This window comes from Panthera tigris, chromosome B1, assembly GCF_018350195.1.
Source record: "Panthera tigris isolate Pti1 chromosome B1, P.tigris_Pti1_mat1.1, whole genome shotgun sequence".
Taxonomy (NCBI): Eukaryota; Metazoa; Chordata; class Mammalia; order Carnivora; family Felidae; genus Panthera; species Panthera tigris.
The window spans coordinates 70291974-70436152 of record NC_056663.1 but is presented as its reverse complement, the minus strand read 5'-3'; the positions used below and the strand labels follow the sequence as shown (position 1 = coordinate 70436152).

Sequence of the window (144179 nt, the reverse complement as noted above, 5' to 3'; positions counted from 1 at the left end):
AAAAAAGATGTTTATTTATGTATGTGTGAGAGAGAGAGGAGGGGCAGAGAGAGAGAGAGGGAGACAGATTCCGTAGCAGGCTCCCCACTGTCAGCACAGAGCCCGGCATGGGGCTCAAACTCAGGAACAAATGGTGAGCTCATGACCTGAGCCGAAACCAAGAGCTGATGCTTAACCAACGGAGCCACCCAGGCGCCCCACATTTATGGCAGTTCCTAACAGAGAATGAAGTTACAGCCTTTGGTGAGTGATCTGAGGACCTGTTAAAAATATTCATTGACTCAAATTAAAGTGCAGTTTATAATGATGCTTACTTTTAGATGTGTTTCTCAATCTTTTTTTTTTTTTATATCGCCTCTCTAAAGAGAAAAAAATAAATTAAATATAAATTCTTCCTAACAAGAGAAACTAAATACTAAGGAATCAGATTCTGTCAGGTAAATTTGAGCTTCAGGGTGCACCAACCATCGTCATGCCTAAATGCTATCTTTGCACCCCCAGGCCCCACACGAGAACCAATTTTCGTCACGTTAGGGGCAATGTCATCCCTGTCGATAATGCACATGCACTTCATTCTGAACGAGTGTACTTAAATGTCCATTTGTTTCAAGTTTTATTAGAGAAGCTGATTTTACGAGACATCGCATATGTATTTGTCAAATTGGTTTGTTCAGCTTTCAGACACTAAGTTAGACACCCAGGGATATTGTATTCATAATGGTTAGGCGGTCTAGAGCAACATTCACCAAGATGGTCACTGGACATATGTGGCAACTTCTATTTAAATTAGCAATTCAATTTCACTCATCCCATTTTGGGTGCTTGCTTGCCATTAATGGCTTGTGTCTTTTATGATGGAAAGCGCAGATAATAGAATATTTTCATCATTGCAGAAAGTTCTATTGGTAACAGTGTTCTACAGCCTCATCCTCAAAGTGTGTTCCATGGACCTGACATTGCTGTCGTGTGAGAGTTTATTAGAAAAGCAGATTCATTTGGCGCCCGGGAGGCTCAGTCGGTTGAGCAACCAACTCTTTCGGCTCAGATCATGATCTCACCGTTCATGAGACTGAGCTCCGAGTTGGGCTCTGCGCAGAGCCTGCTTGGGATTCTCTCTCTCCCTCTCTCTTCCCCTCCCCCCCCCCTTTCAAAAATAAATAAACATAAAAAAAAAAGGAAAGCAGGTTCCTGGGCTCTATCCCAGACCTACCGAATCATAATTTGCACTTTTTGCAAGATACCTAGGGTTTCATACAAGGACACATCAGTGCTGCCAAGAGATCATTTTTTGTCTGCCTTTAAATACTAACTTCCTGGAAGATATATCATATTGAAATGTGCCTGATTTTTGGGGCACCTAGGTGGCTCAGTTGGTTAAGCATCCAGCTTCAGTTCAGGTCACGATCTCATAGTTCACGAGTTCAAGACCCGCATTGGGCTTTGTGCTGACAGCTCAGAGCCTGGAGCCTGCTTCAGATTCTGTGTCTCCCTCTCTCTCTGCCCCTTTCCCCCTCTTGCTCTATTTCTTTCTCTCTCTCTCTCTCTCTCTCTCTCTCTCAAAAATAAAGAAACATTAACATTTTTTTAAATGTGCCTAATTTTTGAGATGTAGAGGTCAATACTTTATCTGCACTATTTTTTAATTCAATGCCTGAACAACAAACTATTTTACAATTATTTTATAACTAAGGGTGATTATGATGTGTTTGTGATTTTCCAAGTTGTCTGGTTTAATTCACAAGTTAACCATTTGCTCTCATGGCTTGAACCCACACAGCTTTTAAATTCAGAAAGCCTCCTTATTTTATTGAGACCCTCAGAAAAAAAGGAACGCCAGCAGAAGAAAATCACAGGCCAAGTGATGGTAATGATGATGTTCCACTTGTTTGAGTCATGAAAATAGTTTGGTCTGCATAACAGGACCAGCCCCTAATAAAGGCAGCTCTCTGAGAGTGGAACTAGAAATCCATACTTGTAACTGCAAACTGGAATGGGGTTAGCTCAATTTTAAAAATGAAGGTAAAGATTAATCTATCCAACAGTATATATACCAACCCAAAGATATTTACTATTATTATAAAATTAAAAAAAATAATTCAGCTCTCAGAGTTGCAGAACCACTCATGTGTAGCCTCCTTTAAAATGGAGAAAATCTCACTTCACGTATATTGCATAATATCTCATCACCTTTTACATTAATAGTAAATTGTTTTGTGACAATGGAATTGATTAACATGTCAAATGTAAGAATTATTGCTGAGCTTTAGGTAGATCATTTGAATATAATTATGTTCTACATATTTGTTCTTGAAGATGAGTATTCATTTCTTTACAACAAGCCAAGATTCTAAGATAAACAGTTCTCATAAAGATGTATAGGGCTTAGTTCAGGCTCTGAAGATAATTAGAAAGTTTCACAAATGGGCCGGCCCTGAATTCCAACTCTTGAGATAAACCAGGGATCCAAATAAAATAAGCTAATCTGGCTCAAGTTTTATAAAATCATGCCAAAATTCCATCTTTAACTGCTTAAAAATACAATATACTTTGTGGTGGCCAAATAAAAAATAATCACATTATTTTGTGATGAAGACTATGGTCCATGTCTTTCTTTGAAGTGAGATTAAATTTATTTTTCTTCTGGCTCAGCTTCCTCAGTTCCAAGATTCCAATTTGTATACCTGAATTATTAAAAAAATCATTTGGAGTGAAATAAAAAATGTCAAACTCCTAAGCTTGTAGAGCTTCATGGAGACCTTTCCTCTCACTCACTCTCACCGAGATCTTTTCCCTCTTGCTATATTTGATACTACTTTCTAAAGCTGAAAGACAGGATATTAAAAAAACATATATATATATATATATATATATATATATATATATATATGAGATAAGAACTCAACTGCCCCTTCCCTACATTGGTTCCCAGTTGGCATGGTGCATTAACTAAAATTTCACCATTAGGAATCTATTACTTTATCCCAACTCATATCTTCTCTAAACATCAGTCTTTATGTTGCAAAGTCCTGGGGGTAGTTTTCATTTACATTCTACTGTATGAATACTTTTATCAGATGTTTTACCTCCAGCTGTGACAGGTTACATGAGTTTTAAGGAATGTGACTGGGGCTATATGGGACAGAGGGTAATACTAGAGCCTAGAGCACTACCTATGGAGGACAGGCTTAGCCAAGTTACTAAGAGGACAGTATAAGCTGCCCAGTACTCTGGGATGATCTGGATGGAGAGCATGGTATTAGTAAGGGAAGGTGAGGGAACAGGCTCAAACTTTATGTCTCATTTTGCCCAGGACTATAAACAGGGAGACTGTTCGTTGCACTAGAGTTTCCTAATTCAATCAGGAACCCTGTATTTAAAGTCTGAAGCTTGTTAAATTGTAAAGACTAAGCTTATTCGTTAAGCAGATGGAGTTTTGACTCAAAGGTTGTACCAAGCAAAGTACACAAAGCAGCAGACTTTTCACATACCAATACGGACGATTCGAATAAGCACTCTATTTGTTCTAGGTTGGATATTTGTGAGAAAATAATTTTTGGTCTGAATAATCTGCTGATAATTCTTGCAAATACCCACTGTACTGTCACACTTTACTGTCAAGACAGCAGCTCGATTATAGTTCACACACTTCTGGAATACAATAGAATACTCACTACTGTCTTACCAGTGAAAAGTATTATGGTAGACCTGATACTGGAATAAAAATAAATGAAGTGAATACATTTTAGTAATTGAAAATTATAAATTTATACTGTTATATGTCAATTAAACAAGTTAGCCATTTGTCATAATTCTTTACACTGACAGTTTGAAAAAATAGTTTTTCTAAAATTGTACAGAATAACATGCATAAATAAATGCATAAAGAATAACTTAATTGAATAAAGACATGGGGAGCAGAACTGATCGTGATATGAATTCTAACAAAAAATAAAATGGTCTAAAAAAAATTATCAATAAAATTACATTTCCATGAATCACAAAAATCTACCTGGATAAAAGTTAACTAGATTGAAAAAGATTAATCATCAAACTTAAGATTATATAAAAAGATTCCTATCTATAAAAACTTGCATTTAAAATATCCAATATTCGGGGCACCTGGGTGGCTCAGTCGGGTGGGCTGCCGACTTCGGCTCAGGTCATGATCTCACGGTCCGTGAGTTCGAGCCCCGCGTCAGGCTCTGTGCTGACAGCTCAGAGCCTGGAGCCTGTTTCAGATTCTGTGTCTCCCTCTCTCTCTGACCCTCCCCCGTTCATGCTCTGTCTCTCTCTGTCTCAAAAATAAATAAACGTTAAAAAAAAATTAAAAAAATAAAAAATAAAAAAAAAATAAAATATCCAACATTCTGTGAATCCTTGTGATAAAATGCATCAATACGATAACTACCTTCTGCAAAAAGTTAAAAACAATGGTTTTAAAAGCAGAAAGATTTTTATGAGTATTTCCAGAGTAATATTACATCCTGTTTATAAATTAACGAAAAATTATAAGCATTTATTCACTCTAGTTATTAACTCTTCCTAAGAACTCTTACAAAATGCATGTGCTGTAGGAAGTATATTAAATCATTTTTAATTAGCAGAAGTACTTCCATTCGTACATAAGTATTTTTAAAGTGTCATATTTACAAACAACTAAAGGTTGGCTAGCTAACTTATACTTCTTGGATTCCAAAACTATAGCCTAGGACACATAATAATATTTTAATTTTTACATTCTCTCACAATTCCATTAATATCTGACTTAGTTGCATTATGTTTAAATATAAACTTAAAAATTTCAACCATAAATGTTTAAATGTTTAAAAATCAATGTTTAAAAACAAAAGCAATCATTTGAATTATATTTTGCATTGATAATATTTAAAATATATATATTACACATTATATATTGTTATATATTATATGTATATATTTAATTATATATAATTATGTGTATTACATAAATTTTATATTATATAAATATTACATATTTATACATTATAATATATTTATAATATAATTTATATTATATAAAAGGTATATGAAATTTTTATAAAATTTCATAAAAGTTTATACACATTTTATATAAAAATTTTAAATTTAGTACTTTACGTAGAGCTACATGTGATATACTCATGAACCATTAAGAGATTGTCAAGGATAATTTGATTGGACCTTATTTTGTTTTTTGAACATTGACTTTAGAATCTAATTCTGCCGTAAGATGTGTTATTTTTCATGATTAGTTATTTGTAGCGAGGTTTATTCCAAGGAAGGTAGCCATTTAGACATTAAGTCTTCCAATTTTCTCTTTCTTATTCTGATACAATGTTAGAGAATTCAGAATTTAAAAGTACAAAATTCTTAATAATATTGAGAAAAAAAACATCATGTCTTCTGGATGTGGGTAACCCTATGTGCCAGGGGTCAGAAACTTTTTTTTTAAGTCTATTTATTTATTTATTTTGAGAGACAGAGAGAGAGAGAGAGGTGGAGGAGAGAGAGAGAGAGAGAAAACAGGGGAGGGGCAGAGAGAAAGGAATCCCAAGTGGGATCCACTCTGTCAGCTCAGAGCGCTATGTGGGGCTTGAATCCCATGAACCATGAGATCATGACCTGAGACAAAATCAAGAAGCAGATGCTTAAACTAAGCCACCCAGGCTCCCCTAGAAATTTTTAAATAGAAGGATTTAATAAAGGGATTTTGCTACCGTGGTGTAGCTAGTTTAGGAGAAAACGGAAGAAAGACTTAGAGCAGGAGGTAGCCACCATCTCAGGTCTGGGGAGTAAAGGGAAGAGAGCCGGGTAACCAGAAACTGGGGGCAGACCTCTGACTAGAGAGCTCTGAGCAGAAGAGGGAAGCCATAGAGGCTGATGGCCAAAACCATCTGCCACTGCTGGCATGATGGTGACAGGCACAGCAAGCAAAGAAGGATAGATTTGGAACTGAGATACAGTGGATCAAAACCCACAACTTGAAAGCAATAACTGACAATGTTTAGTTATTACATTCTTTGAATATATGTATCAAAGTTCGTTTAGCTCTAATGACAAATAATGTTTACAACAAACTAACGGATACTCATAAAATCATTTTCTGCTATAAAGCTACAACTCTTTGATACTTAAGTTCGTCCTGAGTTCACAGACTTACGACTTCTACATATTAGTCATATTTAATGCTATATGTCATTAAAAGTTATTGAAACGGCAAATTAAGAATATGGTGCTATGGAGAGGAAAGAACCTTAGATTTTGCGTCAGAAAAGCTGGTTTTTAATCCAATTCTGAACACCAAGTAGTTGATTTTGGACACATCTCTTAAATTGCCTGAACCTCATATTCCTCATTATGGGGTTTATTTAATGATATTGAAAATTATTTCAAGATTCACATATTAGAGACTATTTGATTCAGTGACTTATAGAAGAACAATACAATAAATTTTGTTGTTTTTCAGAACAGTGTGATGATATGCCATAGAAGTGACCTTATGTAAATTAATGGGGGTCTATAAAAATATGAAGAAATTATTTCATCCACCTGTCTGCTTTCAGATACACAGATGCCTTGGTATGCAAAGCTAAAAGAAAAGATTCTGTTTAGTAATAGCACTTTGTTGAAAGAAGTGACATAGGAATGGGTCTTTGTTTTGTATAAAATTGTTGCATCATTGCTAAAATTGGAAAAAATACAATCAGATATGCCCAGAATCAGAAAGACATTGTTAGTTATTGTCCAAATTTTACTTTTCTTCATAAATGTTATGATATTGGGAGGAGTTCAAAGTAGTTATTTTAAAAGTCAATAAGTAGAAACTGCTAAATAATCAATCTAGCATATATAAAAGGGTTGAGATGTGGAATAACTTAGCATTCAGAAATCTTGCCATTTTTCTGAAATGTTAAAATAAGAATCAAAGTGACAAGAGCAAAAATATTGGTTTCTAAAGCACAATAAAATTCAGTAGAACTAAAAATAAAATAAAATAAAGGATTGACCAGACAAAAATATAAAAGAAAAACCTGGAGTCTTGATGCTGAACCCAAGCTATTATGATTCTGGAATTTATTAAAAGGAATAATTCATGGGACATTTGGAAGTAATCTTTCTGCTATATTATGCATTCATGAGCTCTTTATTAGGATATTGTGGCTACTTTTTGGTCACCGCACTTTTTAAAAGATGTGGACAAACTGGAAAAGATCAGTGAAGAATGAGGAAAATGAATAAAGGGATAGAAAATAGTAACCCAAGGAAAGGTTTAAAGAATGGTGTTGCTCATAATAGACAAGGAAAGCCCACAGGGCAGTCTGATTATTGTAATTAGATACATGAGGTATTTTCACAAGATTCTAACTGCTATTTTTTTCTTGATATGAATATTAGCTAGAACAAAAGAAAGTATGTAATTAAAGAGCATTTTATTATATATATATGGTAGTGTATATTTTATTATATACTATATATTATAGTATATATATATAGTATATATCCCCCCAATTAAGCTTGTGTTTGTTTGTTTTTCCATTTCTTTGAATCTAGTGAGAGAAATACAGAAAGTTACCTTGGTAATCCTTAGGAAGACAAATTTCCTTTCAGACCTGAAGGTAGATCCTCTTTCTAAGCAAACAGAGCAGCCTCCTTTGTCTAGGAAATGGGGTATAAAGCCATCTGTTGTGTTTTGGGTGGTGTTGGCCCAGGACATTTAGTCTAACAATCCTCAAGTGGGTATATAGATAAACTGAGAAGAAAGGGCATATGAGGCCCTTTGAGTTTTGAGAAGTATAAAAGTGAGGCTCTGGGCATGTTCAGAACTGCACAGACATTTCTTGAAAAAATTTTGGAAGAGCACTCCCAGAATCTGGGTAAGGTCTGAATATGACTGAGAGAAATAAGCATACGCACCTTGACTATATCAATCAAAACAGTGTAGGTCCTTGTTCCATATAATTCTCAGAGAATAGAGGAGAATCCCTCAAAGATTTATGGACTCACCTAGCTGACTGTGGAGGACGGGTTGTCAACAGAGACACCATGTGGCAGGGAGAAGCAATGGCAGCAGGAGAATGAAGAGAAACTCCACGTTCCCATTTAACTTAGGGAGAGGTGGAAGCTCACAAAGGAGAACTCGATTCTCCTTGTGATATGGATATTTCAGCCTGTAATAGAGATATGGCTGCGTTTCAAGCCCACCTTGGATAAGTACCTATATAGCAAAGCAGCTACATGAAAAGAATATTTTTAAAGATGAAAGAAATAATTGAAAGCTATAAAGATAAGAAGAAAACATTTAATTATGTACAAATACTGTTTCCTCATGAAAATCTTTTTAGTATGCCTACATGAGATTTTCCATGATCAACACTCATGGCACCATGAACCCTCTACTTAGAAATCATTAAAATTGAAATCCTATATACATTGCTATTTATTGATGAAAGTCTGTCTCCCCCTTTAGAATAAAATATTCCACAAGAGCAGGCCACCCATCTCACCTTGGTAGCTTCAGCACATCTCACTCTAGGCTCACAGGATCACCATTGTAAAGCCAATCTCTATCACAATGGTGCATAACATGCATTCTATACATAACTTGGTAGATAATATACATTTAATGAACAGGGACTGAATATCATTCTTTAATAATCTAAAAGTTAAAATTGAATACATTATTAAAAAAAATTCTTCTCAAGGGGCGCATGGGTGGCTCAGTTGGTTAAGTGACAGACTTTAGCTCAGGTCATGATCTTGCAGTTTGTGAGTTCGAGCCCCACGTAGGGATCTGTGCTGACAGCTCAGAGCCTGGAGCCTGCTTTGGATTCGATCTCCTTCTTTCTCTGCCCCTACGTCACTCATGTGCTCTCTCTCTCAAAAATAAATATTAAAAAAATTTTTAAATGTTTTTATTTATTTTTGAAGGAGAGAGAGAGACAGAGCATGAGTGGGGGAGGAGCAGAGAGAGAGGGAGACTCAGAATCCGAAGCAGGCTCCAGGCTCTGAGCTCTCAGCACAGAGCCCTACACGGGACTTGCACTCACGGACCGTGAGATCATGATCTGAGCCGAAGTTGGATGCTTAACTGACTGAACCACGCAGGGGCCCCTCAAAAATAAATAAATATTAAAAAAAAAACTTTAAAAATTCTTCTCACAGTAAAAACTCCAGGCCCAGAAAGTTCCACTGGTTTATCTTTACAAACTTAAGAAGAAAAGAGGGGCACCTGGGTGGCTCAGTCAGTTAAGCATCCAACTCTTGACATCGGCTCAGGTCATGATCTCATGGTTGGTGAGATCAAGCCTTGCACTGGGCTCTGCACTGACAGCATGGAGCCTGCTTGAGATTCTCTCTTTCCCTCTCTCTCTGCCCCTCCCTTGTTCGTGTGATCTCTCTCTCTCTCTCTCTCAAAATAAATAAATAAACTTAAAAAAAATAAAGAAGAAATAATACCATTCCGACATAAATTCTTCCAGGAACTGTAAAAAAAGGTGGAAGTCATAGCTCCTTGTATGAATAGCATCCACCCTCTGATTCAAACCTGGCAAAGAAATTACAAGACAAAAACATTACAGACCAACTGTAAACATGGGTGCAAAAATCTTTAACAAAATATTAGCAATTAGGATTTTGTACAGTGTTTGAACTACACGGGTCTACTTATGCGCAGATGTTTTTCAATAAACACAGTACATCTTTATTGTAAGAATAGAGGATATAATACATACAACATACAAAATATGTGTTCACTGACTGTTTATGTTATTGGTAAGGCTTCCCGTCAACAGTAGGCTATTAGTAGTTAAGTTTTAGGGGAGTCAAAGTTATATGTAGATTTTTGACTGCCATAGGGACGGGCGGTAGTGCTGCTAATCCTTGCATTATTCATGGGTCAACTGTATGTATATTTATACACCCATACACCAATACCAAGTGGGGTTTTCCATATGTAAATTTAGTTTCACATTAAAAAAAATCAATCTTCGGGGCACCTGGGTGGCTCAGTCAGTTGAGCACCCGACTTCAGCTCAGGTCACGATCTCACGGTTTGTGGGTTTGAGCCCCATGTCGGGCTCTGTGCTGACAACTTAGAACTTGGAGCCTGCTTCAGATTCTGTGTCTTCCTCTTTCTCTGTGCCCTTCCTCTGCTCACACTCTGTCAATCTCTCTCTCAAAAAATAAATAAGCATTAAAAAATTTTTAAAAAATCAATCATCATAATTTACCACATACACACACACACACACACACACACACACACACACACACACAGAGGCAGGAAGGGGGGGAAATCACATCATTGTTTTGATAGATTTATAAAAATCATTTGACAAAATTTAACACTTACTCATAGTAGAAATTCCAAGAAAACTAGGATAGTAGGGAAATATCTTAATCTATAAGTAATCTATAAGAATATCTATAAAAAACCTAGAGCAAACATCTTACACAATGAGAAAACATCAAAAAAATTTCCTTTGAAATTCGGAAGGAGACAAGGATGTCGACTATCACTATTTCACTCAATGTTGTATTAGAAGTTCAGTCAGGAAACAAGGCAAGAACAAAGGACATAATAATGAAAAAAGAAGAAATAGTGATCGTTATTCGTAGACATAATAATTTGTATCTAGGAAATATAAAAAGCTTAAAAACAATTATTACTAATAACTGAATTTAGCAAGGGTATTGGATATGTGTCCATTCTACACAAATTGTGTACATTCTAGCAATAAAACAACAACAAAATAAAACAGAAAATAATTGTATCATTACAACACATTAACAAACATTAAATGTCTAGGAATAAATGTATCAAAAGATGTTCAAGGCTTCTGCACTAGAAATGGAAATTTTTATTAAGGTTGAAGAAAGAGGAGGAATAATTTATGTTTATTGGAAGGCTCAGTATTGTAAAGATACCAATATTTTCCCAAGTATGTTTAGATTCAATGCAATCCTAACTGAAATCCCAGTAGATTTTTTTTTAAATCAAAAGTGATAACCTTATTCTAAAATGTATATGGAAAAAATTAGCAATAGCAATATTGAAGAAAAGTTGCTAGGCATTACCAACTATCAAGATCTGTTATAAAACTACCATAATTAAAACAACATGATATTTGTGTAAGGATGGAGAAGTTGAATAAAGGAATAGAATAGAAAGCACAGAAATAGCCCCCATACGCTGTCATCTGATTGTGGTGAGTGATCTGCCCATATTTTCCTTAATAAATAAAGGACTTATTATTTCAGCTGCTGGTAAGATAGTTCTCAACTGTCAACCCTTTATGGGGACTGCCTTGGCTAAAGAAAACTCTCACTTATTGAGAGTTAAGTGAGAAAACTCTCACTTAACTCTCACTTATTTCCAGGGTTGCAGGGTTAGCCTGCATCCAGTGACTGATCGGCACCGTTGTATTAAGGCTAGAACCCTCTCCTTAACTCAAGAAACTCTGAAAGGCCATCCCAGCTCCAGACCTCTGCATGGAATCCACAGAGGCTCTTGTTGGGGCAGCATTACAGATTAACTTCTTTCTCTGTCCAACCTTCTTTCCCTTCTACTTCTTTTACAGTTCTGCGTTCCCAAGAGCACTCCTTAACAAATGTCTGGCAAGCTAACCTTTATCTTTTTAATAGAGAAGCCAAAGAGCAGCAGTTAGTGCCAGGAATGTTCTAAAAAGCAGATGCTGGTATGCAATTTCAGAGATGGATCATCTGTTGCTTCACTGGAGGATGGCTGGACTACTGCAAAGTCAACCAAGTGGTAGCCCAAATTGTAGTTGCTGGGCCAGATGTGGTTATCTCTGCTAGCATAGAGTAGCAGGTGCATGGTATATAGTCCCTGATTTAAGGAATGTGTTCTTTTCCACTCTTATCAGAAAAGAGGATCATAAACAGAATTTATTTGGAATAGAGGAAACATTTATAGACATTTGGAGTTTTGTCCCAGGGCTATGCTAACTCTCTTACACTATGCCATGAAATAGTCCAAGGGGATTTGTACCGTTGAATAGCCCACAGGACATCATTGGTCTATTAGATTGGTCTATTAGATCGGACTGAATGAGCCAGAAGTGGCTATTGGATTAGAGGCCTTAATAAGACCCATATATTCCAAAGGGTGGGAAATAAAACCTGCAAGGATTCAGAGACCCATTACATCAGTAAAACTTTTAAGGGTCCAGAGGTCCTTTATTCTCCAAAGTAAAGGATGGATTATTGCGTTTTGTACCACTAGGAAGAAAGGACATTGCTAAGTAGGCTCATTTGTGTTATGGCGGTACCATGTGGCATATCTAGGAATATTGCCCTGACTTTTGTATCAAGTAACACGAGAGTGGGTCACCTTTGAGTAGGGCACCGAGCAGAAAAAGGTTCTAGAGTCTGACCTCGAGACAAACTCTAGGTTATTAAAATTGATGGACTGTATGGTATTTAATGTATCAGTGGTAAAAGATGCTATGAGAAGCTTATGGAAAGTCTCAATGAAAGAATCATAACATAGACCCTTAGGGTTTCTAGCAAGGCCATGTCCTCTTCAGTGGATAATTATATGCCTTTTGAAAAGAAGCATCCTGTTCAAAACCACTGAATTGTAGATAAAAAGTTTAATGCAACAGGATAGAGAGTCCAGAAATAGTTTCACAAATCCAAAACAGCATGGAAGAGATGGACTAATCAACAAATGAGCTTTGAAGAATCAAATAAATATTGGGGTAAAAAAATTAAGTTCGACTAATTTTCACGCCAGCACCTACGTAAACTCCATATGGATTAGGGCCTAACTGTTAAGAGAACAACCTTTGGGCTTCCAGACTTGTCTGGGTTTTCTTGAGGATTTCATTGACTGTACAAATTAATTTGGAAAGTGTCATCATCTTTATAGTATTGAAAAATTCCTATTTAGGAGTATGGTCTCATTCTTCATTTATTTTGGTCTTTCTTTACATTCTTCAGTAGAGTTTTAAAGTCTCCTTGATGTACATGTTCCTTTTATTTTTTTCAAGTTTTACCCCTGAACTCTTTGTTTTTCTTATAATACATATTATTTGTAACAATAGCTTCAAAAAACTTGTGGTATCTTGAGGCTCTCTCCCCAAATGTCACCATTCTTTTTTCCCCATGTTCTACATAAATAAAGAAAATAAAAAATGGAAAATGGAGGGCGAAATGGAAATGGAGAGAGAGTCAATTAAGAGACTCTCTTAATGGGAGAGTCAAACAGGTTTGCTAACCAAGTCCCAGAATTTGGCAAATGTAACTCACCTAGTTACAAGCACTGATGGACTATCTGAAGTTGATGCTGAGCAATGTTGGCTTTCCCCTACCCTTCCACTGTTTGTATCTCATGTGAATTTCTGTTGTGTATAGACTCTAACCTGGAACCATACTGTAAGTGGATTTGGGAAAAGATGATTTCAAGGTTCTCCTCTAAAATATAGAGGAGACCTAAGAAAAGAGTAGCAATGATTTGAGTTGACTTTAGACAGGGCCACAGGGGCAATTCCATCCTGCCACATGCTTTTTTCAAACACAGCCACTCCCCGGAATTTTCTATGACTGCTTTCATGCTGCAATGGCAGAGTTGAGTATTTTCAATAGAGACAATATTGCTGGTAAAGACTCAAATATTCACTATCTGGCCTTTTAGAGGAAAAAGTTTGTCAACTTTTGCAATAGAAAATCCAATATGCTTTTCAATATATTCTGTGTGTATTAGTCTTTGTGTTTTTTATGTCTTCCTGAGTCAATTTTGGTTATTTATATCCTTGAATATTATCAATGGCATCTAAATTCATCCTGGTTTTTTTTTGTTTGTTTTATGTCCTTTTCTCATTAGTAATTATATGTAGATGTTTCTTTTTTTTTTTAACATTCATTTTCAAGAGACACAGAGCACGAGTGGGGGAGGGGCAGAGAGAGAGGGAAACAATCTGAAGCAGGCTCCAGGCTCTGAGCTGTTGGCACAGAGCCCTAAGCGGGGCTCGAACTCACGAACCATGAGATCATGACCTGAGCCGAAGTCGACCACTTAACCAGCTGAGCCATCCAGGTGTCCCAATATGTAGATGTTTCTAATATCTTTTGTTTTGATACAAAATAAGACTTTGCCAGAAGTTATTTTACTTTAATTGATATAATTTGTTATTTATTTTCATTAATTTTTGCTTTCGCTTTTACGTTTTCTTTTATATTTAAAAGGAAATAACCTTGTTCTTTTTGTGCAACTTCTTGGATTGAATGCTTAATTTATTTATTTAAAATATTCTTGGGTTCTAATAAATACATTCATAAATTTTCTTCTTGGTACTGCTTTGGTCTAAAATGCGTTACTTCTGAAATACAGAGCTTCTTCATTAATTTTGAAAAATTACATTTTCAGTTTTGATTTTCCTTTAACTCAAGCTGTATTTTGAAATGTGTTTTTTTCATTTTGGAAATGAAAGGCTTAATGTGTATGTATGTTTCTAGTCATTTATACTTAATTTTTAGTTTATTGTATTGTAGCTTGAAAATTAAGCTGATATAGATTTTCCCACCCTGAAATTAGTTGAGTGATTTACTGCAGCTTTATAAATAGTCATTATCTACTATTGCAGGGGCAAAGAAGTTGGGTTTTGGAAAAGATCATGCATAAATTACAAGGTTTTTGTCTTTTTTTTTTTTTTTTTTTTTTTTACTGGTTATAAAATTCTCTCTGTGTAGATCAGTCATGTTAATTGTGTCATTCAGATTTTTATCTTCAGCATTTTGTGGTCCCATACCAGACAGAGATAGGAATAGGGAAAGGAGAGGAAAACTGACAACAGCAAGACAAAATTAAGGGCAGTTTTAGTTACTCTACATTTTAGTCACCAGTTCAGACCAATTCAGGTAAAAAAAGAATTATGTACTTATTAATAAAAGAAACAGAAGAAGCAAAAAATGCAAACAAATTCCGTATCTTTCAGGGTTTTTGCCATGTGATCCGATAATTTTTGAGAAAGTCATGTTAAAAAATCTTCCCCCATGATTATAGAATCATGTACTTCTCTTTTTATTTAAAAAATTTAAATTACTATTTTTTAATTAAAAAAATTAAAAACAAATTCAAGTTAGTTAACATACAGTATAGTGTTGGTTTCTGGAGTAGAACTCAGTGATTTACCACTTACATATAACCCCCAGTGCTCATCCTATCAAGTGCCCTCCTTAATACCCATCATCCATTTGCCTCCCCCCCCCCCCACTTCCCTTTATTATTATTTTTTAAACAAAAGCATTTATTTGGGGTCATAGTGTCACAATTTGAGAGCACAGATTCAGGTAACAACCCAAATTGTGTCCTACTAAGGAACAAAGTTAGAGGTTTTTAAAGACAAAAGGGAATGCTGTATATGTTGTTTACAAATAACTGTGACTGATATTGGTAGCAGAAAACTAACCTTGGCTAAATAGAATTGGTTGCTGAGGGGATCACTGAGCAAAAGTCCATTACTGTTGCAAGTTTCTGGTATTCCTGCAGAGCCCCCAGACTATTTGTGCTTTGACCCTACTCAAAAGCTTTTGGCCCACCTAAAGACTCTACCAAAAAACTACTAGAACAAATACATGAATTCAGTAAGGTCATGGGATACAAAATTAATATACAGAAATTTGTTGCATTTCCATATACCAATGATGAAGCAGCAGAAAGGGAAATTAAGAAAACAATCCCATTTACAAGTACCCTAAAAATAAAATACTTAGGAATAAGCTTAACCAATGAGGTGAAGACCAGTAGTCTTTGAAAACTATAAAACACTGATGAAAGGAATTCGAGGTGACACAAAGAAATGAAAAGACATTCTATGCTCATGGATTAGAAGAACAAGTATTGTTAAAAATGTGTATACTACCCAAAGCAATCTACAGATGTAATGCAATGTCTATTAAAATACCAACAGTATTTTTCACAGAATGAGAACAAACAATCCTAAAATTTGTATGGAACCACAAAAGACCCCAAATACCAAAAGCAATCTTAAAAAAGGAAAACAGAACTGGATTTATCACAATTCCAGACCTCATGTTATATTACTAAGCTGTAGTAATCAAAACTGTATGGCACTGGCACAAAAATAAACACATAGATCTATGGAACAGAACAGAAACCCTAAAAATAAACCTGTAAGTACATGATCAAGTAGTCTTCTCTCTCTCTTCTTCTTCTTCTTCTTCTTTTTTTTTTTTTGGAGAAATTTTTGTTTTGGAGAAGTTTTTGTTGTTGTCTTAGCTATAGAATGAAAGTTTGTGATTGTTATAATTTCTTTAGGTAAGTTATTTCTTCCTTTGTTGTGGTCAGTCTTCTAATGAGGTCATCAAACGCATTCCTCATTTCTGTTAATCTTATGTTTTGTTTCAATTTTTTTTTTTTTTTACTGAAGTATAGTTGATACACAATATGACATTAGTTTTAGGTGTACAACATAATAATTTGATGAGTCGGTATGTTATGCTGTGCTCACAAGTGTAGCTACCATCTGTTATCATAAAATGCTATTATAATACCACTGACTTTATTCCCTTATTCCCTGCATTGTACCTTTCATCCTTGTGACTTATTCCATAACTGGAAGACTGTACTTCCCATACTCTTTCACCCATTTTGTCCATCCCCCAGGACAGGATTTTCATGTCTGCTTTTGTTACCCATCTATTATTGCATATTTCTACTTTTCCCATTAGAGTCCTTATTGTATTCATCATAGCTATTTTAAATTCCCTGTATGATAATTCAAGCACCTGTATCTAAGACTGGTTTCTGATGCTTGCTTTATCTCTTTATATTGTTTTGTTCTTGCTTTTTATTTTGTCTTGTTTGTTTGTTCGTTTATTTTTTGATGAAAGCTATATGTGTTTTATTGGGTAATAGGAACTGACGTAAATAGGCGTTCAGTGTGAAGTTTTATGTTAATCTGGTTAACAGTTGGGCTTCACTTACTGTTTGCTTAGTTATAGGTACCAAAACCATCAATGTTTCTTAACCTTGGGTTTTTTAAAGTACTTTTCAGGGAGGGGTAACTGGGTGGCTCAGTCAGCTTAAGTGCCCAACTCTTGATTTCAGCTCAGGTCATGATCTCATAGTTTGTGAGTTTGGGCCCCACCTCGGGCTCTGTGCTTAGCACAGAGCCCGCTTGTGATTCTTTCTCTCTGTGTCCTTCCCCTGCTCATTCTTCTCTCTCTCTCAAGATAAATAAGTAAACTTAAAAAAAAAAAAAAAAGAGGGGCGCCTGGGTGGCTTGGTCGGTTAAGCGTCTGACTTCGGCTCAGGTCATGATCTCACGGTCCGTGGGTTCGAGCCCTGCGTCGGGCTCTGTGCTGACAGCTCAGAGCCTGGAGCCTCTTTCAGATTCTGTGTCTCCCTCTCTCTCTGCTCCTCCCCTGTTCATGCTGTTTCTCTCTCTGTCTCAAAAATAAATAAATGTAAAAAAAAAAAAAATTAAAGTACTTTTCAGGAAAATTCTGTTTCTTTCAGTTGTAACACACCATTCTTACCCAGGAGGCTTTCGGGTGTGGCGGTATGGATGGGGGAGGTTATTCTATAATCTTCCAATCAGTCTTTCACTGGGGCCTGTGTATCTGGCCTATGACTTTTCACAAGTGTTTTGTTTTTGTTTTTGTTTTTGTTTTTTTTGTTCAGGTTCCCTCCATAGGTGGAGAGGAAGGCCGGAGGGGTTTGAGGGAGCAGAACAGTTTTCCCCAGAGCTCTAGGACAAGGCTCTGATGAAGTCTTTGCCCCTGGAGAGTAGGTCATCATTACAGAGAAGGCTCTGGGCATACATCACAAGGATTACTCTTCCTTCCTTGCTCTCTCCAGTCTTCACTGTGACAACCTGTTTGGTTTCCTCAGGGTAAAGTCCATGAAGTATGAAGCTCCCTAGGACTTCAGCCCCCAGGAGTATCTCATTCTCATGCTAGTCCACACTCAGCCTCCAGTAATTTGTCAAAATTACCAGTTAAGATTCCTACCAGTTTATAGCTCCAGTGGCCTCTGTACCATGTGAGCAGATTTTGGCCATGAGACTCCGGAATTTCCCGTCTCTCCAAACTCCAGGGCGGACGTTAGCACAACAGACTTAGTTCTCTGATAGGTCTAAGAAAAATCATTGGTTTCCGGTTTGTCTAGCTTTCTCTTGTAAGGATAGGAGTGACAACTTCCAAGTCTTTACATCTGAAACTAGAAGCCTCTAATCTAGTCTTTATCCTTATAAATATACTTGTTTGGGGCCTCATTTAATACTTGTAGTGTTATATCTTTATCTGATTTTTAAAATTATCATTTGTTTAGAACATTCTTAGTCGTGTCATTATTGTTAGCCTATGTGATTTTATTTTGTTTTGTTCCTTATAAAAAGCGCATAGCTGGATTTTGTTTTTTAATCTAACCTGGCATTTATCGTTTAATAGGATAATTCAACCCCTTACTCACGCTGTCATTGCTCTGTATTGTGAGGATTCCGACATTTGATTTTCCAAGTTGATGATTTGTTTTTAGCACTCTATTTTTAAATTCCCTTTATTAACCTTTTTTATATAAAAAATTGTGCTATTGTTGTTTTTAAACTGTTTAACTTCTTTTTTTATTCTTCTCTAATTTCTTTGAAATGTTTTCCTATATCATTTTATGGATTCATTTTTATTTCCTTACTCGTATTTAGGGATTGTCTTACCTGGGTAGTAAGAGGCTAAAAATGAATTCTGTCACCAGTTGGCTAGGAGCCAATGGACTGGCAAGCTGTGACACCTCGGTTGAGAGCTCTCTTTGGAAGCCTCCACATTAGTAAGCTCTTATGGAGTGAGCAGCAAGATGCCTCTTCCTCCTGGCTTCTCATTTCCCTGGCACAGTCCTTCCCTAGGGGGACACAACCGGTAAGTGCATTATGCTTTTCCCTGTGCTCTGATCACAGTGCAGATACGAACAGTTCTTCTGTGAAAGCCATGGCATGGGAGGGCATCACCCTAATTTCCTCATGTAGGTTCTCCATTAGGTCTCCATGGTCTTGCATGACAGAAATCACTCTTCGTAGACTTCCCTTGTAAAAGAAAACCTTTTATGAGGTTGATTGCCTCTCCCTAAGCTGTATCCTTTGGCCCAACCACCCAACACAATTTCTCAACACACACACACACACACACACACACACACACACACACTAATTACTAAAGAGGTGATTTGTAAAAGACAGAATTCATTAGTAACATAGGAAGCCATCTTTATAGAATCTCGTTAGTTATCATCAACTTTTTCCATCTTCTTGAATAACAATATTAGACAAAGTAGCTTTCATATTGGAGGCTAAGTATAGCAATATATGCCTGAAGAAGATTGAAGAATTTATTTTTATTTTGTTCTTTGTAAATAAAAGAGAACCTTGCATTTGCATTAGCTAAAGTAAAGAAATATATCTGTATCTGTCTATTAGAAAAACACTCTGATTATTATTTTGTATCTGGCCAAGCTAAAGCACTCACATCAGTAGTGCCCTATTTATTCACAACATAATATTATCCTTACAAATTTGGAAAATGAAGAGGTCTATTTCTTGAAATGTATTTTTGTCTACTTGTCAATGTGGAGATAATAAAAGTACAGTGCTTCAAAAACAATGGAAAATATTAAATTTACTAAGTTTTATTCACATGTTAACCTTCCAGTTTCTTTTGACCTTCTTAAATTTTGGCATACTTCCTCCTTCTTGGCTTTTCTCATCTTCTTCCAGATCAACTCCATTTGGAGCCACAAATTTGTTGAAAGCGACATTTAAGTGTTCATAATAAAAATCAGTGAAACTGCACTAAATGCCATCTATTGTAAATTTTAAAATATATTCTGTCACTAACCTAATGAAACCTCTATTGCTTTTAGCTATTCCATCATTAACACTTAACTTGATTTGGCATCTGGTTGAGACATCTTCTATCTTGGTTTTCAAATGAAAGCAATTAACTCAGTCAATTGTACACAGTTTCTTTAGGAATGACACTAACTAAAATAGAAGGGCAATAGATGAAGAATTATTTTTGGATATTCCTATATTTCCTTTGACAACACACTAAAATACAAACAAGAACAACAACAAAAACCCTGTAACTTCCTAACAGGCATAGACTCAGGTCTCAAGTATCTCATTTACCTCTTTTATGTTTGTTTTCTTAAGAATATTTCATTTTATTCTGTATTAGAAAAAGTTAATAACTATTTTATCCTTATGAAAGTCAATTATGTGGATTCATCTGGGAATTTTCCAAAATGTCTGGACAAATATTTATGTTAAATAGCTAGGAATTCTGACTTTATTTTGCTATAGATTTCTCCAAAAATAAGGCTGATGAAATCTTGGGCTCATAAATCTAGTGGAAAAGATTTCCTAGGGATGTTCCAAATACCAAGCCAGAGATATAAATGACTCTCTTCCTCTTCTTTAAGTATTCTGAATACAAGCCCATCCACTGCATGCAAATATGTAAACTTCCTTTTGTACACCTGCCTCCTGTTGTGGCCTCAAGTTTTTTGCGGCTCAGGGATTCCAGGTTACTGGCACTGCAGTCAAGGTGGAAGTTCCTTGAATGACATTGACTTGTGTTAGAGCAGCAATTCTTGCCAGTACCATTTTTATTTTTAATTTTTAGGTACAAAGTTATTTTGCAAATATCATTGGGATTGAGCCAGTTACCAATTGAGGATATAGATTGATTGACACTGAAGTTTCATACACAATTCATTAATGGAGACATTTAAATTCTTAAACAATTCCATAAATAACCCTCTAAATTACCTTTTTAGCTATTTAATAAAAATGCCAAAAATGAATTAATACACCACAAAATTGGAACAACAGTGTTGTGTTATCTTGGAATCACAATATGTTATGTTGAAAGGTTTGCTTTAGTGCAAATTCATTACATTGTTTGCTTAATCTGTTTTAATGAAATTCCTTAATATTTGGAAATAATTCAAAATCAACATATTTTTGTGCTTATCATACTTCTTTTTTTAACTTTTATCTTATCTTATTTATTTATTTATTTATTTATTTATTATTCTCAAATTAGTTAACATACAGTGTAGTCTTGGCTTCAGGAGTAGAACCCAGTGATTCATTTCTTACATATGACACCCAGTGCTCATCCCGAAGAGATCCCTCCTTAATGCCCATCACCAATTTAACCCACCCCAACATCCTCATCAACCCTCAGTTTGTTCTCTATATTTAAGAGTTTCTTACGGTTTACCTCTGTCTCTGTTTTTATCTTATTTATAGCAGTGATATCAATAATAGCCAAATTATGGAAAGAGCCCAAATTTCCATCAACTGATAAATGGATTAAGAAGAGGTAGTTTATATATACAATGAAATACTTCGCAGCAATGAAAAAGAATGAAACCTTGACATTTGCAACAACATGGATGGAACTGGAGGGTATTATGCTAAGTAAAATAAGTCAGTCAGAGAAAGACATATCATATGATTTCACTTATATGTGGAATTTAAGAAACTTAACAGATGAACATAGGGGAAGGTAAGGAAAAATAATCATACTTCTTAAATGTAAATCCAGTAATGTTTTATCTCCTACTTAAAATTTTAACTCTTTAGCCTGGTGTTCAACATTCTTCATTATCTGGCTTACCTCTCTTGTTCTATGCGCTTCCATTCTCTTACAATGTTCCAGCCATACTGAAGTTCTGAATACCTCTTGGGCTTACACTCAGTTCAAATATCCATCCACATCCTGGTCTGTATGTTTAGAAAAAAAAAAAAAAAAATCTGCACCAGAAGGACTTTCATCCAGTTTACTCCTAATCTTTTACAAGATTCATTCTTTTGGAAGATTCATCTCTTTTGGGAAACCTTCATGATTCCCCCAGTCTGGGCTACATGCTCCCAGAATGCTCTGTGTGACAACTCTTAACCACACTGTTTTACAAATGTTTGTTTCTCCTACTTTATATCACTTTTGTATAGGTATCATTTCTTACTAGTTTTTATATTTCAGTTGCCTATATGATGTTTGGCCCATAGTGGATATCTAAAACATGTTTTCATTCAAATAAAAATAAAATGAAAATGAGTTACCTAGTATTCTTTCAGTCATAATGGGTAATTTTCTTACTTAAAAATATAATGTCTAGTGTTGCTCTAGTCTTCTATCATTTCCATGTCTATACATTTTTAATAACCATATCTTTCCTAGGTTTCATTAATTTACAAAGACAGTATAGGAAACTGAGTTGAATTAATTGAAATTAATTAATAAAAAGGAAATTGAGCACAAAAATGAGAAATAAATATCAAAAGTGCCAATTAACTAATTTGTCTTGGGATAAAAGTTTTATTTTTGAAGTATCAATTTTGACCAACGAAGATGTCCATAAATGCTTGTGGAATTCTCTTCCTGTTGACATTTGGTGACGTACATATGATGTTGAAAATGTTGGACTTTGCTCTCTGTTAATATTTTTGGAGACTATCTTTATATCTACCTGTCCATTTATCTATTTATTTTTACCAATTCTATTTTCCTTTCTGTGTTTTGACTTTTAATATATTGTCTCTAAAGTTCTATATAGATAATTAACTGTAAACCATTTACACAAAGTAGGATATGATAATGAAAAGACCTAGATTTCAAACTCGGCTTTAATACACAGAAAATGACAAAAGACACATGCTTCCAGAGTTAGAAATACTGTACCTAAAGCTTCTGGTATAAGGTAACTGATTTATGCTTATTTTCGGTCCTTTATTTCATTCCTACTCCATTTTCCTGTGAAACACATCTTAGTCATTGAGAATGACAGACTGCAGCCTTTCACTATGGCAATTATTATTTGTTTGTTTTCAAAATCTCTCTTCTCCTTACATCCATGAATTTTGTTTCCTCATTTATTTTAATAATTCTTCCATTTTTCCTCTAAGTGGAAGCATCTCCAAAGGTATAGCTAGACTTCTTTCTCTGTATTTTCCTTTAACGTGTAAGTTGGTATTGTGCGTTATATTACATTGGCATCCTTGACTTTTTCCTAAGTGTAGGTTTTTCAATTCTTACAGCCTGGCGGACATCACTATTTGGTGCCTCAATTTCGGTGGATCTGAAATAGAATATTTCCTCTTCCAATTGCACTCCTCCTCCTAGTCCCTTCTATAAATATTCCATCAGAGACCTACTCATCTAAGTTCAAAAACCATGAGTTATATACGAGTGATTCTCACTGCCCTCCACATTCAATCACATTATAAGTAATATGGACCTACTTTTGAAATCTCTCTCACACATTTCCTTTCTCTATTTCAGCGGTTTCTTCAAAGTCCTCTCACACATCTGTCTCTGCCATCCATTCCAGGTGCTTTGTCCAAAGTCTAAAATAGTAGGCCTGAAACTTTTCCTTCTACCATCAGAATAAGAGAAAAAAATAATAAACTAATAATATCTACGTAGTCAAAAAAAGTTGTGAGTCTTCACTGTGCTCTTCTTTCATATCTGCTTATAGTACTTGTCATAGGCTAAACTATGTCCTCCCAAAATGTGTACATTGAAGTTCCAACCCCCAGTACCTCAGAATGTAAACATCTTTGGTGATATGGTCTTTAAAGAAGTGATAAAATTACAGTGAGATTGTTAGGAAGGAGCCCCATCCCAATATGACTAGTGTTCTTATGAGAAGAGGAAGGGACACCAGGGACATGTGTGCACACATTAGGATGACCATATGAAGAGGTAGGAAGCGAGCCAAAAAGAGAGACCTTACAAGGAAGCCAACACTGCTAGCACCTTGATCTTGGACTTTCAGCCTCCAGAACTGTGACAACATTAATTTCTGTTGTTTAAGCCCCAGTCTATGGTATTTTGTTATGGTGGCCCTAACAAACCAGTACAGTTTTGAACTTGGGTCAAGTACTTTCCAATCAAAAGGGATCCTCATGTTCTTCCTCTGCATAATAAAGTTGATCACGTAAAGAGAGACAAAGAAGGTTCTAGCCAAAGTTCTATAGATGTAGATCTTCACAGTTGGAATCTTCATACCCACTGCTTTATTTCATTTAATATTGAAGTTTATTATCGATTACTAGTCTTTCAGAAGAAGGTTTTTGTTTTTAAGTGTTGGAACGCATTAGCGTGTTTAATGATGGAGTTAGTAGAGAAGTTAAAGATAAAGGTAAAGGAAAGAGAGAGGAGAACTGATGTGTTATAGTTCCTGAATATAACACAGGTGATAAGATTTAAGGCACAGGTATGGGAATTGCTCTTGGAGAGGACAAGGAACGTAGAAGAAGTGTTTTATTTAACTGAATGGGAGGAGAAAAGAAAAATTCTTATCAGAAGTAGGTTTGTTGAATAAAACTTGAGGAATTTCCATTCTGATAGCTTCCATTTTCTTTTCTTTTTTTCTTTTCTTTTCTTTTTTTTTTTTTTTTTTTTTGGCTTCCATTTTCTCATTGGTTGAGAGTGAGTAGGAAGTGAGATGTTTGGAGGTTTGCAAGAGTGGAGAACGTATGAAATAATCATGGAAAACAGGAGCCAAGGTAGTAAAATTGTTGTGCTTGAACAAAGGGCCAATCTATTATAAATGTCACTTAAGCTATTGTTAAGTAATTAATCTGTTCACTCAGTTTTGGAGAAAGCAGGAAGTTGGCTTCACTCAGGGTTGGAATGTTATCAAGGAGATAAAGCAGAAGAACAAGGAATAATTCAGGATATTAATAAGAGAGTTATTCCTCGAAACTGCCTAGCCGTAATTTACATTCCTGTTTCAGCCACTGAACTGAAATAGATTAAACAAAATACACAAAATAACTACCCCGTTGTTCTTATGTTTTTGGTTATCCACATGCTTGGTTCTTCCATCCTCATCCTATCATGTTCCATTATTCATTCCTTAACATCTAAATTGTCACCAGTCCTGGGAATTTTGCTTCGAAGATATCTCTTATATTCTCTGGCCCCTTATTTTCCAAGACTCTACCTATGTTTGGACCCATATTATTTTGTGTGGACTTTTACAACTTCCTCAGTGCTCTTACTTGTTCCTTGTTTTGTCTCCCATCATTGTCTCCAAGTGGCTGTTCAAGTGATCCTTCTACAAAAAAAATGTGATCGTATAATTCCCTTTACTTAAGACCCTTGGCTGCTTCATTACAGCTTATAAAATGAACTTCACTGTAAATGAGACCCTTCATAATCTGACCCATCCCAACTTCTCCAGCTTTGTTTTCTGTTCCGTTCTCTTTCCCTCATATCAACTCTTTATGTTCCAGCAAAACAAAACCACAAAAATATGGATATAACATGCAATCTACATCTATGTCTCACACGCATTTTTCTACTTGTTAGGAATTCCTTTTTTCCTTTTGGGCAATCTGGCATACTGACTTTAGAAAAACAACTCAGGCATCGTTTCGATGAGAAATGGCAATCCTTTCCCCATACCTCGGAGTCCGTTAATAACTCACTTTCGGGAGGCCATAAGTGCCTTGTATATGAGTTTTTTGTTGTTGTTGTAATGATTATACTCTACAATTACCCTATTAGGGAGTGGTGCACTTAAAAGAGATGGTAATATTGTGTTTGATTCATTTGAGGATTGACGGATGGATATGACATTTATTGGTGTGGCCCCTGTGGACCAGCACCCCGTCTTGCTCATTGTTAGCGAAAGTTCTAATTTTCTTTTTCTAAGGCTTAAGTCTTGGAATCATTGGAAATACTGGAATTTTTCTTCCCTTCTGTCACCAGGTTCTCATTCTTCTCTTTGCTAGCACTGCTATCCTTGTTCTTGGCAAATTATTTAAGGCATAAGACCTACCAGCTAACAAGTTTTATTTTTGCTATTCTTGTTGATTATTTACTTGATTTACCATTAGTGTTCTCAAGATTTAATGCTCAATGTTGAAACCTCTTATGTTGCTTGCAGTTTTCACATCTATTGTTTGCTATCCCTCCCACTGAAAGATAGCTTATTAAGGAAGGTTACCATGTTTCAGACTTTCTAGAACTATTATATAAACTCTTGAATTAAGAGTTGTCGATTGCCTCTCTGGAATGTCTATAAGGTTGATAATTTGTGTTTACTTTCATAGCCTTCATTTCATCTAGCCCTTCATCTTATGCTGTGATTACCGTTAAGATCCTTCTAGACAGGTGCTATGCCACTAGTCTCTTATTTTAGCTAATATTCTACTCCTAAGTGAACACAAAAAGCATTGTTCACACAATCCCTTTAATCTACCAGGAGCCTATTCTTTTACTGTTTTGTTTTCTTTGTTTGTTTGTTTTTTACAGATTTTCTGAATTCTATTTCTTGGAACCCTAGGTTTATGTTTTTGAACTTGCAGCGCTAAAAATAAATCTTACACAAACATGTTATGGAGATACTGGGTTAGATAATGTTGAAATGTTTCTTTATGACATAGCAAAACATTGAGTATGCTAAAATACTTTGTAAATTTGAGAAGATAAAAATTGCCGAGTTTGTTTAGTCATTGACTGTTTCTTTTTTCTCCTGAAGCATACTGAGGGCTAAGCTTGCATAGGACATCCTTCGGGAAATGCTAACTGAGAGATTTTGTCCAAATGTTTTATTCTGATCCCATTTTTCCTAACCCAATCCAATGCTTTCTTGACTTTCTCCGTGGCTTCTCTTTCACAACCAAGCCAGAGTCAGAATTTGACCTTTATCTGTCACCCCTCACCCTCTCTGCTGATACTATTGCCCTAGAACCAAAGTTCTCCTGCACTAGTACTATATACATATATATATGTATATGCTTGTTCTTATTCATCATCTCTCATTTAAAAAAAAAATTAAGATTTATTTATTTTTGAGAGAGCATGAGCAAGGGAGGGGCAGAGAGAGAGGAGACGCAGAATCGAAAGCAGAACCCTGGCTCCTAGCTGTTGGCACAGAGCCCAATGTGGGGCTCGAACCCATGCACTGTGAGATCATGACCTGAGGTGAAATCGGATGCTTAACCAACTGAGCCACCCAGGCACCTCTTTATTCATCAGCTCTTATGCCATATACATAAATTATAAATGGGATTTACTAATGTGGTAAAAAAATGAAACATTTCCTGCAAAGGCACAGATTTAGACTTCATCATCTGTATGTTTGGAACTTTCAGTGGATCTAGCTTGACTTTAGAAAACCTAGAGGAATACATTTGTAATACTGACCAATATTGATTGTTTCCTCGGGTCTTAAAAAAGAGAGACAACAACAACAAAAAATCAATGCTGACGTTGTTTACAAATTTCTAAAAAACAGATTTTTGGATTGCTTATCAAATTGAAATAACATATTTGCTTTGGATACCAGAGGAAGAGGACATGTTGTCATAAACATTTAAGACTTAAAATCCTGGTTGCTGGAGGAAAGCATGACCTCTTCTCAGAGCTGCAGCAATGTTGATGGGCAGATTCAACGTTTGTCAAAAGAGGCAAATACAACTTTGCCCAGACTTGGCGAAACTGCCTTTGACTGGAAGAGTTGTGCCCTGACATACTAGTCATCTGCTTCTGCTGCAATAATTGTTACTATTACTCCAGAGGAATGTTTGGCTTTGAATAGTCCTGAATGAGACAATCTATCACACGTTAGCCATAAAATAAGGGAAAAAATAATGTACATAAACTGATCTTTGGATGACTGTTGCTTTGTCATATCTGCTCGGATGTGAAGAGTTTTGGCTCAAATCAGCGATTTTGGTATGATATTGATATTGGACTAGCTTTGATGACACTAAATAATAGGGTTTTTTTTGCTTTTTTTTCTGAAGGCATATTCTGGAAGTATAGTAACAGTATCATGTTATTTAAAGAAGTCAGTAATTTTTTGTCTTTTTTTGCTAAGGACCTGGGATATATATCTGGTCTATCTAAAAGCTATATCATATTATGTAGGTGCTTTTGCATTGAATGCTCTGATAAAACATCAAAACCTTGATCTATTTTAAGTTCCTGCACCTCCAATCACAGATTGTTCCTCTCCATGGGCGTAAGGGCTGATGATGGATTGATAGTCAGTACAGTGGGTCTTTGTGCAGAACTGTTTTCTCAACTGCATGATATGGCATAATGCTCAAATTCATAAACAGGAAAGTCTCACTCATATTTCTTATTTTATAATCTCGAAATCACATTACTATTAATCTGATGTTTTGGTTGCATATGAATGTTATTCTAGGTGTCATGGGATATGATTGAATATATAATTTGCAGTCATACACACAAAAATATTTTATTTTTTTAATTTTTTTTAACATTGATTTCTTATTGAGAGACAGAGAGAGAGCACAAGAAGGAGAGGGGCAGACACAGAATCTGAAGCAGGCTCCAGGCTCTGAGCCATCAGCACAGAGCCCGATGCAGGGCTTGAACTCACAAACTGCGAGATCATGACCTGAACCGAAGTCGGACACTTAACCAACTGAGCCGCCCAGGTGCCCCCACACGAAAATATTTTAAAAGCTTACTTTTCAGAAATATGTAAGTGTATGTCTTCTCTATCACTTATTAGGAAAGTTATTTGCAAACTTTATAAGAGTTATATGATGCCTCTGAATCTTCATCTATAAATTGTAGTAAGAATAGATAGTATTGGCCCCATAAAATCATTGAGGAGATAATGAATTTAACACACTTTGTGCATGTCTGGAAAATAGTACACTCTATCAATAATGATAATTATTACTATGACCATTATGTTGAACAAAAAAATTAAGTGAAACATGATTAATGTATTAGTTCATGTTTAAGACCAACCTGGACTTGGAAGTAAGAGCCTGAATCTATACTTGAACGGCCTCTCTGACTTCAATTTCCTAATCTGCAGCCAGAATTCTGTATAAGCCATGTCTGCGTCTAAAAACTAAGCTGCTTTAACTCACCAGAATCAGAGTCTTAATGTTCTAACAGGACATTAAAGATGGAACGATCCCATCTCTTCCCTTTCTAACTCTATTATTCTAGATGAGTTATTTTCCCTTTTGAAGCCTCTGATTTCTGACAAAAAATATGGGTATTAAAATAACTTGCAAAGGTAGCTTGAAGTTTTTAAAGTATGGTATCAGTGCCATTTCTGGCAATTTAATCAATAACAGTTGGCTATTATAGATTAAAAGTTAGTTTAAAAATAATTGGAGATCGGAGAATATTTTAAGGATGATATGGTATTTTGGAAAAACATGGAAGTGATCGTGGGTTATCAAATACTGTTTTCATTATTCTAATACATTAAAATTGGCTGTCCATTGACACTTCCTAATACTAATTTTGCTGTCTTCTGAAATTCGTGAATAGTACTTAACAGATGCTGAGTAACTGACACATCATTCTAAGCATCCTCTGTTTTAACATTCTCTTTATTTGTACTTGTAATCCCATTATCTATTTTTGAACAATTTTTAAAGATGATGAATTGGGGGAAAAAAACACATCTAAAATAGCCGGACATGAGGGGCGCCTGGGTGGCTCAGTCGGTTAAGCGTCTGACTTCAGCTCAGGTCATGAGCTCGTGGTTTGTGAGTTCGAGCCCCACTTCGGACTCTGTGCTGACAGCTCAGAGCCTGGAGACTGCTTTGGATTCTGTGTCTCCCTCTCTCTGCCCCTCCCCTGCTCACGCTCTGTCTCTCAGTAATAAGTAAACATTAAAAAAAGTTTTTTTAAATAAATAAAATACCTGGACATGATGGAAGAATTGAGTGAAGGTGGTCAAAGGGTACAAAATTTCAGTTATATGGTAAATAAGTTCTGGAGATGTAATGTACAACATGATGTTTATAGTTAACATACATTTTGTCTATTTGAAAGTTATTATGGTGCCACAGTGGCTCAGTCGGTTGGGTGTCTGACTCTTGATCTCAGCTTAGGTCATGATCTCAGTTTGTGAGATGGAGCCCTGATCGGGCTCTGCTTGGGATTGTCTCGTCTCTCTCCCTCTCTCTCTGCACTTCTCTTGCATGCTCTCTCTCTTAAAATAAATAAACTTAAAAAGAAGAAAGTTGCTAAGAGAGTAGATCTTAAAAATTCTCATCGCAAGGGGAAAAAAAAATTTGTTAACTATATGTGGTGATGAATGTGGTAATCATTTTGCAATATATACATACATCAAATTATTATGGTATACATCTGAAACTTATACAATGTTATATGTCAATTATATCTCAACAAAACTGGAAAAAATAAAACAGCTGAATATGTTTTTCTTGAAAATATATGGTGGTTAAATTGAATTTGGACTCAAGTTTTGATGAAAAACCTCATTAATGATTTACAATTCAGACTAACATTAACAAATCAACATGATCTGTATAGAGAAAAAATAGAAAGGGAATGAATTTACGTATTGCAGACTAGTGTTTCCAGACTTAAGGCAGTAGCAAGAGTGCTAAGTGCTTATTCCATATGAACAAATAATGTGGTGAGAAAAATCTCTCTTCTTCTTATGTTTGGTTACTCAGTCTAATGCAAGATATATAGAACAGCATTTACTTTTGATGATCAATTAAAATAAATATTATAGGCTACATGAAGCTGGGTAATTTATGCTCTCTCTACTATGTACCAGATATTTAACATAAATGAACCTGATTAGTTTTTAGAACAATTCTATAAGTTATGTACTTTTTTTTTTTTCATGTTACTGATAGAAAAACACAACATTAAAGAGATTAAGCAACTAGGGCAAGATTTACTCATTTATTCAACACCATTCTACGTGCTTGGGCAATATCAATGGACAAAAACAGACACAAATCACTGCCTTCATTGAGCTTACATTTTTAAGTATGGAAAGAGAGGCAACACATATATTAATAAGTTGTGTAATATATTAAAAGGCAAAAAAATACTATGAAAAAAGAAAAGGAAAAGCAAGTAAAGGGGGATCAGAAATCCTTGGAGGGGGGACAGTTTGCACTTTTAAATAATATCAGACAAATCTCCTTGAGAGGTTACATCTCAGATATAATTGAAGAAGTTAGGAGGTTAGACATGGCTGTCTGGACGAAGAACAGACTAGCGGGAACCAACAACCCAAGGTGGCATTTGCGTGGCACTGGCATGTTGGAGAAGCATCAAGATCAGTGTGGATCGACCCTAGGGATCAAGGGGAAAAATGGGAGAAGGGTACATAACAACTAGAACCTTGCAGACTATTGTGAACACTTTGGATTAGAATCTGAGTGAAATGAGTCATTGCTGGGTTCTCAGCTGAGGAGTGACGTCATCTGACATATGACATATTTTAAAGGTTTCTGGCTGCTGTGCTGAGAATACGAGGGAATAGGGGAGGCAGTGGCAGAGGCAAGAAGAGCAGCCATGAAGCTGTACAAATAATCCAATTTAGAGACGATGGTGACTCAGTCCAGGTATGTTACAGTAAAAATAGTGAGAAACAGAGTTTCCTCATAGTTTGGATGTGGAGAGTGACACAAAGTGATATTGAATAAAGAACAATTTTTAAGATTTATTTTTTGGCCTGAGGAAGGAAGAAAGGCAGGCATTGCCATCAGTTGAGAAGAAGACTGAGTGTGGAACAGATTTTGGGGAGAAGAAGATAAGCTCCGTTTTGGACTTGTTGAGTACTAAATGTTTATTAAATTTGTGAGTTGGGACATTGAAAACGCAATTGGATATATGAGTCTAGAGTTCTGGAGGAAGGTCTAGTTGGGAGAAATAAATTTGGGAGTCATCAACAATGGTACTGAAAGACCTGTAACTAGATGAAATTACTAAGACAGTGAATGGAAATTAAAAAAAAAAAAAAAAATAGAGAAAGTGAACCAACACTTGACAAGATTGAGAAAATAGATTATTTCATGACATCATTGGGAAGCTTTCCTTTTGGAAATATACAAAGCAGCTATATAAATGCAGATGGGCTGATATCTTCATAGATAATATTTAAAAATCTGAACTTACAGGTTCATAGGCCTGGAAGTGGTCATTTTAGGTCACCAACTGTATTTCCTAACTTTTGGGCACAAAACAAAAACCAACCCAAACCTATCCAAACACTTGGACATGCTTTTCTTATGAATAACTAATTCTCCCAATATTATATCTATAGGTGGCATAATTACAAAACACTTCTAAGGAAAGTAAACCCGTCAATTTTATGTGTTTACAACACATAAATTCTTCCAAATGTGTTCCTAAGATTTTGTAAATAAAAGGTAAGTCTATTTCATTACTGGAATCTGAATATCCTATTATTCCAAACTCTTAGTGATTCCTTGATTATGAGAAAACTAAGTTCAAGGTTTTCTTCAACTTCCGAACTCCTTTGGTTGCATGAAACTTATTCTTTTACTTTTCTGTAGGGGAGGAGAAACAAATTTTCCCTCTATCCTTCTAGATTCTTGGCTAAGAACTGCTACATTTCACCATCAACCCAATAAAAGACAGATTAACAGGAGAAATACAAACAAGTTTAATAACATGTATACCTCTTTGTACACATGGGAAACACCCAGGAAAACTGAGCAATTCTCTGAAGTCCATCAAACCATCATCTTAAATACCATCTACTGCTAAAGACAAAATAAGATGTTAGAGGGTGGGGCAGTTGTCAGGCAGGAAGGCCAGTTATGGGAGGTTTCCAGGAAAAGCACAGTAAACAAGTGTATGGTTGTTATGCAGATTTAAGTCAAGGACTTCTCCACTGATAAAACTTTCTAGAGATTTAGTCACCTCCTCACCCTGGTGGAGAGAGAAAAAGAGAGACAGAGAGAGACAGAGACAGAGAGAGAGAGAGAGAGAGAAACACCCTTACAAATGGAGACTTCCCCTCTACAAGTGAAATGTTTTTTACAAAAGGGTAACTTCTGCTCAGTTTTCAGACCTTTCTCCTATGTCTGTTGTATCTTAAAAATGATCAGCTCAAAGTAATCCTTATCCCAAAGAAATATATCTTGGGGTAGCAAATTCTGTTCCCCTTCAATTCCTTACATCACATATTCTCCAAAACTTGAATCTTATAAAACTTATACAGTCAATGCAATTCTCCTTTATATACTTGTAAAATCCCAAAGCCCTATTCTGATCCAATTTGGAGGCTCCCAATAGAACAGTTCTTTAAGTAAAATAATGATCAGATGCTAACCTTAGACAGCAGAACGTCTTGTGAAGCTTATAAAACAGGGTTAGGTACGGAAAATGTCCCCTTCTGCTCATATCATCTGGTTTGAAATATTTATTAGTGGATACATCTGTAGGCCCCAATATACAGTACTAAATGGTGCTCATCTGGGACAATGCTTTGTTCATAAAAAAGTCAGTTAGGCATACAGTCAAGCAGTAATAGGAAAGTTTTGTCTGTTACCTGAAGGTGCATAGTCAAATAAAAGGCTGCTTCCTAAAAAGCGACAACCAACACTTTGCTACCAGAAGACGGAGATCATCTTTGACTCAAATGTAAAAATCAGACTTTGAGTTGCTGGTAAATTCCATTCAACATTAAGCAAATTCCTTAATACATTTGAGCTTCACTTTCATCATCCGCAAAACGGGAATGACGACATAAAACTTGCCCAGGAATGAATGATATAATGCAGGGATAGGGTTTTGAAATTGTAAAGTTCTAGACACACGCTAATTATGAAACAAATGTTAAAATAGCATTACCTGAAAGATTATATGGTGTTAGTAATTTCGACCAATTTAAGCTTGCTTAGAAAGGTCAAGTTGTTAGAAATAGTTGGTAAAACTCAAGGGATTAAGTTAGATGCCAAGAGTCTGATGATGAAATTACAGAAGCTGTGTTCATGTGCTTTATCCAAGATCATTTGTTGTTTTCCTGTTTTGTGATCAAAAGTTGACCCTAAACGATTTCAGCTCCTTGAAAGGTCTGTCTCCTTCTGTCCCCAAACTGGTCCTCACCCCCTCCCCCCCCGCCCCGCGCCCGTCGTTTCTAGTCCCCTGCAGGGGGACTACATTTCACAGAACCCCCTCCAGGGCCTGGAGGGGAAGGTGCTGTGACGTCCTTCCACGCTCGGTCGGAACACCTTCTCCCTCCTCCCGGCCCGCCGGCCCGCCGTCGCGCCAGCCGGCTGTCCCGCGGGCCAGCCGCCCCGGCTCACGGCAGCGCGGCCCGCGACCCGCAGCGTCCCCGAGCGCGGCTGCGGACGCCCCGGCAGCGGCGCGCCACGCACGGCGCAGGCTCGGCGGCCCGAGCAGGCGCGTCAGCCGAGCTCGGCGGTGGCGCGGGCGGCGGGGACGCAGCTGCCCCCGCTTTGCGCCCGCCGCACCCCCAGAAGCCACCGCCGTCTGGGCCCCGCGCCGCCGCGTCCTCGCCTGGCGGCTGCGGGCGGGGGCGCCTCGGGTAAGAGTCAGGGGCTCCACTCGGCTGGGGGTAGGGGTGGGGGGCAGAGAGGACGGGGAGTGGGCGGCGGCGGTGGTCTGGGGACCGGAATAAATGCTCTGCGGAGAGACCGGGTCAAGCCTGGGAGGCGCGGGGAGCACTGCGGCGTGCAGGGGGAGGAGGTGAGCGCTGCCCTGCGCGGGGAGAGGGGCACGGGGCGCCCGGCAGCCGGGTCACGGATGCGGTGGCGTCCGCGGATACGCTCCGGAAGGAGGGATGCAGAGAACTGGGGAGGGGGGGGCGTTGGGGGAACGCAGGATTTGCGGGGAGGGCTCCTTGCGTTGTTTTGTTTGCGAAGCTCCTTCAGTCATTGCAGTTGTCCCCTTTGAAAGGTTGGAGGTGAAGACAGAGAGCGTAGGGTTGGATTTCTGTCGACCCTTCAGCCCGTTAAGGATGGCCCTCCTGATTTCCCGGGGAAGAATGTGAAGGTGGGAGAAGTACCTGCTGCTGTGGGCGAAGGTGTCTGGAAGCAGATGCCACCGTAGGATGGGGAAGGGAGCGTCCAATGCTGGAAGTTGACAGAGGAGAGCCTTCTGTTGTTGCTCTTGGCCTGATAAGCCCCCTCTGTTGTCCTCAGTAGAGAGAACCAGGGAAGAAGCCCTTCTGGCTTCCCTCAGGGGCTGTAAAGGATAAATGGGAGAAAATGAGAGTTCCTGGGAGAAAGGGAGATGCAAGTTATGACATTGGAGAAGGAGAATTATACAGGTGAGATAGGAATTAAGTTAGTGTTGAGGATTATGATAGATCTCTTAGTCTGCAGAAAACAATGATGGGGAAACAATTTATGGTTTGGAAATGAAGGACTGCAAAAGAGGCTTAAATATTCCAGTGTCACTAGATGCTTAAAGTTTTTTTCTCTCTCTTTCTCTCCCTTTTGTTAATGCATTGGACCGGCAAGAATATAATTCTCATTTGAGCATAGAGAATGTTATTAAAATAGGACTGAGAAGATTATTTGGAAGGGTCTGACCACACTTGCTATTGTTTTCATATAATGTTACAGAATTTGTGGAGTCGAAAATCATCTTGATGATAAATGTTAGTAACATGAAAGTGGGAAAGCCAACAAGCTAACTTAAATCAATATGATCCTATTTTGAGTAAAATGTAACTTGCAAATTTAATGCATATAAGTAAAAAACAATGAATATAAAGTGTGAAACTTTTGGTACTAATTTTTTTATCTCTATCAGTTCTTTAATATTTAGAATTATCTTTTCCTTTAGAATAGTTTTATTATTTTTGAAAAAAAATGTACATGCAAAATTCAAACGATATAGAAATTTAAAAAGGAAATAAAGAATCCAATGTACAAGAAGAAGATAACCTTTTAACACTGTGTTAAAAACATCCTTCCAGGTAGCTTTCTAAACATTGGGATTATATTTCTGTGAATCACTATTTAACTTTTACTACTAAACATCACAAATGTATAATGAAGGCTTACCACTTAGGTTTGAGCAATGAAACTTTCACGTATAAATGCCCTTGGCCATTGGGTAGTCATGGTCTACTCTGTAGAGTCCTATTGTTATCATTTAATGTAAACATTTTCTTGTTCTTTCTTGTAGATTGATCTCCTGAAATTTAACTTTCAAGATGAAGTTTTTATTGGCGATTGCCTTTTTTATTTTAATTTCCTTGTGGGTTGAAGAAGCTTATTCTAAAGAGAAGTCTTCAAAGAAAGGGAAGGGGAAAAAGAAGCAGTATCTATGCCCATCGTACGTTCTTCATGTCTTATATTCTTATGTGGAGAAATGTTATTGCATTTTTTATCAAAGTAAGGTCGTTTATTAAAACACATATGAGCAAAACTTTTCATATCAGAATATGTACCCATTGGTTTCACAAGAGAGGTTTAACATGTGATAGCTATTTCCTAGTGTTTAAGGTAAAGTTTTATAAAGTTTTGTTCATGTTCTGGGATTATATGATTTCTATACATCTTTTATAAAATTAGAAAAAAGCATTACTATTTCTTTCAACCCTAAATATGCAACCATAATTAGATACTGGAATTCTGTGTTTTGAGCAAATACCAGTTCAAAAAGATGATTTTAAAAAATATTCCTAAAAATGAATATGAATTTAAAAATTAGATAGCTAAAGTAGGATTTTAAGGTGTATTTAGTTTATATTGATACATGGAAGAAGAAAATTCACATGGTAGATCAGTTTTCTATTTCAGTACTTTTCTGCAAAGGACTTAGATTAGGAGATTAGGTTATTTCTCAAAAAAACAGGAAAACAAATCCAAATCACCCACTCCTCCTTTTGTGGATTGGACTCTTTTTTTTTTTAATAGGAAGGGTTAATATTGCTGGTGAATAACCGCAAATAGTACCTAATGGTTAGAGCAATTGAACAGTGTGTAAGCAAACGACTTACACCAATATAATGTGTTTTTAGGTAATAATATATGTGGTGGTCTGAAATAAAAGTTAATTTGTTGTTATAGGTCAGTTTTGAATTAAGATTTTTTAAATGCCATGTTGATCATGGGTAATTTCAGGATCAACATCATTTAAAGGTAGACTATTATAGTTTGTAGATACTTTGTAAGAGATGTTAAGGTACATTTTAGGAAGTTTATTTTATAAAGAAAGGCTATTAAAATTGTTTTTTGGAATGGGTATTTATATGAGTATGTGAGACTAAAAGTCTGGAGACAGTATCATGATCCACATCAAAGTCTAGAATTAAATAAATTTCCCTATTTAGAAGTATCTGCTGGGTTTCAGGTTTAATAGTCCTGCTGCTTATTTCAGTGTTGCACAGTCTGATGTCAGGACCAGATTTCTGGGTGTGTAATAGGATGGCCCTGAATTCTACTCATGTGTCCCTCCTTGGCCATTTGCCCAACTGGGTATGAGGTATCTGATGGAGCAGGTTCAGGAATAATTGCCATCTGTAACTATCACTGTTCTTCAATGTCAAGAGCTTTGGTGTCACAACCAGGAGATAAGCATTTTAGGGAACTGGACATTGGCAGGCCTTACTCCTCCCAAGTGAAAGGACACATTCTCATGTTTTAGATATTCTTTGTATTAAGCATTTATTTGATGATTGTTGGCATATTGGTACAAACTGTTGCATATGTCTTAACAGTCATGGTCATCCCGTGTGTGGAATCAAGCCAACTTCAATCAGTCAGGTTTCTCTATATGTAGAAGTTCACAGGGCTCTTTCCTCTTCCTTCTGCCTCCCCCATCAAGTGTCATGAGTTAAGAGAGTTCTGAAGATGCCAACACCAAGCCTGAGAACTACCATGTATCTTACATGAGTTCTTTAGAGGACATTTTATCCCTTTTCAGAATTATGCTGTTAAATTGTCTTATATATAAAATGGCTATATATTTAAGTGTCTATACTTAAGACAGATTTTTAAAGTTAAATCTAGTAGGTTAATTAAGAGTGAAACCATAAAGGTTCTGTTCTGATGAATATGAATATCTTCAAGCAGAAGGCCCAACATACACTTGGTAAGCCCATATCACAGTATTTTAGACATGTTGGTAATTAATTGAAATTTTATCTTTGAAATTTTCTAACACAATTTTAAACTCTTTAGTATTTTATTTTTTTATAATTATGAGACTAGCTAAAGCATTATTAACAGTTGCCATGGTGATGCTGCCAAAAATCTGACTTATTAAAAAGTAAGTGTGCCTTGGAGAATAAGATTTACATATTTTTTGTTTGAGCATTTTATTAAGAATTTTGACTTATTATCACTGAATTCAATGAACTTCAGAAGACTAGAGTTTTCTCTGGCTATGTTTGGATCCATTATATTAAATTTCTTTGAATATCCAGATTAACAACCTCAGCTTTAATAATGTGCTGTGAAAGAATATGCAAATCATTTGTATCTAGAGGATGATCCAGTTAGCCCATCTTATATAAGTTGAAAGAGTATAAAACATTTTGACTAAGAGGAATATTTGAGATTATGAAAGTTAGGTGCAGATCACATCATAATACCCTTTAATATGGCGAAGCCTTAGTGATTTTTTATTTAATTTTTTTTTAGTAGAGTTGAGGCAGTGGCATTGTATAGACATAGGCAGTTAATGTATGAGTGTAGCAAACACAAGCACAAATTTTCTGTTTCACTGTTGTGGTAATATCCTTCCCCCAACCAAGACTGTATATAAGAAGAAAAAGGTTTTAAAATGTAGAAGAAATAAAAGACTTGGGGTCCTTAACATTCTAGGGTTCAATTTTGATGTTGAACTTGAATTATAAGTTTTTCCTGGCTCTTTTACTATTTTTTTTAATTCACATTTTTTTGAGATGCTGTAACATAAATTTATGCTGTTGTTTTTTGATGTGTAAGTGAAACAGCCATATGACATTGACAAGCTATCTGATAAATCTCCTTTCAAATATTTTAGAAATTTAATATATTTTAAAATATAAGAAATAAACTGTAAATGAGAAGATAATTTTGATTAAGTCCTTGGACACAGTGAGCTTTTTATTTTCCAGTTTGAATTTGACATTAACCTTCATTCCTTGGTCTTTCTTCTGGTTGTCTATACAGTTGGCCTGAGAGATTCTGTCCAAATCTATGGCTGTAACTACCATTTATTCACTGTATTCCTAAATCTCTGTGTCCATTTCAGACTTCTTTGAAGAATGCCTTACCCATAACTCCAATATTTTTATGTGGCTATACTTATTTTGACCTCGGGCTCAACTCAACATGATAAAACCTGAGTTCAGAAATCCTCCCCACCACTCCTAATACCGTGTTCATTTTTCCAGCAAATGATACCACTACCTCTTTTGCTAACGGAAGTACTGGGGATCACCTTAGACATTCTCTTTCTACCTTAGCGTCTCAAATTGAGTAGTCTCCAAGACTTCTCAGTTCAGAGTCTTTATCAGCTCTGGAATATGTCCTTCATTTTCACTCCCCTGTGGACACACTACTTTAATTACTCTTCTCCACCTGTTCTGGTGAACTTTTTATTAGTCTCTCTGCTTCTTGTCTTCCTCCATCAATTCATATTTTACTGGAGTGTGTTTTCTGAATCTTCAGTCTACTCAAGTAGTTCCAATGCTTAGAGCCCCGTAAGCGCCTCCATAGCTTTCTATATAAGGTTCTCATTTCTTGGCTTCATACTCAAAGCTCTTGCTAAGCTGGCCTCTGACACCTCTAGCAATATCTTTCTTTACTTCTTCTTTTTTTTTTTGAATCGCCATTTGACACCACTTTTATTTTTTTACACAGAGAGAGCACGTACATGTGGAAGAGGGTAGGGGGAGAGAGGGAGAAAGAGAGACAAAGGAAGAGAATCTCAAGCAGGCTCCACACACTGCAGGAAGCCCCACACAGGGCTCTCTGTCCCACGACCCTGGGATCATGACTTGAGCTGAAATCAAGTGTTGGATGCTCAACCGACTAAGCCACCCAGGCATCTCCAGCAATATCTTGCTATCCCCGTCCCCCTCCCACCTCAACACATATGAGTCAGATCTCATACACACTTGCTCTTTCACACCTCTAGAAGTGTTCTTTCCTTTACCTGAAATGCCAATGCTTTTTCTTTAGTTAACTCCTGCCTCAGTGGTCTTGTCTAAATCCATGGCTGTAAATATCACTTATTCACTGTTGACTCTTCGTAGAAAACAAAATTCAACCAAGTAAATTTGAACATCTAATTGGTTTAGTAGCAGATCATGAATCAGGCAGCATTCCATCTAGCAGCATTCCATCATCAGAGATGCTCTGAGGAGTTATACAACATGGAAGGTTTTTACAGGAAGGAGAGTGTGGCAAGAAGTTATTTAGCAAAAAAAGGATTATTTCAGGCAAGGCTACATTCCCTTAGAGGGAGGGGATCTTACTAGATGCATTATCTCATCTTTTGGGGAATGGAGAGGGCACATGTGACAGATTCCTCATTGATGCTGATCAGAACATTCCTGACTGACTAGTTAAAACTACATTTTTAGGGGACGTTGAAATGTAGTTGGGTTAGGTATTAGGTCTATATTTGGTGACTTGGCTTAAGTGACACCATTTTGGGCCTGTGGTTTTCTTTTTAATACACCTAAGTCTGTATGTCTGGCCCAGACCTCGCTCTGAAGAGCATCACACCCATATAACTGAATTTTAATCTGACTGTTCCATAATGATCTCAAACCTTGGGAAACCTTCCCTAATCTGATCATTTGATCTAGATAATGACACTCTATGCCTCCATAGTTCCCCAACTGCCTATCATGTTTATTCCAATACTGTTTGGTAATCATCAGTTGTAATTGCCTGCTTTCCCCACTAGATTGTAAGCTCCTAGAGAGCAGTCTTATTGACTCAATCATCAGAGATCACAGAATATATACATACAATAAAAATTTGTTTAAAGAATGAATAAAAACCTAAAGATCTTTGGCTCTTATAAGTCATCATATCTGGGTTTTGTTAAGATACTTGAAAGGAACTTATATAAGTCCCTATGGACCATATTTAGAAATATAGTCTCAATATAGAGACAACTAGATGAGTTAACAACTGGGTAATTAGTGGAACATCTCCAACATGGATGACGTTTCCTTGTGAAATTTTGGCCTTATCAAGTTTAACATTTTTTTCAGTGACTAAAATAAGACTATACAGAGGAAACACCCAAACTGAGGATCATGTGATTTGGGAACATAGAGTGAATATCTGAGACAGAATTAGGATCCACCGTGATGTTGAAGGGTTAAAGTGATGGGCTGAATCTAAAAAAGATGGAAGTATAAATTGCACTTTTGTCAAGAAATCACCTGTGCAAGGATAGGATGGGGAAAATATGGTAGAAAACATTTGAAAGAAAAAATGAGATACTACGTTAAATATATATATATATATATATATATATATATATGCATTACATGTATATAATATATATGATACAAATGAGTATATATCATTACTTAAAGAAATTAGTATTTCTATTTTACCAATTTTATGTTAAGTATATTAGTAGAATGATACTATTTGAAGCAAGATTTACAGAGATTTCTGCATTGTGCTAATCAATATTGCAGTAACAATTGAAATAATTAAAATCATGTCATACTAGGAAGAACTGAAGAAACTGAGGTATTTGAAAGTTGTTTTCAAATCATTGAAAAACTCTGATGTGGATGAGAAAGTAGATTTTGCTGCTTGGCACCAATAGTTAAAAAAAGTAGTAACTGGAGGCACTCGGCATGAAGGGTAATTATTTGGCAGATATATTTTATAGAAAATTTGAACACTGGATAGGTGGTTAGACCAGATAGTGATATTTAAGGTCAATTTAATTTGTCATATTTTTAAGATTCTTTGATTTTATATATTGTATTTGATTACAGCCTTACTATTATCCAATAGAATGAGATAGAATCATTTGAAAATTTTGTTTCAGTGCAGATTTAAACAGATCTGCCTTTATTTTTGGTGCATTGTCTTGGAAAGCCTACCCATATAAAATAAATATATCTTGGTCTTGTGTTAATAATAAGGATTTAAAAGCCTTCGGTGGTAGAATCTCTTCTTGGAATTTCATGAACGATCATACTTTTAAAGTATGTCTTTCAAGCCCAGAAAATATTTCTCCTTTCTGATCTAAACCAATAGGAAGAAATATGTCAAGCTACTGTTCTCAAATAATGATTGAGGGATTGCAGATTTAAGTGATCTAGTCATACCCGCCATAATTTTTAAGAAGGTGGTATATGTTTATATTTATATGTGCATTATATATGAAACCAGAACATATATAGTATACCTTCAGAATTTTTGATTGAATAAACCAAAACAAAATAGAATTATCTCAACAAAAAACATTACTTGTCACTTCTGTTTGTGCTATCAGCAGACATAATGACACTTTTAAATACTGAATTTGGCCAGGCTGTAACCTTTTGGCACATGCTGCCATTTTTGCCATCACTGAGCCTAGGGAATCTTCTACCATTTGTTGAGGACTGTTTGAATTTCAAGTATATGATAGTTTACAGTAAGTGCACTAATATGTTTATAACTTAAATTTAAAATTTCCTTTCTCCCACTTTTGGCCCATACTTGTATCTGAAATATGGGGAGACTTAATAATATACCCTTGATTGATACTAGATGAGGGCTGCTGTTATTTATATTAGTGTGTAGTCGTGTTAGCATAAATGAGTCCCATCTTTTTTCCTCCAAACTGTTGGTACTCTACTTTTAAAATCATGACAAAGGAATTTGGTTCTGTGTGTATAATGGAAAACGATGTGGCTTCTCTATAATAATTTGTTCACAAACTAAAAACAAAACAAAACAACTATATGTGTAAAAGCATTTGGTATGTTATGAGAAATTTTTTTGTCTCTTAGAGATTTGACCATTTAATGATAGCATTTGTATATATCAGTTATATGTGGTAGAAGGGTAGATGTACTGAATAATCAAAGCTATTACATGTTGTCTAAGTATAATATTAGCTATTTTCTTCCTATTCTGATTTTCTTACCTACTATTGATTATAATAGAGTGGATCGATTTTAGTTTAGTTCTAGTTTCTTCCTGATGGAAACATTCAAGATAAATGTGTTGGCCAAAAGATGAAAAGCTGATTGCAAAAGGGTGTGGGTAATTTCTGTAATGGATACAATTGAAAATTGTCTGTATTATTACCATAACACATCTAGCTTGAATATGTCACTAATGTTTAGTTATGCATTTTTTTTTACTACCTGTTAAACAATCCCAGCTTACTGGCATGCTGTTGTTTTGCCATCAGGTGAATTAATGATCTTCCCTTTCCAAATAATTTCCTAGGTTTTGAAACTGGCATCCTCATTACTCTAGCTACTCAGGCATGAAACTTAAATGGAACCTGTCTTTCTTTCTCTTAGAATGATTTCCTCTATCTGTCATGTTCGTTGCATCTCCACTTACCATCATTTTGAACTTTTTTCCTCAATAGTTTTCTAATTATTTGCCCTATTTTTTCTCTGGTCATTATTTTTCGTCTTATATATTGTTTCCATTTTCATCTTGTTAATATTATGTTCAGGACCCACAATGTCTTCTTTTTGCCTGATGGATCCTAGTGCAAACTCTTTACTTTGATTTTCAAGGGCCTCTCTAATTTGCATCCCAAACTTTATGTGAAACTACCCTCCAGTTTTAGAAAGGTTGATCTGCCCTTGCTCCTAAACTACTCTTGCCATTGTTTATGCTTAGACATGTTTATGTTTTAGAATGACAACACCTTGGTTAATCTATGCAGGTCTCAGTCGTCCTTCATGATTCACCTCAAGTATCACCTTACCTTATGAAGTTTTTAAAAATAATTAGAAGTTTCAGTTGAGAATAAGGTTAATATAAATTGATAGCATGTGCTGGCTATTTAATACTTAGTCTTGGACATTGATAGAAATACTATTTTTAGAAAGAAAAAAGTATTACTATCATGGTGGGTATAAATTCTGGTTGCCATCATTGTGATGGTTAGAATTTCATGGGAATTTGTTAGGGAATCATGATCAGGATTTGCAGGAACATGAAAGTCTGTTGTTTGGTTGGTTGTACTGTGAGTTGTTTTCCTTGAAGAATAGAAGAGTAGTTACCTGCTATTTGAGGAGTTATTACCCAAGATGAACTAGACTTCTTTTGCATGATGTCAACTTATAGAACCGAGATCAAAGAGAAACATAGAGGAAGACAAGTTCACTTTTAAAGGATATGATAGAACTGTCCAAAGAGAAAATGGATTTCTTTGGGTAGTTCTTTGTTGCTAATAAAATGTGGCTTGGGTAGAGATACTACCCAAATCAAGCCTCACTGGGAAATTACAGTATTTAAAAGTTGTTCTCATCCCCAAGATTTCATGAGTCTATGACTAGAATTAATGTTAACTCCCTCTTCTTGAGTCTTTTTTGTTCATACTGCATGTTTTGATATTTGATTATATTTAATAATAATACTCTTTATATGGTATCTTTTATTTTCTTGTTGAACCATATATAGTATTAACTCTAACAAATATATGCATACACACACACACACACACCCCTCATCTAATATGTATATATACATATATCTCAAGTGTTTACAATTTATAGTTAACACAATATGTTAACTCTAACCATATATAACAAATGTATACACAGACACACTTTTATTTAGCATGCATAATGAGAATCTTATGCAAAGTATCTCAAAGTAGGCAGAATGTGAAAGTTTAATGTATATACATACATATACACACATATACTTAGTATATATGTGAAGGTGTGTGTGTGTGTGTGTATACACACACACACATAGTATACACACACATACACAATTTTATATTCTGTCTACTTCAAAATTCTTTGCATAAGAGCCCCACTATGCCTGCCAAGTCAAATGGAATAAAATGGGTGACTGACTATACAGAAATAATATAAATCAGTCTTTTGATGGGTCAGTGGCTGACTGGGACTGGGATTAAAGGTAACACCTTTAAAGTTCCCTTTGTATGTCTGCTAAATCATGATGGTCAAGGCATTGTAATATGGGAGAAAGAACACTCCTGTATCTCAGTTAAAACTGTTGCTGATTGGTTTTATGACTTTGAATAAGTCACTAATTTGGGGGGTCTCTACTCATTTGTATAGGGAAAAGTTTGATTTCAGTAGTCTCCCAATTTCACTCATCCATCATTCATTTATGACAATTGTATCTTTTATGACTTAATCAAGTTTTATTTATCATTCTTTTGGTACCTTTATATTCAGGGTTAACTCCTTTTGTTTTGATCCTCTTTTGCTTTCAGATTAAAAACCAGCCAAACCTACCAACAGAAAAAGAATACACAAAATTCTGTTTCTTGACTAAGTTAATTACAAAGGGAGCTAAATTTCAGAGTTCACTTATTAAAATGTATGTATTTCATTGTATTCCAAAGTAGATTAATGTATGTAGAAAGTGAATTGTTTGTGTTATTAGCGTACCAATTTTTATACACTAAGGAATTTGACTTACAGAAATGTGCCTATTTTTTTCTTTTGGAGATACAGTAATATGGTAAAGCACAGAGTATATTTGCAGAGATCTTCTCTATTCTCATTGTGTTACTACCTGAAAGAGACAGAACACTGCTGTGTTCCACAAAGCAGAGAACCTTTTATAAAGGATTTCTTTTACTGTAGACATTTTATGGAAATTTACGCTTAGAATTCATGAGGCAAATTATTCAAATTTATGTACATACAAATAGCTCCTCTGAGGCATGATGTAAATATGAAATAATATTTCTAGAGCTCTGATTGGAATAACAGCAAAACACTGATTAAATCACTAATAGAATATGTCGGTTAACTTGAAACATCTGACCTTTATTGGTCCTCTTTTAGGAGAACAATAGTATGGATTCATGACTGTTCAGGGAAGTTTACTACCATGATTCCTGGGAATAACCTCATAGAAAATACCAATGTATTAATGAGTAGATGAGTAATGAGTGCCCTTTTGCATCAATATTTAGCTCTCCATTACACCATGGGCATGACTGACAAAATGATCCAAATTCTTACTACAACACTTTTCAATATCGCCCAGAATTTTGTATTCATTTGACTATGATATTTTTGGCTTAATTCTTCAGATGTAGATGCTTTCAGTTATTCAGAATCTGTACTGATTTATTTTGTGTGGTGATCTAGTCTTGGCTGGGTCTTCACAATGTTTCCAATAATCCTTTTACTTGGCTCTTAGTGTCTCTGTTTTTCTCTCTCTCTAATAATTGTTTTATCCTTGAGCCTACCCCTTTGAGTCTTAGCATACAGTCTTAGTTTATTTCAAAGACAAACAAATAGAAGTAATTGGGTGGAAACTCTCCCAGTGCCTATCTTCACTCTAAAGCTACCTATACTATCCTTTCTTTTCTCCTTTCCATCTGACATAACAGGAAAAGGGACTACCTTTTGTCCTATCTCCTCTACTCTCTTCCGAGACCTACCTCTATTGCCTTACCTCTGCTCTCCCGAGTTTTCAATTTGCTTTTCTTTCTTTGGCTTTTTTTTCCCCCCTAAGGGCTTACAAATATACTAAATTGTCTCTCAACTGAAAAAAAAAAAATATATATATATATGCAGTTTTTTTTTTTTTTTTTTAAGTTTATTTATTTTGAGAGAGAGAGTGCAAGCTAGGGAGCGGCAGAGAGAGAGGTAGAGAATCCCAAACAGGCTCCATGCTATCAATGCAGAGCCCAACTTGGGGCTTGATCCCACAAACCATGAGATCATGACCTGGGCTGAAACCAAGAGTCAGATGCTTAACTGACTGAGTCACCCAGGTGCCCCTACTGTATAGTTTTTATTTTTGTTTTTGTTTTTTCCTTCCTAGTATAGTTTTTATATTCCTATTTCATTAACTTTGTTTTTTCCCTCTGTTCACTACCATGTATCTTAAATTAATAGCCTACAATGGTCTATACTTTCTCTGGGCTATTCATTATTTCTTTCCTTTCCTCTCCTTGAATTTCTTGGAATTATGAAAGCCATACATTATTGTGGTAAGAAATGAAACAATGTGTACTACTTAATATTCTTAATGTTCACTCCTCTGTTAATATTAATTCCTGTTACCATGGTACTTTTTGGTAAAGATATTTTATTCTTTTTAAGCATTAAGGACTTTTGAGTCCTTCTATGACTTGATAAGGACTAATGATTGTCTTCTACATCCTGACTCAGTCTCCTACCCTAAGCATCCATCTTTTGGCTACTAGCACTTGACTCACTCTTGGAACTTTTTTCCTGATTTAACTGATTAGCCACTTTCACTAGCTATTCCTTTTTAGTGTATCCTGAAATACTGGGTTTTGCCAGGTATTCATTCTTGGTCCTTTTAGCTTCTTACTCATCAGTTTTTTTTCCTGAGTAATTTCTACTTGTATCTGTGGTTATCCACACAACTTTGTCTCTAGGTGTAACTACTCCTGTGGGTTCCCCATAATTATTTTCTTTTTTTTTTTTTTAATTCTTTTTAATTTTTTTCTAATGTTTTTTTTTTTTTTATTTCTGAGACAGAGAGAGACAGAACATGAATGGGGGAGGGTCAGAGAGAGAGGGAGACACAGAATCCGAAACAGGCTCCAGGCTCTGAGCGGTCAGCACAGAGCCCGATGCGGGGCTCGAACTCACGGACCGCGAGATCATGACCTGAGCTGAAGTCGGACGCTTAACCAACTGAGCCACCCAGGCGCCCCCCCATAATTATTTTCAACTTCCTACTGGACCTCAGAGTTCATGTATCAAGCCGGCTCTACCATCTGCATTTCTCAACTTTGTACTCAGCCTTTCATGAAAAATGGCAGAAGCATCTTTCTTCCATGAGCTTCTCCCTGATCATCTCATCAGTTACTTATCCTATTGATTCCTGTTTAGAAATGACTCTTATATCTGGCTGCTTCTCCCCATCCCTGCGCTTATGGTCTTGGTCATTTTGTCATCATCTCATCTCGAATCTTTTATTGAAATTGCTTACCTAGTTGCCTGAACTCCAGCCTGCCTTCTCCACTTTAGTTCATTCTGCACAGCAGTGGCTCTCCAACTGTTGGTCTTAGCACCCCTTTGCAATCTGAAACATTTTGAAGGCCACAAAGAGCTTTAGTTTGTGTGAGTTGTATGTACTGATATTATCTTATAAATTGAGACAAATTTTTAAAATATTAATTAAATCACTTAACTATACTTATTACATCTTAACATAAGCAACTTAATTTTTATGAAAAGTAACTATATTTTCAAAAACAAACAAAAATAGTGGGAGGAGTGGCTGTTGTTTTACATTGTTGCATATCTCTTTCCTGCTGGCTTAATGGAAGAGAGCCAGATTCTCATTTTGGCTTTGTGGTATATTGTTTTGATTGGAGTAGGTAAAAAAAGTATGACTTCACACAGACATGTAATTAGAAAAGGGAAGATTATTTTAATAGCCTTTTCATAGCTGTGAATATTCTTTTTTAATGCCATGCCAAAAGTTAACAAGTGATAATTTCTTAAAAGTTAATTGCGGTGTTAATTCTGAAATCAGATCAGTGAACATTTTGTTCTCTGATGTACGAAAATCTATTGGTTTCCCCCCCTTTTTTTTTTTTACACTTTCTTAGTTTTATTACTGTTCACAGTTTTTTAGCGTCTTAAATTGTTTTTGGAACAATTTGATTTCTGGTTTTTTTTCTATTTTCATTGAGATGTAACTGGCCTATAACACTGTGTTAGTCCAAGGTGTACAACATAATGATTTGACATATGTAAGTAAGGTGAAATGCTCACCACAGTAAGTTTAGTTAATATCCAGCACATAGTTATACAATTTGGTTTTTCTTGTGATGAGAATTTTTAAGATTTACTCTTTCAGCAACTTTCAGATATACAGCATAATATTGTTAACTATAGTTACAGTGAATGACTGTAACATAATTTTATAACATTCTCCATTGGCCATGAGGAAAATATTGGCTTGCTGGGTTTTGCAAATGTTGACACATTTCATTATACAATATCAAAAAAATCACATCTATCTAATGTCACTTCCAATCTCACTGGAAAGTCTGTTAAGTATTGGAAAGTATTGAAGCTCGTGATGGTGAGTATTACCTTGTCTAAAATTCCAATTTTTGTGTGAAAATTTACAATTTATTATTGGCAGCAAATACTATGCTCTTTGCGGTTTTTCTCAAAGTTAACAAGCTCTCTTGATTCACTTTTGAAAAATTGTTTGCTAAGTAACTAAGACTAAATTACCATAGTTTTTCTGTGTTGTTCCATGAAAATGGTGTTCCATAAGAAGTGTCTGCTTTGGCTAGAACATCAGTGACCCAATTGCTTTTCTTTGGACCTGTTAGCATAGTTCGATGTTCTGTGTGGGTACTTCCCATTTTGTTCACACGGAATATTAAGACAATGTGGATTTAAATTTCAAAATTCAATAAAATTAGCATTTTAGTGCTTCTTTAAGAATATTACTTAGGAACACTGTTTTTAAAACTATTTATTTATTTACTGCTAACATGCAAAAGTAAAGGACTGTTAATACGTGTAAGTATTACTTTCTTGATTTGTGCACCGCAGTTTATCCACCGTTGCTTTTGTGGCATCGGTGTAAATGTCAGTATAGTGAAACAAAGCAAATAATATTTTTAAAATTATTATTTTTATGAAAGTAATTTTGACTCCATGGACCACCAGAAAAGGTCTTGGGTACCTTCAGGTATTTGTGGACTGCACCTTGAAAACTACTGTTTTACAGTGTCAGCAGATCAGTGATGCTCAGTGTATATCCCATCATTTATTTCTCTGACTATGGCTGACCCTTTCTCTTTTCACTTCTATTCCACACCTCTAGCATGCTCTTGGCATACTTAACTTGTCACTGACAAAAGTCCCTTTGTGTGCTGTTGTGCATACTGTAACCACTGCCTTGACTTTGTCTTTGTCCTCTCCTTTTTTACCGGTTACCTGCCTCCTCCTCCTCCAGCCCCACCTCAAAAGCCACCTACCTACTCTACGAAAGCCCTATTCTATGTGCAATTAAATGATTGAAATTAATGCCAAATTTAAAGTGAAATTAGTTGAATTAATAAAGAGGAAGAAGAATTAGATTGAAATTCTGGAGAAGAATTGGGCTCTGCTCTGTTACTAACTCGTGGTGTGTTCTCAGATAAGTCACTTTTCATTTTAATAACCCTGATCTGCAAAATGAAAGAATTAGCAATAAGATTTATGAATTTCTCACAGTTTGGGGAGAAAAGATTATTTGGGATTTTAAGATGTAGAAACAATGTTGTCCTGAGTCTGAAGACCCTGGTTCTGTTCTAGAACAGATTAATACATTTGTGAGCTTGAATAAGCAATTGTTTTGCCTCTCCAGTCCTCAATTTTCTTACCTGTAAATTGGAAATAATTATCTCTACCTATTTCACAGAGCTTCTCTGATAGTATAATTTGAAATTGTATATGAAAATATTTTCTGAACTGTAAAAGTTCTACAAAGTGGATTACCTATATTTGTGTATTGTTGAAACCTTTTTAAAGGTTCAAAGGAATTTTATGTATTTCATATTATTCTTGGTCTCATTCTTCTATCATTACTTAAGCTAATTATTATAGGCAGGAAAACTAATCATGGAGAAAATATATGAGTAACTTTATTAGACATAACTTTTTCATAGATTCAGAATGCTAAGATTTGGGTGAATACAACGTATGTGGCACACTCAACGTGAGGGCAGGTGCCATGTGCTTGACCTATGACCCTTTTTAATACAATGAATCTATATAGGAGGCAGCATCCTTCTCCCTTTACATGTGAAAAGTTTGTGCTGTGGAGCATGTTTATATAGCTTTCTTAAGGTCATAAATTTAGTAGTATTCTTGTTATCTAATCCACGTGGGTATTTTAGGACTTTTTTTCTTTTTTTGGTCTTACAGCATCATAGTCCATTCTGTTTATTTGGAAGATAAGAAAGCTGAGGTCACAGGAGGAAATGGCTTTCTTAAGGCACACCACAGGCTAGGAGCTGGAAGTAAAACTTAGGTCTTCTGATTCTCAGTGCAATTTTTTTTATGAGCCTTCTTTCCAGTTTGTATTTATCTAGATGTTATTTCCACCAATGAGAACTCATTTTTCTTTGCCTTGAATTCACTTATCCTTTGTATGTTTTTACCACTTTCAAGTAACACATTAGGTTTGCTTGTGGGATTTTACTGAGATTTAAAACTCATCGATGTTTTATCTAAATAACAGAATGTCAATTTCTGAGGACACAGTCTTACAATCTTCCTGTTCATTGATGTGGGTTCCACCATAAAAAAAATAGTCATTCATTTGATTAATGGTGTTCAATTTGGATGTTAGTTACCAATAGAGTTTTGTAAATAAGAAGTCATTCTAAGCTACTATTGCCGGGAAACAGTATCTGTGCACTCTTTTTTTCATACTGCCTGTACTCATACAATAAGATCTACAAAGGCATAACTACAAAGGAAATGAAGTGTAAAACACACAGTTCTCCTCGACTCTGCTTTCAGGGGATAAAAAGCAATAGTCCAGTTCTTGAGAGATACAAAAGGGAATTATCTTTTAGTGACTATAACAAATTTGGATGCGTGTATTTATCCCCTTTCATATAGAATATTAGAGAATTTTAGTTTTAACTTACCAATAATTCCAGAATCACCTTTTAATTGCTTTATGCAATCTCTCTGTTTCTCTCTCTTTTCATGTGTGTGTGTGTGCGTGCATGTATGTATATACGTGTGTGTGTCTGTCCATGTGGGTGTACACGTACATACACATACATTTAAACACAAAAGTTGTTGTTGTGTGTATTGTTTTACACGCTTTGAAGTCTAATATGCGTATATAGAAATGCACTAATCATAAGTGTGCCACTTAATTAGCTTTCACATTTAACCATGGAACCAGCACTCAGATCTAGAAATAGAACGTTACTCAAACTTGAGAAGCCACTTCATTCTTCTTCCAGTTACTCACTGCCTTTTTGAAGATTATCATGCAGTATGTTAAATTTGCCTATTTTTCAGCTGCATATAAATGGAATACTCCAGTAAATATCTTTAATGAGTGGCTTTTTTTTTTGTTTTGTTTTATCTGTGAGATTCATCAACAGTGTTAAATGTCACAGTAGTTGTTACTGTCATTGCTGCATTGTATTCTGTCATATGAATCACTACACTTTATTCTCCTGTGAAGGCATTTGGGTTGTTTCCAAATACACAGACACACACACCAATAAAGACTTTTATTGAGAACATAAAAAAAAAAATGCTTTTGAAAATCATTAAGGAAAAGGCAGGCAACCTAATTGAAAATGACCAAAAGACTATAGCCAAGAGGTCAATAAGCATATTCATTGGTCATTAAGGAAATGCAGATTAAAATGACAATGGCATGCTATTACACATCCACTAGAATGGCTAAAAGTAAAAAAAAAAAAAAAAAAAAAAAAAAAAAAAAAAAAAAGAAAATACCAAGTGTTAGTGAGAATGTGAGCTACAACTCTCATGTACTGCTGATGAAAGTATGGACTGGTACAAGACTTGGTGACTCATTTAGCAGCATCCAAGACCTGAAATTCATATTCTCTATCACCCAGCTAATCTGTTCCTAGGTATATACTCAGTGGAAATGTGTACATATGTGTACCAAAAGATATGTACAAGAATGTTCATAGAAGCACTGTTTGTAATTAATTACCAAAAATATAAATCATTTTTTAAAGTTTAGCTGTGTTTCTTTGATTCAAAATATTCAAAATTTTGGACTAATGCATTTGGCAATGCAGCAGGAATTAGAACTTTGATAGTACTAATATAGATTGGGTTGTCTAGAATAAGAATTACATGAAAAAAGGTAAAATAGACATTTGGACCTACAGTTAAAGTATCCATAATAAAGATGGACTCCTGTAAGTTACTTCTGGAAATGTGCATCTTCTTGCTTATAAAAATTAGGTAGGTATAGTCAATTCTGTCTTATCAATGGAAATGAAAAGAGTGGTCTTATAGGTAGCTTTAAAAAGAAGGTACAGTCATTACAATTTTGAGTACATTATATGACTATATTCTGGGATTTCAAAATTCTTTTTTTTTTTTTTTTAAGATTATTTTGAGAGAGGTAGAAGGACAGGAGAGGGAGAGAGAGAATTGCACGCAGGCTCTGTCTGCCAGCGCGGAGCCCGATGCCAGGCTCAATCCCAGGTTATGAGATCATGAGCTGAGCCAAAATCAAGAGTCAAACACCTCAACAACTGAGCCACCCAGGTGCTCTGAGATTTCACAATTCTTAATGCAAATTTTCAACTTAGAGCAAACAATCTCTTTCTGACACTTAACTGATATACTGTCTACTTCTTTTATGTTTTAAAAGTGAATCATTTAGTTTATTCAGTTACCCTTTATTGAGCATTTAATATGTACCAGGCCCTGATCTAGGTGCTTGGGCTATGGCTGTGAACAAAACAAGGTTCTTACCCTCAGAAAGTTTGGTACTAGTGGGAGACAACATGGATATGTAGACATGAATTTTTAATATGGCAGGCGGTGAGGGGCACCTGGGTGGCTCAGTTGGTTGAGTGTCTGACTTCGGCTCAGGTCATGATCTCGCACTTCACGAGTTCAAGTCCCGCGTCAGACTCTGTGATGACAGCTCAGAGCCTGGAGTCTGCTTTGAATTCTGTGTCTCCCTGTCTCTCTCTGCCTCTCCCCCACTCATACTCTGTCTCTCTCAAAAACAAATAAACATTAAAAAAAATAATATGGCAGATGGTGATCACGGCTATGGGGAAAATTAGAGTAGGATAATTAAGGGGTGGGGGTTCCTATTTTATACATGCTGGTCAAAAGTATCTTTCTAATAAGGTAAGATTTTAATAGGGAGCTGAAGTAAAGATGAAAGCCATGGAGATCTCTAGGGGAACAATGATTCAAGGAAAAGGACACCAAATATCAAAGTCCTGAAGCAGGCTTTATGTATTTAAATGATGGTATGGAGACCGAGAGCAGAGTGAATGATGGGAAGAGTCAGAAAACTTGTAGGTCATTGTAAGGGTGATTCCCATGTTTTGGGCCTGAGAACAGAAAGCATGAAGGTGTTTGTTTGTTTGTTTGTTTTAATATACTGAGAGGTCTATTAAAGACTACATTAGAAGTAGATCAGAGGTGAGGGGAAATCAAGAATTTGGTCTTGGTTGTCTTAATTTTGAGGTTTTCATTAGACTTCAATGGAGAAATGTCCAATAAGCTGTTGAATAGAGCATCAGAAATTCTGGGAAATGGTGTAGTCTGGAGGTATAAATTTGCGAGTTGTAAATTAATGAAATGAATGAGGGAGGTCTCTTAGAAACTGAGTACTTAGGAAGGTAAAAACATCTGAGAAATGACTGGGGATGAAGTTGAAGAAATGAGGAAGAACAGGCAAAGGAGAATGGAAAGGAGCAGCTAGTGAAGTAAGATTGGAATTAAGGTCATGTCTTTTTACTTAGAACTCAAGCCAAGAAAATCTTTTAAGGGAGGTGGTAATGATCAACAATGTCAAGTATTGTGGTTAGATCAAGAAGGTGAACACTGAGAATTGGTCATTGCATTTGACAACATCATTGACCTTGATAAGACTTGTTTCTATACATGGTTACAAAATCTTGCTACATTGGATTTAAAGGACATTAAGGGAAGAAATGGGGGCTGCAAGTATTAAAATTCTTCTGAGGAATTTTGATGTAAAAAAGCACATTAGTAATGAGCTGTAGTCAGAGGGGATGCAGGGTCAAGAGAAAGGTTTTTACAGATGGGGGATAATAAAGCATATTTGTAAGGTGGTGGAAAGGTTCTGGTAGAGAGAGAACGTTTATGATGCAGGAGAGAGGGGGCAGTTTCTGGAGTGATTTCACAATGGCAGAAACACAGAGAAGTGGAAAATGTAACCTTCAGTAGCTTTTTTATCTCTTTTTCCAGCTTTTGTATGAGGTTCACAATGATAGAGGAAAATTAGATAAGCAGTTGTTTTGGTTAAAAAGTCATATCACATTGGAAAATATAAAAGGGACTTAATCTGGTATCAACATATTGCACCTGATAACCTTGCCACTTATTCTGCACTAGGACACAGATACCAAAATAAAATCTTTGGATAGATAGCAGAACATCAACTGTATTTCTGTTAAGTCTCCTTTGTATTACCCTACAGGATCTGTACAACCTGTGCAGGTTTTAATTAACTGATACCCCTGTGCCATGCAGTAGATAACTGCTTATGGTTCATTGTTCTCTCTCTATGGGTTGCAGAAGATTAGCGTACAGAGCTTTAGATTGTTTTCTTTCCATATATGTACTTATTTGCCTTTGAAGTTCCATTTCTAAGCCATAGTGCACAAATTACCTTTCAATAGTGTGTGAAATTTTAGAGAAAAACCCACCTGAACAGGAATATTTTTGAGATAAATGTTTTTATTTTTTTTTAATTCTTCCTTTAGAAATGACCAGTTGTTGATTCAACTATTAATTAGGGCAAAGAACTTTTATTTAATTAGAAAGCCAAGTTATAAAAATTCTAGTTGATAATGTTCATAATTCTTAAATCTTAGCTCATGTGAAAATTCTTAAATTTCTACTTCAAAAAGTCTGCCTATCTGTATTAATTCACCTTCTGTATTGGAAAGTCTTTTATCCTTATGTTACATTCTGCCAGAATCCAAAATATAGAAATGATAATTGATTATTTGATATTAAGGAACATTTTAAGTACTTCTATTTAATGTTAAGTAAATATTAATATTTACTTCATTAATTATATAAATAATCTATAATTACCTACATTTTCTGTTAGAAAGGACCACTAAGAGCAGTTAAAAGTTAGCTTAGTATATCAGGAAGTTGGAATAGCATTCTTTCTGACTCAGTTTTTGGCTGAGGCTCCAAAGGCCAAGAACAAAACAATAGGTGCCACGAACCCCCACATACCAAAGTTAGGAAAGAGACCTCTTATGCAGTCATGCAAAAAAGGTGCTGAAAACTGGCTTTGTGGCCTTTACTCAGCATCTACCTCAATGGCCTTAAAGAGTTAAGATTGAAGACAGCATATAGAAATACTTTGGAGGAAATTCTTTGGAGCCCAGTGACATTTTCCATACTCCCTGCCATGGAATTGGGAGGAAAATGTTTTTCCTTATTCTCAATGCTACTGAGAGGCGGAACCATGTCTGTCCCCTGTAGTTTGGGGGATTCATAGTAGACTGGTATCTGACTCACACTGGAGAAGTCATCAGTCATGGCTGCAGGTATTGGCTAGAGGCTGTAGAACAGAGAGAAGAGGGCTACCATGACATGGAGATTTGCTTTCTGTGTGTCAGGAAAAAGAATACTTGGGCATTCACTATGACTCCCATGTTGGTCACATGAGCGAGAATAGGAGTAGACAGTGACAGGGTGAGAGCAAAGTAAGTAAGAAAGTGCCGGTTTGATGTTTAAAACAAAGGAAATATGGGGAGCCTGGGTGGCTCAGTTGGTTAAGTGTCTGACTCTTGATTTCAGCTCAGGTCATTATCTCATGGTTTGTGAGTTCAAGCCCCACATCGGGCTCTGCACTGGCAGTGTGGAGCCTGCTTGGGATTCTCTTTCTCTCTGCCCCACCCCTGCGTGCTTGCTCGCTCCCTTTCTCTCTCTCTCAAAATAAATAAATAAACTAAAAAAAATAATAATAATAACAAAACAAAGAAAGGAAATTCGTCCAAAAGGGGCTGGGAAGATGATGGAACCCCAGTAGTGTGCCTGTGAGGTGTGGACTGCAGAATACCTGGGGTGAAGGTTGCAATCCTGAGTTGCCAGCTGAAAATAAGCCATAGCCATTTCATGGTGATTGAACTTTGAGGTTCTCGAAGAGAGGATTTTGAGAAACCCACAAAAATGCTGTAAACTAACAAGGCAGGAAGACAGAACAAAACCTACTCATGCCTGCAGCCCCTTTCTGAGGGAGACTTGAGGAGGAGAGGGAGGTGTTGTCATTTCTGAATCAAGCTCTGAATTTTTATCATTACCAGGGACTGGGCATCTGAAATATAAAAGTGACAATTTTAGTGGGACTGAAAGTGCCGGTGGAAACTTTTTATTATCAGAGAATGACTGAAAATATTATGAAACCTGTTGGAGATTTCCTTCAAGTGCAGTGGAATGCTAGCTCACATCCAGGTTTGGATGGATGTTGGGGAGAAAACAGAATTTTATTTTTTTATTTTTTTTTATAATTGAGTCCTCCAGATTCTAGCTCATTCAATAAAGAGTCACATTCGTTTTCAAACAGTGGTTGATAAGGACAAAAAAAAAGGCTTATCTTTCATTATCCGGATGCTACCACATACTGCAAGGAAGTAGTTCATCTCACCTAATGACATTCATACTTGTTGCCTTTGTATCTTGTCATGGGATTTTTGTTGGGGACACTTATCATTGTTCAGACATGTGTGCCTGCGGATATTTGAAAGAAGATATAATTCAAAAGAGATAGTTTTCTTGTCTCTATATCACAAGTAATCTTACACCTTAGAAATGCTGCAAAGAGAAGTTGCAAAGAGCAGTTACAGCAGAAACAGAATCAACTGTGGTGGCTTTTCAGCAAGCACTTCACTCAGCTCATTGGGTTTCCGGACAGTAGCAAAAGCCCCTTTCTCCAAAGGCTCTGCAGTGCTCTTGGAGCTCTGTACTCTAAAGGATGTTGAAGCTTAATATTTTATTTCAATTCCTGATTTCTGCTCTGACTTCTCTTGACTTAATGTCCTGTTTTTAAATTTTGGTTTGTGGTAGTAAGAAAACTACTTCCTTTCACTAGCCCAGTACCATAATTTTCTAGAGAGTAGTAAAATTAGAATATCGTTTTGGAAAATAAGATGCCTGAATTTACAGTATGCATATATGCAAGAAATCAGAATATTCTACATATTCTCTTAAACCAAACCACAATACTGATAAATTGCTTTGGACTCCATTTTTTTTTTTTTTTTCTGACTGGGTTGTCTTATTTTGTAACAGATTCCTTTTGCTTTGCTTATAATACAAAATAGGTTACTGTGAATTGATACATAACACGATGTATAACGTACTATTCTAAGCTCTTTACTTAAATTGTCTAATATTGAAAACAGGTCTTTTATGAAGAAAGGATTTTCTAGAATAATTAGGCTCTCTGCCTCAGTTAGCTCATCTGTGAACAGGGATAATAATCCTGGAAAATCACTCCACTCAACATCATATCTGTGAGATTTCACCCATGTTGTTGGTATAGCGATAGCTCTTTCTTCCTCATTGCTGTGTTGTATTTGTCTTGAATATACTGCAGTATATTTGTCCACTTTATGTCAAATGGAAAACAAATCCATACTTAGGCAAGATTTAATTGGAAAGGATTGTTGCAATAGAGGGATACTCTGACTTTAAGACCGATAAGCATCTGAAAGGTCAGGCAGAAGGAACTTCTCTTTTATAGGAGTGAATGTGGCCAGAAGGAGCCAGTTGTTGAAGACTGCAGTGAGCAGGTGGCAAAATTGGACAGTTTTTCTTTGCTGCGAGCCAGTTCTTGGAGGAGTCCATTAAGGAGGTTTCGTTCTGTGTTCCAAGTGATTGCTTTTAATCTTAGGGGCTAGAGAAAACTGAGGAACTCGTGGGAGGAGAGAAGCCTAAGCCACGTTTGGTCAGGTGAAGTTGCCAGGTCTCCGATTCAGATTGGTCAGTGGTGACAAACAGTTCAGGTACTCATTCAGTAGACAAAAAAGGGGAGTTTAGAGAGTTTCTGGTCTTGTCATAGGTAAACAAGGGGTTAACCGTGAGTCTTACTTAGGTCACATGGGGACAAACTCTTTGAGGTAAAGTGCTTCCCAGAATGCTGGGAATGATGGAGGTATTTCTTAACATCTCAGTGTTCCAGGAGTTCAGGTAAAGTTCGAATATTACTATCACTACTATTGATGAATATTCATAATGCTTCCAGTTTAGGGTCATTATTATTTGGGTTCATTAAAAGTGTTATGGACATTTTTATACATGCATTTCGGTAGACATAAGCATACACCTAAGAATGAAATTTGTGTATCATAGGGTATATGAATATTGAACTTTAGGAGATGTGGACAGTTTTCCAGTTATTCTCCATCATTAATGTATGAGGGTTCCAGCCACTCCACATTCATGTCCAAAGTTGATATTATTAGCAATCTCTTGAATTTTAGCCATCTCGTGTAGGTATAATGATACCACAGTGTAATTTTAATTTGTATTTCCCTGATGATTAATCTCATTGAGCACCTTTTCATATATTGGACTTCTAGCTATCTCTTTTGCAAAGTGTTGTTTCAAGAGTTTTCCCACTTAAAAAATTTGTTTTCTTTTTCTTATCGGTATGTGGTTCTTCATGCATTCTAGATAGGATTCTTTGTCACATACATGTACTACACATCTCTTCTCCAATCTTTGTTATGCATTTTCACTTTTTCAATGGTGTCTTGATGAAATGAAGTACTTATTTTGAATAAGCTCTGATTTATTAGCTATTGTTAATGGTTTGATGGTTTTTTAAGTCTTTCTTTAGCCCAAGGTCATGAAGATAATCTATTTTTTTTTTCTGAGAGCTTTATTGTTTTATGTTTCACATTTAACTGTGTAATCCATGTCAGTTTAACTCTTGTATATGATGTAGGGTAGGGTCAAGACTCATTTTTAAAATAGGCATATCCAGTTAATAAACACATTTATTTACTTATTTACTTTTAATATTTTTTAAGTTTATTTATTTATTTTGAGAGGCAGAGAGAATATGTGAGCAGGGAGGGGCAGAGAGAGAAAGGGCGAGGGAGAAAGAGAATCCCAAGCAGGCTCCATGTTGCCAGTGCAGAGCCCAATCCAGGGCTCAATTTCACAAACTGTGAGATCATGACCTGAGCTGAGATCAAGAGTTGGATGCTTAACCGACTAAGCTACCCAGGTACCCCAGTGCAGCACACTGATTGAAGAGGCCATCCTTTCTCTGATTTCCAAATAATAGCTGTGCAGATAGTTCAATAATAAGCTATTTGATTCAGTTTTTTAAAAAAGCAGACTAATTTTTGACTTTTTTTCCTACCTCAAATTGAGCAGTAACTCATGCAAAACTTATTTTATGTATACACACAGTATAGTTTTTTTTTGGAGGTTGTCACTAGAAATTGTATTTTTTTTTCCATTTTATTGTGGTAATAACACTATAACCTCCTTAACAGATTTTCATGTACAATACAATATTATTAGCTATAGGCACAATATTGTACAGCAGATCTCTAGAACTCATTCATCTTGCATAACTGAAATTTTACCTCTTTTTTTTTTTTAATGTTTATTTGTTTTTGAGAGAGAGACAGAGTGTGAACCAGGGAGGGGTAGAGAGAGACACACACAGAATCCAAAGTAGGCTCCAGGCTCTGAGCTGTCAGCACAGAGCCTGACGCGGGGCCCAAACCCACAAACTGTGAGATCATGACCGGAGCTGACTGAGCCACCCAGGCACCCCAGAAATTTTACCTCTTGATTAGCCACTCCTCTTTCTTCTCACTCTAGCCAACCGTCATTTTCTTCTTTGCTTCTCTGAGTTTGACTACCTTAGAGACCTTATAGAAGTGGAATCAGGCAGTACTTATGTTTTTGACTGGCTCATTTCACTTAGCATAATGTCCTCAGTGTTCACCCTTGCTGCATGTTGCAGGATTTTCTTTTTTAAGGCTTGATAGTCCTCGATTGTATGTATATACCACATTTTTCAATGTGCTCATCTGTCAGTGGGCATTCAGGTTACTTCTATATTGTGGCACTGTGAATGCAGTGAGAGCTGGGTTTCCAGCCCACTCACAGCAAAGTGGGGGGCAGAGCTGTGGTGAGTGCCCCTTGATCAAACAGCTGCTTTGTTCTCTCTATTCCCTGGGGGACTACCACGTGTGTGCTGGATCCCATCGTTGCCCCAGATGGTGAGATAGGAGTTGGTTCCTAAGGTAGACTCAGAAAAGCTGGTGTATTGGATGTGAGGTCTCTTTCCCTCCTCAGGAAGAAGCAGGAGCTAAGGACATCTCTGGATGGCACTGCACTGTGCTGTATTGTGCTAAGGTGGAGATTACGGCGAGAGGGTGTCTCCACTTTTCCTGCTACTTTCATTACACATGCTTGGGTGTAGAAGCCTCTCAACTAGCTTTTGGATTTCTGACAAAAATAATTGATTTGGGTTTTGCTGTTCATTTGGTATGTTCAAGAGGGGAAGGAGGGTCCAGAGCTTCCTGTCCCTTGCTGAAGTCTCTCCTAGTCGAAAGTTTTCAATGGGTATTCTCCCTTCCTTCATTTCCTACCTTACCGCTCACTACTCTGCCCACTCCAGTCAGGCTTCTGTCTCTCTCAGCTGAAAAACGGCTCTCCCTTTTGCTAAATGCCATGGGGATATTTTCTGTCCTCACCTTAACCTCTCAGCGGTATTTGGTCCCGTTATCCAACCCTTCCATAAAATTTACCCTTTCTCCTTAATTTCTGTTGTCACCACACACTTCTTGGATTTCTTCCTTCTTCTTGGGTAGTTGATTCTTTGTCTTAATTGTTGGCTTATCTTCCTCCATCTGCTCATTAAATGGTGGAGTTCCTCAGGTTTTAATTCCATGTTCTTCTCTTCTAACAAGTGATTCATCTGACCATTAGAATCATCTGAGGAGCTTTTAAAACCCTGATGCTTGGACTTCACCCCAAACTAATTAAATCTGGGGTGAGACTAGGCATCAGTAGTTTGCAGAGTTTCTCAGGTGAATTCCGTGCACAACAAAGCTGAGAATCACTAGACAAATCCATGTGGACCTACAGTATTAAAGTTTATTTATTTTGAGAGAGAGAGAGAGAGAGAGAGAGAGAGAGAGAGAGACCGAGCATGTGCATGAGTATTGGAGTGGGGGAGGGGCAGAGAGAGAGGGAGTGAGAATCCCAAGCGGGTTCCATGCTGTCAGTAAGAGTCAAATGCAGGGCTCTCGATCCCAGGAACCGTGAGATCATGGGAACTGAAATCAAAAGTCGGACAGTAACCACCTGAGCCACCCCAGTGTCCCAAGAACCCACAATTTTAAATACTACTTTTGCATCAGAATAACCAACGTTTGTGTTTCATTCTTAAGTGCATAGCCAGCATACGGCACCATGCATGGCATATAGCAAATGCTCAAAAACTTTGTTAAATGAATTCAGTAATGACTAAAATGCATGCAAGGAGAAATTCAGCATGCAGACAGTTGAATGATGGTTAAGTTTTCGTTGTTCTTTGAGGAGTTTTATTATTTAGTTGATGGTGTGGGTTGAGTTATCTCTAAGACAGACTGTGAGATGAAGATTCACATGCAGAAAGAGATTGCTTTTGGAACACTTCTAGGGAATGAGGAAGCGGGTTCAAGCGCAGGAATAATGCCTTTGCAATTAAGGCATCAGGATGCTCCAGGGAGCTCTGAAGCCTGGATGGCTTGCAGAGATGTCTATCAGTAGGAAGGGACCTTGAATGCTTTTGTGTCCCCATATCAAAGTCTTTGAGTGTGGGTTGCCTCCAGGGCAAGGCTGAAGGAAGGCTATTCTGGAAGTGGCCTGGCTCAGCCTTAGGCAGCCAGCATTCCTGGCAGCAGCCTCAATTCTGAAGGGGTGATCTGGGGGATGGGGCACCACAGCATCCGCTGCAAGTGGAACCAGATTATCAATTGAATGGGATTTTACAAACACCTGATTTTGACCTTTGATTTAAAGGTGAGTATACTGAGGCTCAGAGAGGGATTTGCCCAATATGATGTAGTAATCTTCCAGTCTGTCTGCGTCTAGAATGCTAGTCTCTTGGCTCTTTGACAAGTGTCTCTTCAATTATAACCACATGTAACTTGATCATGTGTGCGTGAGTGCTGGACTTATCTTCTCACCATTTCTGTGAGTCCAGAAGGGAAACATTTTATATTTATGTTCTGTATGGAGAACTGAGAAAAGGTAAGCACCGTAGCAGTTGCAGTTGGTGTTGGAGTCAGAGGTGTTACTCTGGATTTGTATCTGCCGTAATACTCTGTGGGTGGAAGGTAATTGCACGGTGAATGTTTTGAGGCGTAAGTTTGACTCCTTATGTCATGAGGTTTGTATCAAATTAGTAAACCAATAAGAAGTAGTGAGAATATATAATGTTTTACACTGTCTGAGAAACGTAACACGTAAATAGATCTTTGTAGTGTTCATAGGATGAGTAATCTCATGTGATATGAAGTTAAAAAAGACCATAGCGATTGGGAGATTGCTCGTATCCCAAAACCGGAATCTCTACACATAGATGTTTCTACCTTGTGAAAAATGTTTTTCTTTGGGCCATGGATGATGTAATTCCATGATTGTAGGTAGACAAGATTTGAAAATGTTTCCACAAGATCCAACAGTTCCTTAAGCCCAATTGAAGGATAAATAAAATGAATGCTGTGAAGCACTGTTCTTAATTATGATTCTTGGCCTATAATAACACAGTAGACTTTGCCACACACATGCACATATGCCCATAAACACATTCTTTTCAAATAAATATAAACTAATTAAACTCAACTAATCCTGTAAAAGGTATCACTCACTATATTCATAAACCTTCTGTTCACAGTTTAATCTGTGAAAACTGAATGGAAAATAAATATAGAAGCTGTCAAGAGAGGTAATAATAACTTATACTGTAATTAGGAAAATGCAAAATAAATAAAAATATAATAACCCTGGATTCGTACACAACCATTGACTTAATTTATTACCTGAATATATAAAGTGTTGCTCTGTCTTTGTATGTCTATCTGTCTGATTATCTAGAAGAGACTCAGAGAGGGATTTGCCCAATATTATGTGGTAATCTTCCAGTCTGTCTGGGTCTAAAATGCTAGTCTCTTGGCTCTTGGACAAGTCCTCTGTGCTCTGCCTATTAATCTCCCTCTCACTCGCAGTCCCTATCACCCACTCATCTTTTTACTGTTCCATAGTTTTGCCTTTTTCCACAATGTCACAAGTTTAAAATCATCATACAGTGCCTTTTCGTATCGTCTTTCATTTAGTAATATGCGTTTCTGGTTCCTCCATATCTTTCCATGGTTTGATAGAGCAAATAATTTAATGCTAAATAATATTCCATTATCGGGATGTACCACAACTTATTTATCCACTCATATACTAAGGGACATCTTGGTTGCTTCCAAGTTTGGCAATTATGAATAAAGCTGTTATAAACATTTGTGTGCATGGTTTTATTTGTGTGTGTGTGTGTGTGTGCCTGTGCGTGTGTGCCTGTGTGTGTGTGTGTGTGTGTGTGTGTGTGTGTGTGTGTAGACATTAAGTTTTTATATCCTTTGGGTAGATACCAAGGAGTGAGATTGCTGGATTGTGTAGTAAGAGTAAGTTTAATTTTTGAAGAAACTGCCACACTCATTGTCTTTCTAAGTGGCTGCACCATTTTGCATTCCCACCAGAAATGTATCAGAGTTCCTACTGTTCCTATTTGTCCATATCTTCATTTGCATTTGGTGCTGTCTGTGTTGGAGACTTTGGCCATTCTAATAGGTATAGATGGTATTTCATTATTTCAATTTGCATTTGCCTGATGATGTATGATGTGGAACCTCTTTCCATATGCTTATTTGCCATCTGTCGATCTTTGGTGCGTTATCTGTTAAGGTCCTTGGCCTTCTGCTCTTCCCTGCACCCCCCCCCCCCAATAAACTTTTTATTTTAGAACAGCTTTAGATTTATAGAAAATTTGCCAAAGTTTCTCCTATTATTAACATTTTACGTTAGTATAATACATTTTTGGTTTTCCTTGGCTTTCCTTCTTTTTCTGTTCCAGGATCCCATTCAGCATAGTACATGTAGTCTTTATGTGTCCTTAGGCTCCTGTTGGCTGTGACAGTTTCTAAGACCTTCCTTTTTTTACATGACCATGATGGTTTTGAGGAGTCCTAGTCAAGTATTTTATAAAATGTCACTTTACTGCCATTTGTCTGATATTTTTCTCATGATTGGATTGGAGTTACGTGTTTTGGTGGGGAAGACCACAGGATTCATTGCCATTCTCATCACATTTTATTAAAGGTACATAGGGACGCCTGGGTGGCGCAGTCGGTTAAGCGTCCGACTTCAGCCAGGTCACGATCTCGCGGTCCGTGAGTTCGAGCCCCGCGTCAGGCTCTGGGCTGATGGCTCGGAGCCTGGAGCCTGCTTCCGATTCTGTGTCTCCCTCTCTCTCTGACCCTCCCCCGTTCATGCTCTGTCTCTCTCTGTCCCAAAAATAAATAAAAAAAAAAAAAGTTGGGAAAAGAAAAATAAAAAATAAAGGTACATAAAGTTGACATGACTTTTCACTGTAGAGGTTAACCTTGATCCTCTGGTTGAGATAGTATTTGTCAGGTTTCTCTGCTCTAAAGTAACTCTTTTCCAAACCCTTCCTATATGTACTCTTTGGAAGGAAGTCATTATGCACAGCTCACACTGAGAAATGCAGAGCTCTCTTCTACCCTGAAAATAAAGGGTCTATTTGGAATTCCAGTTACTTGGAATTCTGCATGGGAGAATTGTCTGTTCTCTTCCATTTGTTTATTTATTTAATCATTTGTTCATGTCTTTATGGACTCACAGATTTTTATTTTATACTTTGGGATATAATCCAATATGACTTTATTTTATTGCTCAAATCATTCAAATTTGGCCCTTGGGAGACCTTTCTGTTGGCTTTGTGTCTCTTTGATACACTCTTATCATCTTTTTTCTTTTTTTTTTGAGCTTACTTGCAGTCACTACATGATATCTAATTTGTTTTTTAATCTTCTCTTTTCCTCCCATTTTAGATGAGAATACCAACATCTGTTTCCACAAAAGAGGGTTTCTACCACCTGAGGTGTTCAGGTCCACGATCCCTCAGCATTGTAAACTTTGCATTTTTTCAGGGAAGAACATAGCTTTTACCAGATTCTCAGTGTTGTCCATAACCTAAAAAAGAGGTAAAGAATCGCTGCCGTAAAGAGGAGAAATAATACAACCTACACATTTTACATACCTTCCTCTTTGCTTACTGCTTTGTGCTTGCTTGCCTCAGTTCATGTGAGGCTCAAAGCTTTGTGGCTCCCACACCCAGATTACTCATGCTGGCATGTGCCATACTACTTCAAAGTCTGAAAGGAATTTTGACCATTGTTGTTGCATTTATAACTCTATAAAAACAAAATCATCCGTTTGGACTCCCTCCTGGTTGAAGGGAGGATATTCAGATAATATGCTCAAACACACCAGTTTTGAAATGGAGCTGTGCAGTATGGTCACTAAAGGGTCATGTAAAAATAAGAATGCTCTTCAGTTAATGGAAAACTGAGTTTCCCCTTTGGAAAGAAATTTCTGGATTTTTCCCTTGGTGCTGGAAAACATTACATCATCCAGCTATACAGCCTGATGCATTCCTTGCATAACTTCACATATTAGTAATGACATCGGTTCAAGTTTAGGCAAGTGAACAAAAGAAGACTGGTTGTAAAAAGGCTTTTGATATAAAACATTATTTTCTCTAGTCATTTGATCACTTTGCCTGAGTAAAGTAAGTTATTTTCTTAAATTAGTATCGTATTTCTATGCAGTAAATCCTCTTTTGTAGTAATAACAGAATTGTTGATAGATTTCTTGAAATAAAACAAAATGGCATAGTCAAATAGATAAAATATTGTACTGAGATTCAGAATATAAAGACTAACAATGAAACGTGAATTAAGTATGTGCCCTAATTAAATGCATTTAACTCTTCTTATTCTTGCTTATTTTGTGTACATACTAGTCACTATACCAAATTACAAAATTATGTAAAGTGCAAGCATAATTTGAAAATATGCAAATTATTTCAACTCTTTGGCAGAAAGTGGTATAGCTTCTAGACTCTTAAAATATATTTTAATGTGTAGAGATGACTTTAATGTTATTTAGTATTGATTGAGCTAAACAAGTGATTTCTACTGTTTTTAGGTAGGAAAACCCCTGAATGCATGCATGTGAATATAAACTACATAGGGTTTCACTTAAGTTTTAAAACATCTTTGAATTTCTAATATAAATAAAGGTGAATTACTGAACTATTGAATAAATATTCATATCAGATTAACTACAGCAGAGTCTTGAAAATATATATTGATACAAATAAGAATGAAAGAAAAGAGCTGTAATATATTTGATATATTCCTTCTTATAATTTCAAGAGATTTTTGTTAGCGACATTGATTTTTTATTGTTAATAAATAAGAATTTTTGTTGTTTTTGTTGTTTTTGTTGTTTCTTTTTAGCTGTGGAAAGAAATAAAAACATTTAGAGATGGCTGGAGGGAAGAGTGGTGCTGATAAGTTATGGAAAGAGCAAATTCAGATTTTTCAGGACTAATGATTTTAAAAATTAGTAAGACTAATGAATAGAACCTTATATATATATACCTACGTATATGTATGTATATATATATCAGGATTTTCTCTTTCTCTCCACTGAAAAAGAGCTCTCTGGGTGGTTAAGAATCTCTCCTATTTCATCAAAGGAGCATTTGTGATTATTAAAGGAAAGAATGTAGTGGACATGACAGTTGATTCCTCAATGTCTATTTCATTCCAGACTACTGATCTGAGCCAATAGTGATTGTTTCTTTCTCCTTGCCAGTGATTGGTTCAGCAGTGGCCAATGCTGGGAAGCTTCTGAGGAAAACAAAAACATAAAACCACAGAACCACAAAAACTAACCTTCATCTTAAGAGGACATCTCAGGAGGAAATGCTCTTCATCTGGAAGTGATGCGTGTACTACTACTGCGACTCCTGCTGCCGCCTGCTACTCGTATAGCGCATGCAGGCATCTTGAGGCCGAGGTCAATTTAGAAGCACTGGCGGATGGGAAGTGCTTGAGACAGTGTGTATTTCATACTATGCAAGCACTATAGGGAATTACAAAAATACGGAAGCCATGATTCCCTCAAGAATCGTACTGTCTACATTCAGTCCAGTTAGTAATACACACACACACACACACACACACACACACACACACGTGCGTGCGCACGAAAAAAAAGCTACAAAATGATTGCCAAACAGTATATCTATGTTTATGTTCATTAGAGTAAGCTGGGATGATTAAGGCAAGATTTTAGATAGGCAACCTTAAAGGAGAGGCTGGATTTAGATGAGGACAATGAGAAGAGGAAGTTACAGTACTCTAGAAAGGAGGATTTATTCTGAACCAGTGAAGGGGGGAAGGATAAAATTTGGTAATGAATTACAAGGGCTAGGAAGTGAGTTTGACACAAGCTTACAGCTGAATGGGAGGAAAGACTTTTCCCTCTATCGTCGATAGCTAGGTCTATGAAATAATGGGCATATTAACAGGAGTAAAGGTATACAAATTATTAATTTTTAATTTTACATGCATCAGGGGCACCAGAGCAAAAACCCAAGTGAATACCCAGAGTGTGATGAGATTTGAGAGCTGATATTATGTCTTGATAGGGGAGAATACATGCCTTGTAAAGGGGGAGTACGGGAATTTTAGGAAAGATGAATTGGCCCCCAGAAGAATAGATGGGAGATATGACAATTTGTGACCAAGTTTTTTGAGTGTCCTCTTCTGTGATAAGATTCAATCTTCTTTAGTTGATGAAACTCCCAGGGAAGGGATTTAGGACAATAAATTCTGTTTGGAGGATCTGTCTGTAGGCAGATGGGAGTTCAGAGAGAGCCTCCCCTGCATTTGCTCTTTTTCAAGTGGCTTTAGCTCCAGATAATCCATCTGCCAAAGAGACATCTTCCACAGCTGGAAGGAAAAATCGGGCTGGAAATTTCTCTACTACTAAAATTAGTATTCATTGTTTTTATGGTGTCTGGTCATTTCATTGCTTAGAATGAATGTACCTGTAAAGGAATTTACATCAAGAGACACAATAATGCAGTCTTTAATTGATCCAATAGAAGTGTATTTTGTAATCAGTTCTGTTTTCCTCCCCAGAATGACAAACCTTGTAGATGGGTTTAAACACTAATTTGCATCCTAATATCCAATTTTCCCACAAACCCTCATTCTCTGTAGAATTTTCAATCTTTTGATAAGGGATGACAACTGGCTCTAGGGAGGTTACAGTTTCACCTGCAGTGAAATGGAAAATCCCATTACCAGTCCCCAAGTCCCAGCAGCTGTGATATTAGAACTGGTAAGACCATGAGAAGCAATTTTAAAAATCTATATAGTCTTTTGCACCTTTAGCTGTTTTAACTAATTGGTTATCAATTTTTTCTTTAATATTTTGGACTCTGATATCTACTTGAAAAGGTTTTCTGTATCAATTTGTAGTATTTTCTGATTTTTATAAACTTCTTAATATCAGTCACATCACACCTCTACTGGTTCTTATCAGCAGATTGTACGATAATTAACTCAGAACAGAATTGACTGGTAGGTAAGAGCTGGGATTGCAAAACAAAGCCATTACTTCTAAGTTTGTTTCACATAAATTAATATCATTTGTGAAATTAATAGTTTCACCATATCAATACAGAATAGAGTAGACTGCTAGGTATTCCAAGTATAATGAAAACTTTGTAATTGTAATGGATTTTTTTTTTTGTATTGGGGCAATAATTATATAAGACTTTATGGGTCATAAAAAGAACCCAAACAAACAGTAAACAACAAAAACGTTTTTTATTAGATCTAAGGAAGTGCGTTTTTTGTTTCTGTTAAATGCTTTCAAAGGATACCAATTTAGTCAAGCTTCATTGTTCAAAGTTAATTAAAATAGAAAAATATGGCAATTTGTCCTTTCTTTGATAGTTGACAGCAAACATATGTAGAAAAGATAGTTGTAACTTGTAGCTCTGTATTTTCCTTGTTTAATTGATCTGGTAATAGAGAAACTTCTTTTACCATCCCTCCACCCCCCTCCCCCCAGCATATTTAACTCAATGAGAACATTCATTGGTTATTTCTTGGGTAATATTTTATAAATGTCAACATGATAGTTTTATGAATTCTTAGACAATCTCTCTGGCTGTATTCTCTTAACAGTATTCACATACTCCTTGCTTAGGTTAATATACATCATTAAAAAATATTTTTTGCTGTTCTTATTTTTTCCTATTATCTCATTGTCTGCACTCCCTTTGTGCTTGTCTAGATTTTGATTGCAGGTTGTTTTGGGGCAAGTAAGACGTCTGCTTAATTTTATTTGAGAGAGAGTTACATGGAGTGTTTAGAACAGTGTTTTCATGAATGTGGTAAAATTAAGTGGTAAGATACTTTTTTCATTTTTTTATTTTTTATAACCAATATTTGTTGGGCATCTGACAATGTCTACTATTTTTAGTTGCTTCTATTTGGAAACACCATGCTGTCGTTGTGAATTTATCTCAAAAAGCGTCTTTTCCCCAATGACAATTACCCATTTCTGTTGTTGGCCATTTCTAAATACTTACCAGAGTTTTGTTTCGTTTTCTTTTATAGCCAGCAGTCGGCAGAGGACCTTGCCCGCGTACCCGCCAACTCCACTAGCAATATCTTGAATAGGCTATTGGTCAGTTATGATCCCAGGATAAGACCAAATTTTAAAGGTTTGTTTCTCCCCCCACCAAAAGTCTTCAACCTCTGCAGTTTAAAAATTATTTTACCTGTATAAAATCATTTAGTTGTGATATTCAGAACAATAAGATGTCAAATTGTCATGTTACTGTCCTGTGATGTGCTTAGACTTAGAGCAACTTAATGACAAAGGCATTCAAAGATAAGCAGAACATTAATTCTAATAGTTTCATGTGGTTCCCAGTTAAAAAAAACAAAAATAGGTATAGTGTGAATTAACAATCAACCTCTGTCATGGGTTTTCTAAGTAGTACTTGTATTCTTAACCTTAGTGATTTAAACTTCAAGCTCTGGATGCAGTCTGGCTTTCATTCACAGACACCAATGTTATAATTTGTAGAAAAGCTTATATACTCATTAGGGATGGACAGTAGTTCCTATATGTATTTAGATTATTTCAAAATTTTTGTTAGCATTAAACGTTGATTAAAAATTCCCTCTACTCTCTTGCTTGAAAAAGATGGCCATATGGTTTTAAAAAACATGTTAACTTTGTGAATAAGAGTGACTATGCTTTCTACCACATAAATTGCTTCTACTCCAACAGAATATTACTATTTATCACACCTTTCAAGAACCAAACTATACTTTCAATAAAAGTCACAGAAATATTGTTTAGTTGTGCAAATTTTCTTTCTTTCCTTCTTTTCTTTTTTCTTTCTTTCTTTCTTTCTTTTTTTTTTTTTTTTTTGTCCTTTTGATGAGTTAGGAAAAGCTATATGAAAAGCTCTCCTCTGAAAAACTGTAATCCTTATTGCTGGCTAAAGACAGGTATTAATGTAGATCAGATTAACATTATAAGGCTTGATATTTTTTTCTTCTTCCTTTACAGAAAAAAAAAAATGTCTGCAGCTGTTTCTAGTCAACTGAAGTTATACAACTATGTTGTAAAAACAGGGTTTTTTGTTCATTACCAGAACCTATTCAGTTACTTTCAACAACAGCCATGGTCTGGGTTGTCTCATGTCTACCATATATTGATTCACCACCTGTTTTTCATCAGTCAGTGGTTCTGTGGCTAAAAGGCTAAATTCACATTTTCCCTTTGTTAGCCCAACCAGCAGCCCACAACGAATAAAAAGAAAAAAGAAAAAAAGCAAGCAAGAAAGAAATTTGCAACATTATACCTTAATTCTCACTCCATGAACTTTCAAATTATTTTCCAACAGGTCAGGCAAAAATCCTTATAATCATTCTGTTATATGTCTGCTTAACTTCACATATTTATGAATTAAAAATCAAAATATAATAATTGTAAGTAAAATGTATTGAATACTGCTTTCTAATTCAAGTAAGATTTGAAGTGATTATAAAAATGCAAAAAGTTAAAACATTTTGAAAATGGTGCTTTTTAAAGAATAATTTACATTTTGTTAAGGTAAATGCATTAGCTCAATTTAAAATTTCTTTAAAGGTGAACAACTTCGAGTCTCTACAATTTAAGAGATAAGTATGTCTGAATAAATAACATGAGAAAATACAACTTAACTCATTTTTATTTTTATTATGATCCCTTATTTAGAAAAATATGTTAATAGCAATTGTGAACATGGAATATTGAGACCATAGATTTAAATTTTTATATCCCATGTGGATTGGAAAAAATATAAAAATCAAGTGCATAAACCATTAAAATTTGAAAATTCTGACCAAGTTTTTTATAGTTACTAAATATATTCTTAATTTTTATTCACAGGCATTCCTGTTGATGTTGTAGTCAACATTTTTATCAACAGTTTTGGATCCATTCAAGAGACAACAATGGTAAGACTGCAGTTAATTTAATATTTTTAATTATCAAAATTTTAACTAGAGAATAGTGAAACTAATATTAAAACTGAAAAATAAGGGCACCTGAGTGGCTCAGTCCATTAAGCATCAGACTTCAGCTCAGGTCATGATCTCACCGTCTGAAAGTTTGAGCCCTGCGGCATCAGCACAGAGCCTGGTGCCTGTTTCGGCGGATTCTGTGTCTCCCTCTCTCCCTACCCCTCCCCTGCTTGCACTCTGTCTGTCTCTCTCAAAAATAACATAAAAACATGAAAAAAACTGAAAAATAAAGGGGCACCTGGGTGGCTCAGTTGGTTTAGCATCTGACTTCATTCAGCTCAGGTCATGATCTCACGGTTCGTGAGTCCGAGCCTGGTGTTGGGCTCTGTGCTGACAGCTCAGAGCCTGGAGCCTGTTTTGGATTCTGTGTCTCCTCTCTCTGCTCCTCCCCATCTTGCACGCTCTCTCTCTCTCTCTCTCTCTCTCTCTCTCTCAAAAAATAAGTAAACAAAAAACTGAAAAATAAAGAATAACTCTAAGGCAAAATGCATGCTTCCTTCTAGTATAAAATATCCAAGTTCCAAGGTTTGTTACATCAATGATTTCAGTGCCTATATAATTTTGCAATTCAAATGTAGCCTTAATGTTAGTTAAAACTTGCAGACTTGGAAGAATTAATATACTCACTCTGAGCAACTAATTGGTTACCACCTGGGAAAAGCACTTCTGCAATGTATTCTGGAGCAACATTTATTTCCTAGTATGCTTATCTGTGTGAGCATTAAAAATAAGTGTTCACAGTTTATTTTTCTTCTGGTTTCTTGAGGAGAATCTTCATTTCCTCTGTTGTGCTAATATTGTGATGTTGGGATCAGAGAATTGTAGAAAGCAAAGAAGAAAATCAATCTTTCTAAGATATGGCAGCAGAGCTCACTAAAAAACTGACGTAGCGAGGGGAAAGGTCAAGGAAAAGCAAAGGAAGAGCAGAAAGTAGTGACAGGCAGGCTCCTGTCTTGAAAGGCACGGAAAAGAGTTTGGAGGAGGGGCTGTTATCCGTGATGAGTTGTATTGCAGCTTCCATGAAGTACTTTTTTATTAGTAGGTTACTAATTAGCAGATTACATTAGCAGATTTCCTGAATGATGTGTGATGTAATTCCTCTTCAGCTTCTTAAAAGACATTCAATAAAGTCTACTTGCTTTTTGATGTCTTAGAATATTGGATTTTGCCCTTTTTGAAAAAACACATGCCGAAATGCTGCTTCAAGTGGGAGAGAGAAGGCTTAAGTTTTTTTGTATTTTTTGGAGATACCTATATTTTTATTAATACTTACATTTTTATCAATATAGTATATGTTCCAGATTGAAAGCCTAGTAATAGATAAGGCACAGTATAATTTTTCAGGGAATATCTCACACTAGAGAAAGAGTGATTTAAAATATGTATTCCATTATTCCTCAGGGTAGCATAATGTGTTATAAAAGCAACCGTGTATTGCATTTAATTTATGACAACTGTTTTTATATCTAATTGCAATGAGAATGTTATTTATTTTTTGTAGAAGCATGTATTTAGCCCCTGAATAATTGATTATTTTCTTAGCTGATAGATGTTTTTGGAGAATTATTCAAAAGGATATTTTGGAATCAAATTCATTTACTTCCAGTGACCTTTTAGTTCACCTAAATGACAGAAACATACAGTACAGATCACTAGAAGATAGCTGTGGAATAAGATACAGACTACTGTACAGCACTCAGGAGACAAGTGTAGTTAACTTTAACTGAAAATGTGGTTAGTCTGTCTAAGCACTTCACTTTACAAGAGTAGATGTTGTTTTCCCAAGGTGAAACTTTAAGAGGATCTACGTAGTGTCTGTGCTCTCCTCTGTACCCTCTTTTGTCTTTTGTGGCATCGTTGCCCTAATCCTAAATCACCCCTGAAAGATATTCTGGCCTGTTGGAGACATTCCTACTGTATCTTGCATTCTGGGACAGCTAATGCGAGGATATTTGTTCTCATTTGTATAAAGGCTACCATGTGTCCCAACTCAGGAGGTATCATTAATATATCTATGTTTTAGTAATTACCGAATGCCCTCCAAATGTCAGACACCTAAACTTCTCCAGGTCCCAACAGTAGTTACTTGATTGTATCGGGTGGAAAACACCTGGGGAAAAGGGATGCTAGAAAAGGGAGAGGAACTTTCTTACAGAATATTTGAGGATTATAATAAAATATTGCATATTTATAATGTATCCTCTTGTTGTCCTCCTGCTGGGATTCATCATGGTAGCTAGCCCAGAGTACTTCCTGCTGGAACCGGATTCATCCAATTTTCATCAGGGAGTCTTTGTCCCTCCTATTTATCCCTGATTTCCGTCTCTTATCTTCTAATCAGAGCCTTTTATGGCTATTCTGACTCACTTAGTGCTTTCTTTTCAAACCACATCTTTCATCTCTATCATCTGATAGCTTCTTTGCTGTAACTAAATTATTTTTGTGTGTTCTTTTATTCTCTAATGGACTGTAAACTTCTTAAAGGCAGGAATAATGTATCCCACTTCATTTTCTCCAAGATACAGAAGACAAAAGGTGCTCCATAAATAGGAAGCCTATAAATAATTTCTTATATTAGCTAATATTGATTGAATAAATGAACAAATATTCTGCTCTTTGCCTAGCACAGAGTCAGAGTAGTGTTAAAACAATTGGCAGGGCAAATGTAATTAATAGGCTTATGTCAAGCACTTATTTGATTAAGTAACAGACTGAAATAGGTTTTTATGGTAGAGCATTGATTTTGGAAATTTTAGAGACCTTTATCCAGAGGAGCCAAATTATATATATTTGCTGGATGAAAATCTATCTGCCTTTCACTTTGTGTTGTGTAAACACAGCCTAAAGTTTTGCTCATTGAATAGACTTAAATATTCTGCTTTATTATTATTATGTTTTACTTTCAGCAATGTTTATTTTATACATCCCCATAAAACAGTTTCCTAAACATGTCTTTTGAGACTGTCATATTTTATAGATTTGCTCAGTCTTTTCAAAAATAGTGCCCTCATACTTTGTTCCTTCTAAGTAGGGAAAGTCACAAGGTATTATAGGTACATAGATAACTGTAAGGTGTCATCTAAGGAAAAACAAGGTCTAAAACAAAATTTGTTCTTTGTTACTAGATGCAAACACTGGTCAGGAATAATAGTGATGGACTCAGGAGAATAACTTAAAGGGTATATTGGATGAGAGGATATTTCTTTTTTTTTTCCTTCCGATCTGCCAGGGTAGGCTTACTTTATTATTATTATTGTTTTAGCTATTGATGTATAATTGACAAAATTTTAAGAGATTTGAAGTGTATGTGATGATTTGATATATGTCTCCATTGTGAAAGGAGTCCCCTCATCAAATTAATCAATACATCCATCACCTCATATACTTATCTTATTTTTTAAAGTTTTGGTGAGAACATTTAAGTTCTACTTTCTTAGCAAATTTCAGTTACACAGTGTTTTCAACTATAGTCACCATCTTATACATTAGATCCTGACCTTATTCACCTTATTCACTTTATAACTAAAAGTTTGTACTCTTCTACCGACCACTTCCTATTTCCCACACCCCAAGCCCCTGACAACCACTTTTCTACTCTGTTTGTATGCCCTCCAGGCTCATCCATGTTGTTACAAGTAACATAATTTCCTTTTTTGAAGGATGAATTGTATTCCATTACACACACACACCCCACATTTTTTTGATCCATTCATCCACTGATGGACACTTAGGTTGTTTCCATACCTTGGCTGTTGTCAATAATGTTGCAGTGAACATGGGAATACAGATATGTCTGCAAGATTATAATTTTATTTCCTTTAGATATATACCCAGAAGTGGGATTACTGGATTTTATGGTTGTTCTATTTTTAATTTCTTGAGGAACCTCCATACTGTTTTCCATAGTGGCGTATATACCAGTTTATGTTCCCATCAGCAGCATACAACGGTCCCCTTTATTCCACATCCTTGTTGGTATTTGTTGCCTCTCTCCCCACCTTTTTGTTTAAAATAATAACTAGAGAACATATTTCTTAACAACAAAGCAAACAAAAAAGTGCCCTAAAACAAGAGGTTGGGAAAAAAGAGTATTAGATTTGTCTAAATACAGGATGTATGTTTATGGAAACAGTATGGTGTACAGTGTGCAAGCCGTGATAGCAGACAGGCTTGTGCTTGAACACCTGAATGTACTTGTGTTGAATACACTTGTGTTGTGTACCTGATGCGCTATACCCTAAAAAGAGCGAATAAGTTACAAAAATAAATTAACAGTATTTTGCCTGGCATATTAGCTCTCAGTGACGGTGACTCGGGTCGTCAAGCATTTTCAAATTATGTACTGTTTCACAATAGAATCACATCTTAAAGGAAATGCTAAAGAAAATGAACTCTTTATAAGTTTGTTAGTAGCCCCATTGTAAAGTTGTGGTTTTGCTTATTAATAGCTGCCTAGAAATTTCCCCTACAAAGATATGCTGAAATAAAGGAACTCCTAAAATTTAGGAAGCTTCAATATTGCCCAAAGCTTTTCTCTATAGTTCAAACCTTTCTACCTCAACTGGCAGTTTCTTGTTCCAGAAGGCATAATGCAGAACACAAAGCTCAGGGGTGCGTGTAACATCAGTAGCTACAAGTCAGGTGGCAGGCAGATGTAGGGCAGCTTCTGAAAGAAGGCAACCCAGTCCTTTCTTCCAACAGATAAAGTTGATTATCGAAGAAGCAATCAGGGTTCCAGGCATTCACATTGTTGTTGGGAAATTTTAACCAATTCCATTTGGCAACCATTTCTTTGTGCTTGTTTGTTTAACTCAGATGCTAACTATTGCTGGCTAAACTAAAAGTAATCTCACATTGATTCACAAGCCATAATTGTGTAGTGAAGGAGAAATTACAGTCATATTAATATTCCTTAAGATCTTTCCACGTTATATGCCCCTACAGCTTGTTTTACGATCCCATTTTATAGCTAAAAATTCTTATTTCTCATTTCGATGTGTTTATTTGCATCCTACTACCTTACTTTTTTTGGTAAACTATCATAATTAATACTACAATTGGTATTTCCTGACATTAATAGTAACATCACCAAAATTGTCAAATAAATGTAATCATCCTAATTTGAAGTTCTAATTTTATCAGTGTAGATGGCACTGCTTGGGACAACTAGAAAAGGAGCATTCAGAACAGTGAGAAGAATGGTTTTTTGGAAGCCAGGTGGCATCTGTTCTATGGTTATGTTTATAATATTTATTGATTTTTTTTATTCAGTTCTTACCTTTGGCTTAAATCACTGGGATTTTCATAATTGAAAATGTGAACTATTACACTTGTGGGGGAAAAGTTGGGTATTATGGTTTATTATAATAATCTATACACAGACACTTCACCTCATCCGAGATACGTAAGCGCTCTTTCATGGAAATCAAAGCCTGTTTATACAATCCATAGTCTTTCTTTGGTTTAGTCATGCTTCATAATTATATTGAATTATTATTGCACTATAACTCATGATCCTGTCAGACTTTCTGTGCCTTTCTGCTGTATGACTTTTTATTTGTCTTAATAATAGACTTCAGCTCTTTTGAGCCTATCAAGAAAAAAAAAGTCACATTTGGGATCTGCTAAAAGAGCTTAATTCTGGTTTATGGCAATGATTTATCTTTGTTGTTTTAAAAACAATTTTGTATATTTCCCTTCTATATAGAGATTTACATTTTTTCCTTGAAACTAGTCTTAGTTTACTATTCCTTTTATTTTGTTGCTTTTATTATTAACTTTCCAACATTAATTCATTATGGAATAAAATTAGACATATGTGTTCCCATTTTTTTTTCTATTTTACATCTTAGATACACAAACCTTCAAAAGGTTTTATATATATATTTTTTCTCATATGATCTACCTTCATTCAGGTTTGTACCCTGTGGTAGGAATAATGTTCCTCCAAGATGTCCACGTCCTAATCTCAGAGTCTGTGGATATGCTGTTTCACATGGCAAAAGAGGCTTTGTGTGTGTGATTAAAGTAAGGATCTTGAGCTGGGGAGATTATTCTGGTTGTCCAAGCAAGGCCTCTATAATCACCAGGGTCCTTAAAAACAGGAGGCAGGAGGATCAGAGTCAGTAGTAGATGCAATGAAACCTATATGAACTCGGAGTAATACAAGGAAGTGATGTATCATCAGTCAAGGAACATAGGTGCCCTCTAGAACTTGAAAAAAGCAAGGAAATGGAATCTGTCCTCAGAACCTCCAGAAGGAGTCAGCCCTGCAGACACTGTAACTTGGGTCGTGTGAAACTAATTTTGATGTTCTGAACTCCAGAAGTGTTGCGATGATAATTGTGATCTGTTAGGCCACTAAAGATTTGGTAATTTTGTTACAGCAGTAATGGGAAACTAAGACACATGCTGATGAATACTTTAAAGTTTTTCCTCCCAAATTCTGTTGGAGGATCATCCCAATTACGCTAGATTCTTTCGGTATATGCAGCCCAGCAGACTGCTACTCTCATGAAGTTTTGAGTTCAGAGAGGCACCACAGTACCACCTAGCAGGCACTCCTAATATCCATGGAATATTGGAATAGGACTAGAAAATTTTAAATATTCATAAGGTGTTATTAAACGCCATTTAACTAAAACTTTTTAATAAAATTACATATTGAGAAATATTGCTAAAATATGACCTAAAAAAATTTTAGTGGCATTTTGTTAACTTGTAATTCCTACACGAAACATCTAACCTCACTAATGACTAAATTTAAACCCTTTTCAAACAGCCTTATAACAGCTTTGTTGACAGAACTTTAGTTATTATGCTGCCAGATGCTATGAGAATTGATCTCCTTTATTTCTTTGAATGCTCAATTTGTATTGTAATGTAAAGACTACCCAAGAGTTAAATTAAAGATTGCATATGTGAAGGCTAGGTAAAAATCAGGAGTAACCAGAATTGCTATCCTAACAATAATACAAAGTATAAAAACTTTTTAAGTGTTAAAATATCAATAATGCAATTCAGCCAGTTTTAATGTCTTGTTGTGAAGTGTTTTATTGCCTTGAAGAAATAGTTGAATTTGGGTGTTAATTGGGACTGAAAATTTGGAGAACATCCGTTTTCTAGATAATGAATAATCGTATGCTCTTTGGAATGAACAATGAGTAGTATTTGTCACCAAGTTCTTTAAAAACAATTAAGTAATTTTCCACTGATAAAAGAAGTCTGTTTCTGATGGGAATTTTTCATTGCAAAACAAACGATAAAGCTATAATTATTGTGATTGAATAATTGAAAATGAAAATAAGTAGGTTTCAAAGATAGTTATCTTAATATAGAGCATTGGAAATGCCAATAACCAGCAATTATTTAGAAATGCCCATAAAACATTCACCAAAGCAACTAATGAGCTTTTATCTTTTAATGAATGTTAAACTCAAATTATTAATTTAAACTGTAAAATTTTAAAACATTCTTAAAAGATATATAAATTTGTTGCAACTTGGATTGAATCATAATAATATGTGGCTACATAGCTAACAGAAAAACATCGTTGAAGCACTTTCATAATGAGATAATAAGATACAATGACCAAGACTGATACAACAAGAAAAGCAATTTCCAGTTTTTCAGTGATGCTTACTGTAATACAACTCTAGAGTACTCTAAAAAATAAAATTAAGAAAAGGATAACTGTAGAGGCTTGAGGATTATGTGGTATGTTGAGCTTACAACAGAACAGTTGAAAGCAAGAAGAATAATACAGGAGATGCTCAGAAGTATATTTTAGTACTGTGTCAGGATTTGTGACCTTGAAGTAAATTATTGTTAAGAATAACTGTTGGTTGATCAGCACAGTACAGAACAAATTGAATGAGTGACACTATATGCAGAATTTTTTGAGGCAAAAATTTTATTAATAGGTATTACCAATATTATAAAAGGATAACAGCAGCATAAAAGATATATCCTAATAAGGCAATGTGCTTGTTTAGCCCTTAGTATAGCCAAGTGCAGAATATATTACCTCATTTAATCCTTATAAAAATGCTATCTTTGTGGGTATATTATTATTATCCACATCTTATAGACAGGAAACTTTGTCTTCTGTTCAGTTTCTTAATCCTCCATAATCTTGCTTTTACTATGTCACTCTATTAAAATGCTTCTGCTAAAATTTTCAGGGGCTTCCTCATTTGCTGAAAGTGTGATTATACTTGAACTTCTGTGACGTCTGCTGCTGTTGACCTTCTCAAAGTTTTTGCCTGTTTGGGTTGGTGATGAAATCACATTCTCAGGGTTTCCTTTTCTCCTCAGTCTTCTAGCCTGTCCCTTAAATGCTTGCCTTTCCCAGAGCTTTGTTGGTTTGTTTGTTTGTTTTTTGCCTTGCATTCCTACTATGATTAATACTTTTAGACAAACTCTTCATTAGTCTTCTTTTTGTTGTTGTTCTGTTTTCAAGATTTATTTCTGCCATAATGTGTACCAGAATTTCATCCCTTTTTATGGCTGAATAATATTCCTCGGTGTGTATGTGTATGCAGGCATACCTTGTTTTATTGTCCTTTGCAGATTTTGTCTTTTTTACAAATGGAAGATTTGTGGCAACCTGCAGTGAGCAAGTCTATCGGCGCCGTTTTTCCAACAGCATTTGCTTACTTTCTGCCTCTTTGTCACATTTGGTAATTCTCACGGTATTTCAGACTTTGTTACTATTATTTGTTATGATGATCTGTGATCTTTGATGTTAGTCTTATAATTGTTTTGGGGCATCAGAAACCATGCTCATAAAAGATGACAAACTTAACTGATAAATGTGTGTGTTCTGACTGGTCCACAAACCAGCCATTTTCTGTTTCTCTCCTTGTCTGTCCTTGGGCCTCCTATTCCCTAAGATACACAATGTTGAAATGAGGCCAATTAATAACCCTACGATGGCTTCTAAGTGTTCAAGTGAAGGAAGAGTCGCAGGTCTTTCACTTTAAATCAAAAGCTAGAAATGATTAAGCTTAGTGAGGAAGGCATATCAAAAGCCAAGATAGGCCAAAAGCTGGGCCTCTTGCACCAAACAGCCACATTGTGGTTGCAAAGGAAAAGTTCTCGAAGGAAATTAAAACTGCTGCTCCAGTGAACACATGAATGATAAGAGAGCAAAACAGCCTTATTGCTGATATGAAGAAGGTTTTTGTGGTCCAGATAGATCACACCAGGCACAACATCGCCTTAAGCCAAAGCCTAATCCAGAGCAAGGCTCTAACTCTCTTTAACTCTGTGAAAGCTGAGAGAGGTGAGGAGGCTGCAGAAGGAAAGTGTGAAGCTAGTAGAGGTTGGTTCATGAGGTTTAAGGAAAGAGGCCATCTCCATGACATCAAAGTGCAAGATGAAGCAGCAAGTGCTGATGGAGAAGCTGCAGCAAGTTCTCCGGAAGATCCAGCTGAGACAATTCATGAAGGTGGCTACACTAAACAGCAGATTTTCAATGTACACAAAACAGCCTTCTATTGGAAAAAGATACTATCTAGAACTTTAACAGCTAGAGAAGAGAAGTCAATGTCTGGCTTCAAAACTTCAAAGAACAGGCTGACTCACTTGTTAGGGCCCAATTGCAGCTGGTGATTTTAAGTTGAAACCAATGTTTATTTACCATTCTGAAAACCCCAAGGCCCTTAAGCTTTATACTAACTCCACTCTGCCTGTGCTCTTATCAGTAGCACAAGAAAGCCTGTATGACAGCACCTCTGTTTACAACCTGGTTTACTGAATATTTTAAGCCCACTGTTGAGACCAGCTGCTCTAAAAAAAGGTTCCTTTCAGAATATGACTGCTCATTCGCAATGCACCTGGTCATCCAACAGTTCCGATAGAGATGGACAAAGAGATTAACGTTGTCTTCATACCCGTTAACATAGCATTCATTCTGCAGCCCATAGATTAAGAAGTGATTTTGAACTTTGGGGTGCCTGGCTCAGTCGTTTAGCGTCCAACTTCGACTCGGGTCATGGTCTCATGGTTTGTGAGTTCGAGCCCTGTGTCAGGCTCTGTGCTGACAGCTCAAAGCCTAGAGCCTGCTTCGGATTCTTTGTCTCCCCCTCTCTCTGCTCCTCCCCCACTTGTGCTCTGTCTCTGTCTCTCTCTCAAAAATAAATAAACAATTTAAAAAAAGAAGTAATTTTGAACTTCAAGTCTTATTATTTAAGAAAAACTTTCCTCAAGGCTATAGTTGTCATAGATAGTGATTCCTCCATTGGATCTGGGCAAAGTAAATTGAAACCCTTCTGGAAAAGATAGTGTTTTAGATGCTATTAAGATCATTGGTGATTCATGGGAAAAGGTCAAAATATCAACGTTCATAGGACTTTGGAGAAAGAGATTCCAACCCTCATTAATGCCTTTGAGGAGCTTAAGACTGCAGTGGAGGAAATAACTGTAGATGTGATGGAAATAGGGAGAAAACTAGAATTAGAGGTGGAGCCTGAGGACGTGACTGAATTGCTGCAAACCCATGATAAAACTTTAATGGATGAGGAGTTGTTTCCTTTTGGATGAGCAAATAAAGTGATTTCTTGAGATGGAGCCTCCTCCGTGAAGATGCTGTGCAGATCGTTGAAATGACAACAAAGGTTTCAGAATAGTACATAAACTTAGTTGTAAAGCAGCAGCATGATTGGAGAGGATTGACTCCAGTTTTGAAAGAAGTTCTTCTGTGGGTCAAATGCTATAGACAGCATCTCAGGATACAGAGAAATCATTCACAAAAGGAAGAGTCACTGGATGTGGCAAACTTCATTGTCGTCTCATTTTAAGAAATTGCCACAGCCACCCCAGTCTTCGCCAGCCACCACCCTGGTCAGTCGGCAGCCATCAACACCGAGGCAAGACACCCTCCACCGGCAAAAAAAAAAAGATTATGACTCACTGAAAGCTCAGATGATGGTCGGTATTTTTTAGCAGTAACATATTTTTTAATTAAGGTGTGTACATTGTTTTTTTCAGACATTCTGCTGTCACACACTGAATACACTACGGTATAGTGTAAATATACTTTTTATATGCACTAGAAAACCAAACAATTCATTTGACCTGCTTTACTGCAGTATTTACTTCATTGCTGTGGTCTGGAACTGAACCCGCAATATCTTCAAGGTATGCCTGCATACCACACTTTGGTTACCCATTCATCTCTTGGTGGACACTTGGGTTGTTTCCACCTTTTGACTATTGTGAATAATGCCGCGGTGAATCTGAGCATGCAAGTATCTGTTGGAATCTCTCCTTTTGGTTCGTTTGGGCTTATACCTAGGAGTGGAATTGCTGGGGCATATGGTATTCCTATGTTTAACTTTTTGAGGACAGACTATCATTGTTGAAAAGTTAAATATGTACGTAGAGTGAGGACGTGTTAGTGATTTATCGAACTCATTAGTGAGGGATCCAGTGGGATAGTAAAGCTGCTTCAGTGGAGACTTCAGGAGCTGGAAGTGAAGGAATGAATGCTGACATTAGACTGCTAAATTAGATACAGACCTGTTAATGTCTCACAGGGCAATAAAAACATATTATTGGTGGATATCTTTTCTACCTGACATAAAACATTTGCATCTACACCAGGCAAAAATCATTTGCAATTTACGAACCTGCTATAGGTTATATGATTTTATGGCATCTGGGCCCCTAACCAGTAGAAAATGGCAAGTCAGACAAAGTTACATTTTCCCGAAGAATCCTATGACCCTTTAAGTGGGCTTGTTAGACAATGTTTCAGCATGATATTAAAAAGGCAAACAACAGCATTTTTTCTCTATTTCCAGATTTTATTTTACTTTGCCTCCTTTTCCCTTTTATTTTGTTTATACTATGTTTTGCATTCAATTTTTTTTGTAGCTTCATCTTCGTACATACCTTTCTTAGGATGAATTACTTTGTTGGAATTTGTTTACTTTTCTTTAAATTTTGATATATATTGCCAAATAACCCTCCAAGAAAGGTTTTAAGTTTATTTTGCTATCCGTAGTGTAGAAATGTGCCAGGTCTCCATGCCTTGTGAATAATAAATATGATTACTCATCATCCTCATTTCCAATTTCATGAACAAAGGGAAAAAATTGAATCTTGTTTTTTATTGTGTTCGTTTTCTAGTGAGGCGGAACATATCTTCATGTTCATTGGCTGTTCTTAACAGACTTCGCTATTGGGTTTTTCATGAGAATTGTTACTTTCTTGAAAGAAACTCGTAGTATAAGTGTTTTGAGAGGATGATCGGATTGTTTTATACAAATTATGTTCATATTTTTAATGGTAAATTCATTCTATCATATGAAAATAACATATTTTACTAATCTGTTCCTTCATGATAGATTTTATATTGTTTCTGGGTTTTTTTGTTGGTTTGTTTGGCTATTACATAGATGTGTGCAATAAACATCCTTGAAATATATTTATGTGCCAAGTGCATTCACTTTTATGTATGTATGTATGTATGTATGTATTTTTTAATGTTTCTTTTTGAGACAGATCGAGAGGGAGAGAGAGAGTGTGAACAGAGGAGGGGCAGAGAGAGAGGGAGACACAGAATCCGTGACCTGAGCCGAAGTCGGACTCTAACCGACTGAGCCACCTAGGTGCCCCAAGTGCATTCACTTTTAAAAGTAGAGTTTATTTTTATTTTTTAAATTTATTTTGAGAGAGAGAGAGTGAGAGAGCGAGAGTGAGCACAAGTGGGGGAGGGCAGAGAGGGAGAGAAAGAATCCCAAGCAGGCTCTGCACCATCAACACAGAGCCTGACGTAGGGCTTGAGCTCACGAACCGCAAGGTCATTACCTGAGCTAAGATCAAGAGTCAGACGCCTAACTGAGTGCACCACCCAGGCACCCCAAAAGTAGATTCTTTCAGAGCAGTTTTAGCTTCACAGCAAAATTGAGCAGAATGTATAGGGAACTCTTATACACCCCCTGCTTCTCCCTGCCTACAGCCTCCCCCACTGTGGACATCTGCATGAAAGAGATACATTTGTTGCAATCAGTGAACCTACGATGACACATCATCACCTAAAGTCTGTAGATTACATTAGGGTTTGCTCTTGGTGTTGTTCATTTCATGGGTTTTGACAAAGGTGTGAACACATGATCTACTATTATAATTTGATACAATAGAATCTCGCTACCCTAAAAATCCTTTGTGCTCTACCTGTTCATCTCCCCCTGGCAACCACTGATTTTTTTTTTTTTTTTTTTTTTTTTTTTTTTCTGTATCCATAGTATTACCTTTTCCAGAATGTCACATAGTTGGAATCATGCAGCATATAGCCTTTCCAGATTTGGGTCTTTCACTTAATAGTATATATTTAACATTCCTGTATGTCTTTTCGTGGCTTGACAGTGCATTTCTTTATCCTGGTGAGTAATATCTGTTGTGTGGATGTACCACAGTTTGTCCATTCATTTACTGAGGGACGAGTTTTGACAATTATGAATAAAACTACGGTAAACACGGATGTGCAGGTTTTTGTGTGAGTGTAAGTTCTCAGCTCCTTTGGGTAAATACCAAGCAGTGCAGTGTGGTAAGAGTATGTCATTTTTTAAAAAATTTTTTTTATTTTTTTATTTTTAAATTTTTTTTTATTAACGTTTATTTATTTTTGAGACAGAGAGAGACAGAGCAGGAATGGGGGAGGGTCAGAGAGAGGGAGACACAGAATCTGAAACAGGCTCCAGGCTCTAGGCTCTGAGCGGTCAGCACAGAGCCCGACGCGGGGCCCGAACCCACAGACCACGAGATCATGACCTGAGCTGAAGTCGGCCGCTTAACCGACTGAGCCACCCAGGAGCCCCAGTATGTGTCATTTTGTAAGAAACTTCCAACCGTCTTCCAAAGTGGATGCACCGTTTTCATTCCCACCATCAATGAATGAGAGATCCTGTTGTTCCACATCCTCATTTGCATTTGGTGTTGTCAGTGTGCTGGATTTTGGCCCTTTCTGATAGGTGGTGTAGTGGTATCTCATTGTTTTAATTTACATTTCCCTAATGACATGTAAAGTGGAACATCTCCTCATATGCTTATTTGCCATCAGTATATCTTCTTTAGTGAGGTGTCTATTAAGATATTCGGCCCATTTTTAATGGGGTTGTTTGCTTTCTTATTGTTGCATTTCAAGAGTTCTTTGTAGGGGCACCTGGGTGGCTCAGTCATTTGAGCATCCAGCTTTGGCTCAAGTCATGATCTCATGGTTCGTGGGTTCAAGCCCCGCATCCTGCTCTGTGCTGACAGCTCTGTGTGTCTCACTCTCTCTCTGCCCCTCCTCCACTCATGTTCTGTTTCTCTGTCAAAAATAAATAAACATTAAAAAAATTAAAAAGAGTTCTTCGTATATTTCTTGCTCTTGATTTTTAACTAATGTCTTTCCACTGATTAGTACAAAACCTCTGTCTCTCGTTCTGGCCTCTTTTTAGTGACGATATTGATTATGTTTGTCAATTTATGTATCTTGATATTTAGTGATTCTTTTTAATTTTTTTTTTTAATTTTTCATTTATTTTTGAGAGACAGATCAGGAGCATGGGAGGAGCAGACACAGGAGAGAGGGAGACACAGAATCTGAAGCCAGCTCCAGGCTCTGAGCTGTAAACACAGAGCCTGATGCGGGGCTTGAACCCACGAGTCAAGTCGGATGCTTAACCAACTGGCCACCAGGCACCCCTTAATGAGTCTTTTGTCATACTGATAAAACACTTACCTGACCTTCTCTGATTGCAGCACCTGGCAAAATTCTGCCCACTCTCAGGGAACCTCCTCAGATTCACATTCTACAGCCTTTCCTGACTGGTGTCTGAAGTGATCATTTATTCTGTCAACAAGTACTGTCACCCTTAGAATCCTTACCAATTAGGTCCTTACTTGTATCCTCATCACCTTCTGAGAGTATGGCCCTCATGTTTTTATCCTTCTCAGACTGGTAGCTCAGAACTTCGAACATAGAAAGTCCTTGATGAATTACTGTTTAGTGAATGAACAAATGAAGGAAGAAAGGAATGTTTAACCTAGCATAGTAAAACTGATAGTTAACCGAGCCTCTTTTGTAATCATTGAATTTAGTCTGGAACATAATAGCAAGTAGATATTTTATTTTGTTAGTCTATAAAACAAACTTGCCATTGCTCATTGATGTATCTAAAGTCTGTGAAATCTTAATATTAGATTAATCAGATATTAATAATTAATAATCAGAAATCTGCTTTGTTTTCTAATATTGTATTATGTTGATCTGTGTATAATCAGCAACTAATATAGCACTTTACATCTGGTACATGAACAATGATTTTTCAAAGCTTTTGAAGAATTAATAGAATTAAAGTTAGTTTTGATGTTTGGTAACCAATTAAAACTTACAGGTGGCATCTTTACAACAATAGAAAAGAAATGCTTTCAATAGTAATTGTTAGCCTTTTCACAGGGGTGATATAGCTATCTTGGTAATAATGTTAATAATACATATAATAAGTTAGCTAACTTTGAGTACTTCTTTGTTCCAGGTTTCATGCTTTAGGTACAGCATTTCATTTGATTCCTGTGAATAGTTTAGGATTAATTTTATTGACAAGGAATTTGAGGCTCAGAGAGATTAAGTGACTTGCTTTAGGGCACATAAAATATATATAATTCAGACCCATATTTGTCTGACTGTCCTGTCTTCAGGTCCCTGCCTTGATGTCAGTTCACTTGGCTACTTTTATCTAATCCTGAGTCTAGATTAGATGCCCTGTTGCAAACTATTTCCATTTTTATAGCCTTTTGCAAATTGTTTTATGTTTGGCTGATTGTCAGTGTAACTTACAATTATCTTTGAAGTCTGGGAGTACTCACAGATGTATCCTTAGTACCCAGAGTTTGGAAAAGAATATATGGTTAATAAATGATTTTTGAATTGAATGAATGAGCCAACCCATCACCTAGGGATTTAGGAGGAATTTAAGTAAACATTTTCTGAAAGTATAGAATGTACTCTGTAGCTAGATTCTCAAGGATGTTTAATGAAAAGAGAACTAACTTATTTATATAGCAGTCACTGTGTTAATCTTTTAATTGATTATTTTATTGAATTATCACATTAGGGTATCGATATTCGTGCTTTTTATATGAAGAAACTGAGCTCAAAGAGGTTAAGAAACTTGCTCAGAGTCAAAACTAAAGATTCAGAGCTGAAATTTGAGTCAAGTACTTTATCTTTTCTAGCCCATGTTGACTCCATTATACTAGGCTTTATAATTTGGCTAATATAACTTCAAAAACACTATTTATGATGATATATAGAATAAAAAGGTGGTGACATTAATCATTTCTTGTATCATTTGTAATTTTGTAATTTTTTCCACAGATAGGTTTTATTTTGTCAAAACCCTCTGGTACTGTATAGGGCTATGCAAGGCTTTAATCAGCTTTCAGCTGGTTAAAATGCTTTGAACTTAATAATGGATATAAAGGTATAAGTGATATAAAGATATTCATGCATTGATGGAAACACTGTTTAGAGTTCAAGAAGGATTTGGAATAATGATCTTCACATGGAGAAACACTCTTAAAATTGCTATAAAATTTTTAAAAGAAAAATAATTTTGCTGTATAATTTTAGATGAACTATCCATACAATTTTGGAGACAGAATAGTGGAATATAGGATATGTGTATGTGTGGAGATTTTAAGGAGAATTCAGGCTACCCCAAACATTATAAGGTGGCTTCTTTTTAATTATGCAAAGTATGCTGAAGTTAAAGGTTGGCATTGCTTTCATTCCTGTCAGATATCTTGAGTATTATTAAAAATGTTGATATAATATCATTGGAAATTAATTACTATGGGGCAAACCAGCATACACCCCAAAATGTAGTTGTTTTTAGTCTAGATACAGAATACCAATAGATCTTAATATTAGTATCTGTATAAATATATCTAACATTCTATTAAAATAAGAATACCTAATATTAGACTAAAATAAAGCATCTTGATTCTAAAAGCCACATTGGCAGAGTTGCTTAATTAACAGTGGCATCCAAATAATGCTGACAGTCTCTTGTCAGGTATATGACAATCCCTCAAATGATATTTTACTTTTCATCCATCTCTATTTCTGGCAAGGATTTGAGGTGTATAATAACAAAAAAAAAATGCAAGCAAATAATTGAAATAGGACTAAATGTGCAAGAACCATGCAATGATAGTCATACCAGGATATGAGAGATGAATTATTAATTCAGTTGGCTGTAGAATTTAGCCTTCACTCCTTAGCTGCCAGACAAAAAGAAAAACATGATGAGATACTTCAGTTTTACTTTCCTGTAATAGGAGGCATGTAAGAGAATCAGGAGAGCATTTTTAGGAATAAACTCTAAGGAATAGATTTATTTTTGGAAAGCACTTAGAGTAAGTGTGCCTAGCACACAGTAAATGCCTATTGAATGATATAGTAATATATGTATAAACAAGTGAAAAATTAATAAAGAAGAATTTATCTTGTGTATTTTCATATAATGGTCGTTGACCAAAATAAGGGGTCATGGCTTTAACAACATGTTTACAGAAGATAGATAGTCAACCTCATCTGGTTATTTTTCATACTGATCCTTGACAACAAGTTAAGGACATGTATTTTATTATGACATGTGAATGCACATTTTAAACATAGAAGTTTAAAAGATGTGGTCTTCGATGAATTACCTTTTGACAAGACATAGAACATAAAGAAAGTAATAAAATAGTTTTAGTGTGTGTAATTTTAGAATACCAATAATTTTAGCTGATCATTTCAAGGGAACTTTTTAGCAAATAATATGAAGTTGAATACTCATAAGTGCTCAAAGTCATGTCAAGTCTATGTCAACCATGCGCTTAGTGAAGGTAGCATAATTGTTATTTTATTAGAAAATAATTGAACCTAATGTGTATGCCTTTTAAAGGGGAGGGCCATGGATGTTTGCCTGGAATGGATAAAAACTTGGGGTGGGAAGAGCATTACTTCTGCTGGAAGTGTCACCACATGATGGTGAGAAGCCTTTGTCTTGGATGAGTTTGAGTTATTTCTTGTAGTCGTGACAACCACAGTCAGATATAAAGCAGTTAAATCCCATTATGAATTTTAAGATATGCATATATTTTAACAAACAGTTTATGTAGCTGTGCAACATAACTCTTTGTTTTCTAGAGTCCTTGGCCTCCTTTATTCCCTCCTTAATTCCATGTTCATTTAATAAGATAAATGTTACCTTCCCCCCCCTCCCGCCCCCAATGGTGCAGATAAGTTCAGTGTCAGCCTATATAATCCTTTTTTTTTAGTGTTTATTATTTACTTTTGAGAGAGGCATGTGGGGGGAGGAAGAGAGAGAGAGAGAGAGTGCACACACGTGCGCCAGCAGGGGAGGGGGAGGGGCAGAGAGAGACGGAGACACAGAATCCAAAGCAGGCTCCAGGCTCTGAGCTGTCAGCACAGAGCTCAACGTGGGGCTGGAACCCATGAACAGTGAGCTCATGACCTGAGCTGAAGTCGGATGTTTAACTGACTGAGCTACCCAGGCACCCTGCTTATATAATCCTTGGTTTATTTGCCTTGGACACTCTGAAACCATCTGCATATGATTTTTAAGAAACCATTTGTGTTATATATGTTGTGAAGCCTTTATAAACCTTAAGTTTAGAGTAGCTATGAGATATAGGTAGGTTAAATCTTATTTTACTCTCTGTACTTCAGTGTGTGGATATTGCTACTGTGTGCCTTTACTCTTCTACAATTACTATACAGTCTGAAGATCATATGAGAAAGTAAAATGTCTCAGATTGCTCCTTGCTTATGCTTTATTTTATATTTTACACATATGTAAAGCATGTACATTTATGTTTTATAGAAATCTATTAGGTCTTATTATTTAGTAAAAGATGATCTATAACCTCTTCCTAGTTAATTATTTTGGATTTTGATTTGAAGTTTATGATTTCATTCATTTTGATAACATCAAAAGACTATATGGATAGATAGTATTTTGTGAATTTTGAATGATTGAAAATAAGGAAGCTGAGGCCCAATGCAATTTATGCTTTGGACACTTTTGTGCACGTTCTGAGTATAGTATATATAATTAAAATCAAAAGGTGTGCGTATGATGCTCAATGTTAAGTTCGTATATACTAACAACCTGATTTGTGCTAGAACCTCATTTAACTGGCAGATAATAAAATGTATTAAGGTATTAAACTTGTTCCTAGTGCACATACTCTTAAAATCTATGTCTTGACATAATTCAATTTTTACAAAGTTTTAAGATAAAAATTTTAGGAGGTAGACAAAAAACTCAAGTAAAATAATCAGCTATTTAGTAGATTTCAAAACATTTTTCTACTATAAATAAAATATAACATTTACAAATTTTGATGTACCTGTTTTGCATCCAATGCAAATCTCATTTGACTATCTTAAATTCTCTCTATAATCGTACATGTATGAATCTTCAAAGACAGTTTTTCTTTTTCCTTCTTAGGTAAACATATGTACATATGTGTGTTATATACATATATACATCATATTATATAATGTATATGTTTTATATACACATATATATTATTTTTGTAGTTTGCTAACTAGTAAAAGGCCAGGAGAAATATTTTTCTTTACTCTCCTTTTTTTTTTTTTTTTTTTTTAGCTTTATTGAGGTATAGGAGTAAGAGTAATTAAAGATGGGCATTAAGCATAAAGCAGTGAGTGTTGGAAAGGCACATTTCATAAGCAAAAAAGAAAAAAAATTATTTTAGGTATATTGACACAATATACACATATATTGATTAATAACCTGAAGCTTTTTTGTTGTTGTTTATTTTGTTTTGTTATTATTATTATTTTAATTTAAATCAAAGTTAGTTAACATACAGTGTAATGATGATTTCAGGAATAGAATTCAGTAATTCATCACTTATGTGTAACACCCAGTGCTCATCCCAACCAGTGTCCTCCTTAACGCCCCTTCCCCATTTAGTCCATCCCCTCACCTACTTGTCATCTATTTTGAATTAAATTTTATTCTTTTTTTGGTGTGTTGGGTGGGGGGAAGAATAATGGTAATATTTAGCAGTCTCAGGTTTTTATAACACCACTTACCCAACTGGCATAACTGGCATTTGTATAAAGGTAAAGCAATTATTGGTAAACTTATATTCTGATGTTGGAGCTAGCAAGTGCTGCTGGAATGTCTATAGAGACACAAGGGTCGTTTTAGACTGCTCTTTTTATTTAGTGACCAAACTGTTTTGATCCTGGTTGACGTTACAAGACCAAAAATATTGGTGCTGCTAATCACTGAAACTCTTTTTATTCTGGTGCTGAGCATGTCTTTCAAATAGCAATAAACACCCACACGCACACATTTTTTTCCCCCCAGGACTATAGAGTTAACATCTTCTTGAGACAAAAATGGAATGATCCCAGGTTGAAGCTCCCTAGTGATTTTCGGGGTTCAGATGCACTGACAGTGGATCCCACAATGTACAAGTGTCTGTGGAAACCTGACTTATTTTTTGCAAATGAAAAAAGTGCCAATTTTCATGATGTGACCCAGGAAAATATCCTTCTATTTATTTTTCGTGATGGAGATGTTCTTGTCAGCATGAGGTACTTGTTAATATTTGTACATTTATACATGTATATATATATATATATATTTTAAGTCAGTGTATCACAGAGAAACATGTTAAGCAACTTCTAAGACCTCTGTTTCTACTTTCAGGTTATCTATTACTCTTTCCTGCCCTTTGGACTTGACCTTGTTTCCCATGGATACACAACGTTGCAAGATGCAGCTGGAGAGCTGTATGTAAATGAGACCCAAAGTGACTATAGCATAAAATCTATATGTGACTATATGTTTAAAATCTGTAGACAATACATTCTACTAATATCTTGGATAACAATGATAAAACTGATGCTTTTGATTACAAATAGTCAGTAAAATAATTTATTTAGGAAAATTATAGTTATTCTTTTACTGTAATCATTTCTAAGATAGATCCCTTTGGTACTAGTTTTACCTCAGTTATGTAGATGTACACTTCTAACTTCTTATAATTGCCAACTTCATTTCAAATTAGTATTATAAGTAAAGTAAATGATGAGGCACCTAGGTGGCTCAGTCGGTTAAGCATCTGACTTCAGCTCAGGTCCTGATCTCACTGCTGGTGAGTTTGAGCCCCATGTTGGGCTTGGTGCTGACAGCTCAGAGCCTGAAGCCTACTTCGGATTCTGTGTCTTCCTCTCTCTGCCCCTCCCCTGCTCGCACTCTGTCTGTCTGTCTCTCTCTCCCAAAAATAAATAAACATTTTAAAAAGTAAGTAAAATAAATGAAAAAAAAATTATGTCTTAACAACTGTTCTGCTGTTAAAATCACGTGTTCAGAGCAGAAAATTTGAAAACATTGAAAAACTGTCTCTAAATCCTGCCAAATAGTCATTTTCTTTGGATGTGTAAAAATTTTTTCGACAACATTGGAATTTTTGTGTTTCTGTGATCATATGTTTTTCAGTTTATGAAGGGTGCACTACATTAAGGTATAAAGTATATTAATTGAAATTATTATTGAAATGATTATTTACCTTTAAAATACATTAATTCACTATGATGCTTATCTTTTGAAAATAAAAGTGGGACATAAAACTTGAAAAATGAACACTAACACAAGGAATCCTTAGCCTGAATACCTATATACCGTGAGCTATTTCAGCAAAAAAAAAAAAAAGAGTGATAGCCTTGGAAAATATCGTATATATACTTGCTAGATGATGTGCTTTAAAGTTACTTTGTGGTTATTTGTTGTTGTTTTAAGTGTACTGAAGTTTGATCCTACATTTGAACAATATCGGTTGCTTTCTAAGTATAAAATGGGATTTTGTAGATGTAAGTGTGTGTATGTACATTTTTGTGAATGTGTTGTACAGTGTATACCTGTGTGTCAATACATATTTGTGTAGAAAATTTTAACTATTTACATTCAAATCTATTACCCGATGCACTGAAATATTGCTTTGGAAAACCCATACACTTTAAGCGTTGAATGGTAGGCTACTCTGTGCTGTAAAACCCTATAGGATCCTTGAATTGTAGCCATATTACCTAAGCCCAAAATGTGTGCTTCAGCCTGCTGTAATACTGTCCACTTGAGAGGTTGTTTTACTGCTTTCCTGTGGCCATGCAACTCCTTCAGGGAAGTTTCTGGTCATGTCTTCAAAAATATAGGTGATTTCGTGCTTAAATGTTTTTTGTTTTTTGTTTTTTTTAATGTCCAGGTAGCATATTGTATAGTTGTGAATGTAGATATGCAAAAAAGCTAGAATGACTTATTCACTGCTCTTTATCAACGACAGTTCAGAATTTTGATATAGAGAAATGTGCTACTACATATGATGCCGTAGGATTGTAACTGCAATATGCTAAATATTTTAGCTTATTCTTTCTTTAAGCCAACTAATTATCTGTAAATTTGCGCTAATATTTTCATTAATGGCCATAGATTTTATCTCTTCACATTTTTAACAAAAATTTTATATAAGTAAGGCCTATGATCTTACCGTTGCTGAACTTAATAATTGGACTACTAAAATATTTAAAAGTATTAGTAATCATATTCCAAACTAATATTTTTATTTATTTACTTTTGTTTATAGTTGGCTACACAACTGATGATTTACGGTTTATCTGGCAATCAGGGGATCCTGTTCAGTTAGAAAAAATTGCATTGCCTCAGTTTGATATTAAAAAGGAAGATATCGAATATGGTAACTGTACAAAATACTATAAAGGCACCGGTAAGTAATATTCTTTGAATTAAACAAAACTAAGTCATATTTCAAAGATTCATTTTAATTTTAATATATGCTAGGAACAGGATAGAAAAAAACTTAGTTAAAAAGAAAGTTCAGTATTTATAAGTAGTTTATCATATATCCATATACTTAAATTACATATTTAAATCTTTCATAAAATTACATTTACTAAGGTTCTTAAAAAATTTTATTCTAGTTTTGCTTTTCTTTATGAAATTCTAGATAACAAGAGGTTTTCAATTTTTTATTTTAGTAATATGAACTCTCCCAAGCAATGGTTTGCTTAAGTATTGAAGAAACTCTGCTTCTGGCAAGATTCATTTTGGGGCCAAACATTATGGATTTGATCGATGTAATCCATATACATTTGTCTCTTGTCTTTTAGGCAGGTTTTAGATGTTGGTTGAGCCATATTGTTAGTTTTACAAAGCACTGATCTTTATGCTGTGCGGGAATCAATAGCATGTCTAGGAAATAACTAGACATCAGTGAACACTCCCTGTATAATATTCTTGGCATACGTTATGGAGCAGCTAATTGCGAAAAGCACAACAAATTAACCTCATTCATTAAATTACCTCAAACTTTGCAGAAATAAAAATATAATACTAATCAATACTTTAATAATATGATTCATATTCAACCCTTGAGTCACAACTGATAGTTACAGAGAGTTTTAGATATTAAATATAATAACATTGTTTCTCTTAGTAAAATACATAAAAAGATGATTGAATTTTGATCATTATATCAAACTATTATTTCAAATTATCATTTCAACTTGTAAATTACCATACAATTTCTAATTTTCAGGAAGTAAACAAAGATATGATGAAGATATTCAGAAATAGATACAATAAAAGTTTAAATTTATTGCAACATTTATGTTGGCTTGCAAAAATAAAACATGTATAGTATAATTCTGTAGAATTCAGAGAGATCAGATGTTTGAGCAAAAATGCTGTCATCGTGACATCATCAAAGACAAAATATAATATTAAAAAAGGTAGAGTGAACATTTGCATATTTACAGTGCTACAATAAACGCAACACTTAAGCAACTTGGAGATAAAGTTAGTTTAAGCATGTGTTGTTTACTTTCACATAAGTTAACAGCTTATATAGCATTTATATATAAGGAGTTCCTTCTCTTATAAAGCTTATATATTTTAGAACGGGAGAGATAATAAGGAAGTGCACTGCGAAAGAATTTATGAAGGTTTTTAAAAGGAAAACCTGAAAGCTCTAAAAAATTTGACCACCAGAGTGGGAGAGAGCCAAAGCATAAGAGACTGTTAAAAACTGAGAACAAACTGAGGGTTGATGGGGGGTGGGAGGGAGGGGAGGGTGGGTGATGGGTATTGAGGAGGGCACCTTTTGGGATGAGCACTGGGTGTTGTATGGAAACCAATTTGATAGTAAATTTCATATATTAAAAAATAAAAAAAAAAGAAAGCACACACTGATACCTATAAATTGATCATGCAAAACAAACAAACAAACAAAAATAAAAATAAATAAATTTGGGTGAAACTTATTGTGCAGCAATAAAAAAAAAAAAAAAAAATTTGACCACCAAAGTACTCAGTGAAGAACTCATAGATACATGGACTGCTAGATATGGAAGTGACCTTATTGACAATTCTGAGGCAGCTTCTTTATTTAACACATAAAATAACTGAAGAGCAGGGTGACTGAGTGATTTACCGAATGTTCCAGGCAATTCGATGTTGGCGACTGCCCGAAGCATAGTGTCCCTCTTCTTGGTACTCACTCAAATTAAGGAAATGAGCTACAGTGTTTAGAAATGTTTACAGCTCACCTAGTAATGAAAAAAATAAGCTTGAAAGCCAAGAAGCAGCGTTTTGGGATTGTTGTGTAGAAGCACATACTAAGTACATAGCTCTTTGATTTCTTGCTGTATGTCAGGCATTATTTTAAGTAGTCTACAGGAATTCTGTATCTTAATCCTCACAATAATGCCATGACTTCGATACTTTTCTTCTCCCTATTTTACATGTTAGGACAATAAAGCAAAGACACTTATCCAGGTGAAGCACTGGAACAGTGAGTCTGGTATTGCTACCTTACCTGTGGAGTCAGTCCCATTATACACTGCAAATAGTTAACCACATCTAGATTATATGCTTAACATTTCAAAATGAATAGTCTCTAAATTGTTTTAAGAAATTTGAAATAGACCCTAGTGAAATTTTAAATTTCATCTAAAGATGAAAATAAAACTGGTAATTTTATTTCTGATTTTATGTAATAGCATAAAATGATGACATAGCATTGAAAATCCTGGGATATTTGTTTTTTCACCTTTAAGCCCTACATCTTAAACCCTATATCTAAAAGTCTCCTTTTGGGGATGCAGCAAGGAATAAAGGCAAGATCCCTGCCCTTTTGTACATATGTATTCTAGTATAGTACACACATAAACAAAATAATTTATTTTAGTTTTAAGAAGAAAATAAGATGTGCTGGAGAGTAGTTGAGAGATTACTTCAGATTATAATAAGTAAAGATTTTGTGGTATTTTTTGAATTATTATAAATAAGTCACTGAACTCTCATTAGCTACAGAAAATAACAAAAAAAAAACCCTTATTTCTATTTAAAAATTTTTTAAATGTTGTTTATTTATTCTTGAGAGAGAAAGAGAGAGAGAGAGAGAGAGAGAGAGCGAGCATGAGTGGGGGAGGGGCAGAGTGAGAGAGGGACACAGATTTGGAAGCAGGCTCCAGGCTCTGAGCTGTCAGCACAGAGCCTGATGTGGGGCTTGAACTCACAAGCCATGAGATATGACCTGAGCCAAAGTTGGACACTTTACCAACCAAGCCACCCAGGCACCCTCCCCTCCAAAAAAGCTTATTTCTAACATCATAATAATTGTCATTTACTATGTTTCAGTAAGCATGCTTTATCATCAGTGTTTACATGAATCATCATATGAATATTAGTAAAATATATTTTAATATTTGGATAATATTTAGAAATGTACTTAGAAATATAGAGCCTTCTGGGACGCCTGGGTGGCTTAGTCAGTTAAGTGTCCAACTTAGGCTCGGGTCATGATCTCGTGGTTCGTGGGTTCCAGCCCCGTGTCGGGCTCTGTGCTGACAGCTCAGAGCCTAGAGCCTGCTTCAGATTCTGTGTCTTCCTCTCTCTCTGCCCCTCTTCCACTCGTGCTCTCTCTCTCTCTCCCTCTCTCTCTCAAAAATAAATAAACATAATTTTTTAAATAAAAGAAATAAACTTCTAAATATATGGGATGCTTAATAATGTAGAATAATGAAAAAGATATAGACAGCAACATATATAGAATGATGGACAATATGTTCTTTAACTTGTACAGAAATAATCAGAAATAATAATTTGGCTTTAACTTTATTAAAAGTTACAGTTTTTTATAATTGTAGATGTTACAAAGGAGAAATATATGGGAAAACAAGTATGAAAAATACTTAAATTGCAAGCCTAGGTGAATAATAATGAAATAAAACCCCACAGGAAATAGAAAGTAAATTGAATTTGCCAATGAACATTTATATCAATTAGCTGCCCACCTGCCTCTCATAAATGTAACAGTACTAGGAAAAGATCAAAAAAGATCAAGAAATGTTTCTCATAAAAGTTTATGGAGCAAATCACTATAATATCCAAGCATGTATTTTATTGCCAAATTCATCCAAGTCTTGGGAAGCTCCCCTAGTGGGTGCCTTCATAAAAGGAGGGGGTGGAAACTTGCTTCAGAGTACAGGGTTTCTATTATTTAGGCTGCCAATTAAATATGATGGGATGGAATGCAAAAGTTCATTTTAAAGTGAGCAACTCCATAGTAAATTGTTGAAATATTTGTGACAATTCAGGTTACCTAAAAATATGCAGTAAGTGAGAGACTGCTAAAGATAGAGAACAAGCCGAGAGATAATGGGTGGGGGGATGGGCTAGATGGGTGATGAGTACTAAGGAGGGCACTTGTGTTGAGCACTGGGTATTGTATGTAAGTGACACATCACTGAATTCTACTCCTGAAATGAATATTGTACTGTATGTTAACAGATTAGAATTTAAATAAAAATTTGAAAAGAAAAAACAATAAAAAAATAAATTTAAAAATATGTGATAAGCACATGTATGTCATTCCCTATCTCACATGTGCTAGGTAAATGTAAAATTAAATTGAGTAAGTGATGCTATTGCAAAGCCGGTACTTTAGAACCACTTTTAAGAAGTACTGGGAGTCTCTTAATTGCAGAAAATGGGACTTTTAAAAGATTCTATTTTGGAAATTTTGCACATAATTGTTAGTTAGAAACATATGTTCTTGTTTGTCCAGGCAGGAAGTTAAGATGAGTGGTGGGGAACAGAAAAGGGAGGGAGGTTTCATTATTTGACCTTTTGCATCTTTTTAAAACCTATGCACAATTTAAATTAATTGCCTGGTTTTAATGAAATTAAAATTACAAAAAGAGACAAACATTCTGCATTTTTTTTTTGTTTTCTGATATAATATGGAAGCATTTGGCATAAGTAGAATTTACTGCAGTTCAAATCAACTCTTTATTTTTGTTACATATTTAAAACTAATATGTTTCTAATCTCTCAGAGGTGGCGATGATTATAATTCACACTGGGGAAAAGATAGGGTTCTAATCTAAGTTATTTAATAAGAGGACGTGAATAGCTATTCTTTTATTTGACATTCTTTAATTGTGCACTATTGCCGTAAGTACCATTAATTAATAAAAATGAAGATTGTTCTAGTGCCAGAAGTGTATATATCCTTCCTAACTAGGAAAATCAGATAAATATTTCTTTTAAAATTTAAAATAGTAAAAAGCAATATTGTCCTTTCCCCACAATTATTTAATGTGTTCATTTATCATTCATTTATATATTTCCACATTTTAAAATAACAAGGTTTAAACTGAACACAACTGGAGATATTTTAACTTTTTGGCATTTGCACATAACCTTGCTTTTGTTTGAATGGCTAACGACAATTTTATCAAAATTAAGCACTCTAGGCATTAAATATTATATTTAATTTGCTAACTGAGAGAACTAAAGCATTTAAAAAAATAATCTCAAACATCTAGAAGTGTGTCTTCTATTCCAGTGCTAGGAGAATATTTTGTCACTTATTTTGTTTCTCAAGTCAGCAAAGGCTATTATGAGGCTGCCCATAATTTGTGATTAATCCGGGGGACTAGTAGTGTCATGGCATCTCTAGAATTATGCTGTAATGCAATTTCTGCACTTGTCTCCGCTTGTGAAAATGAGGTCCTCTGCCTCATAAAGCATGCTTGAGGGTCTCGAGTGGAGGAGAGAATTGAGAGGAACGTTGGATACTTGCCCTTTATAATTTTTTATCTACGTAGATTGAAAACACATATTTCTTATTGCTGCTAGCATTTACTTCCAATACTCTTAACTTTTAAGGTTTAAGTACGCATAGGAGTTATTGTAGACTGCCATACTTTCTAGATAAGAAGTGGTACATGTAGCTGAAAAATTATACTGACAATGCGTAGTCGTGGAGTGTTTCTTTTTAGACTTGTTCCACTTTGATTTACTGCTCCCTATGTGACTCCTTTAGATCAGTTGCTCTGAGAGGACCCATGGGTAATGAAAAGTTTAAGTTCATTGCGAATTCTCTGAACAAAGACTTAAAAGCTGAGATGTTGACATAGTGGCACAGCATGTGGTATCTATTTCTCGATGCCATAATAAAGTTGTGAAAGGTCAGGTGAGACAGGTCCCATAATGTCAACCTTTCGCATCAAATGAATTATATATTTATAGAAAAAAAAATCTTTTTCTGAGTTTACTTTGTGAAACTGCCTCAAATGGAAGTGCCTTACAATTTATAGGTACATCGTTGATTTTTGCAGTTGCACGTGGGTGAGCACCTCATATTTCTAACATGTTTGTTTCTGAAAGGGTACTACACGTGTGTGGAAGTCATCTTCACCCTGAGGAGACAGGTCGGGTTTTACATGATGGGTGTCTACGCCCCTACCCTGCTGATAGTGGTTCTCTCCTGGCTTTCCTTCTGGATCAACCCGGACGCAAGTGCTGCCAGAGTGCCCCTGGGTAAAGCGTTCTGTGCTTCTCTCTCAATGTCTGATGTGGGTTATGTCCTTGCCTAACTGTGTAATCAACTATTTTCAAACAGAACTGTAGAATTGAAGGCAACCTTTTTCTTTTCTTTTTTTAGACTTCCTTCAAAACTTGACATTGCACTGTATTTTCTCAGTGTTTATGCAGTCAATAATTAAACTAAGTTTTTTTCTTCTTTCATGTCTTTGGGTATTTTAAACAGCTGATCTGTCTAACTTTGACTCTTGTGAAATAATTATTAAGAAGTGATTTCCACAGGTAACTAAAGTCTAAAAGCCGCAATAGTGCCAGACTTAAAAACAAAACTATATTGATGGGAATCTTTCTCAGTGATATTTTATACTATCTCATGCTCTTCACTGGGGAATGACTTTGCATAATTTTCTTTTTTTTTAAGTTTTTTTTAATGTTTATTTTTGAGAGACAGAGAGACAGAGACAGAGAAGCAGAGAGAGAGGGAGACACACAATCTGAAGCAGGCTCCAGGCTCTGAGCTGTCAGCACAAAGCCTGATGTGGGGCTCGAACCCATGAAACATGAGATCATGACCTGAGCTGACGTTGGACACTTAACCAACTGAGCCACCCAGGCGCCCCATCTTTGCATCATTTTCTTAAACATTGGATATTGTGTGCTGTATCATCAGGAGTGGCTAGGGAGAAGAAGAGCTGGTTATCTATGCTCTCTTATTTGTTATTGTTAATGCTCTGTCACATAGAAACATCATTAGCCAGTCTTAAAATTGTGTCTGTATAGGGGTGAAAAAGTCTTTGCTTTGTGAAGTAATCAAGAGCCCTTCTAGTGGGTGAAGTGAATAATCTTGAAAATAAGGATTTTGTTACAACAAATTTTGATTGTTTGGAATGTTTTAAAATGTTTCATTACCTTGTGTGTGTGTGTGTGTGTGTGTGTGTGTGTGTGCGCGCGCGCGTGTGTGTGTATTCTCGGACTTTCACCTGGAACTTATATAGGTAGGGCTGTGGTATATCTGACCTCTTGGTGACTGATTGCTTGCAGCATTTTATTTTTTATTTCCATCAAAAAGGCTTTGTGCAAATCTCCCCCCAGACTTGTTAGGGGAATTAAATGAAATACAGATTTTAAAGAGTAGAAAACCAGGAAAGAAGCAATGAAAATGACAGTTTTACTTGAATAAGACATTTGGTGATTTACATTTAATAAAAGCCACAGAGACCAAATCTACATCTTAATGACCAAAAATGTAGGAGATTTCATCCTAATGGTTATGTATGTATAATGAAGACAATGGCAACTCATAGATTAATTCATTTAGGGGATGAGAATTAACTATGTAGTATGTTGTACTGAGAATAAAACTACTGGAAAACTAGATTTGTATTCTTAGACTTGTCAAAAATATCATGCATTTCCCCCAAGTAGTCAATTTTTTGCTTATTAAAAATATCTTACTCTTATGCACCGATATAAATTGAAATGTCAGACTTTCAAGAGTACTCTGGAGACACTTAAATCCCTGATATGTCCTTGAAGGATTTTTCTCTGTAAATCCCCATCTATTGCAGGAGTTCTGACATAAGGTCCCTGAGCTGTCCACTTAACGTCCAGTAGACCTGTTGTATGGAGCAGAAGTATTTCATGGTTGAAAGTCAGTCCCTAGAGTTCAACTTGGATTTCAATTCCTGCTCTCTGTCTAAATTGTGACAATTTAGATAACAAACAGATCTAACCTCTTTAAACATACTCTGTTGAAATGTCAATAGGGATCAAAAAATACTCAAGGGGTTGGTTACTTGGAGAACTGAAAATATGAGTGTAAAGTGCTTATTACACATTCAGGAGTTAATAATATGCCACATGTATACATTACTTTACACTTTGTAAAGGACTTTTGCACTCTTGATTCATTCAGCAAGTATTTAGTGTGTGCCAACTGTGTACTAAGCAATATTCAAGAAGATGGGCACATAGCTAACAAAGTAAATAGCTAAGAGATAGTTAATAAAATAGATTAAACAAAAGAAAACCTCTAAGCCTCAATGAGTATGTATTTTTTTTGGAAAGAAACAGACATCAAATAAGTACAATATATGATATATAAGACAGTGACGTATAACTTCCAGTTATAAAACAAGTCATGGAAATGGAAAGTACAAAATAGGGGATATAGTCAATTATATTGTAATAACAGGGTGTGGTGACAGATGATGACTGTACGTAATTATGGTGAGCACTGGGCAGTGTATAGAATTGCTGAATCACTCTGTTGTACACTTGGAACCAATATAACATTGTATGTCAACTACACTAAAATTAAAAAAAAAAAAAAAATCCTAATGTCCGGGAATGTAGAAAGATAGTGACCTAAGGACAGAGAGTTCAGGGACAGCAGCCTGCTTGTAGGGAACTGTTGAAAGAGAAGTGATATTGGGTAAAGATGTGATGGAGGTAAAGAAATAAATCACGGTGGATATCTAGGAAAGAATGGGCTGGGTTAGTGATCATCAAGGCCAGCATTCCTATGGCAGGAGCATGTGTGGAGTACTTTGGGAACACCAAGAAAGCCAGTGTGGCTGGATCAGAACGAGTGAAAGGGTGATGTCAGAAAGACAGCAAAAGGGAGGAGACTGTGTAATATGTCCTAAGGCATTCTGATTATTTTGGCTTTTATTCAAAGTGAAATGGGAAGCCCTTGAGGGCTTTTCCCGCAGGATGTGCTTTAAATTTTAACAGATCTCAGGGCACCTGGGTGGCTCATTCAGTTGAGCATCAGACTTGATTTCAGCTCAGGTCATGATCCCAGGGTCGTGGGATTGAGCTCCCCCATGTCAGGCTCTGCACTGAGCATGGAGCTTGCTTGAAATTCTCTCTGCCTCCCCCCAAATCAATAAATAAAAATAAGAAAATAAATAAATTTTAACAAATTCTCCTTGCCTCTTTGTTTAGAACCCACTAAAATGGGGCATGGGTGGGAGCAAGGAAATCAGTTAAGAAGCTATTTTAGGGGCACCTGGGTGGCTCCGTCGGTTGGGAGTCCAACTTCAGCTCAGGTCATGATCTCACGGTCCGTGAGTTCGAACCCCGCGTCGGGCTCTGTGCTGACAGCTCGGAGCCTGGAGCCTGTTTCAGATTCTGTGTCTCCCTCTCTCTCTGACCCTCCCCCATTCATGCTCTGTCTCTCTCTGTCTCAAAAATAAATAAACGTTAAAAAAAATAAAAAAAAAAGAAGCTATTTTAATAATCTAAGTGAAATGATCACGGTATGAGCCAGAGGGTAGAGATGCTCATAATAGATGATGGATATGGTAGAGATAAAGAGATGTGTAGATGTGTTGTATGTAGGATTTAAGAAAGTAGAATCGAAGCTGACTTCAAAGGGTTTTTGGTCTTGTATTTGTTTTTTGTTTGTCTGTTTGAGAAACCAGAGGGATGAAATTACCACTTAGTGACATGGGAAAAGCTGCATGTAAAAGAGGTTTGAGAAGGTGGGAAGATGAGGAGCTTGGTTTTGGACATGTTAAGTTTGAGATCTCTTTTAGGTAGAGATATCAGATAGTTGGCTATACAAGTATGGAGTTTTTAAGAGAGATCAAGCCTGGAGGTAAGAACTTTAGATTTGTAAGAACATAGATGGTCTTTAACGTGAGGAGACTGGAGTGCAGGTGGACGTATAAAGGTTAAACCCTTGAGACTGAGAAGATGAGCAACAACCAGTATGATGTAGTTTCCTAGGAGCCAAACGGGGAAAGCATTTCTAGGTTAAAGGAGTGCTCAGTCAAGCTGCTTGCCAATCAAGTAAGTTTGGGGCTAACTATTGTCATTGGATTCATTAACCTGGAGAAGTCACTGGTGTCCATGATAAGAACAGTTTCTGTAGAGTGAACAGAGGAAAGCTTGACTGGAGTGACTTCAGGAGAGAATGGTGGCATCTGGGGAGGAACTAGAGGCATCCAGTAGAAACAACACGCTGGAGATTGTCAGCTGTAAAAAGAAAAGGAGAATGGGGAAATAGCTGGGGTGGGAATAGGAGTTGAGAGGGTTTCTGGTTTTTGTTTTGAAGACGGACAAAAATCTTAGCATGTTTATATTTAGAGGAAAACAACCAATAACAAAGGAAAAAATGAGAGATGGAAGAAGTGCAGGAGCAGAATTTGAGAAGTGAAAGGGGATGAGATCAGGTAGACAGATTGGCCTTTTCGAGGACAAAGTGGATTGGTCCCAGGGATCAGCAAACTCTTCCTGTGAAGGGCCAGATAGTAAATACTCTATGTTTGTGGGCCATATGGTTTTTGGTGCAACTCCTAAATCTGTTGTAGCATTAAAGGCAGCCTTAGACAATACATAATTGAATGGGTGTCCTATGCATCAGTTTACTAATCCTTGGTCTTCAATATCAGGAGGGAAGGCAGAGTATATAGGTATAGACAGAGATAGGTAAGTAGATATGGTAGTGGGGGCTTGTGAATGATTTTGTTTTCTCAGTAAAATAGGAAGAAAGGTCACGAGTTGCAAGTGAGGTAGGATAGACTGTTGTGAGTTTGAAGAGAGAAGGTAGTGAATGGACAAGGGAAATATACAATGCTTGCTGTGATTATGGGCTTCCTGAGGTTAGTGATTATAAATTTCAACTAAGATCATTCAGTATGTTGGGATGATTATCTCTAGCCACACCCACTAAAAGAAAACTAGAGGATAGGAATATATTTATGTTTGTGAGATGTATCCATGTTGTTGCTCATGTTTATATTTGACTCCATATAATTGTTGGGCAGTATTTCATAGTTTATTTTTCCACTCCACAGTTGATGGACATTTAGATCATTTCCAGGTTTGGGTTATTATAAATAACCCAAATGTTGCTTTCAATAATTGTGTACAAGTCTCTTTATGGACATATGTTTTTATTACTCTTGGGTAAATACCCAGGAATAAGATTTCTGGATTTTAAAGTAAAACTATGTTTTATACTTTTTGAAAAACTTTCATTTTATTTTTACTAAGTTTTTAATTTCAATTCCAGTATAGTTAATGTACAGTGTTATATTAGTTTCAGATGTACAGTGTAGTGTTTCAACAATTCTATATATTACTCAATGCTCATCATGAGTGTACTCTTTAATCCCCATCACCTGTTTCACCACCCACCCCACCACCTGCCCTCTGGTAACCATCAGTTTTTTCTCTATAGTTAAGAGTCTGTTTCTTGGGTTGCTTTTCTCTCTCTTTCTTTCTCCCCCATTTTGTTTTTTTTCCTTTTGCTCATTTGTTTTGTTTCTTAAATTCCACATATGAGTGAAATAATGTGATGTCTTTCTCTGACTGACTTATTTCACTTAGCATTATACTCTCTATCTCTAGCTCCATCCATGTTGTTGCAAATGATGATTTCATTCTTTTTATGGCTGACTAATATTCCATGGCATGTATATATGTGATATATATATATATGTATAGTATGTTTGTGTGTGTGTGTGTGTGTGTGTATAGAGGTGCATGCATTCCTTTGAATTAGTGTTTTTTAAATTTTGGGGTAAATACTCAGTGGTAGTTCTATTTTTAACTTTTTGAGGAACCTCCATACTCTTTTCCACAGTAGCTGTACCAGTTTGCATTCCCACCAACAATGTACAAGGGTTGTTTTCCCCCACGTTTTCCCTAACACTTATGGTTTCTTGTGTTGTTGATTTTAGCCATGCTGACAGGTGTGAGGTGATATCAAGATACACTTACTTTTATAAAATACTGAGATACTATTTCTCAAAAAGATGGTACCATTTTGCATTCTTACCAGTTGCTTCAAATACTCCCCAACATTTAATTTTCTTACCTCATTGTGGTATTTCTACTGTAATGTTGAATAGAATTGTTGCCAATTGTTTTTCCTGATTCTAGTAGAAATAACAGCCATTCACTATTAAGTGTGATAGTAGCTGTAGATTTTTTGTAGATGTCTTAACTGAATTGAGTAGATTTCCTTTGCTTCCTAGTTGGCTGAGTGTTGTTTTTTTATCACATATGATAAAATTTCATTGAATTTAAATTTGATTGAATTTTGCCAAATTCTTTTTCTGCATATACTTAAATATTTAGATGGGTTTTCTTCTTTATTTTGGTGAATTATATTCATTGATTTCTAGATGTTACATGAGTTGCAAGAATTATTAGCACAAAATATTTTCATAATATTCCCTTATCCTTTTAATGTCTGGCTATTAGTGGTATGTCAGATTTAATTCTTGATATTGTTAAATTGGGAATTCTCTTTTTTCCTGATTATTCTAGCTGAAGGCTTATTTTTTTTTGATATTTTCAAAATATCATAACTATTTCATTTATTTTTTTCTATTTTCCTTTTGGTTGATTTTTAGCTCTTTATTAATTTCTTCTTTTTAATTACTTTGCATTTAATTCGATCTCTCTTTGATGCTTAAAGTGAAAACTCAGATAATTGATTTTAGATCTTTTTTCTTTTTAAACAGGAGCATTTAAAGTTATAAACAGATATATTCTTTCAGTTAAAAATGTTTTCTAATTTACCTTGTGATTTCTTCATTGGCCCATGGATTCTGTTTGATGTCCAAATATTTACTTTTAATAAGTACCTGATAATGATTTTAAATTTATTTAAATGCTTTTTGATTTTGTCAGAGAATATGATTTCAAACTTTTTGTTTATTCAGACATTTTTTTTTATGGCCTAGCCTAACATGTATCTCCTGGTAACCATACCACATTCCCTTGCAAAGTGTATTTGTCACTGTTGGATGTAGTGTTCTGTAAATATCAAGTTGGTTGATAGTACTGTTGAAATCTTTTATGCCTTTTGTCTAGTTATTTTTACAGCTATTGTTGAGAGAGTTGTTAAAAATCTCCAACTATAAGAAACAGGAACCCTCTTGCACTGTTGGTGGGAATGCAAATTGGTGCAGCCACTCTGGAAAGCAGTGTGGAGGTTCCTCAGAAAATTAAAAATAGACCTACCCTATGACCCAGCAATAGCACTGCTAGGAATTTATCCAAGGGATACAGGAGTACTGATGCATAGGGGCACCTGTACCCCAATGTTTATAGCGGCACTCTCAACAATAGCCAAATTATGGAAAGAGCCTAAATGTCCATCAACTGATGAATGGATAAAGAAATTGTGGTTTATATACACAATGGAATACTACGTGGCAATGAGAAAAAATGAAATATGGCCTTTTGTAGCAACATGGATGGAACTGGAGAGTGTGATGCTAAGTGAAATAAGCCATACAGAGAAAGACAGATACCATATGGTTTCACTCTTATGTGGATCCTGAGAAACATAACAGAAACCCATGGGGGAGGGGAAGGAAAAAAAAAAAAAAAAAAAAAAGAGGTTAGAGTGGGAGAGAGCCAAAGCATTAGAGACTGTTAAAAACTGAGAACAAACTGAGGGTTGATGGGGGGTGGGAGGGAGGGCAGGGTGGGAGGGAGGGCAGGGTGGGTGATGGGTATTGAGGAGGGCACCTTTTGGGATGAGCACTGGGTGTTGTATGGAAACCAATTTGACAGTAAATTTCATATATTAAAAAAAAAAAAAAAAATCTCCAACTATATAAAATTATGCTGTAGGTATTTAGAAGCTCTGTTACTAAACATATACATATTTATAATTTTATCTAAAAGAGAAATAATATTACTTTAGTGTACTACTTAATATATCATATTACTTTAATAACAAGATAGTCCATGCAAATGGAAACAAAAAGAAAGCTAGAGAAGCTATACTTATATAAACAAAATACTTTAAATACAGACTGTAATGAGACTAAGAAGGGCATTACACAATGATAAAGAGGTCAATCCAACAAGATGATGTAATATTTACAAATATTTATGCACCCAACATAGAAGAACCTAAATTAATAAAGCAAATATTCCCAGACCTAAAGGAAGAAATAGACAGCAATCCATAATAGTAGGGGACTTTAGTCCCCCCCTCCATTTACACCAATGCATAGATCACTCCAACAGAAAATCAATAAACATCAGTCTTAAATGGCACATTAGAGCATATGTACTTAACAGCTACTTACAGAATATTCAATCTAAGAGCAACAGAATACATATTCTTCTCAAGTGTACATGGAACAATTTTCAAGATAGATCATATGTTAGGCCACAAAACAAGTTTTAATAAATTTAAGAGGATTGAAATCACATCAAGCAGTTTTCCAAACCACAGCAATATGAAACTAGAAATTAATTACACTAAGAAAAATGGAAATTTTGCACGTTTCTGGAGATTAAACAACATACACCTGCACAACCAGAGGATCAAAAATAGAAATCAAAAGAGAAATTAAAAATACCTTGAGACAAATGAAAATGAAAATGTAACATACCAAAATTTATAGATGCAGCAAATGCAGTTTTAAGAGGGAAGTTTATAGTAATAAACGCCTACCTCAGGAAACAAGAGAAGTCTCATATAAACAACCTAACTTTATATCTGAAAGAACTAGGAAAAGAAGAACAAATGAAGCCCAAACTAAGCTGAAGGCAGGAAATAAAAATTATACTAGGAAAAAATGGAGACTAAAAGGCAATAGAAAAGATCAATGAAACTAAGAGCTGACTCTGAAAACATAAACAAAATTGACACACCCTTAATTAGACTCACCAAGAAAAAAAAAGAGCGAAAACTCACATCAATAAAATCAGGAAAGAAAGAGGAGACATTACAACTAATATCAGGGGACACAAAGGATCCCAAGAGACTCCTAGGAATAATTATATACCAACAAATGGACAACCGAGGCAAAATGGATAAATCCCTAGAACTATACAACCTACCAAGCCTGAATCATGATGAAATAGCAAATTTGAACAGATAACAAAAATTACCAGTAAGGAGATTGAATCAGTAATCAGAAACCTCTCAACAAACAAAAGCTCCAGACCAGACACATCACTGGTGAATGCTACCAAACATTAAAGAAGAATTAATATCATTTTTTTCTCAAACTCTTCCAAAAAATAGAAGAAGGAAGAACTCCTCTAAACATATTTTGCAAGGTCAGCATTACTCTGATACCAAAATCAGACAAGAATACCACACAAAAAAATAAAATTACAGGCCAATATCCCTGATCAATATACCTGCAGAAATCCTCAACAAAATATTAGCAGACCTGTTTCAAAAATACATTAAAAAGATCATACACAATGACCAAGTGGAATTTATTCCAGGGATACAAGAATGGTTCAACATCTGTAAATCAATAGTGTGATATACCACATTAACAAAATGAATGATAAAACTCCTATTATTATCTCAATAGATGCAGAAAAAGCGTTTGATAGATTTAACATCCACTTATAATAAAAATCTCATAAGAAAGTGGATACAGAGAGAATGTACCTCAACATAATAAAAGCCATATGTGACAAGCCCACAGCCAACATTATACCCAACAGTACTCTAAGATCAGAAACAAGACAAGGATGGCCACTCTTGCTATTTTTATTTAACATAAACATATTTATTTAACATTTTTATTTAACATAGTATTGGAAGTACTAGTCAGAGTCATTAGGCAAGAAAAAGAAATAAAAATCATCCAAAATGGAAAGGAAGAAGTAAAACTGTCATTATTTGTAGATGACATATTATATTCAGAAAACTGTAAAGACTCTATCAAAATACTGCTAGAACTAATAAGTGAATTCAGTGAAGTTTCAATATAGTCTGTTGTTTCTTTACACTAATTATGAACTATCAGAGAGATTAAGAAAGCAATCCTATTTACAATTGCATTAAAAGCATAAAATAGGAATAAATTTAACCAGGAATGTGAAAGAGCTATATGAAAACTGTAAGTCATTAATGAAGTAAATTGAAGACAGTGCAGATAAAGGAAAAATATATTCCATACCCATGGATTGGAAGATTAATATTGTTAAAATGTCTATACTACTCCAAGCAATATGCGAATTCAGTGGAATATCTATCAAGATTACAATAGTATTTTTCACAGAAATAGAATAATCCTAAAATTTTTGTGTGGACACTAAAGATCCCAAATCTTGAGAAAGCAAAGCAAAGGTGGAGGCAGTATTTCAAACTATACTACAAAGCTGTAGCAATTAGAACAGTGTGGTAAAAAAGAGACACATAGTTCAGTGAAACAATAGGGACCTCAGAAATAAACCCATATATATATATATATATATATATATATGTCAATTTATGACAGGTGAGCCAAGAATGTATAATTGGAAAAGGGCAGTCTCTTCAATAGTGTTTGGAAAATCGGACAATCACCTGCCAAAGAATGAAACTGAACCATTATCTTATACCCTACACAAAAATTAACTCAAAGGGGATTAAAGACTTGAATATAAGACTTGAAACCATAAATCTCCTGGAAAAAAACAGGTGATAAGCTCCTTGATATAGATATCTTGATGATTTTAGCAAAAGCAAAAATAAACAAGTGGGACTATACCAAACTAAAAAACTTCTGCACAGCAAAGGAAACCATCAATAAAATGAAAAAATAATCTACTGAATTGAAGAAAGTAATTGCAAATCATATATCTGATAACAGGCTAATATCCAAAATTTACAAAGACTCATATGGCTCAAAAACAAAACAAAAAGAAAAGAAAAAAAGGAGAAAAACCAAAAATAAAAGTCCAGTTAAAAAATGGGCAGCAGACTTGAATAGACAACATCTAATTGGTCAACAAACACATGAAAAGATGCTAAACATTCTCCCAATCTCATTTGAATTTACCTTTTCCATTGTTAACAAACGTGAAAGCTCCCTCTATGAATTTTAGGTACAGACTTTTGTCTATAGCTCTTTCTCTGAGTATGGAAGTAATTATTGAAGCAACTTTTTGTAATACTCTTAAGTAAATAATGCATAACACTCCATTTCTCTGGTACATATAGTACTTGAATTGTTGCTAAAAGGGAATTTTTTAAAAAGGGAGTTTTTTTAACACGTAACTTTCAGTTGAAGTGTAAACAGATTAATAATTTAGGTTACAAGGCAGACCTCTAGCAGACCATGTATGCACACATTCTTTCTTATACTCTGATCATCTAGGACAGTGTTCAGGGATTATAAGGACCTCTTACAGAAATGTCAAAAAGGTTTTTTGGATTCTCACATGATATTAATAATAGCTTTCTTTTTCATATCCTTAGAGTAAAATGTTATGAAATGATAACGTGTTAATATAATTTAGTAGTACTTCTAAATTAATTTCCATCTTATTAATCACAATTCCCCATGTATGAATTTGATAGTTTATTGCAGTATGAGATAAAAATTATTTGTAGTTGAGACAGGTATGTAAACACTTGCAGTTTACTCCTTGACCTCTACTGGTTCATGACATTTGTTATTACATTAGCATTATACTCTCTAGCACCATCCTTCTTGCTGCAAATGGCAAGATTGGCATTGTTTTATGGCTGAGTAAAGTTACATTGTATGTATATCCACTTCATCTTTAACGATTCATCTATCATTGGACACCTGGTAGCCTTTCGTATCTTGGCTATTGTAAATAATGCTGCAATAAACATAGGGATGCATATATCTTTTCAAATTAGAGTTTTTATTTTCTTTGGGTAGATGCCCAGTAGTGAAATTTCTTTTGATTGGTTTATAAATTATTAAAATTCAGACAAAATTTCACTATGCATTATTTAACAGTGAAGTAATTTTATTTGAAGACTATGTTAAGTGAATGGTACAATACTTGTCCAAAGAAATATTATTTGCTCAGATTTCTTATTTTAGGATTAAAAAAGCAAATGGATATTTTCTAATTTTAATATGATTTCCTGAAGAGAAGGCATACAGTGATGTTCACATTTTTCTCCATTTCTATTCTTTCATCTCTGAAATGATAAAAATCTTAATAGAATTGACCATCATGGTTTCTAACTTAATATCTGGAATTATAAATGCCTCCCTCCTCTCCCCAGAAAACCCTTAATGCCATATTCTTCCTTTAAAAGGACAGTCGCTTCTCTGTTTCTTTGGTCTCCTTTCTTTCACATTCCAGCATCTTTTCCTCACAAGGTTTTCTGCAATTTCAAAATGACCTCCATCTGAATAATATTGGCTAATCTTTTCTTTTACAACATTCTCAAGTGTATCATGCTTTTGTCATGGTCATCGGTTTTATGCTTCTTGGCCTTTCTCTAACCCACCTCAATGTTTTCATACCAAAGTTATTTCTTTCCTACGTCTCCTCTTCCCATCTTTCATGGGTATTCTTCCAGTTATTCCATTCTTTAAAGCTTTGTCTCAATCTTTTCCTTCTTCCTTTAATCAGTAACCAAGTCTTTTAAAATGTCTTGTCAAAATCCTTTTGCATCAGTTCTGTGCTTTGTTTCTGCAGCTACTATTTTTTCCTTTCTTAGTCTGTTGTATATATCCCTACCAGAATAATGTTACTCAGCATTCTTTTGGTAATGTCATTTCTCTTCCCCAAATTTAAAGTTTCTTAATATTTTCTACCAGGTATGGCAAATTCATTATAGGGCTTTCAGGACCCTTAAAGTCTGCCATTACTCTCCCATTTTCTCATGAAGTTTCTGATATATCAGGAAATTTTCAGGTATACTACTGAGTTTACAACAGTTTGTTATATCTATCCTGTGTTATTGATGAAAGTGAAATGTTGAAATGCTATGGAAACACAGAGAATGGTGTGTCAATATATTCTATTTCAAGGAATTAAGTAAGGTTGTTTTTGATTGCTAGATTGACATATAGCATTTGATTAAAAATAGAAAAATTGACTTGGAAATATGACTTGTTAAATTAACGCCCATAGGTATAACTAATTGCAGTTTCGGGCAACAAGTGATAAGATCTTGGTTTTTATGTTAGTTTCCACTTCCAGGTTAGAAACATTAAGACCTATATTAACTTTTAAGATGTAGTCTATTAATTAGTTCTTAGTTTTCCTCAGGACCAAGGGTAATTAATATAACTGTCAAGTCTTTACATTCTAAGTAATATTGTTTCTATCTGCAGAAGTTACTATATTTTGCTAGAAACCTTTCTTTCTAGTAGAGAATCTCATAGCTCTTCAATACTCACAAAAAAAAGAGCCGAACAAACTTGACACCTCTCAGGAGACTTTAAAACAGTGCAACTGATGGAATATATTTTTCAGTGTTTTAACTGATTATTAATACTAATATAGTGCTTACCATACTTCCAAGGCGAGAGACAAGAACACCAAGTATATCTTTGTTAGGTTGACCTATTTGTTAATTCTCTGTGGTGGTCAAATCTAAGAATAAAAAGTGCATTTGGCCCCATAAGTGCATAGCCTAGGCAAACCTGTTTTCTACATTACTTAATGTGAGCCTCCTTTGACATCATAGAAGACTCTTTCTGACACAGGGTGTCACTGGTAGTCAGTGGGAATGTGGCAAGTGCAAAGAAAAGGAGGGATATAAATTATTGCAATTTTCCTTTTGGATTTTACAATTATTTGGCTTAAATTGATATGTAACTAGTTAACCTTCCACAAATGGTTAATACAGATAGCAGAATATTGCTCTTTCCTTGAAAAGCTGAAATCATTTGTTTCCCCTGAAATAATCAGGAATGCTCTATCTTTGTCTTTTCTATTAAATATTTTAAATTGTGAGCCTTATCAGAAAATTGCTTTATATGTTCTATTCTTGTTCAGACTTAGTTGTTCTTGGGGTAAAATGCAGTTCTGTGACTGTCTAAAATAAAGCTGAAAAATGAAATAACTCTAACTAAAGAGCTTTGTGGCTTCCTCCGAGATACTACAAAATAGTTTCAGACATCTTTAATATTTAAACCAGATCTAAATTGTGTTTTTACACGTTGGCTTAAATTTCTATTTACTTTTAAATATTAAATATTTACAAACATCTCCAACTACATTAAATAATACTTGCATGAAAAGTATGTCAATATTATTTTTTCTACTCTTTGAGCTTGAAAGAGATCTGATGAGCATTGGGAGTTAACTGCAGAGGGATATCATCAAAAAGTAATGTTTGCAGAACATTTCACAGGGGTAAGAAGCAACTTTAACTGCTATTTCTATTTCTGTAGGTATCTTCTCAGTACTCAGCTTGGCCTCCGAGTGCACAACCCTTGCTGCTGAACTTCCCAAAGTATCCTACGTGAAGGCCCTTGATGTGTGGCTCATTGCTTGTCTTCTCTTTGGGTTTGCTTCTCTGGTGGAGTATGCTGTCGTGCAGGTGATGTTGAATAACCCCAAACGAGTCGAAGCAGAGAAAGCCAGAATTGCAAAGGCTGAGCAGGCAGATGGAAAAGGTGGAAATGTAAATGCTGCTAAAAAGAATACTGTGAATGGTACAGGGACTCCTGTTCACATTAGCACTTTGCAGGTAAGAATGACACTGGCGAAAGTATTTCCCCCATCCGCTCTGCAGTTCAGGAGAAAGGTACTTTTCTGTGGGTGTGAAGCTTTGATAGAATTGGTGCTCCCTCATTCTTCTCTTACAGATAAAAAGGAACTGAAACACATCGAACCTTTTTGTAAGAGAAATAAAAAATACTTAGGTCAAATACTAATTAATAAAAAGAAATCAACACCTTATCAACTTTCTAGAAGACTTTCCATGGAGTTTAATGAGACGTTTCTTCTTTGATGGGTACCATTGACTGTGGAGATATTGTCAAAGCTACAGACCCTCCTGTTCTTTCTCACCTGATAAGCCTCAAAGGCCAGAGGATTACTGGAAGCACTGACCTTTTGCCCACTTGGTAGATTTAGGGTAGCCCATGCTCTTGATAAAACCCCTTTCCTGTTCCCTATCAAGTTAGAGAGTTCCACACAGAATATGGCCGGCAGGCTACTTACTTACGGGATGCCTGGCCCATGGGAAAACTGTACCGTAGTCAGGGATCTGTCCAGCCCAGTGGTGAGTACTTGCAGCAGAATTGGACCTTGCCTTGTCACTTGATCATTGGTCTAAGAGTAATGGTCAGTGCCTTTAGATTCTGATAAATTCTGGATCAACAGGCTGTTTCATGAATTTAGGATAGGTTTCTACTTACCCCAAAGCTCCCCTGATTGATACCTTCTGTTTGGGATGACCAGTAAACCAGGAGGCTATTGCCATTGAGCTTATTAGCCTGGTACATTCCACAGGAGACTAATAGGTTCACACCATCTTACAACCTTGAAAATCTTGCCTTCTCTGCCTATGTTTTGGCCCAATATTACTCTTTCAGTTTGTTATCTACCATCACACCCCTTACCTAGAATGTTAGACAAGTATGCCAGGTGCATATTTGTAGATATGAAAAGTAAACTATTTTTGTGGTGCTGCCTGAAGCTATATTTTTTAGAAAATTTTAATTTCTTGTAAAGTCATTAAACTCATTTTCTGCATCTACAGCCAAGTCTCTGTAGTGTTAGTTGCTACCTTGTGGGAGGGTTTTTAAGGACTTATGATTCTTTCATACCCTAACTCTCTTTATGATAAATAAAGCTAAACTGTTTGTTAATAAAGAACGATCATGACCTTAGAGAAGTCATACATTTGACATATCTTTTTCCATCCTTTTCCATCCAGCATGTCTAAATCATTATGTTTGAAGTGAGTTTCTGGTCGACAACATATATAGTTGATTTATGACTTTGAACCGCTCCACCACTCTCATGTTTTAATTGGTATGTTTAGATGATATCATTTAATCTAAGTAGTGATATGTTAGGGCTTCATTCTATTGTTTTATGTTTTCTTTTCTGCTTATCCCATTTTTTATCTCCCTCTTTTCTGTTTCTTGCTTTCATGAAGGTTACTTTAAACATTTTCGAGAATGACATTTTGTGAGTTTTCTATATTGTGTTTGAAAGTTGTCTCTTTATCCATCTTGTTTAGTGATTGTCCTAGGTACTAATTATATGTACATAACTTATCAAAGTCTGCTGGTGTCATTATTTTACCAGTTTGTGTGATGTGTAAAAATATCACATCCTTTAATGTCACTTTAACTTTCTATTTATGATAGACTTGTAAATATTTCTGAGAATCTAATTAGAAAGCATTCTACTTTTTATTTCACCATTGAATATACTTTAGGAAACTGCAAGGGAGAAGGAAAGCTTATTGCATTTATGCATATTTTTGCTCACCATGTTCTTTCGTTTACTCTGATATGTCTTTCATTGTTTACTTATAGAGAATTTCCTTTATTCAATATTTTGGGAAGCACTGCTGGTAACAAATTCAGGTAGCATTCCTTCATCTGAGAAAATCTTGATTTCCCCTTTATTTCTGAAGGATATTTTCAATGGGTATAAGATTCTAGGTTGACAATTCTTTTCTTTTAGCATGTAAAAATTATTGTGCCTCCTCCCTCCGTCTGGCTTCCATGGCTCCTGATGAGAACTCCTCTTCATTCATATCGGTTTTCCCCTGAGGGTAAACTCATTTTTGTCTGGCTGCATTCAAGACTTCTTTTCGTCTTTATTATCCTTAAAGTCTGTGTTTTGGTAGGGATTTGTTTGGGTTTATCCTGTTTGGGATTTATTCAGGTTATTTAAAAATGTAGGCTTATGTTTCTTGTCAAATTTGCAGTTTTCGACTGTTATTTTTTTGAGTACCCTTTTCAGACCCACCTTCTTTCTCCCGTCTTTCTGAGCCTCTGATGACGCAACTGTTAAATCCTTTGTTATAGTCCCACAGATCCCTGAGACTCTCTTCATTTTGTCTAGTCAATTTTTTTCGGTTTTGTTCAGATTGGATAATTTCTTTGGTTATATCTTTTAATTCAATGATTCTTTTTTCTGCCCCTTCGATTTTTTCTGATGAGCTTATCCACTGAGATTTATATTTTGCTGAATGTATTTTTCAGTTACAAAATTTCCATTTGGACTTTCTTTTTGCTGAGATTTTGTATTTCTTTGCTCAGGCTTTCTATTTGTCAGTGCTTTCAAACAAATGTTCATAATACTTGATTGAAATTTTTTTTTTTTTTTATCATCCATGTTTTAGAACCTCTCTCAGATGATTCTAACACATTTTTCATTTTGGTGTTGTTATCTACAGACTCTATTTTTTAAAAAATTCAGTTTGAGATCTTCTCCAGTTCTTCACATGATGCATGGTTTTCTGTTGAAACCTGGACATTTTCATAGTTTGTTATGGACTCTGAATCTTATTGAAACTTTCTGTGTTAGATGGCTTTCTCTGGCCCTGTCCTGCTGGGAAAAGGAAGGGTGCTGCTTCAGGACTTCAGTGGAAGTAGAAGTCCAGGGCTTGACACAATGTAGCTGGGGGCTCTTTATTATTGCAGGGTGGGACTGCTAGTTTTTAATTACCCATGTGGTCTCCACTGATACACAGTGTGTGTGTGTGTGGGGGGGTGCCCTCATTACCACTTTGTGGTGATTCCTGCCCCTCAGCTAGGGCTCCTATGACATCACCTCCAGTGTGGAAGAGAAGAAGCGGTCTGTTTCTGCTGGGTAGGGGTGGAAGTCCATGCTGCCTGCACAGTCTCCTCTGATGCAATGGGGGAAGCAGGGCCTTGTTAGTGGTCTATGGAGATGGGAGTCCTCTCTCCTTAATGGGTCTTCTCTGATACCACTGGGGTGGGAGTGTTGGGCACCTTGTTACAGCCTCTAAAGGTGGAAGACTCAGCTCCCCACTCAACCTTTGCTGGCGTGGGTGGGGATGGGGTCACCTTTTTGTGTGTGGTGTTTTACTGAACTAGAGAGAACATTGTCTAAAAGTTTTTTGTCTTGGGGCGCATGGGTGGCCCAGTTGGTTGAGCGTCCGACTCTTGATTTCGGCTCAGGTCGTGATCCCAGGGTCATGGAATCAAGCCCCATGTTGGACTCTGTCCTGAGTGTGAAGCCTGCTTGAGATTCTCTCTCTCTACCTCTGCCCTTCTCCCTGGCATTCTCTCTTTCTAAAATTAAAAAAAAATAAACAAATAAAAATTAAAGAATAAAGTTTTTGTCTTGCTAAGCTACTCTTTTCTTTGTCCTTTGGATAGAGAAATTAGACTTTTATTGGAGCTATTTTTATCTGTACCAATTTCATTTTGAATTTCAGCTCCTTCAGCCTCAAATCTGGGATATATGAGGCAAAAAGGACACTCAACACCGTGTTGTTCCATGCGTCTGAAGGTCCACAACTGGAGAATGGTTGTTTCTCCACTGTTCACAGTCTTCTTAGGTTTGTTTTATATAACGTCCAGTATATGTCTACTACATCTTCCCGGGAGCAGAGTTCCCCAATACTCTTTTCAAGTCTCCCAGCATCCTCACTGAACCTGTAGCCTGGCTGCCACACCCTAGTGATTAGACATGTCACTGAGCTACTCTTAACACTTCAGTTATGTGACAGCTGCTCTACCTATCGGACTGTTTCAGACTTACTGCATTCCTGCACCAGGAACACACCTTTTCAGAGAAATATTGGTTCTTTCCCCCAGTATTTTACTTTACTTTCTGTTATGACCCAAACCACCAAATAGTACCTTGGAAGAGCTCATGGCTGGTTAAGGGTGCTTCAGAACATAAAAAAAAAACAAAAAAAAAAAAAACAAAACAAACAAAAAAAAAACCTGGTATTTGAAGCATGCTAGCTCCTTGTGAGGAACTTTGCTTTTCCTTCTAAACATACTTATTTCCCCATTCCAGAAATGGAAGGAGGAATACTTGAGCCCCCTTTTTTATATGGACATGTCACTATATGGACTCCTTAAATATGTGGCCCTAGCTATCAGTCCCCCAATGTATATCTCCTAGTCTTTTACCACTTTCTCATTTTTCCTACCTACTAATCCCCCTACCTACTAACTTGAACTCTGGTTAAGTGATCTAGAGAAGAAAACAAAGACGTTCTATGGAATGGGTGCTTGATTTTCAGTAGTGCCACAATCAGCTCCATTTTATGGTATGTCACGGGGTCTGGATGATTGCAGAAATTATCTAGTAATAGGGAACACCAATGTGCAAGGAATTTGGAATCTTAACATATTCAATGCAGTGGGATTGATACTAGAGATTCATTGGAAGCAGATTTTCAGAGTACTATAGAACATATCAAAATTATTTGTGAAAATAGATACAAAGGATAAATAGGATCTAGAACATTAGACTGAATTATTTATTTTTTATCAAAGAATAATCGCTACACGATATTGAATTAGTTTCATATGTACAACATAATGATTTGATACTTATATACACTAGGAAATGTTCAGTGCAGTAAGATTTGTCACCATCTCTCACCTTACAAAATTGTTACAAAGTTATTGACTTTATTCCCTATGCTGAAATTTACCTGTTGTGTCTCACTTATTTTTATAAATAGAATATTGTATCTTTTAATTCCTTTTACCTATTTCATCCATCCTCCTGCCCCCCTCCTCCAACAACCATCAGTTTGTTCTCTGTATCTATGAGTCTGTTTGTTTCGTTTTGTTTGCTTGTTTGTTTTGCTTTTAACTCCAAATATAAGTGAAACCATACAGTATTTACCTTTTACTTACTTATTTCACTTAGCATAATACTCTCTAGGTCCCCCCATGTGGTCACAAATGACAAGATTTCATTCTTTCTTGTGGTTGAGTAATACTCGATTGTATGTATTTACCACATCTTCTTTATCCATTCATCTATCAGTGGATGCCTAGGTGCTTCTATACCTTGGCTATTGTAAATAATGCTGCAATAAACATTGGGGTACATATGTCTTTTTGAATTAGTGTTTTCATTTTCTTCAGATAAATACTCAGGAGCAGAATTGCAGGATCAAATGGTGGCTCTCTTTTTAATTTTTTTCGGGAACCTCCACACTACTTTCCAGTTTACATTTCCACCAATAGTGCACAAGGATTGCCTTCTGTGTACATCCTCACCAATACTTGTTGCTTATTATCTTTTTGATAGTAGCCATTCTGACTGATGTTGTATGATAACTCATTGTGGTTTTGATTTGAATTTTCCTGATTGTTAGTGATGTGGAGCATCTTTTCATGTGCCTGCTGATTATCTGCATATATTCTTTGGAAAAGTATCTATTCAGGTCATCTGCCCAGTTTTTAACTGGATTGTTTTATTTTGTTTTATTTTGTTTTTGATAGTGAGTTATATGAGTTCTAATGTGAATGTTAGCACATTTGATATTGTCCCAAAGATCCCTTAAATTATCGTACGTTTTAAAATCCTTTTTTCTTTTTGTGTTCAGTTTGGGTTATTTTCACTATCTTGTCCTCTAGATTGTTGATCTATTATTCTATATCATATAATCTGCTGTTTATTCCCTCTGATGTATTTATCATTTCTGTTATTGCATTCTTCAGCCCTGGTTGGTACTTTCTTATATTTTCCAGCTTTGTTAAAGTTCTCACCGTGTTCATCCTTTCTTCTCCTGAGTTTGATAGGCATTTTTATGACCATTACTATGAACTCTTTATCAAGTAGATTGCTTTGCTCCATTCATTTAGTTCTTTTTCTGAGGTTTTGTCTTGTTCTTTTATTTAGAACATATTCCTCTGTCTCTTCATTTACCTGACTTTCTCTATATGTATTGGGTAGTTTTCAGCTCCTTTTCCTGGTCTTGAAGGAGTAGCTTTATGTAGAAGTTGTCTTTGGGGCCCAGAAGTGCAATTCCCCTTGGTCTCCAGAACAAGGTTGCTCCAGGAATGTCCCCTGTGTAGTCTGTGTGCACTCTCCTGTTGTGGTGGGGAAATGACTGCTGTGGGTACATGATAGGTGGGAGTGGCCCTGGACCAGCTGGCTGCGATGCCTGGCTGTCACTGCTGCAGATGCACTGGTGGGTAGGGTTATTATGCTGTTGGCTGTAAGGCCTAGACAAGGCCCAGGCTTGTTTGACATTCTTGGTGGATCATGCCCTCTGACATTAGCAGTCTAGAGGGAAAATCCAAAATGGTGCTCCCCAGTGCCAAAATCAGCATGGCAGAACAAGATAGTAAAAATGGCTGCCTCCAGTGTCTCAGTTCCTGGGGAGAGAGAGACCCAGCTTTCTCTTGCCTCTCTAGCGGGTGCATTAGTAAGGAGGCCTCCTTCACCTATAGATATGCACTTTTTGATTGTGTTTCTTTCACTGCTTTCCATGTCAAGTGAGCCAGCACGTGAGCTTTTTAAAAGTGGGTTATTCTGTCACTACAGTTTCATAGTTCTCCTGGATATGTTCCTTGTAAGTTTTCAGAGTTGGGTATTTTGGGGGTTCCTCTCTCCTGTGCAGAATCTAAGGGGTAATGTGCCTTACATGGAGCTCAAATCTTTCACTCCTCAGGGTAAATAAATCTCTGTATCTTTGAGATTCCTCCGATCCATGGAGTGCTGCATCTCAGGTGTGTTTTTATCCTTAGCGAGACAGTGTCTCTGCCTCTTCAACCCATTTTGTTGTTCCTTGTTGCAGAGGCTCTGTTCATCCAGCTTCTCAATCCCCTTCATTGCACTGCTTTCCATGTCACATGAGTCAGCACCTAAGCTTCTCAATCCAGTTTCTCAATCCCCTTCAGAGGGAATTATTCCATATGCAGTTATGGATTTGTTATGTCCATGGGAGGGGTGAGTTCAGAATCTTCTATGCCATCTTGAACTCTCCCCCAGAATTATATTATTTAAACTTTAGCCTTCAGGCATTAAAATAATTTCCCAATGAAGAAAACTTCATCATATTTAAGAACTTCTGTATTTCAATTCTCTGTTTGGGTTGCTAATAGAAACACACGTGTCTTAATTCTGAACCTGCTACATTCTGCTACAGAAGTTATAGAGTGATGCTTAGGGAGTTTAAAAGTTGACCAGAAATTTTAATCTCCAGAAATAAATGTAAATTACTCTCATTGCTTACAGGCCAAATGCAATTTCTTTTTAAAAAAATTTAATGTTTATTTATATGAGAGAGAGAGAGAGAGTGCAAATGGGGGCAGGGACAGAGAGAGAGGGAGACAGGATCTGAAGCAGGCTGCAGGCTCTGAGCTGTCAGCACAGAGCCCAATGCAGGGCTTAAACCCATGAACCGTGAGATCATGACCTGAGCCTAAGTTGGACGCTTAACCAACTGAGCCACCCAGGCGCCCCCAAATACGTATATATATGTATATCAAGCTTTATCAAGCTTACACATTTGCTTGATAAAGCTTACACATTTGCTCTAAGTTTGATATCTATATATATCAAACTTAGAGCAAATGTGTAAGCTTGATAAATTCAGTAAGATTGTTACACATTGACACATGAAAGTATGTAAAAAAAGAAATTAAAAAATTGTTTCTTTTTTCATTGATGGTTTTCCTGTGAAAAATATAGTTTTTGGTTTCAAAATGCATCTGTTCCAGTGTATTTTGCTTTCAAATCACAAACTTTTGCTAAGTAATTTCAATGAAATTGTTAGCAAAACCCAACGTCGGCTGCTTGCCACTGGAAAGGTAATACTCAAAAGACAGGTGCTGGCCGGAAAGGAAAGATTCGTTTATTTAGGAGTCTGGCAACCTGGGGAGACAGCGGATTGGTGTCCAAGGACCATCTCCGAGGTTCCAGGTTAAGGAGCAGGGTTTTTAAAGGGGAATTCAGGGTAGGAGATTACATATATGTTGATGAAAAGGGCAGGGAAACTTATGACTATTCATGAGGAAAGGTGGAATACACACATTGAGCAAACATACATGCAGCATCCATCCCGTGTTCACTTTGGGGTGGGACTTAACACCAGAGGAGGAAAAATTCAGCTCCTGGCGTCAGTCAGGAGGTTATTTTACGCCAAGGACAAGGGGCTATGGGCATGTTCCAAGAGCTGGTATAAACTCGAATGGGGTCTTGGGCTCATTATCTGTTAAGGAATGCAGGGCTTTGCTTGTTCATAGGCTGGAACTATATCAGTTGACCTTGAGTTCAAGCCTCTGTAGAAACAGCTAGTGGATTTGTTAGTGGGGTCTGAAAAGACACAATAGCTGATTAGGGAGAAACAATTCTCTAAAAAACAACCTTTAAACTTTCTGCTGGTTTCAATCTCATTAACACTGTGGGGCATGGTTTCAAAATGATATGTCATTTATTTTTAGACAGCATAGGAATAGTCATTGGAAGCACAGTGAAATTTGGATTATAGGAAATTTTTGATGCTGATATTTAAAATAATACTGTCCTTGCTAAGAAAAGGGATGATATAAAAAAATGTAAGAGCAATGATAGTTTAATCTAGCTTTTAACGTGTTTTTATAATTTTAGCTGCATACATAAATCTGTCATCATACATACATAATTTTCCAGGTAAATTTAGGACTTCCTCAACCATTACAATATTTTGTTTACTAATTTGTTTGTTCACTCACACATTTCTTTCTTTTAATTCAGCAAAAACAGTGAGGACCTACTGTTGTTAATAACATCCTATTCTCAATGCCTAGTGTGTGCCGTGTACCATTCACAAGAAAGTTGTGAATGAAAGACAAAAATAGTATCTTTGCTTTTGGATTTGATTGAATTAAAAATAAAATCTAATGTTCATGCTTCAATGGGATAGTTGTTTCTTATGGTAATGTTAAATTTTTAAAAATAAGGAATGACTTAAATTTAGTAAAATATATAGAGATTATTCCCTTCTGAACGTGTTTTCATCAACTGCAGAAGGTATCTTTATCACCACGAAATCATGCGTAAGTCTTCTGGTCAAGGAATATTGCATAAGGTTATTTGCCTTTAAATGTGTGACTCAAACTGAAAAGGACAACAAAGAAAATCTTAAAGGCTTCAGTTTGAAACATTAGTAAGTTATTCTCTGCATCATTTTTTTTTATTCCTGACAGTTTCATTATCATTTTTGCTACCTCATTTTTGCTACCAGTGATTTTCAAAAGTGACAAGTTTATATGATGAAATTAAAACACATATTTATCTGAGAAAAATTGAGAAATTTTAGATTGGGGATTAATATAACTAAGATCACTTTTAATAATGCGTTACGTAGGGTTAGTATCTCATTTATAAGGAGTTTATTGAATCTCTCTTCATGTGACATTATAATTGCTTAAAACATTTTAATAAATTTGTACTTTTATGTACATATTAGATATGATAATTATGTGTGGAGAGTATTAACTAAATAAAAAGTTATGTTTGTATAAAATCTCTGATGAATGGAAAAAGGGGAGAGCAGCCAACTTGTTAATGAATCATGACTTATTTAAGGAATCTGAGGACTTCTTATTTCTTTCTCAGTTGTGTCACATAATTAAAAAATATTTCTGTAGAAGAGGTTCTCTCCATCAGTACGCGCACACACACACACACACACACACACACCCCTACTCTTTTCAAATAGAAGAATCTTCAACTATGTTTCTAAAAGAGGTTTTAATAAATAAAATGATTGAAGATTTAGTATAACCAAATTGAAGCCCTTTGGAGTACTTTTCTATTTTATTATTTTAACATTGAATAAATTATTCTTCTCTTACTGACAAGTTTACTGTATTTAAATAAACTCTCTGAATAAATATAACATCCTGTGTCACATTTTGAATAAACTGTGTAGGTAAAATTTTAAAATTATTCAAATTGCTAGCAGAATCTAAGAATATGTTTATGTAAATAAAACAGATTAGAAAATGTGAAGCATTTATGTGTGACTTAGGTTATAATATCATATAAATTTGATTACTTGTTTAGTTATTTATAGATACTAAAACTATACTAATAGCTATGTAGGTGTGTATAAAATATGACTTAAAGCAAATGTATTTCTCATGTAAATATGCATCTCTTTCTTTGTGAAAAAGTAAAATCACCAAGAAGAAACATGCTTCTTAAGTCTATTGGCAGAAGCCAGAAATACTCCTTTGTTTTGATAAGTGGATTCTAAAGCACAGTTAGTGAATCTAAAACTTTAGATTTCTTAGAGAATTCTCAAGGGAGAAAGACTGGGATATCTACAGAGTCCCAGATTTTGCAGATTACTCTGAGAGTCTGAGGATAGTGCACAGATTTGATATGTAGAGCCTGTTCTCAACCTCTGTTCCAGTGAAGGTAGTCATTTTACTCTTTACAAAAGTTCACTGGTACATACTGAGACCGACTCCTCAGATAGCACTGGAAAATTTGAGCTTTAAGTGCGGGCTTCCTTCTGGCACACTTACACGGAAAGTGTGTGAATGTGAATATGATGAGTCTGTGTATGTGCATGAGTCTGTCATGGTGGTGGAGCTTAAATGACAAACCGCTTGCTGAAAATGGCCTTTTGAAATTTCCAGTTGGGAAATTTAAGTGGAAGGTCTAAAGGTAAATTTTATATATATAAAGTCTATTTTCTATCATATATAATCATTATATTCATAATTCATAATATTCACATATATAATACTCATGTACAGTCAAATATTTATAATAGTCAAATAAATATATTCATGAATTTTATATATATATATATATATATATATATATATATATATGATTTCCCAAAGTCCTATTTAAATAATTTAGATTTTAGTTGCTACCTTTACTGTCTTTCTCATTCACCAGCCCCTCTTTTTTCCCAGATATTGTCATAGACACAGTGCATAAATTGGTATGGACTAGACACTAGACCTGTGGTTGCTCCGTCAAAACCAGATACCTCATCAAGACACAATTACTCTTCTAAGCTCAGCTGAGATCTCACAATTGGCAAATTGTAAGGGCACATTAGAAAAGCGGTGGGGATCCTGTTTCTTAAGGTTGGCTGCTGGTAGCTAAAACAAAGTCCCATCAAAGCAGGATGGAAATGTGTTTCCATTTGGGCTATTTAATAACAAACATTCTCTAAATATGTTAATATATTGGCACTCCATATCTTTTCTTTCTTGTGTATTTTTGTATAATTATGTTTATATAAACGTATTTTTTAAAAATTCTTACTCAATGGGATTGTACAAATATCTATGTGGTATAAAGTATATAATGATCAAGCTAACACTTGCATACCAGCTGAAAAAATAACATTACCAATACATGTTCATAATTGAAAAAAAAAATGGAAATAACCTACATGTATAATGACAGGAGATGCATAAACACATTTTGGCTTTTCCACTCAGTGTATCTTAATTATGTGTGCTATCCACCTCTAGACACTGCCATCTGGCTCTGGCCCAGAAAATATGTCTCAGTGTTTGTTCAGATAAAGGATAAGGTCCTGCTACCTGAAGTACTTCTAGGAAATAATGTGTTTTACTTCTTAGAGTAAGCATAACTTTTACCCAGCCATAACTTAGGGTAAGTAGAATCCATATGTATTATACTAACAAAGCAAAAACTATAGTATACCGACAGTATATATAATGACATAGTTTCCTTTTGCAGTCAAATCAGTAAATATCGATAATGGAGATCCCAAAGGTGAAGCATAGAACTCAGGAGTAAGAACAGTAGGAAATTAAGCAGTAGAGTCAAAAGCTGGCCCTTCTGTGGCCTTTTGTAATATCAGGGCTATCCTAGACACTGGGGTTAGCCTACACCTCTGTTTTTTCTAAGAGCATTTCTGATTGCTAGAGTTCAGTGTAAAATAATTGTTATGTATGTCATGGGGAATGAATTCAGATTTAATAATTCAGAGACCATCAACTGAATAATCTCTATGGCTTATGATCTGGCTGAAATACACACAATTTCTTTAGATTCTCTGAGTGTGGTTGGCTCTTCAAATTTAGTCAACAAATTAGGAATGGATGCCTTTCACCAGTAAATCTTTGGTTCATGGTAATTGTGACCATCTTTTAGATCTTGTTTGTGAGTGTGGTTTGGAGACAGAGTCTGTCTCATTGAGGAGATAAATGCCTCAGTCATTTATAAACCACCGTCTTTGGAAATAGAATCCATGGGGAAGTCAAAGGTTAGAAATACCAGAAGATTCCGTAATCCACATATTGTGGTAATGTGGTCTGTGTTATGGTTAAATATTGGATTTTTATTCATTGGTATTTCAGCTGAGAACTCTCACAAGCCTGGGAGCGCCTGAGATAAATGCTGGTTTGCGCTTTGATCCTTTGACATAAAATAACCTGTCAAAAGTTTATTCCATGACATAAGCCTTGTTATATGGGCAACATTTTCAAGCCCTAAATGTTCAGGTAACCCGATGGTCTAATCAGTTGCTATTAAATTGTTTTGCCAAACAGAGATAATAGTCAACTGATTAGACCATCAGATTTTTTAAATATCCTTTTGAAGAGATGTTTTATGAATAGAAAAAAATTAAATATACCCTGTCCTTAATTTTTATTCTCAGGTTGGAGAGACAAGATGCAAAAAGGTTTGCACCTCTAAGTCTGACCTGAGGTCTAATGACTTCAGCATTGTTGGAAGCTTACCAAGAGATTTTGAATTATCCAATTATGACTGCTATGGAAAACCTATTGAAGTCAACAATGGGCTTGGGAAATCTCAGGCAAAGAACAACAAGAAGCCGCCCCCTGCCAAACCTGTTATTCCAACAGCAGCTAAGCGAATTGATCTTTACGCAAGAGCATTGTTTCCTTTCTGCTTCTTGTTCTTCAACGTTATATATTGGTCTATATATTTATGATAAATCTTTTTCATTTGTGTAAAATAAAATCCCATGTCATTGTGACCAACCTCATTCATAAATGCCAGTCTGAAAAATTTTGCATTTTCATAGCAATATATTGCATTTTGGATGCCATGTGATTGTAATAAAAATGTGGCACCTAACTTTTGAATGGCAGCATGATCTTGTTACGTCTGTGCTCTACTGATGATGTATATATGTATAGCAAACATACTGCTTTAGGAATAAATGAAGGATAAGCATACTCCATACAATAAAATCTAAACCGTTCTCTTCGGTTAGTGTAAATTGCAAATATTTCACATAATTCTGATAATAAAATGATGTGCACGCTGGATCCTGTTATGATGACCACTCTAATGTATGTAGTATTTCAAATTTCCTTCCTTGTAACTTTCAGAGAAAGCCATCGTATTCTTGTATAATTTTAGATGGTACTATCACAGATTAAGCAAAAATTATATTACATATTGTTTAAACTTTGTAAGTAGAAATATATTAACTATAATTATGTGGGCTCTGTGGAGAAATAAAGTTCAAAAAGTTACTAGTTTGTAAAATCAGCTCATTTTAAAGTGTGTCTGTGTTGTCAAAATGCCAGGTTATGAAACACGGTAAGCATTTTTGAAACAAAGGGACATCTGGATTTACATAAATTCATACTGAATTCTGGCTTCTGATAAAAATAAAGGATAGATACATTGATTAAGTGTTTCTGACAAAAGAAATTCTATTTAATCCATCTTAAAGCCTAAATATATTTTCATGGATTTCATTTTATTGATATAGAATATACAAAATCATTGTGCCTTAAAGAGTCATAAATATTTTAAATTGGAATATAATAATGGATATATGATTCCACATAATTTTTAAGAAACCAAAAGGAAAATACCCTATTATTAGAAGTAACGAGTTTGGAAAAAAAAAATCTTTGAAGGATTTTAGCTTCTTTATTTTATTAAAATGCTTACATATTTTAAAGTAAAACTAAATTTTTTTTAATTCATTTCTTTTTTATTTGAATAATTTCGGATTTGTTATAAAACATTTAAAGATTAAGTATATAATGTCTTTGTCTATGTTAGGCCTTCTAGTTGTATTTTTGTTCTTGCTACAAGTCTAGATTACTTATTTACTTTGATCTTCAGTTTGAAAGTAGGCAATTTCTGGTCTGTAAGTGTCCTATATCCTAGTGGTATCAACCCAATGTACCTTTTTATTTCTCCATTGTTGAAATTGGAATTATCAGTAATTCATATAACACAAACATAAGACCAAATAAGTATATTTACATTATTTGGAGAGTTCTGTCGCAGATGAGAGTTTATATGGTTAATTCAACAATAAAGTGTGTTTAAATATTGTTTATGCAAATTGCTGTGTCATTCAATGCTATTTTATTAAAGACTTTAACTTTTAAAAGATTTTCACCGATTACCAAATTTTTAAAAAATAAGATGTAATCTAATCCTCTGTAGAACTTCAGCACCCCCTAGTTGCAAAAGCTCAGCCATCTGAATAGTTTTAAAATGCCACAAGTAACCCTACTGATGGACTTCAATATCCTGCAAGGACCCAAGGCAGTAACATTTTAATGGAACCATGCTAGGAAGAAAATGCCTTGAGTAAGACTTAAACCATTTACAACTTTTATTTATGAAAATGGCATTTGCTTATAATACATTTTTTATATTTCTGCAAATTTCACTCATATTCAGAAGTTTGATTTAGATATAGAGTTTTAAGTGGGAAATGTACCAAATGGAAGACAGGTTTCATTATACAAGAATTTATTTATTGAAAATAATGTGAATGAATTCCTTTCTGTAATATTTTAGCCCCCTAAGATCAATTTTAATACCAAACTAAATACATAGCCATCTAAGGATTAAGTGTGTATGTAGAACTTCAAGTGGGACATTAGACAGTGATCATAACAATGAAGTCCAATTAGTGTCCACTTAACAGTTGTTCTATAATTATTATCTCAAGGACTTAGTCGCTTAACCCCAGGGTAGTTCTGGTCTGTGTCTTTAAATATTATGTCTTTCTAGGAGACTCGCAGTGTATTTACCTGTATCTCAGTATCTCAGATCCACTGTCTCCAAAATAAAAAATTATCTTGTCCTCACAATCAGTAGGTTCTCTCATTCCCTTATTCCTGTTAAAGCCGTCCCTGTTGTAGTCAGCCATATTAAATCTTCTTTCCTTCTCTCACTCTACACCCGTTCAAGTACCGAGGCATATAGATTCTCCCTCTCACACCTACCACTTCCTCCTCTCTGTTTCTGCTGACACAACCCTAATTCACTTGCCCTTTCCCATTCCTTATCAGACTGTTACAGCAGACTCGCTCCACTAGAACCCAGCTTATTATTATTATTATTTTCATCAGGTAGGCTTCACACCCAATGTGGGGCTTGAACTCACGATCCTGAGCTCAAGAGTGACATGCTCCACTGACTGAGCCATCCAGGCACCTCAAATCAGCTTATTTTTGAACTGTGTGATACTCATTTTTTTTTAATTACCCAAGTAAGACGTGAATACCTTGATGTATTAGAAACCAAGATGTATTTCGAGTAAGCACTCAAAGTTGCTGTCATGGCAGCTGCTCTCCAAGCTCTTTTCTCTTTTCCCCAGAGGTCACCACCTTAGGCATCTGCCTTAGGCATTTACAACTCTATCCGTTTTTTTAAATCAAATTTTTAATTAAAAAATTTTTTAACATTTATTTATTTTTGAGAGAGACACAGACACAAAGCATGAGTGGGTGAGGGGCAGAGAGAGAGGGAGACACAGAATCCAAAGCAGGCTCCAGGCCCTGAGCTGTCAGCACAGAACCTAATGTGGGCCTTGAATCCACGAACCCCAAGATCATGACCTGAGCCAAAGTTGGACCCTTAAATGACTGAGCCACCCAGGAACCCTTATCCAGTTGTGTTTTTTTAAATGTTTATTTATTTATTTTTGAGAGAGAGAGAGCACAAGTCAAGGAGGGATACAGAGAGAGGGAGACACAGATTCCAAAGCAGGCTCCAGACTCTGAGCTGTCAGTCCAGAGCCTGATGTGGGGTTCAAACCCATGAACCGTGAGATCATGACCTGAGCCAATGTTGGGCCCTTAACCGACTAAGCCACCCAGGTGCCCCCCCATCCAATTTTTAAATATGAAAGATAATTTAATGTAATGGGATTTAACATAAAGGGGATTTTACCATATGTTTTGTTTTGCAATTAGCTTAGTTTTTGTTTAATATGTCTTGGAGATCTTTCTTTGTGAGGACATACTGGACATTCATAGGTCTATCTTCTGTCTCCTATTATTTTATAGCATGAATATGCCTGAATGTAGCTTCCTCTTAAACAGAAATTTGTGCACATATGAGTATTCTTCCATGAGACAAATGCCAGAAGTGAAGTTACTGAGTTGAAAGATGTATACATTTTAGATTTGGGGAGTTCTCCAAGATTTCCCTCCTAAAAGCTACAAATGTAGCTTTTCATCATGATAAACTCTCACAACCTAGTCATCTCTTAACCTATTTTATGTCATTGACATATTACTTTTATAGCTCTTTTGAAATTGTTTCAGACTTTTAGAAAGCTTGCAAAAATATTCCAAAGAATTCCTGTCTACCATTTGTCCAGTTTCCTCAAATGTGAATATTTTATCATATTTGCTTTATTCCCCACTACTGTGTGTGTGTGCGCATGTGTGCGTGTGTGTGTGTAAATGTGCGTGTGTGAGTGCGTGTGTGTGTCCTTGAGACTTTTTTTTTCTGAAACATTTAAAATAAAGTTGCATAAAGATATGATGATGTCCCTTTACCTCTACAAACTTCAGTGTACGTTTCCTAAACGAGAACTTGGTACCACCATAATGCCAAGTATCCATATCAAGAAATTAACATTAATAAAATGCTATATTCTAGAGACTTTATTCCAATTTGCCAATTGCCCCACTGTGTTCGGAGGGGGTGTTCAAGATCCAATCCAGTTTCATATATTTCACTTAATTATCATGACGTTAAGTTCTGTAAAATAAAACTGTGATCGTGGCATCTGGTCAAACATCTCTAGTACCTTGTGTTGCCCAATGAGCTAAGTAAAAAAAAAAATCCTCTTTCTGACATGAGATTCTCTCCTGTTAAATGTTTATCCCTGAAGCTGTTTCTCCTACTACTCCTTCGGCTCACATTTTGAAATCCAACCAAATTGATTTTGACCTTTATGTTTCATTTAGTAGTGATTGGAGTGTTAAGTTCAGCCAGGTACCTTGCCTTATAGGAAAGTGGTTTACGTTTCACTATTTCTTTTACGTGTGCCAGCCTTGGATGTCATGTCTTTAAATACTCCTTTTAACTGATGTGTTTTCACTCAACATTGTCTTTTAGTCACATGGTTACATCTCTATTGAAAAATAAAGTTAAAATATTTCCCATTACATACACAGTGTTTAACTCAAGCTGCTCTAAAAACAACTCAATTTATCATCTATTACACTGAAAACTTCAGCTTACGCAAATAGTTGAATATAAAATTTTAAAGTACCAAGCCTAGGGGTGCCTGGGTGGCTCAGTCAGTTAAGCGTCTGACTTCGACTCAGGTCAAGATCTCACAGTCTGTGATTTCAAACCTCGCATTGGGCTCTGTGCTGACAGCTCAGAGCCTGGAGCCTGCTTCAATTCTGTGTCTCCCTCCCTCTGCCTCTCCCCTTCTTGCACTCTCTCTCTCTCTCTCAAAAATAAATAAATATTAAAAATACAATACCAAGCCTGTGATAAATGGTTAGAAATATTTTTGATAACTTTTACTCAATGCTTTCTTGTTAGAATATTACCTTGCTTTAGAATAGCAGATTTATTCCAATTATATTTTCAAATTAAATGCATATGTTTATATAACATATTAATAATTTAGCATTCATTAACTCACCCTCACTTTTTAACTAAACAGACTTTCTTGTGGTTAATATTAATGGATAATATGAATGTTATATTCGAGGTCGGTTATACTCTTAGTGTGTGTATACACATATATACAGACATTTAATATTTTATATTTAATATGTTTTATATTTTCTCCACATATATACCCATATATTGTTATATATGCATGTATATTATTTTATTTTGTCCTTACTCAGCAAGAACAATGAAATTTTGGAATTTCTATATTCTAAACAATAAATACCATTTACATTTCCACAAGTACTTTAAGATTTCTCACATCTCACATATCATACCCCAGACAATTCTTTCTAAACCCTCTTTAGCCTAGAATACTGAAAAAAAAAAATGTAGCTCGGTAAATGCTTCTTGGGTACTTAATATCTTAATAGGTGTTAACCAAAAACTGTGAGAACAGAGATTCCATTCCTAAATGAGAGTCAACAGTGTGAGAAGGAAATATACATTAAATTCCCAAATCACTATAAAACAAATCAGAATGCATAATGCATATTATCAAAGCATAAGGAGGAACAAAATCATTTGTGTCAAAGGAAAAAAAAACCTGTCTTAAGGAAAAGTAAGTAATACTTTAATATACCCATTAATAAAGGCCATTTTACCATTGATCATAGAATTTTGAAGCTAGACATTAGCTAAAAAAAGAAAATTATGATACGTAAAGTGCAGAAACATTGCAATTAAAAATGTCGAAGTGCTATTTGAATTTTATTTCCTAGTTAACATTGCTGAGGAAATAATGAACAGTAAAGGAAAGTTTCCTTAGCTGATGATGTAATGCACTTTACCTAATGTTTGTTTCTTAACTAAAACTCCCATCTGATCTTAATCCTGTAGCTTGAAACATTTTTCAGTAAATCCCAATTTGCAGCCTGAGGCAACTGCAGTTCAATTAATATCATTCACAGTGAGGTTGTCAAAAGGAGTCAGAGCCCTCCACCCCTTCAGCAAGAATGCAGTCAAACTACAGGTCCTTTCCCAATTACCTCATCAAACAGGGATTTTATTAGTCAATTAGCATTGCCTCACCCTATGCCATCGATGACACATAACAGAAACCCCATTTGGTGAAACGGTAAACAAGATGAAGAGGCAAATGATTTCAGTTTTTGAAAAGCTCAGCTCAGTTCACTGTATGTTCCCATGGGATATTCTTTTAAGTGTTTATTAGAGTTGGAAGTATAGCAGGAGGAAAATGGCATTTAACAATAGTAAACACCCTGTCCACTTCTCTTTGAGGACTGCGACCTCACGCCATATAGCTTTTAGGTATCTCCTCCTTAGGACACAAGCACACAAGCACATCCGCTTGCTTTACTAACAGGGTTTTTTTTGTTGTTTTGTTGTTTTTTTTTTTTTTTATAAATCTAAGTCAGAATTTTCAGGCTTGTCAGCTACAAAGATGATCTTTAACTTAACTGGGAGAATTATATGGAACTCATTAAGAGGGAATACCTAATAAAGTCTGCCTTAGACTATTATAAAGCCTCATTCTAAACACAGCTGCACTTGTCTGGTTCATTCATTTGTATACTCAAAAGCCCTTTCATTCAAAAATCACCGGAGTTTCCAATCAGTCCACAGGCATCTTAGAAGCTTCCAAATTTCTAGATGAATTAATTTAAATGTCTAAAGAAAAATGTGAACTTTCCTAATGAATATATGCGGGACATGCATCATATAAAAATAATCTTAGGGTCTAAACAAAGACGAAAGGCAATTATTGTATTATACAGGGAGGCGGGAGTGGGTAGCAGAAAGACTAAACGTTATAGGACCTAGGTTATAGTTCTGAGTTTGCCATATACAATCCTGCAAACCTTCTCAAAGAATCTTTTTCTCCGTTGCCCTATTTTTAAAGAGGGAATAAAAATAATGCAAGAATGACCAATTACAACATGTAAGCCTGCCTTTTATAGTCCATTATAGACGAGGATTTGGGAACATAGAATCGAGGCTAGAATCCTATTTGCTAGTGTAAATCTTGGCAAGTTATTCAACATCTGTGGGCCACAATTTGCCTATTTCTAACTCAGGGGTCGCAATGACAGCCTCGTAACGTTTTTGTGGTGTTTTAATTTGTTGTTATAGGTAACATGCTCAGCAGAGTCCCCAGCACATAGTACGTGTAATAAATTATCGTTCTTATTTCATTTTACCTCTTACTACTATAACTACACTATTTCTAAGGAAGCTGCCACTTTTCAAAAGTTCTTTATTAAAATAACGAGTATTGGGCTAAAAAATACACCGACATTTTGACAATAGATTCACATCATGTCTGTCCTTCGGGTATTTTAGCACTCATAATCATCGAGATCAATTTGGAGTGTAAAGGACTTTAAGAATAGAAACAACATCAGGAACTATAAATTGCCTATTAAAATATTCTTGGAATGTGTAAAAAAAAATCTTCCGACTATTTACTTGGAAGTCCATAATGTAAACATTAGGTTGTGGGTAACGGAATATAGCAAATGCCAAAAATTCAGAATCCACATATTTAAGGGTCATATTCTACATGTATCCTATACAAATAGATAAATGAGAATATTTTAGATTTTTTTAAAAATAATACAGAAAAGAATTTTCTAGATATGTTACCCATCTTGTTCAAATTGAGCTTAGTCTCTAATAACCCATGAATGTATGGTAGTAATACAAAATAATTAATGCTCTTAACAATTATCCTGGAGAACTGCACGATTCTCAAGTTCTTTCTGAAACATAGAGGGAATACTAAATTATGTTCAGTAGAATTTTCATTTTAATATATTTTATTGTACTTTAATTCTTTGAAGATTGGTAACCCAACTATGTACTGAACATATTCTCAATTACCCCAAATATCCAATTAACCCAATTCTGTATAAATAATGTGTTGCATTCTGAACTTACATTGAAAATATATGAGGCCAACCCCTAAGTAACAAAATTATATTGAACTTCTTAAGGCAACATAATTTATATGATAGCCATAGTATTTATCCATTTATGAAGAAACTTTTGTTAAAAACTTGACATCTAACAGGTGTAATGCTGTGAAAATATTAAAGTAAAAACTTAGTATGTGTGTGTGTGTGTGTGTGTGTGTATGAATAGGTGTAAGTGAATATATATAATATATTATATATATGTATACACACACACACACACACACACACATAGTATAGTAAAAATTGGTGTTTTATTTGCAACTAAGACATACTATATTTTGCCCTTTATGAAGTACTATTTTATGTATATATGGCACAGTTTCACATTAAGGTTACATTAGAAGCTCTTTGAGAGAATGCCTATTTAAGGATCAAATAAAATCAGTGTGTGCTAATTGATATGAACCAGATGGCCCACAGAGAAAAACTTAGTCTCAACAGATTGTTCCATTTATTTATTTGTGTGCTATTCACTGAAAACACTCCCATTCTTGTATACGCCCCAGGTTAATTCTGCCCCACCTCATAAAATGAACTATAGCTTCTCCCCACATCATTCTATACATCAAGAACAACTCCTGTTTTTTTTACATTCCAAAGGGCTCAGGAAGGAAACACACCCAGCTGCCTCCCCATTTCTCTTAGTCCAGTTCTTTTGAGTTTGCCCATAATTCAGGTTGAATCTAACTCCTTCCACCAAACGCTGTGTCAGTCCCGTCCTCCAACGCAGGTTGGCAACTGCAGAATATCCTGTCTTGGTAGGATTCCTTCTCTTGGTGTCTATTCGTGAGTCATCATCCTTGATCCCAGCCCAGATGGCAGCCTTTCTTCTTCCATTCTTCCACTTCCATGGCTGAACCTCCTCTCGTGCCCTCAGGTCCATATGTTTCCGCATGTGTCCTCTGTGCCCCCTGGAATGCCCATGCTGGTATAAATAAAATCTTATCATCCTTAAGCTTTATGTGTGTGTGTTTTAATGTTTATTTATTTATTTATTGGGAGAGAGCGCATGAGTGGTGGAGGGGCAGAGAGAGAGAGAGAGAGAGAGAGGGAATCCCAAGCAGACTCCACACTGTCAGCACAGAACCCAACATAGGACTGGCACTCAGGAACTGTGAGATCATGACCTGAGCCGAAACTGAGAGTTGGTCGCTTAACCAACTGAGCCACCCAGGCGTCCCAAGCTTTATGTGTTTTATTCATTCCCCTGCCTTGCCTGTACTTAATCAAAAGTGGTTATCAACTATATCAGTTTCAGATGGGCCCTGTTTATCTTCCCTCACTACGTACGGGGTAAGGGACCCGAATTAGTGTCTTGCTTGGTCTCCAGTGGTTTTCCAGATTATTTCTCTACCAATGTATTTTAGACCATTGGAGCCGTATAAGAAATCACCATAGACTGGATGACTTAAACAACAAGCATTTATTTCTCACAGCCCTCGAGTCTGGTAGTTTGAGATTAGGGTGCCAGCACAGTTCTTAGGGAACTCTTCCTGGCATACAGAGGGCCATGTTTCTGTGGTGTCCTCACATGGCAAAAAGAGAGCTCGTTAGCTCTCTGGCCTCTTCTAGGAGAAATAATCCCATTCATGAGAACTCCACCCTCATGACCTAATTACTTCGCCAAAGCCTAATCTCTAAACACCTTTACATTGGGATTAGGATTTCAACATATGAATTTGGGGGAGCCCAAACATTCACACCACTGCACTATACAAAACTACTTTTCTTTTTTTTTGATGCTTGAATTATCTTCCTTTATTATGCTTTTAAACAGGTGTGTGGATCTATGAAAGAGAGATCTGTGGAAATGGAAAACAATCAGAAAAATGGTAAAGGAAATATAATAATTACTTATTTTCCAACACTGAGAATTAAATCACTCTAACTTTCTGAAATATTTGATTTGAATTTTTTAATTCATTTTATTGATAAGTGACATATGAATACTTTGTCTTATTTGGTTTTTTAAGTAGAACTATGAAACCTAATAAAGGGAAACCTCACTAAAATGGATCCAGGAGACCAGAAGGGGAAGCTCCTAGGCCCTACCACTTGTCATCCAGCGCAGCCGGGCAGGAAGAGACATAACTTGCAAATGATAATACTCTAGCTACTACTTTACTATCCAGCAGGAGGAAAAGGTTTTGCTCCTCCCCCAGCAACAACTCAGCCAATGAGAGACTGTCACAACCCAGCCAATGAAAAGCCACTGCATTTCAAACTCCCAGTTTACTCCAATGAACTTTTTGTTTATAACAGCCCTCCTGTTGTGTTTATAATGTAAACAACATGCTATGTTTTGTTTATAACAGCCCTTCTATAACAATCCCTATCCTCTATAAGGAACATAACCTTCTTTTGTTCTCCAGACTTGCCTAAGATTTGCCATAGCTTGTTTGTCCTGAATTGCCAATTTTCTGCTATTTCTGAATAAATTCACTGTTGCTGCTAAAATAACAGTTTTATTTATAAAGTTAACAGAACCTAAAGTATAAACTTGAAATTGTCACCTGTTATTTATCTAGAGTCTCTGCAGTTATGCCTAGAGGCAATTATGGTTATCAGTAGGTTTGTATTTTTCCAAATATTATCTTATGATATTAAAGAAAAATATACAAATAGTAGTGTTTTAAAATTTACATAAATGATATCTAAGTATATGTATCACACACAATATTAGATTTTTATTTTTTTTTATTTTTTAATGTTTATTTTTGAGAAAGAGACATACAAAGCGTGAGTGGGAGAGAGGCAGAAAGAGAGGGCGACACAGAACCCGAAGCAGGCTCCAGGCTCTGAGCTTTTAGCACAGAGCCCGATGCAGGGCCCAAATCCTCGAACTGTGACATCGTGACCTGAGCCAAATTCGGATGGTTAACCGACTAAGCCACCCAGGTGCCCCTGTGAGAATGATTTTTTTAAATGCTTATTTATTTATGCTTATTTATTATGCTTATTTATTATTTATGATATAGAGAGAGTATCCGAGCAAGAGAGAGAGGCAGAGAGATTGGGAGACAGAGGATGGGAAGCAGGCTCCACATATCAGCGCAATGCCCAATGCTGGGTTTGAACCCGAGAACCAGGAGATCATGACTTGAGACAAAATCAGGAGTTGGAGGCTAAACTGAGCCACCCAGATGCCCTGGAATGATTTTGTGTAGTACATAAATAACTACAGGTAGAACACCTGCACATTAAAAAAATAATTTATAATACAAAGTTTTTTGTAGGATAACTATATCAATTTACACACCTAACATTGTATAAAAGAACTTATTTTCACCCTCATTCAGCAAGAGATACAGTCAGAATTTAACAATTAGGAATTTACCAAGCTAAAGTGCTAAATATACTCATTGTCTCAATTTGAAGCTATTGACATAATTATATGTTTTTTCTTCTGTAAACTATTATGTAGTTACTGTGTTAGAAGATTTTCTAAAGCAAAATAATACCTGTATTCCTGACATAAGCAGTTTTTTCTGTGATGTATTATTTTAAGCATGATCCTTTTTGTATTTAATATTGTCTTTTAAAAGTTATGTAACATTGCTATATCTGTATTTATATGTGAGATGGGCCAAAATAATATCATTTTCATATGTCATCCATATTCTGTTCATGCATAAAGATTATACTAGTATCATAAAATAAGCTGAATATCTTCCTGTTTCTTTTTAGAGTCTGGAAGAAATTAAATAAGCCCAGAATTAATGGTCTCAGAGTTTTCTAGAACTCCCATAAAACAGACCCAGTCTTATGCTATTGAGGATACCAATGGGGGACGTTTATAAATCTGAGTGCATTTGAGCAAAAAAAGGATTGGTTTATTCAGGATTTTTCCTGGTTAGATAAATTTTGATAATTCATATTTTCTCTGGGAAATTACCGATTGCATTTAGCTTTTTTTTTTTTGCTTTTCTACAGTGTTTTAAAAATATTTACTTATTTTCAGATAGAGAGAGAGAGATAGAGAGAGACCAGAGTAGGGTCAGAGAGAGAGAGAGAGAGAGAGAGAGAGAGAATCCGAAGCAGGCTCCACACTGTCATCACGGATCCCAATGTGGGGCTCCATCCCATGAACTGTGAGATCATGACCTGAGCTGAAACCAAGAGTCAGATGCTTAATCTACTGAGCCACCCTGGTGCTCCTTTTGCATTTAAATGTTTAAGTTATTGATGATTATGCTTGAATTAATGTCTTGTGGTGTAAAAATATCTATTATAATCTGTATCACTTTTTCTCTTAATGGTATTTACTCATGTCCCTTTCTTAATTGCAATTACATAGGTTTTCAATTTTGTTAGCCTTATCAGAGAACCCATTTATTTCTTTATTGATTAACACTGTTTGATTTATTTTGTATGTACCACTTCATTAATTTCTCCTTTATCTTTGTTATTTTCTTTCTTCTATTTTGTTTGCATCTATCTTGTTTTTCTTTCCTAAACTTCTTGATTCAAATGCTCAGTCCATGTTTTTTCAATTATTTTTGTTTTCCAATAAATGCATTTAAAGCTACAAATCCCTCTGTAAGTACTTTTGCATGAGACACTTTTTTTATGTACATTTAGGCTGAGGTTCAGTTATAAATGCTTTTAAGTTTACATTTTTATTTATTCTGTAACCTGAAATTATCAACGAGTGTGGCTTGTACTATCCAAACTCACAGGATGTAAGGCTACCATTTCGTTAGGAATATCTATTTTTTGACTGTCAATTCATTATTGATTTCTTATTTTACTAAGTGTGATTGATGAACATGATCTGTGAGAAAAATTCTTAAAAAATTGTCACTTTTTTCCAGGGAATTCTATTGATTTGGCTTTCTTCATTTTAAGGCTCTATTAGTCTGTGTGTGTTTGTAGATACAGTATATATATTATATAATTGGTCAAGACTGACATTTTCTGGGGGATTATTTAATTTCTTTGCATAAATTTTGCTATTTAGTTCAATTTCATGCCTTTCCCTTTAAATTTCATATTTTATTTTGCCTCATTTTAATTTTGCCACGTAATTTTCTCTTTGCTGACCTTTTCATTTTTTCAGTGTTGTCACTTATGAACTACAAATACTTATGCTATGTAAGCTTTTTATTTTTATTATTATTTATTTGTTTATTTTTATTTATTTTTATTTTTTAATATGAAATTTATTGTTAAATTGGTTTCAATACAACAGCCAGTGCTCATCCCAACAGGTGCCCTCCTAAGTGTCCATCACCCACCCTTTCCTCCCTCCTACCCCCCCATCAACCCTCAGATTGTTCTCAGTTTTCAAGAGTCTCCTATGGTTTGGCTCCCTCTCTAACTTCTTTTTTTCCTTCCCCTCCGCCATGGAACTAGAGAGTGTTATGCTAAGTGAAATAAGTCACACAGAGAAAGACAGATACCATATGTTTTCACTCTTATATACAAGCTTTTTTAAATCTAACTTGAATACTGTCTTTTTATTTAAGTTCATAAAATTCATTTATTTGTATCCACTATCAATAATCCATTAGAAAATGCATATTTTCTTTTTTCTCATAAACAAAATCTTATATTTATTTATTCATTCATTCATTCATTCATGTATTTATTTATTACAATTTAAACCCAAGTTAGTTAACATACAATGTAATATAATTTCAAAAATAGAATTTAGTGATTCATCACTTGCATGTAACACCCAGTGCTCAACCCAACCCGTGTCCTCCTTGATGGCGCTCATCCCTTTAGCCCTTCCCTCACCCAACACCCTGCCAGCAGCCCTCAGTTTGTTCTCTGTATTTAAGAGTCTCTATGGTTTGTCTCCTCTGTTTTTAATTTATATTTGCTTCCCTTCCCTTATGTTCAACTGTTTTGTATCTTAAATTCCACATATGAGTGAAATCATATATTTGTCTTTTTCTGACTGACTTATTTTGCTTAGCATAATGCAGTCTAGTTCCATCCACGTAATTGCAAATGGCAAGATGTCATTCTTTTCCATTGCTGAATAGTATTCCATTGTATGTATGTATGTATGTATATATATATATATATATACACACACATATATGTATATACATATATATATACATACACACACACACACACACACACACACACATATATATATATATACACACACACATGCATACATATATACACCACATCTTTCTTATCCATTCATCAGCCAATGGACGTTTGGGATCTTCCCATACTTAGGCTATCACCGATACTGCTGCTATAAACATTGGGGTGCATGTGCCCCTTTGAATCAGCACTCCTGTATCCTCTGGATAAATACCTAGTAGTGCAATTGCTGGGTCATAGGGTAGTTCTATTTTTAATTTTTTGAGTGAGGCACTTCCACACTGTTTTCCAGAGTGGCTGCACCACTATGATTACCCACCAGCAGTGCAAAACTGTTCCTCCTTCTCTGCATCCTTGCCAACATCTGTTGTTGCCTGAATTGTTGTTATTCTCAGAGGTGTGAGGTGGTATCTCATTGTGGTTTTGATTTGTATTTCCCTGATGATGAGTGATGTTCAGCATTTTTTCATGTGTTGGTGGCCATCTGAATGTCTTCTTTGGAAAAGTGTCTATTCATTTCTTTTGCCCATTTCTTCACTGGATTATTTGTGTTTTGGGTGTTGAGTTTGATAAGTTCTTTATAGATTTTGGATACTAACCCTTTATCTGATATGTCATTTGCAAATATCTTCTTGCATTCCATCAGTTGCCTTTTAGTTTTGCTGATTGTTTCCTTCACCGTGCAGAAGTTTTTATCTTAATGAGGTCCCAATAGTTCATTTTTACTTTTGCTTCCCTTGCCTCTGGAGACATGTCAAGTAAGAAGTTGCTGCAGCCAAGGTCAAAGAGATTGTTGCCTGTTTTCTCCTCTAGGATTTTGATGGCTTATGTTTAGGTCTTTCATTCATTTTGAGTTTATTTCTGTGTATGGTGTAAGAAAGTGGTCTAGGTTCATTCTTCTGCATGTCACTGTCCAGTTTTCCCAGCACCATTTGATGAAGGGACTGTCTTTTTTTCCCGTTGGATATTCTTTCCTGCTTTGTCAAAGACTAGTTGGCCATACACTTGTGGGTCCATTTCTGGGTTCTCTATCCTGTCCCATTGATCTATGTGTCTGTTTTTGTGCCAGTACCATACTGTCTTGATGACTACAGCTTTGTAATACAGCTTGAAGTCTGGAATTGTGATGCCTCCAGCTTTGGTTTTCTTTTTCAGGATTGCTTTGGCAATTTGGGGTCTTTTCTGGTTCTATACAAATTTTAGGATTGTTTGTTCTAGCTCTGTGAAGAATGCTGGTGTTATTTTGATAGGGATTGCATTG

At 35.7% G+C, this 144179-nt stretch overlaps 1 protein-coding gene and 1 long non-coding RNA gene across 11 annotated transcripts; one reads left to right on the top strand and one right to left on the bottom strand.

Annotated features, from left to right (window-relative positions):
- Nucleotides 1–31192: 31192 nt before the first annotated feature.
- GLRB (glycine receptor beta) lies at nt 31193–129831 on the top strand. 10 transcript variants are annotated; one of them, XR_006216715.1, is made up of 12 exons: nt 31193–31394; nt 35959–36108; nt 70450–70556; nt 72281–72348; nt 92826–93055; nt 93171–93253; nt 95101–95241; nt 101211–101363; nt 115472–115770; nt 116965–117062; nt 119452–119574; nt 128638–128721. XR_006216715.1 is itself a non-coding variant. In XM_042983705.1 (10 exons), exons 2-10 carry the CDS (start codon nt 35987–35989, stop codon nt 128932–128934), a joined length of 1500 nt encoding a protein of 499 aa, XP_042839639.1. In that variant the 5' UTR covers nt 31193–31394; nt 35959–35986; the 3' UTR covers nt 128935–129831. The 10 variants fall into 10 exon arrangements, 7 of the variants coding, with proteins under 7 accessions (XP_042839639.1, XP_042839643.1, XP_042839641.1 ...); XR_006216713.1 differs by lacking the exon at nt 116965–117062; XR_006216714.1 differs by lacking the exons at nt 116965–117062; nt 119452–119574 and adding an exon at nt 126911–127044 and having other exon boundaries at nt 128638–128716.
- On the bottom strand, nt 105166–114713 carry LOC122237935. Its single transcript, XR_006216716.1, has 2 exons — nt 114586–114713; nt 105166–105350 (listed from the first exon to the last, which is right to left on the bottom strand). It is a non-coding gene; the product is annotated as an uncharacterized LOC122237935 (long non-coding RNA).
- Nucleotides 129832–144179: the final 14348 nt, after the last annotated feature.

Bases quoted from the DNA above. Each gene is read 5' to 3' on its own strand.
- GLRB (XM_042983705.1), top strand. From the start codon at position 35,987: ATGAAGTTTTTATTGGCGATTGCCTTTTTTATTTTAATTTCCTTGTGG. The intron at 36,109-70,449 runs GTACGTTCTTCA...TTTCTTTTATAG, and splicing joins AAGCAGTATCTATGCCCATC to CCAGCAGTCGGCAGAGGACC. The intron at 95,242-101,210 runs GTAAGTAATATT...TGTTTCTGAAAG, and splicing joins AAAATACTATAAAGGCACCG to GGTACTACACGTGTGTGGAA.